Raw genomic sequence first — 144,179 nt, 5'->3', positions numbered from 1 at the left:
AAAAATGTATCCATGCTTTTCTTACTTCTAGGTTAGATTACTGCCATGCTCTACTTTCCTGCTACCCGGATAAAGCACTAAATAAACTTCAGTTAATGCTAAATACGGCTGCTAGAATCCTAGGGACCTGACGAGAACCCAAATATTTGATCATATTACTCCAGTGCTAGTCTCCCTACACTGGCTTCCTGTTAAGGCAAGGGCTGATTTCAAGGTTTTACTGCTAACCTACAAAGCATTACATGGGCTTGCTCCTACCTATCTTTCCGATTTGGTCCTTCCGTACATACCTACACGTACGCTACGGTCACAAGACGCAGGCCTCCTAATTGTCCCTAGAATTTCTAAGCAAACAGCTGGAGGCAGGGCTTTCTCCTATAGAGCTCCATTGTTATGGAATGGTCTGCCTACCCATGTGAGAGACGCAGACTCAGTCTCAACCTTTAAGTCTTTACTGAAGACTCATCTTTTCAGTAGGTCATATGATTGAGTGTAGTTTGGCCCAGGAGTGTGAAGGTGAACGTAAAGGCTCTGGAGCAACGAACCGCCCTTGCTGTCTCTGCCTGGCTGGTTCCCCTCTTTCCACTGGGATTCTCTGTCTCTAACCCTATTACAGGGGCTGAGTCACTGGCTTACTGGTGCTCTTCCATGCCGTCCCTAGGAGGGGTGCGTCACTAGAGTGGGTTGAGTCACTGACGTGATCTTCCTGTCTGGGTTGGCACCCCCCCTTGGGTTGTGCCGTGGCGGAGATCTTTGTGGGCTATACTCGGCCTTGTCTCAGGATGGTAAGTTGGTGGTTGAAGATATCCCTCTAGTGGTGTGGGGGCTGTGCTTTGGCAAAGTGGGTGGGGTTATATCCTGCCTGTTTGGCCCTGTCCGAGGGTATCATCCAATGGGGCCACAGTGTCTCCTGACCCCTCCTGTCTCAGCCTCCAGTATTTATGCTGCAGTAGTTTATGTCTCGGGGGCTAGGGTCAGTTTGTTATATCTGGAGTACTTCTCCTGTCTTGTGAATTTAAGTATGATCTCTCTAATTCTCTTTCTTTCTTTCTCTCTCTCTCTTTCTTTCTTTCTTTCTTTCTTTCTTTCTTTCTTTCTTTCTCTCGGAGGACCTGAGCCCTAGGACCAGGCCTCAGGACTACCTGGCATGATGACTCCTTGCTGTCCCCAGTCCACCTGGTCGTGCTGCTGCTCCAGTTTCAACTGTTCTGCCTGTGGCTATGGAACCCTGACATGTTCACCGGACGTGCTACCTGTCCCAGACCTGCTGTTTTCAACTCCCTAGCGACAGCAGGAGTGGTAAAGATACTCTTAATGATCGGCTATGAAAAGCCAACTGACATTTACTCCTGAGGTGCTGACTTGTTGCACCCTCGACAACTACTGTGATTATTATTATTTGACCATGCTGGTCATTTATGAACATTTGAACATCTTGGCCATGTTCTGTTATAATCTCCACCTGGCACAGCCAGAAGAGGACTGGCCACCCCTCATAGCCTGGTTCCTCTCTAGGTTTCTTCCTAGGTTACTGCCTTTCTAGGGAGTTTTTCCTCGCCACCGTGCTTCTACATCTGCATTGTTTGCTGTTTAGGGTTTTAGGCTGGGTTTCTGTACAGCACTTTGAGATATCAGCTGATGTAAGAAGGGCTTTATAAATACATTTGAGTTGATTTGATTTGATAAACCGCCTCTACCCTCCATTCTATTGGTGAACGTACAATCACTAGAGAACAAACTGGACCAGTTCCGTTCGAGACTATCCTATCAACGGGACCTGAAGAACTGTAATATCCTGTGTTTCACGGAGTCGTGGCTGAACAAGGACATGGATGTGTGCATGTGTGTGTGTGTGCATGCTGCGGTGCTCAGCTGCAAGGTGTCTATAATGACCCGGCTCAGCCAGAGGGGCCCAGAGCAAACACACACACCCATACGCACACACACACATACACACACACACACACACACACACACGCACACACACAGCTGGTTGGACTTGGCACCGGTATACACTGGTGAGACAAAAGTTAATTTGGCCTGGGGTTTACCTACAGAAACATTTGGTTTAAGAGCATCATGGCTTTTCATTTGCACCTCATCCAACAAACCAAACCTCACAATATCGCCCCAAAAATGAAACTCCAAAAAAAAAGATGTCAACAAGTAAATCAAATGTTTTATTAGTAGGTATTCAAATGTGCTGTGGAGTTTTTAAATGAGCCGGAGCCCCTTTTTTGCTCCTACCTCCCTAACCCAACCTATGGTTTAGAGCTCAGTGAGAGGGGTGTTGTGGACATTATAGTAGGCTACAGTACAGTAAGAGATTGCAGAGGAAACGACAATTAAAGCCCGATTGCAGACGGGTGTTCAAATCAAATACATTAACCCCCCTTCCCTCCCCTCCCTCCGACTCTTGACTGATTAGGGCACTTATGGCCCGCCTGGCTTTATTCAAACTCGTGGGACTTTCAGAGCTCGCAATCAGTTTTGTTTTATTTCCAATCAATTTTAACAAATCAAAGTGTAATCCTTTTAACCAACTAAGCCCTGGGACTGTTAAATGCCACCGCCATCAGTCAGATATGGCTGTGTTTGTCTTCTGATGCACACAGAATATATGGATCGACAGGTCTGTAGCAGAGCTGGTTGAGAGCTTCAAGTTCCACGGTGTCACTAAGGAATTAACACACCAACACAGTCTTGAAGAAGGCCCTCTTCCCCTTCAGGAGGCTGAAAAGATTTGGCCATTAGACCCTCAAAAAGTTCTACGTCTGCACCATTGACAGCATATTGACTGGCTGCATCACCACTTGGTATAGCAACTGCTTGGCAGGGAGGGTGGTGAGAACAGCCCAGTACATCACTGGGGCCAAGCTCCCTGCCATCCAGGACCTCTATACCAGGTGGTGAGAACAGCCCAGTACATCACTGGGGCCAAGCTCCCTGCCATCCAGGGCCTCTATACCAGGTGGTGAGAACAGCCCAGTACATCACTGGGGCCAAGCTCCCTGCCATCCAGGACCTCTATACCAGGTGGTGAGAACAGCCCAGTACATCACTGGGGCCAAGCTCCCTGCCATCCAGGACCTCTATACCAGGTGGTGAGAACAGCCCAGTACATCACTGGGGCCAAGCTCCCTGCCATCCAGGGCCTCTATACCAGGTGGTGAGAACAGCCCAGTACATCACTGGGGCCAAGCTCCCTGCCATCCAGGGCCTATATACCAGGTGGTGAGAACAGCCCAGTACATCACTGGGGCCAAGCTCCCTGCCATCCAGGGCCTATATACCAGGTGGTGAGAACAGCCCAGTACATCACTGGGGCCAAGCTCCCTGCCATCCAGGGCCTATATACCAGGTGGTGAGAACAGCCCAGTACATCACTGGGGCCAAGCTCACTGCCATCCAGGACCTCTATACCAGGTGGTGAGAACAGCCCAGTACATCACTGGGGCCAAGCTCCCTGCCATCCAGGGCCTATATACCAGGTGGTGAGAACAGCCCAGTACATCACTGGGGCCAAGCTCACTGCCATCCAGGGCCTATATACCAGGTGGTGAGAACGGCCCAGTACATATGGTCCAGTACATCACTGGGGCCAAGCTCCCTGCCATCCAGGACCTCTATACCAGGTGGTGAGAACGGCCCAGTACATCACTGGGGCCAAGCTCCCTGCCATCCAGGACCTCTATACCAGGTGGTGTCAGAGGAAGGCCCTAAAAATTGTCAAAGAATCCAGCCACTCAAGTCATAGACTGTTCTCTCTGCTACCGCACGGTACCAATACACCAAGTCAGCAACCAACAGGACCCTGAACAGCTTATCTACATAGGCGTACAGAGGCCCATTATCAGCAACCATCACTCCTGTGTTCCAATGGCACGTTGTGTTAGCTAATCCAAGTTTATGATTTTAAAAGGCTAATTGATCATTAGAAAAAACATTTGAAATTATGTTAGCAAAGCTGAAAACAGTTGTTCTGGTGAAAGAAGCAATAAAACTGGCCTTCTTTAGACTAGTTGGGTATCTGGAGCATCAGATTACAGGCTCAAAATGGACAGAAACAGACAGAAATTCTTGTTCTGAGAAATGAAGGCTATTCCATGCGAGAAATTGCCAAGAAACTGAAGCTCTCGTACAATGCTGTGTACTACTCCCTTCACAGAACAGTGCAAACTGGCTCTAACCAGAATAGAAAGAGGTGCGTCTCCCGGTGTGAATATGTGTGTTAGTGATGGTGGGAACGTCTGCAGCTGAGGCAAACATGTCATTAACATGACAGCATTACATAAAGCAGCATAGAGAGAGGGGGGCAGAGACAGTCAGAAACCCAATCCGCTCTGATCAGTCCCACTGGCAGGGCCAGGCTGATCTAGGTTCCCCCTATCCCCAACACACACACACACTCACGCACGCATGCAGATATGCCAACCTCATATCCTCCTACTTGCAGTGCACGGCATTAAAATGGAATTTAAGGTCACAGTGGGTAACTGGTCTCATAAAGCTACCATTGACAGTGTGTGATGCAGCTGTAGAGTCCCTGTTGCTCTTATCCGAGCCATTCAAAGAGAACATCAGAAAGAGGAGAAGAAGGAGGTGGGGGACTTCTGGACTATCCCCCCAAAAAACACCCACCTAAAACAAAAACCTAAAACAAAAACTGCAAGTTCACCACGTCCAAAACAACAAAAACAAAAGAGGTGGGGCCTTGGCAACGCCGAACACCGGAGCATCAATTATGCATCGGCAAATTAGGGGTGAGAGAATTGAGCACCAGAAAAGCATTAGCAGCCGCGTTAGGCTGTGAATGTAAACAGGAAAAGGGTCTGGCCGGGGTCATTATTATCAGCACAGGCTCTCCTCTCCCTGGGCAAGGCAAACCCCCTTAAATTTCCCCTCTAATTCCCTCGGACAAGGCCCGCTTTCCAGATGGGCCCTGAGCCCCATGGCACTGCCAGCAACAGCTTGCGCTGCGTTTGTTGAAAACAAAGATCACGGATTAAATATCATGTGCCGCACAGCACATGAAGACAGACAGACAGAGAGAGAGAGGCGGACAGAGAGAAAAAGAGAGAGAGAGAGAGAGAGACGGACAGAGAGAGAGAGAGACGGACAGAGAGAGAGCGAGAGAGAGACGGACAGAGAGAATAAGAAGATCATTAGCTGTTTCCAGAGCAAATAGTTGGGACCAGGATGGGAATGGGCCTGTAGGATGAGAGACGAGCCTTACTACCCCTCCCTCTTTCTCTCTCTTTCTCCAAAGACACCATTCCAATTGTGCCCACTTGATGCCGTGTGCTGGCCTGGTGGTGGGTTGAAGAAAGGAAGGTTCTGCTCACTATCCTCTCCTCTCTCTTTCCCTCTATCTCTCTCTTTGCTTCCTCTACTCTTCCTCCCCTCCACTTTCTCTTTCTCCCCCACTTTCTCCTTCCCCCCATTCTCCCCTTTCCCTTCTCTCTCTTTCTTCTCCTCCTCCTCGCTGTACCATTGTTCCTTCTCTCTGGGCCTCCCCTCTCTACCTCCACCGCGGACCCGGCCCACTCCTTCCATCTAACCACTCACTGTAATTACCACACAGGATATGACAGACGTCGTGGAGATGTGCCAGAGCCCAATATTGTGACACGATGACTGAATCCAATCCGCCTCAAATGATTATTTCCTCGTGCTTTGCTGGGCATCGTTTTCATCGGGTTTTATTGTTTCTATGTTAATGATAGTGTTCTTGTGGCTGTGAAGTCAAAACACCACTACTCCCGAAAATGCTTAATGGGGTCAATTCAGTTATTTTCAATGAAGTCATCTGTAAAATGGCACAACTGCGTTCGAAAACAGAATTACCGTCACAATGTGAAGCATTCATCAGCGTGCTAGCTGCACCGGTCGAGGCGTTGAGTGGGGATGCTGTACGTTCGCGAATGTATAATATGTTTAACCTACATGCACTACTGACCTCAGCCTAGGAAGCTGGAGATTAATCCATTCAACAGCCTTTCATCTATCTATATAATCAACAAATCTAAATCTGCAGATTTCATCTGCAACAATATTTTGTTTTTGTCAAGTCTCACTGTGTCTAACGACATTCCTTGGCTTTGACATCTCTCATTGATTCTCTCTTATTTTCAATCCTCACTGATGTTCACTTGCTGGAGCAACAAAGCACACAAGTGTGCATGTACCGTATTTCCCTGTGGGGACTGAGAGTCATGACATGTTCCCTGTACTGTTGGGACATCACTCTCCCTTGTCCTTCCCTGTGGGTGTGTAGGTGAGTGTTCAGCGAGCGTGCATTCATCCAACAGGAATAGCCATAAACAGATCAATATCACATGCTGTTCTGATAACTGAATACATGAATTCACATTATGAGTATGCTCCATCATACTAGGGCTGGGAATGGCCAGGGACCTCCTGATACGATATCATCACAATACGTAGATGCCAATACGTTATGTATTGAGATTCTCAAATTGGCTCCCTATTTAAAAGAAAGATTAAGAACAAGCCATGAAGGAAAATCCTGGAGTTTTTGTGCAGGTACAGCCAACTAGCTCCAAAAAATTATATTGCGATATTGTCAAAACAATACATTGTCAAAAATGATATCCCTATATATAACTATCAATTTTCCCCCTGATAAATACATCATACCACTGATTTCTCTGTAAGGACCCGTGGCCATTCAGAGAGGGAAGGACTAGTCACTAGGAAGTTGCACTTCAACCCTGGTAAACATGTTTGAAAAAAATAAAAGTGGTGGAATTCCCCTTAAAAGTCTAGGGACTTCAACCTAAAATACTTATTTAATTGTAGCAAGTTGCGAACCTCGACAGTATACAGACAAAAAATCTATTCGACACACATTCCACCACACAAAACAACTGAACTGAATAAGGTTAACGCTCGTTATCGCAAAGCTTGAATAAAAACACCTAAAAATGCCAGGCCTCTTCCTGGGTTTGAGCACAGGGCAATGGGACTGAGCTAGCTGGAGGGCGTAATGGGACTGAGCTAGCTGGAGGGCGTAATGGGACTGAGCTAGCTGGAGGGTGTAATGGGACTGAGCTAGCTGGAGGGCGTAATGGGACTGAGCTAGCTGGAGGGCGTAATGGAACTGAGTTAGCTGGAGGGCGTAATGGGACTGAGCTAGCTGGAGGGCGTAATAGGACTGAGCTAGCTGGAGGGCGTAATGGGACTGAGCTAGCTGAGGGGCGTAATGGGACTGAGCTGGCTGGAGGGCGTAATGGGACTGAGCTGGCTGGAGGGCGTAATGGGACTGAGCTGGCTGGAGGGCGTAATGGGACTGAGCTGGCTGGAGGGCGTAATGGGACTGAGCTGGCTGGAGGGCGTAATGGGACTGAGCTGGCTGGAGGGCGTAATGGGACTGAGCTGGCTGGAGGGCAGGCAGGCAGGAGCTGCTACTTTAAAGACGCTGTCTATGCTGTGATTTAAGTGCGGGTGGCTGGTTGTTTAATAGAGCCTGCATTTAATTGCTCCGGTGGCACCTAAACCTTCTCCCTCAAAAGCCCTTGGAACCTGGAGGATGATGCTGCCAGTTATGCTGACACAGGGCCTTAGTGCTGATCACACCTTCACAAACACCACAGAGGTTCAGCCAGGAGAAGTATGCTCCCTTTCTCGCGCCAATGCAGAAAAACTCACTATAAAAGGTGCCCGATGCTGTGAAGCTATGTTGGGGGGAGAGAATGGGTTTATCCTCCTCTCCTCTCCCATTTGGTTCTGGCTCTGGAGGGAGGCGTGCTACAGGGGTAATAATACACCCCACAGCCTGTCATTTCAGAGACGGCAGCGCAGGGCGGGCACACAAAATAGAACTATCACTTTCCCTCTCCAGCCTCCCAGGTCCTGAAAAAGCCTCTCAGTGCTGCATGCTGAATCACCCTGGGAAAGAAGAGAGGGGAGTACGAGGGATAGAGAAAGAGGAAGACAGAATGATGAGGATGGATGAGAGAGCACAGAGAGAGAAAGGTAGCAGAATGAGAGAGGTTAGAGGAAAGAGGGAAAGCAAGGAGAAAGGGAAAGTGCCTGGTCACAGCACTTGTATGTAGTTTGTTTGTGGTGGCAGCAGCGAGGCACATGGTGCTGGTGGCTAGCATCTGCAGGGCAGGCCCCGATACACCAACCAACGCAGCCCAGAGGTAAACCTCACCACTCATCTCCCTCTCATTTCCAAAACCTCAAGCATCTGGAGCTTTTCAGACAACATTCTCCAATAAAAGAAAAAAACAGGAACAGGTGTATTCGGGTTTTAAAGGGAATACAAAAGTCTGGGCATCGGCTGCATTAAAATAATCAGGAGCAGGCTTAGCAAGATTGTTATCTGTGTTCTGTAATCGACCAAAGCAGAAACAATGGATGTTGAGCACCTGGTTTACAATGTTAGTCTTTGTCCTAATACGCAAGGGACCAAGGTTGTTATAAAAGTCTACTTCAGCCATTCAGACAGCCATTTTGGCTCTCGGACACTGTCCCAACACCAAGAAAGACAGACAAGTGTTTTTCATTAGTGTCCATAATGTCCACGTTGGGACGCTATTAACAGACCTCTGTCAGTTTCTCCCGTGCACAGGAAATGAGTTTGAGAAAAGAACCGTGAATTGGGCTGTGACCTTGGGGCTGTCACTGTGGTCGTGTCTCGTCAGCGCAGGAATTGACAGCATGCCAACAAGCCCAGTGCTGGACATCTGGTTGACATCTCCAGGAGAAACAATTCTCTATCCACTGCTATGCATAGTTTCCTCACAGTCCAAGTGGACCTGGCAGATTTACTGTCTGCAGGAAAAGTCTGTGTATTCTGTGGGGGTATATACTGTGTATTCTGCGGTGTATATACTGTGTATTCTGTGGGGGTATATACTGTGTATTCTGTAGGGGTATATACTGTGTATTCTGTGGGGGTATATACTGTGTATTCTGCAGGGTATATACTGTGTGTTCTGTGGGGGTATATACTGTGTGTTCTGTGGGGGTATATACTGTGTGTTCTGCGGGGGTATATACTGTGTATTCTGCGGGGGTATATACTGTGTGTTCTGTGGGAGTATATACTGTGTATTCTGTGGGGGTATATACTGTGTATTCTGCGGGGGTATATACTGTGTGTTCTGTGGGGGTATATACTGTGTATTCTGCAGGGTATATACTGTGTATTCTGCAGGGGTATATACTGTGTGTTCTGCGGGGTATATACTGTGTATTCTGTGGGGGTATATACTGTGTATTCTGTGGGGGTATATACTGTGTATTCTGTGGGGGTATATTCTGTGTATTCTGTAGGGGTATATACTGTGTATTCTGTGGGGGTATATACTGTGTATTCTGTAGGGGTATATACTGTGTATTCTGCGGGGGTATATACTGTGTATTCTGCGGGGGTATATACTGTGCATTCTGTGGGGGTATATACTGTGTGTTCTGCGGGGGTATATACTGTGTGTTCTGTGGGGGGTATATACTGTGTATTCTGTGGGGGTATATACTGTGTATTCTGCAGGGTATATACTGTGCATTCTGTGGGGGTATATACTGTGTATTCTGTGGGGGTATATACAGTGTATTCTGTAGGGGTATATACTGTGTATTCTGTAGGGGCATATACTGTATTCTGTGGGGGTATATACTGTGTATTCTGCGGGGGTATATACTGTCTATTCTGCGGGGGTATATACTGTGTATTCTGTGGGGGTATATACTGTGTATTCTGTGGGGTATATACTGTGTATTCTGCAGGGGTATATACTGTGTATTCTGTGGGGGTATATACTGTGTATTCTGCAGGGGTATATACTGTGTATTCTGTGGGGGCATATACTGTATTCTGTGGGGGTATATACTGTGTATTCTGTGGGGGTATATACTGTGTATTCTGCGGGGGTATATACTGTGTATTCTGTGGGGGTATATACTGTGTATTCTGTGGGGTATATACTGTGTATTCTGCAGGGGTATATACTGTGTATTCTGTGGGGGTATATACTGTGTATTCTGCAGGGGTATATACTGTGTATTCTGTGGGGGTATATACTGTGTATTCTTATCAGTCTTGACAAAACATAAGACTGGGCTTATGCAGCATGTGATTATACTGTTCGTTAAATTCATTTGAACTACAACCAAAAAGTCCTCAACCATGTTGCTTCACACGACCTCGTAACCCCAATGCACCCAAAGAGCGCAACAAGCAGGATGAAGCATTTTAAAGTATTATGACCCAAACATCCTAGAATATTTTTTTCAAGCAGACTGCGGTGAAGATCACAAAGGAATTGGGTTTTCCAAACTACAATTTTAGACTTTTAGGAATTCAACTCACAATCAATATCTTGACCTCAAATACATGCCTTTTGTTGTGCATTTGGAAAGCCGCAGGTTCCACCTAACCATAGGCCTTTTAATTGCTGACGAGAAAAGCGAGAGTCGTTAAGAGTGCAGAGCGCTTTTATCTTAACTACAGACGCTTTAGGATTAAGTCTTTTCATTGTTTTGGCAGAGGGGGCACGGGGAGGGGGCGCAACAAGTTATGCATATGAGATGTTAATTAGGCAAATGGTGAATTAAGACTAGACCAGTACAAACCAGCCCATTGGAATGGGGAGTGTGGGAATGGGGTGTCTGTATGAGCCAGCTGCACCTCTTGCCTCCGTGTTCACCCCCCATTCTATGCATCACTTCTTCTTCTCTCTGTCTCTATCCACTACACCTGACCGGGACACACCAACACATACCATTCAGTGTCTGTCTGAGATTCTATTTTGTATGGAAAGTCATTGGTAGGGATAGCTGCTCTTTGCAGTTTCTCTTGGCAGGCTTTGTCTGTGAGGAGCCCATGGAAACTGGGTGCTCATGAGGTTCTGATGGACCCTAAATGGATGAATAGCGATTCACATGTTAATGAGTAAAGAAGAGGCGGCAACTGGAAAGTTTTGTTGTTGTTTTTTCTAATTTCTTGTTTGTTCTTCGTCTGCTTAGGACTCTTGTTGATATGTGTGGGAGGGGTGGGAGGGCTGGGAGGGGGAGTTTAACTCTTTGAGGGTATCACCCTGGGGACTTAGGGGATTCGAGGAGCTCCCTCTTGTTCCCACCACTGTGCGAGCAGACATAATGGGAGGCTAACATGGCCCTGAGGACTTACCAGAGGCCGTTTCTCTTTTAGAGGTGGTGGAGAACAATGATGAGAACCTTTTCGACCATAACGAGTTGAGACTACGGAGCATGTGAAAAATATAACGCACCATCAATTATCGTCAACTATTCACATATCTTTAGTGCTATTATATCCATTAGGATTCAAGGTGATCTCTGAATATGTTCTCCGTTGACACGGAGGCTGGATGTTGGATTATAAATATGGTTAGTGTTTCTAACCAAGACACAGAGACAATGTCAGTCTAGATAGATGTATTTCACAGCTATATTTTTCTGAAAGAACCCTGACCTGTACACAGTGTTCAAGTGCAGTGGCAGAGTAGTAAATTCTTCATTGTTTATTGGTGGTCAGAGCCTAAATAATGTGTGTGGTTGTCACGTTCTGACCTTAGTTCTGTTATTATATCTATGTTTTAGTATGGTCAGGGCATGAGTTGGGTGGGTTGTCTATGTTAGTTTTTCTATAATTTGTGATATCTGTGTTCGGCCTAGTATGGTTCTCAATCAGAGGCAGCTGTCAATCGTTGTCCCTGATTGAGAATTATACTTAGGTAGCCTGGTTTCACTTTTGAGTTGTGGGTGTTTATTTTCTGTCTTTGTGTGTGTCGCCAGACAGGACTGTTTCGGTTTTCGTTCGTTCACTTTATTGTTTTGTATTTCAGTGTTCATTTTTATTTATTAAAGATTACATCATGAACACTTACCACGCTGCGCATTGGTCCTCCGATCCTTCTCGTTACTCCTCCTCAGAAGAGGAGGACGAGATGCCTTACAGTGGTGTCTTGCATGCTGTCACAACCCTCCAGGAAAAAGACACAAGCTGAAGTGGGACAAAGAACCTGGAAAATGTGACTTATGCTTTGTGAAGAAATAACTTTGCCGACCTACCCAATGTACCAGCCGCAGCCCTGAGTTGGATTTACCATTTTAACACGCCACTAGTTTAGGAGAAGCCCGCTGATAGCTTCTCAACATCCAGGTTAAACGTCTCCGTGGTATGAAAGGGAAATACCCCAAATATTTTGGAAAGGAGTCACATGTATAGATTTTAACATGGCAATTACAATCATATTTGAGTTACATTACTCTAGTGAAGCCTAGTGAAGTAGTTGAAAAGACTATAAGCCAATACATCAAGAGGGTAAGCTCACATCAGTGAATTTTAGAGGACAAAGCCTGGTGGTGGAGTGACCACTTTAGAATTAAAGCATTTTGAAGTTATTAGCTTATCCCTCCCCCTGGCTCGCACCCCTCTCTCTCTCTCTACACCCTTGAAAGCATGTGGTGACCCAGGAATGTGTAAAATGGGGGCCAAATGAATTGCTTGAGCACTTGAGCTCTTCCAGACATTACAGCGGGCCGCCCTACCTGTGTTGAGTCAGCAGTCCGCTCACTCTATCTGTCTAATGGACAACGCAGGAATTTAATTAGCATGAAGCCGCAGAGAGGGGAGAGGAGAGAGAGAGAGAGAGAGAGAGAGAGAGAGAGAGAGAGAGAGAGAGAGAGAGAGAGAGAGAGAGAGAGAGAGAGAGAGAGAGAGAGAGAGAGAGAGAGAGAGACGGAGAGAGACGGAGAAAGAGAGAGAGAGATGTGTGTGTGTGTGTGTGTGTGTGTGTGTGTGTGTGTGTGTGTGTGTGTGTGTGTGTGTGTGTGTGTGTGTGTGTGTGTGTGTGTGTGTGTGTGTGTGTGTGTGTGTGTGTGTGTGTTGTACAGTACAGTGGAGACAATAATCCTCAACCACTGTCCTTTGTCTTGTCACTCCAGCGGTCTTTCTAACCTCAGCTAGCTTTGTTTCAGCCTCGAGACCATGTCGTTTATGGTGTGATGAAGACAGAGAAGATTGAGCGACACTCGTAAGGGTAGAAGACTAGTATAGACCGTCCCAACCTCACTGCTCCAACAGAGTTCAGCCATGGGACATCAATAGAAAATAACTGTCACCAACTAGACAAATACCCCACCTGCACCAAGCAGAGAGAGAGAGAGAGAGATGGGACAAAATGGGACAAACACCAAATTGAGACTCTTTTTGCAATTCTGCAAAAATATCCTCCATGTACAATATAGAACACCAAATAATGTATGCAGAGCAGAATTAGGCCGATACCCACTAATTATCAAAATCCAGAAAAGAGCTGTTAAATTCTACAACCACCTAAAAGGAAGCGATTCCCAAACCTTCCATAACAAAGCCATCACCTACAGAGAGATGAACCTGGAGAAGAGTCCCCCAAGCAAGCTGGTCCTGGGGCTCTGTTCACAAACACAGATGCATGGGTGTCAGGGTAGCCTAGTGGTTAGAGTGTTGGCCTAGTAAACAAAAGGTTGCAAGTTCGAATCCCTCAGCTGACAATGTACAAATCTGTCGTTCTGCTGCTGAAAAGGCATAATACCTGATCACTGTGACTGACCCAAACTTAAGGAAAGCTTTGACTATGTACAGACTCAGTGAGCATTGCCTTGCTATTGAGAAAGGCTGCTGTAGGCAGACATGGCTCTCAAGAGAAGACAGGCTATGTGCAAACTGCCCACAAAATGAGGTGGAAACTGAGCTGCACTTCCTAACCTCATGCCCAATGAATGACCATATTAGAGAGACATATTTCCCACAGATCCACAAAGAATTCAAAAACAAATCCAATTTTGATAAACTCCCATATCTTTTGGGTGAAATTCCACAGTGTGCCATCACAGCAGCAAGATTTGTGACCTGTTGCCACAAGAAAAGGGCAACCAGTGAAGAACAAACACAATTGTATTTATGCTTATTTATTTTCCCTTGTGTACCCTTAACAATTTGTACATCGTTGCAACACTGTATATATACATAATGACATTTGTAATGTCTTTATTGTTTTGAAACATCTGTTTGTGTAATGTTTACTGTTAATTTGTATTGTTTATTTCACTTTTGTATATTATCTACCTCACTTGCTTTGGCAATGTTAACACATGTTTCCCCATGCCAATAAAGCCCCTAAAATTGAATTGAATTGAGAGAGACAAAGACAGAGGGAGAAAGAGAGAGAGAGAAAAAGAAAGAGAGAGAGAAAAACAGAGAGACAGAGAGAGCAAAGAAAAGAGTCCCCTCATCTAGCTGGTCCTGGGGCTGAGTTCACAAACCTGTTCTACTAACACACTGAAGCCTCAGGACCAGAACATCCAATCAATCAGTATAAACCAAATTACAACACAGTCAAAACAAAACTACATTGCTTATTGGGAAACACAAGCACAAACACAAAGCAAAATGCAGTGCTATCTGGCCCTAGATCGACAGTACATCGTGGCTAACTATTTGACCATGGTTATTGATCAAAACCTTAGAAAAACCTTGACAAAGTACAGGCTCAGTGAGCACAGCCTTGCCATTGAGAAGGGTAGACACAGGAAAACCTGGCTCCCTGTAGAGGAAAGGCTGTGCAACCACTGCACTACAGCAGAACCTGAGACAGAGCTGCATTTCCTGACAAAATGTCAAAAATATAAAACAATTAGAGAGTGTCATTACCCCAAATTTGAAACCCTTATTAAAGGTTTCAAAGACCTCTCTGATGAGAGTAGTCTACCCGTCCTGTTGGGGGAGGACGCAGAAAGCTGTGGGTTGGCAGTGCACTACATTGCTGCCTGCTATAAGTTGAGGGACAGTGTCTGACAGACCTATCAACCTGCACATGTCCTCTACTGTATGCTTATTGTTGTTGTTGAATGTATGTTTTTTTTACACTTGGTTACTGTTGTTACTGTTGTCCCGTTGACCATTTTGAATCTCGTTTTTCTTTTTATATTGTAAGTATCCAAAATAAGCTTTGGCAATATGTACATTGTTACGTCATGCCAATAAGGGAGAGAGAGAGAGAGAGAGAGAGAGAGAGAGAGAGAGAGAGAGAGAGAGAGAGAGAGAGAGAGAGAGAGAGAGAGAGAGAGAGAGAGAGAGAGAGAGAGAGAGAGAGAGAGAGAGAGAGAGAGAGAGAGAGAGAGAGAGAGAGGCACTAACTTTTGCCTGCCTGGTCACAGGCAGAGTAGTTTGGGCTGATCACACGACACAGAGTTGGTATGATTGATTGTTGCCTTATCTCAAAATATCTGACTTTGAACCTCCAGCCTCTGGTGGGTGCAGTCGAGCAGGGAGTAGGCCCAGGGCTACCACCACTTGTTTTCCGCAGCCAACGGGTGTGGGGGGAAATATCTCGACTCACAGCAGGTTCCAACTTTCTAGGAAGACGACCCACCTGTAACATTTCATTTATTGACTTACTTCCCTTTTGCTTGACGAGACGGCGTGAGATACGCTTGTTTGACGTGTGTGTCCGTTAGAAATTAGATAAGCGCTCACAGTGCACAGACAACACAAGGGTCAAATGAGAACTCAATCAAAATAAAATCATAGAGGAAGACTGCAGACACCTTGGTTTGGGACGACTTACTGAGGTTAGCCCTTGTGATGGTGCCCGTATGGTCTGAATGGAAGGCGGTACTTAGTGACTTCTTTCCCTTTTGTTCTGTACCCTCTCCCCCTCCCACCCTCTCCCACCTCCCTCCCTCTCCCCCCTCCCACCCTCTCCCACCTCCCTCCCTCTCCCCCCTCCCATCCTCTCCCCCCCTCTCCCCCCTCCCTCCAAGTCCATGCACGGACAAAAGGAATCTTTAAACAATATTCAATATTTCACGCCAGAGCGCTGAGTCCTCCGTCTATGACTGTGTGAAGTAATATGAGCCATCCATTAGGAGAGGGAGGGCCCCCTCAGTTCCAATACATTTGGGTTCAGGGGGTGAGGCTGGCGATGGAGACTAAATAACACACACAAAGAATGACGGGAGAAAACTGGTGCTCGTGATTAGAAGGGGCTTCAGAAAAAGAGAAAAAGACATTCATTTAAATGTGCGTATACGTGAACAGGAGTTTCTCCTTTCTTGTTTGGAAATGTTGACCAATTAGCTTGGTTGCCGAGAGTCTCGTTCCCAGACGGTTTCACGACTAATCAAGTGTCGCTTTTGTTTCCCCTCTGAAAACAGTTTCATGGTTGAAGGGCCGTAATGCCTGGCGGTCGAGAATGCCCTTGTGTCAGACATACTGGTCTAACAAAACTAACAAGCAGCAAGCATATCTATCTGGGAGTGGCCACAACATCGAATGGGTATCTCGTAAAAGGTGCCATATTCATTTCCTAAAAACAAAACGCACCACGCTGATCCACTCTTTGAGAACAGCGGACCTAAAGTGAGGGGAGGGTTCTTTCTTTCTGTCCCTCATTCATGGCAGAGTGGGAAGCTTTTCGGTTAAATCACCATGCAAGAGAAGGTGAGTAAGAGAAAGAGGTGTGGGTCATGATTTGACAGTAAGTTTCCTCATGAGGACACACAAGCCATACAGACCTACAGCATCTCTCCCCTTCCACTCGTCTCAGTAGCCTTTAGGATGGCTTGGAGCTGGGAAGCACTTCAGGAACGGAAAAAACAATATCCCAACTTCCCTATGCCTGGCTTCCTTTATTTTTTCTCCTTCCGAAAGGTAGCTTGGTCCCGAGCTTGTTGTTTTTCCCCGGCATGCAAGGACAAGCAACGTTTACATTCGCTCCTGACACAAGCCAGGGAAGCGTAATTGCTAATGTGTTGGGTTGATGTTCAATGTTTTCTTGAAGAAGCACCCATCCGCTCCCCTGAACTTAACAAGGGGGTTCAGTGTGCGTCGTGCCAGGGCCTTGTGGCTTGGCAAGACGTAGCGCCACGGCCATAGTATCGTCATTGAAGTATTCATTTATATTGCCCTGCTCCGCATACACACATGGAGCGACCAAGGGGTGGTGCTGGTGGGAAAAAAATGCAATAATTAAAAACCAGCATCTGACAATCTGAACGGAAACCAATCGGGGGAAGAAAACGACAACAATGAGGTGAAATGCGAGCATGCTCACGATGTCACTTCAGCGGCCATCGTTACAAAATTACAAGATTCGTATGGCTTCTCCTCCTGGACACTGTCCAAAGAGGCAGGACAGTTTGTTTCAAATATGCCAAGGGGAGAGCAGCTCCCCCGTCTCTCCTCCACTCTGGGCTTTGGGATGGCTCACTGTCAAATCCCCAGCTCTGCTGCTTAACTTACCCACCAAGCACAGTCCATTTGTTAACCTAACGACTACCGTCCTCATCAATCACGCTTAGGGTGACTTTGGAGTTTGCCTTGTTCTTCTGTCCGTAATAACCACAGGCCTCTCTGTCCACACATCTCTGGACATGCAGCCTAACTGCAGTTGTTTTTGGGAGAAAGCTGCTGGAGATTGAAACAGTAGATGCTGTGTTACAGATGGATACTTCCCAGGCTGGATTTTCCCTCTCCATCCAGTGCATCACGAGGAGGAGCGGATCACTCACGGTTTAATCACCGCAGGGTGAGCAGAGCAGAGCGGGAGACCCTGGGACAGTGGGCCCACTGGCAGACGGCTGGCCTGACCTCCATTCTTAACTACAGAGCAGAGAGACAGGACCTGCACTAGTCTATACACAGTGCATGCACACACACTCACACACACACACACACCTCCTCCCCCCCAAAGGTCCACCAGCTAATTTGAAAGAATATACAGTACTTGCAAATATTGTTAATTATAATGTAAATATAATGGGGTAACATGTCAGTTGGAGCGCAGAGGAAATACATCTGTGTTGAACTGCACAGCAGATGGGCAGAAATGGTATAAGGACAGAGCGTTGATTCAAGAAGCATTCTCCACTATAACACAACAGCTAAAAACAATACTTGACTGAACACACTCACTAAGACAGGACATGCATTGCAAACATACACACACGATGTGAGAGGAACCAGTTCAGCAAACCCCTAGTCTTCTATATTTTACCAACCATACGGTAGTTTATTTTTCACTTCTTTCACCATCTGTAGCAACTTTCCCCTACAGACGGCCACAGCTGTTCCATTTCATGTCTGCAGTCCTTTTTATATGGCGTCCCAAATGGGTTCACCACACAATAGAGGCTCGTCAGTGGATCACATGGTCTCAGTTTCTTGCCTTGGCACTGAACCACCTCTTCAAGATAAAGGACAGCAGTGCCCCCACCGCAACGGACAGAAGAATTACACAATTCTAAGAATGCATTTGTAATGCTGGAAATCCCTCTTCATCCTCCGGTGTCCACTCTGCCAGTCTTCTGACTGAACCCCAATGCTCACCGGATGTTGCATGTTACTAGCCTTGTGGCTATGCTCCCTCAGAGACCGACTCTTCAGAAGAAGTCGCTCTGGATAAGAGCGTCTGCTAAATGACTTAAATGTAAATGTAAATGTAAGAATAACACCTGTTTGGACTGATGAATATTCACCAGTGCTCTCCAACCATGTTACTGTAGAGCTACCCTCCTGTAGGTTTTCACTCTAACCATGTTATTGTAGAGCTACCCTCCTGTAGGTTTTCACTCTAACCATGTTACTATAGAGCTACCCTCCTGTAGGTTTTCACTCTAACCATGTTACTGGAGAGCTACCCTCCTGTAGGTTTTCACTCCAACCATGTTACTGGAGAGCTATACCCTCCTGTAGGTTTTCACTCCAACCATGTTACTGTAGAGCTACCCTCCTGTAGGTTTTCACTCCAACCATGTTACTGTAGAGCTACCCTCCTGTAGGTTTTCACTCTAACCATGTTACTATAGAGCTACCCTCCTGTAGGTTTTCACTCCAACCATGTTACTGTAGAGCTACCCTCCTGTAGGTTTTCACTACAACTCTAATCTAGCACACCTGATTCTAATAATTAGCTGGTTGATAAACTGAATCAGTTAATTACAACAAAAACCTCCAGGAGGGTCTCTCTACTACCAGAACAGGGTTAGAGAGGCCTGGTGTAAACCTCCAGTAGGTTATCTCTCCAGGAACAGGGTTGGAGACCTCTAGTATATACCAATAAAGGCCCTTTTATTTAAAAAAATATTTTTTAACCCCTTTTTTGTGATTAAAATCTTTCTCATCGCTGCAACTCCCCAACGGGCTCAGGAAATGGGAAGGTCGAGTCATGCATCCTCCGGAAAATGAGCCGCCAAACCGCGCTTCTTAACACCCGTTTGCTTAACCCGAAAGCCAGCTGCACCAATGTGTCGGAGGAAACACCGTTCAACTGATGAACGAAGTCAGCCTGTAGGCGACGGCCTGCCACAAGGAGTCGCTAGAGTGCGATGAGCCAAGTAAAGCCCCCCCATGGCCAAACCCTCCCCTAACCTGGACAACGCTGGGCCAATTGTGCACCGCCCTATGGGATAGAACCCAGGCTGTCGTGACGCCGCAACACTGCGATGCAGTGCCTTAGACCGTTGTGCCACTCGGGAGGCCATAAAGGACCAATTTTATTCTGTAAATGTAATCTTATCAAGTGTAAAAGAAACAAATCTCGTCCGTTTGCACTGGGCCGGCTGGAAAGTGGCAGCTGAAGTGAGAGAGCTAGGGCACTGGGTGGCGGGAGATGAGCCTCTCTCAGTTGCTAAGATCCCCCATAAAGATGGTTACGATATTTCCCTACTGACTGGCACAAATCACCGGCTGCAGCACATTCCTGTAGCTCTCTGGACAAAGACGGGAGAGGAACTGACATTTAAACACAGTGAATACTGAGATTCTGGGCCTGACCCTTTTGTCTCTTCCTCCCCTTTCCGACCCCTCGCTGCCACATTCGTTGGTGTGTGTATGTCTGTATCTGTGTGGTTTAAAAAGTACATCAGTTTGCGTCACCGACACGCCGTCATGTGCCGTGGCAAATCAATGTGCAGGATAACAAGTGTAATATTCCAAGACAGGCGACAAGATGAATGGCTTGTTTCTACCTCTCTGCGTTCGCTTTGACCCATGTACAGCTACGTAGCGGTCGCTTGGCAAAAAAAATTAATCCTGGTGGTAATTAGATGATTAGCACAGTTTTCCTCCGCTCGGGCCTGAACAGCATATGAGCTGTCTGCCCACCATTAAAATGAAGTCCTCATCAAGTCCTAATACAATCACAGTGCATACAATAAAGACTGAACAATGACTAGCGCTGAGGCTAGAGGGGAGCTAAAGACAATGGGACTCTTGTTGAATGGCATGTGGATACAAAGAGTCCATTCTCAGAAGTTAGCCAAAGCTGCTGTTCAGAATCGGGAAGAGACGTCTGTCCTGAATTCCTGAATGTTCTTAGCCGTTAGGGAGAGCTATAGTTCGACACATGCAGTTCCTAGGCTTTAACTCCTTTAAACCAGACAGGCCCCCAAAAAACAGACAAAGAAAAGCAAATATCCAACATGGAGGAGAGGAGAAAATATTAGTCCTGCAGATTTGAGGCCTGCAGATTCCTGTCAGTCTAGGTCTCATAGATAACCACCGTATCTCATGAACAAAGAAGAAAGAGAACAGCAAGCTTCAGAAAGCTTGGCACATGCCTCTGTCACCCCCTCTCTGCTGCTGGGGATGTCTTGGGGTGACTGGGGCATTAATGCAGAATTAATTAGCCCAACTTCCCCATTGCCAATCCCCCCATCCGTCCGTCTGTCCCATTGAGACAGCATCGCATCTCTAAACACATGCCAGGCCAGCGCACACTATGCTACACTAATGCTAATGCTATGTAGCCTAGCCTCTGGTGCTCAAAGTTGGAATTGTCATTATAAAAACATTTTCTGTCCAAATATGAGATTTTGTCTTTTTATTTTTTTTATTTTCACCTTTATTTAACCAGGCAAGTCAGTTAAGAACATATTCTTATTTTCAATGACAGCCTGGGAACAGTGGGTTAACTGCCTGTTCAGGGGAAGAACGACAGAACGACCTTGTCAGCTCGGGGGTTTGAACTCACAACCTTCCGGTTACTAGTCCAAAGCTCTAACCACTAGGCTACACTGCCGCTAATGAGCTAATCTCTTTCATATTTAGGAGGTATTAGGATTTAAAATGTTATGGTATCACCCAAATGCACTGGTTTGTTTAGAGAGATAATGAGTTTTTGCTTATCAAATGAACAACGAAGAAATTGACAAAGACAAAGAGATAGAAGGTCCTCAAAGCAGTCAAGATGACAAATTAGCCAGCACATCCAGCGATATTAAACAGGCAGTGTATCAGATGATCTGATCCTGGCTATCTAATCCTGGCTGTGCTAGTCCTTTGGCACTGTGGGCTGTGCCAGCTGTTGGATTTCTCTAGTAGGTCATCTACACAAACCTGCTATTACTCGCTAATATCAAATGCTATGACAATGAAGCATTTTTATGAATGAGCCCCAACCTCAATTACAATGAATAGTACAGTATGCGCGCGCGTGTGTGTGTGTGTGTGTGTGTGTGTGTGTGTGTGTGTGTGTGTGTGTGTGTGTGTGTGTGTGTGTGTGTGTGTGTGTGTGTGTGTGTGTGTGTGTGTGTGTGTGTGTGTGTGTGTGTGTGTGTGTGTGTGTGTGTGTGTGTGTGTGTGTGTGTGTGTGTGTGTGTGTGTGTGTGTGTGTGTGTGTGTGTATCTCTGTACTTACGAAAGAGAGTGTGGTGACACAGTCATTGTTATAATCATGGCTATGGCAGTCGGGTGGTTAGTGGGATTTGGTGGGGGGGGGGGGGTTGAGTGGGTGGGTGGTGGTGAGGGGTTCCCAAGCCACAATGTGTACTGCAGTAACCACAACAGAGGTTGTGGTTTATCCCACAATCGCCTTAAATAGGGTCAAGTTATTGTAATTCCACATCCTGTGGAAGGGGAGGGAAATATAAAACCGATGTAACATTAGAAGAGCCAAAAGTCAGCCAGTAGATATTGCCAGATTTGGTTACTCTCAGCAAAACCCCTAGGAAACACAGCAAACCACCATCTTTGTGTGTGTGCACCGTTACAAAGGAACGGCTGGTCTCTTTTCCCTTTCCTTGTTTTCCAGCAGTGGCTGATGATCTAAACTGGCAGATAACTAGACTGGTGTGTGTGCTCTGTGTGTAAGGCCAAGTCCTTTCAAAACCCCTCTTCGCCCAACCTGTGGAGGGTTGCGCAAAACTTTCTGGACATAAATGCTTGCAGTTCCAGGCCAGTAAAACAAATGGACTGACTCTTTACTTTTGATCATAACCTAAAAGTTACAGTGCCTCGAGGATGCATCGTCAAAGCTAACTAGTTTACAGTGCAAATCTGTTTAAGAGCTCAGAGGGAAATAGGTCAGACGTCTTTACAGTCATTCAACACACGCAAACTGTTTGTTCATCTCTGCCGCCAGGGTCAAACAAGGTAAAGCAGCAACAAAACATATCTAACAGCAGCCCTGTAAATGTTCACCTACAGTCGGATGTTTACATACACTGTGGTTGGAGTCATTAAAACACGTTTTTCAACCACTCCACAAATTTCTTGTTAACAAACTATAGTTTTGGCAAGTCGGTTAGGACATCTAATTTGTGCATGACACAAGTAATTTTTCCAACAATTGTTTACAGACAGATTATTTCACTCATAATTCACTGTATCACAATTCCAGTGGGTCAGAAGTTCACATACACTAAGTTGCCTGTGCCTTTAAACAGCTTTCAAAATACCAGAAAATTATGTCATGGCTTTAGAAGCTTCTGATAGGCTAATTGACATAATTTGAGTCAATTGGAGGTGTACCTGTGGATGTATTTCAAGGCCTACCTTCAAAGTCAGTGCCTCTTCGCTTGACATCATGGGAAAATGAAAAGAAATCAGCCAAGACCTCAGAAAAAAATGGTAGACCTCCACAAGTCTGGTTCATCCTTGGGAGCAATTTCCAAATGCCTGAAAGTACCACGTTCATCTGTACAAACAATAGTATGCAAATATAAACACCATGGGACCACACAGCCGTCATACCGCTCAGGAATTGTGAAAAACTGAGTTTAAATGTATTTGGCTAATGTGTATGTAAACTTCTGACTTCAACTGTAGGTCCAGTCCGTGACATGTTCTCTCATTCAGCCAGTGATATCCTTCAATTGTATTGTGCACAGAGAAAACGGAGAGAAGGATGAGGTGGAAATGTAGTTCAATCAACAAGGCCGAGTTTCTGTTATTTTCTATTAGGATTCCTCCTAGCTAGCCAATCTGTGGGCTGCTTTCTTTATTTCCACATTGCTCGCGACCTTACAGCCATAATTTAGGCTAATCAACCCGACCATGGATGTCTTTCTCCCTTTACAGGCCAGGGTCTCTCAAGCCAAATCACCCAACCAGTCCACAGTGAGGTCTTCACCCACCTTCACCTTCCTTAAGCATCACTCAACGTCCTTCACCCTCCATTTTGTGATTGATTTCACTTCCGCTGGCACTGCAGGGCGGAGACTGGTGTCTCTCAAACAGGCCAGGGGTTCCCTGCACTTCTTCTTGTTCTGCTGTTTGTTGAGATGCAAGACAAATTTCCCGAAAGGGACACACAATAAATCATTATTAAGTGACCATTATCTTGAGTCGGCAATCAAGGTGTGCATTAAAGGACCAGAGTCTTATTAAGAGTAACTATCCCACTTGAATAATGAGACAGCTGTCCACCATATAGGTTTTTACAATACCCTCCAGTCTACTTTCTCTTGTCCAGAAGTGACATGAAGTCATGGTTACCAGACTTAATAGAGCATTCAGTCTGACCACAACACATTAAATGGAAGAAGACGCAACAGCGCCTCTTCAACCTCAGGAGGCTGAAGAAATTTGGCTTGGCCCCTAAGACCCTCACAAACAATTGAGAGCATCCTGTCGGGCTGTATCGCCGCCTGGTAAGGCAACAGCACCGCCCGCGACCGCAGGGTTCTCCATAGGGTGGTGCGGTCTGCCCAACGCATCACCGGGGGCACACTGCATGCCCTCCAGGACACCTACGGCATCCAATGTCACAGGAAGGCCATAAAGATCAAGGACATCAACCACCCAAGCCACTGCCTGTTCATCCCCCGATCATCGAGAATGCTAGGTCAGTACAGGTGCATCAAAGCTGGGACCGAGAACCTGAAAAACAGCTTCTATCTAAAGTCAACAGACTGTTAAATAGCCATCACTAGCCGGCTACCACCTGTTTACTCAACCCTGCATCTTAGGCTGCTGCCCTATATACATAGACATGGAATCACTGGTCACTTTAATAACTGAACACAAGTCACTTTAATAATGTTTACATGCTGCTTTACTCATCTCATCTGTATATACTGTATTCTATTCTACTGTATTTACTAACTAGTCACTTTAATAATGTTTACATGCTGCTTTACTCATCTCATCTGTATCTACTGTATTCTATTCTACTGTATTTTAGTCAATGCCACTCCGACATGGCTCGTCCTAATATTTATATATTTCTTAATTCCATTATTTGTGTGTATTGTCGTGAATAGTTAGATATCACTGCACTGTTTCACTACACCTGCAATAGCATCCTCTAAATATGTGTATTTGACCAATACAATTGGATTTGATTGAGCCATGGGACCACTAGTCTCACTCAACAGTTTTCTTTCATCTGTTATATATATAAAAATATATATATATATATAAATCTGAACATTTTCACAATATAATTTGTATGATTTCAACTACCACTGCAACAGTTAATCACAGAACAACTTTCAACTTTGCAGAAAACTATCAAGGCATAAGCCATCAAAGGCTACTATAGCATCCTATATGCAACATTTTAGCACATTCTTCTGCGTTCATTAAATAAATGGCTTGAAGCGGTTGCTTCAGTCAATGTCGAAATGGTTGTTGGCTAATTTTAACCAACTGGTCCTGCTGCCCCCAAACCAAGTGAAAGTGGGCTGCTGGGAAAGTGAAAGTGGGCTGCAGATCACAGAGGCTTCCAAAGCCAATGCTATCCAGCAGCTTGACTGGCTGCTAATGAGGGGTGATATTTGTCTAAGAGGTCAAATGCCTAGAAGATAGGGTCAAGGACCTAACATCTTAAGCCATGACCTTTCCCACATGTTGAGTGCTCCTGTGATAGTGACACCAGTTGCCGGGCCGAGAGCGAGGCTGTAAATTAGCCCTGGCTCTGTAGTCAAAGGGGGGCCCGCCCTGATACCACATTGTTCCAAAAGATGACACATGATGTGACGGTTGAACAACGCACAGAAAGCCCTGGTTAAGACTGATAGCCCGGCCCATCTCCCCCTCCCCCCCCCCACACACACGCGCCACTAAGTAGGGTTAGGCATGTGGCATTATATCACAAACCTCTCCCAAGAATATAGCATATTGCACAATAATTCACCAAGAGTAAGCATAAAGATGCATAAATAAATAAAATGCAAATTATGTTGTCAACTTTGCAAGTTTACACACACTTTGTGTGAATTTGCACAATAGTTGTTTTTGAGAATTTTCATACCCTGATAATAAAAGTGGTCTACTAAGTTTGCTGTTAAATGGGTTGGTGGCATGATAGTGTTGTCACGAGGGTCCCCTTCTTCCACCCCTTGCCCTGGCATTGAATTACTGACTTAAGCTGAAAAACCCCACCTTCGGCATCGGTGCATGAGGTCAGCCTCTCTTCAGATGGCTTGTAATCAACAGAGCTCTAGAAATGCTCCACTGCTTTAAATAAGACAGAGGAAGAAACTTGATCCTGTGGGATGAGGCAACGAGAGACAGATAGCGAGAGAGAAAACGAGATGGAGAGAGCGAGAACACACTGCAGACTTCATTCTACTGAAGGCATGCCTCTGTGCTCTGTGGGAACCATCTATTTCTTCTCCCTCTTGTTCTCACTCTGATAGCTGATTTACAATCAAGGCTGAAAAAAACTCTAACTTTAGCTATCAGAATGCTCGCGAGAGCAAAGCGCCCATGACATTTTAGCCACAATGAGCCTGAGCAAATTGTATACTGAACAAAAATATAAACGCAACATGTAAAGTGTTGGTGCCATGTTTCATGAGCTGAAATAAAACATCCCAGAAATGTTCCTGACACACACAAAGCTTATTTCTCAAAAAATTGTTTGCACTCATTTGTATACATCCCTGTTAGTGAGCATATATCCTTTGCCAAGATAATCCATCCACCTGATAGGTGTGGCATATCAAGAAGCTGATTAAAAAGCATGATCATTACACAGGTGAACCATGTGCTGGGGACAATAAAAGGCCACTCTAAAATGTGCAGTTTTGTCACACAACACAATGCCACAGATGGCACAGAAGTTTTGAGGGAGTGTGCAATAGGCATGCTGACTGCAAGAATGTCCACCAGAGCTGTTGCCAGAGAATTTAATGTTAATTTCTACACCAGACGCCTTCAGTGTTGTTTTAGAGATTTTGGCTGTACATCCAACCGTCCTCACAACCGCAGACCACGTGTAACCATGCCAGCCCAGGACCTCCACATCTGGCTTCGTCACCTGCTGGATCGTCTGAGACCAGCCACACGGACAGCTGATGAAACTGAGGAGTATTTCTGTCTGTAATAAAGCTATTTTGTAGGGAAAAACTCATTCTGATTGGCTGGGCCTGGCTCTCCAGTGGGTGGGCCTGACTCCCAACCATGGCTACGCCCCTGCCCAGTCATGTGAAATCCGTAGATTAGGGCCTAATTTATTTCAATTGACTGATTTCCTTATATGAACTGTAACATAGTAAAATAATTTTAATTGTTGTATGTTGCGTTTATATTTTGTTCAGTATATTTGAGACAAAACGTATCTATTCCTAAAAAATGTAAGTGCAAAAAGAAACTTAGGAAATTAGTGTCAATGTTTGACTTGTCTACACCATCGAGCAATTGAATGTAATGTTTTATGTGTTTATTGCTAATCGGGGATTTCTTTGTGTCCCATTATAATGTTGTTGACTGATGAGTTCATGATTTCATGATGAGGCCGATTATACAGTATATGGACAGAAATCCTCCAAAGGCCTACACTTTTGTGCTTGGCTCCATTTAAAATGAGCTTCCACTCCACTCCAGCCCAACTAAAACCTAGTACAGCACAGCTCCCACAAGGGAACCCCAATCCTATAGGCCTATTCCAATCATTAAAAGCTCCATTCAGATATTTGACCAAAATCACTACATAACCTCCTTCAACATTTTAAACTTAAATTTGCCAGCTGTCGATGCAAAAATCTGCAAAAACTGAACAAAAGCTTAAAAAAAAATATATATATACATATGATGACAATATGATGCTATGGGAATGTAAAACTAGGTACACATTACACCAAGCTCACTTCAGCTTCTGGAAACCATTTGTTGGAGAGTGGAAATGGTTGTAATTAAGGTGCTTGGTTTGCCTGGTGGAACAGAGCTCTTTCCAAACCTTGCAAGTGAAAGCTGGTGTTTGTTGCTGTCAGTGGAGGAAGGAGCCCCCGCTGCCTTTTGTCAATGAACATTTCTCTATCGGCTATTTGCACTGTACTTCATTCTCAGGGTGAGTTTTCATGGCACAAGAACAACTCATATCAAATGGTGAAAACACACATTTTTTTACAGACATTTTGAAAACATTAGCAGATAAGGATTTAGCTCATGGGGAAAACATGAAACCCTATCGAATTGATTTGTTAATTAGTATTTCACACTCTTTAAAAGCCTTTGAATAGAAAGCCTTTGAATACAATAATTATTAACAGGAGAGAAATCAAATATAAGGCTGATGGCATGTTGAAGTTTTTATATGTACCAAATAGTTCATTTGCTTGTGCTGAGTAATCGTGATGGAGAGAGTGTGTTTTGAGGCAGCTGACTGTCGTCACACAGTACCAACTTCTGGCCCGTTGGAAACAGCAAAAGAGACAGGGCAGTGTGAGGCGTTTGGCAGATTTGTCCTGCTTTTCCCAGACTACTGCTGTGATGAAATGATGGTTGTCTGCTACAGATAACATTTGTGTCTGCATCCTGAGAGGGGTCGGTGCTGTGCGGTGCTGTGCGGTGCGGTGCTGTGCGGTGCGGTGCGGTGCGGTGCTGTGCGGTGCTGTGCTGTGCGGTGCTGTGCGGTGCTGTGCGGTGCTGTGTGGTGCGGTGCTGTGCGGTGCTGTGCGGTGCTGTGTGGTGCGGTGCTGTGCGGTGCGGTGCGGTGCTGTGCGGTGCTGTGCGGTGCGGTGCTGTGCGGTGCTGTGCGGTGCGGTGCTGTGCGGTGCTGTGCGGTGCTGTGTGGTGCGGTGCGGTGCTGTGCGGTGCGGTGCGGTGCGGTGCTGTGCGGTGCACTGTTGTTGGGTTTGGTGAGGACAAGGTGAATCAACGTGCTTCAATACAAGGAATTTGTTTTGGTCGGGTGCTTTTACTTAATGAGTGGCCTGTGATTGTTCCTTGAAAGAGTGAAGCCAACTACGTACATTACATTGGCCTGCGCTCTCTGATAAGGTCCATTTGAGCAGTTAACCCCATCCAAGTGTTTTTCTTTTCGATTAACAGTACAACTTTATCACATGTTCCATTTCCTATGATCATATGGAGTGAGGCCAACATTTATGCAACTCCAATTTTTAACAAATGTTGACTTGTTTAGAGAGTTGAGAAACAAAAGAGGGACTTACCTGCATGAACAAAGTAGGCCAAGTAGAGGTCAAGCTCCTTCACAGAAACTCCAATGTGATGAGGCTGCACACACAGCCCTGGGTTCGAGCACTGTGGGGACTTTACCAGCCTTTCGCCATCAGTACTTTCGAGGGGAATACCTTTGAATAAAATGACCATGACCAGATCCAACCTCCAGACTTTGTCGGCCTGACGCAGGCAGTCGATCCTCCTCATCTTACCCTTCTGGTCGGGGTTGGACAGCACGCAGCACGGGGGCTTCTTCCCGGTGACCGTGAGCACAAAATCCTCCCGGAACTCTGGCCGGATGTCCTTGCGGAGCTTGGCCAAGAGGCGTGATGCCCACTTCTGCTTGACCTCAGGCTTCTCGCTGAGCAGCTCGTCCTTTACCGCGCGCTCCTCTTCCTTAGACATGCGCTTCTCATGCTTCTTGAAGTACTTTCTCTTGCGGGCCTGCAAGTTGAACCATGTGTAGGCAAACGCTCGCACGTGGGGCAGCAGAGCTTCGATGAAAGGATGGAACTCATCCTGTGAAAGAGAGGACCACAGGTGAAAATAGTTAATGATTTGGTGGTAACATACATTCATAGTGAAACATTTTGTTTATGTAATCGAATAAAAGGCAGAGCAACAATAATCATTGCAATTAATCTTGTGAAATCAGATATACATTGAGTAAACACTAATTGACTTGTATCCGAAATACTCGGCAATGAAGGAACGCAATAAAGAACATGCACTACTTCTCTTTGATAGAATATCATTCCAAAAATTACTTTTTAGAAAACTAACATTTTCCATTTCAGAATAATATGCAAAGTCTGCCACGTTTGTATTTATGAGTATTTACGTCATTTTTTGCATGTGGGCCCGTTTCATTAACACACGGAGAACGGGCTAACGGAGGAGTTTCTCTGGACGGTACGGACAAAGAGGGAGCAGTGTGAAATACGGCCGTGTCTTGGCTCTCTGGCAAGAATGTGGTTCTGTGGGTGTCTGCCAGAGAGGTGATAGAAAAAGCAACAGCCAAGCGGGAAAGCTGAATGTCTATTTTTAACTGTTCGCCATGCAAACATATATACATGCGCGCGCGCACACACACACACACAGAGATGTACAGGCAGAAACGTTTCGCTCAGAAAGACTGGTACATTATGTGGGTTATTAGCAGGGAGAGCTGCCTGCACATCTATTAGAGGAAGAATGTGGATAGATGGATGGCATGTTGTGGATCAGTCCGTTACACCTGCTACTAGCACAGTAACACACTGGACAATATGCTCCCTCTCAAAAGCTGGCCTCACAACCTAATACAGGCCATGTAAATGTTACAGCACGACACTAGGCCAGAACGATGCAGCACAACGCAACCAGGAAACAACCTCTTAAAACTACTATCTCATATTTAATATAGTCTCGCGTCTGCAAACTCACACCAGAATATTTTTGAGGTACAAAGAAATTGTAATAATAGATGAATGACCACTAACATTAAGTCTATTGAACAAACGATCATTAACGACACAATGTTAGCCTGGTCCCACTTTACTACAAGGACATTTTAGATTAAAAAAATAAACACAGCTGAGCTACCAAAGAGACGAAATGTAACTAAACTCCTTTGTAGAAATCCTTATTATATACTAAAAGCGTTCATTGCCGAATGAGAAAATAAAAGAGCACTGGAACTTGAAATCTTTCCCGTTATATAAAACAAATCCCCTCCGTACAGCACTTTGCGATGTCAGCTGATCTAACAAGGGCTATATAAATACATTTGATTTGATTTGACATACGGATACACCGTTCTAACTCAAACTTATAAGTGTACCAATTCCAAATACTCCGTTTCAATTTTGTACCAGCATGCCACACTAGATCACGCTATAAGCAACGGAGCAGATATGCTTCTCTTCTAGGTGAGTGTTTACATGCATATGTACAGTGAGTATGCTGTGGGTTTTATGGGGGGCAAACTAGACTAGGCACGGGTCTAACAGTACATTTTAAAATGCACCAATCAAATTCAAACAAATGTTTTTTTTTTTAAACAATGCGAAATCACCACTCCATCAGAGACGTATTTTAATTTCCCAAATACACTCAGTAGAGGTTAGTGAAGTTGTGAGTGGTCTGGAGTAGGCTTCACCTCAGGCCATTTTACCACCCCAGACAGTGCAAAGTGTACTCAACCACAGATGTAAGATCTTAATTTGAGCCAGTGCAAAGTGTACTCAACCACAGATGTAAGATCTTAATTTGAGCCAGTGCAAAGTGTGCTCAACTACAGATGTAAGATCTTAATTTGAGCCAGTGCAAAGTGTGCTCAACTGCAGATGTAAGAGCTTCATTTGAGCCAGTGCAAAGTGTGCTCAACTACAGATGTCAGATCTTAATTTGAGCCAGTGCAAAGTGTGCTCAACTACAGATGTCAGATCTTAATTTGAGCCAGTGCAAAGTGTGCTCAACCAGGGATGTCAGATCTTAATTTGAGCCAGTGCAAAGTGTGCTCAACCAGAGATGTCAGATCTTAATTTGAGCCAGTGCAAAGTGTGCTCAACCACATATGTCTTATCTCAATTTGAGCAAGTGCAAAGTGTGCTCAACTACAGATGTAAGATCTTAATTTGAGCCATTGAAAAGTGTGCTCAACTACAGATGTAAGAGCTTCATTTGAGCCAGTGCAAAGTGTGCTCAACCACAGATGTCTGATCTTAATTTGAGCCAGTGCAAAGTGTGCTCAACTACAGATGTAAGATCTTAGTTTGAGCCAGGGCAAAGTGTGCTCAACTACAGATGTCTGATCTTAATTTGAGCCAGTGCAAAGTGTGCTCAACTACAGATGTAAGTTCTTAATTTGAGCCAGTGCAAAGTGTGCTCAACTACAGATGTAAGATCTTAATTTGAGCCAGTGCAAAGTGTGCTCAACTACAGATGTAAGATCTTAATTTGAGCCAGTGCAAAGTGTGCTCAACTACAGATGTAAGATCTTAATTTGAGCCAGTGCAAAGTGTGCTCAACTACAGCTGTCAGATCTTAATTTGAGCCAGTGCAAAGTGTGCTCAACTACAGATGTCAGATCTTAATTTGAGCCAGTGCAAAGTGTGCTCAACTACAGATGTCAGATCTTAATTTGAGCCAGTGCAAAGTGTGCTCAACCAGAGATGTCAGATCTTAATTTGAGCCAGTGCAAAGTGTGCTCAACTAGAGATGTCAGATCTTAATTTGAGCCAGTGCAAAGTGTGCTCAACCACATATGTCTTATCTCAATTTGAGCCAGTGCAAAGTGTGCTCAACTACAGATGTAAGATCTTAATTTGAGCCATTGAAAAGTGTGCTCAACCACAGATGTCTGATCTTAATTTGAGCCAGTGCAAAGTGTGCTCAACTACAGATGTAAGATCTTAGTTTGAGCCAGGGCAAAGTGTGCTCAACTACAGATGTCTGATCTTAATTTGAGCCAGTGCAAAGTGTGCTCAACTACAGATGTAAGTTCTTAATTTGAGCCAGTGCAAAGTGTGCTCAACTACAGATGTAAGATCTTAATTTGAGCCAGTGCAAAGTGTGCTCAACTACAGATGTAAGATCTTAATTTGAGCCAGTGCAAAGTGTGCTCAACTACAGCTGTCAGATTTTAATTTGAGCCAGTGCAAAGTGTGCTCAACTACAGATGTAAGATCTTAATTTGAGCCAGTGCAAAGTGGGCTTAACTACAGATGTAAGATCTTAATTTGAGCCAGTGCAAAGTGTGCTCAACTACAGATGTAAAGAGCTTAATTTCAGCCAGTACAAAGCGTGCTCAACTACAGATGTAGGATCTTAATTTGAGTCAGTGCAAAATGTACTCAACTATTCATAGATTAAAGAACTTTTGTGGAAATACTGTACCTCTGACTGGGATGGCATGACACCATCCTTTTCATCGAATTTCAAAAGGACTCACACTCCCTTGTCTCATAGGCATGAAAATGGTATTGTTTTAAAAACCAGTAAATGGCATTTCCAACTGAAGTAACTTCAGCCAATGTGCTATGAAATATAAATTCTTCATGGCTGATATGAGCATTGTTATCTGTGTTTTCTGTATTAAAATATACCGTTCCCCTGTCTCCGGGCCATTTGAACAATACCTACATAGTCTACATTCTGCATTTCTGCTGCTTTTGTACGTAAATAAAACACATGCACAGGTGCCTCAACCACTTCATGTATAGGCCTCATTTCAATATATATAATCTGCTGCATTTCCACTACTAGAGTAGTGTATATTTACTGATAAAAGTGTGTCAGTAGAAAATATTAAGTTGAACTTCCAGCTGTGAAGTTTGTTTTATTTCTGTTCACCTGTTTCCAAATAACAGGCCTGTAACAACAGCTCATGAATAACTGTCATTTAAAATAGCAATGATGGTAATCCCCTCCTACTGACACCCACGCCACAACACAGAGGTACTTATGGGAGTGTGTCGATGAGCTTACTTTCTCCTCTCCATGCCCACAACAGTAAACAGACTCAAACAGAGCAGACGCCTCGCTAATCAATTGGAGCAATTACACAAAGGTAAATCTTCGAACACCCTCGTGTAGGCCGTAAGGGGCATGTTTTTCCAAAGCCATGCAACGTGCACAACTGTTTCAATCTCTACATCTTCTCCACGTCTAGACACAAACACTACCATGTGCCTCGAAGGCAGAACGCAATGACAAATTCTGGCAATTATCAATAGTTTTTCTACAAATGCACAAAGAATGGCAATGTTCAGTTCTAGGTATAATATTTCATGCTTTGCAGTGAACAAAAAATGTGGAAGTGCTTTAGGCCTGCATGTCTTGTATACGATTCGACCCACAAATAAAACTTGCCAGATATGCCAAATATATATAAAATCAATTGAAAGACTTTGATTATAAGTATTTTTTGCCCAAATATGATGATTTTATTACATACAGCGTCTTTGCAATATATCATTCAACTGTCAATACTTAAAATTAGCCAATTAGTACAGATTCTGTTTTATACAGCTGAGATGAATTGTAGTACATGTGAATTACCCTAGTCATGTTTTAAGAAATAAAACAGATTCAGGCAAAATTAGGATGAATAAATATTTTACATACTCAAGCGAGAAATTTCTCCAGATGTCCCTTCTCAAGTTAGTGTCCATCAACTAGTATCATGTTTCAGTCTTCTTATGTCTTGTTGTATATGCACTGTACAACCGTATTAAATATTAATAGATACATATTCAGGACTTATCAGTAATGCTTGGCACTAGAGGTAAATTAGCACTAATGGTTCTGAACAGGTCTTCTTCCATTGTAACGGTTGGCAAGTCCAGGACCAGAACCCATCATTGCTATTAAGAGTCAGGTACTTGTCATTTACATACATTTGTGTGGTCATAGTTTTAAAAAATGTTTGAAAAGAGGTAGGCTATATCCCAAAATAATAATGATAAGTACATGTATGAAAACATGAAATCAACTTAGGGAAATATGATCAAAACTGAAGTACAACTGACTTGAGACAAGGCCAATAGATAGGCCTATTGGTGGTCAATATGAAATCAATTTCAAAAATCAATCATACTGTGGCCTTATGCAGCTCTAGGCAATGAAAACTATTCCACACACACACAAAAATCCATCCGAATTTTCACAACTACAATTCAGTTTCTGCCCTCCAATAACCGAGGAAAAAAAGGGAAAAAATAGATGTTGTTATAACATTGTAATATGTGAACAATTATAGTTACAGTTAATAAGTGCGCTTTTTCGCTGTTAATTCACATTTGTATATGGGTCCTCTGTTCTGTCACCTCAACAAACCCCTAACATAATGTATGGAATATAGATAGATCTTTTCAGTGCCTTCCTGACACGCAGCTGCAACTTTCCTCCTGGAGATCTTACATTTACCCCAGGCTACTCGTACTGAGAATATCTATGCATCTTAAACAAACCCATAACTGTATTAAGATACATTTGCTAAAATAATATTTAGATTTTTTTTAGGAACGACAGGCCGATGATGCTTTTAAACATTAACGACATTTACGGATATGCAAATGATCATTAAGCAAGCTATTCCACTAGCGTTCCCACCTTGACTAACTTTAGGTCAGGCCTACAAACCACCATATTTCGGGTATCAAACTCGAACAACAATCATTCAAGTCCAAGAAAAGACAACTATCTTAGAGCACAGAAAGTTGTTGAATAATTCTTAAATATAATCGAAGTTATTGAGGAAGTGCATAGTACATGTCACTCATAGTGCGCAAATAAAAACAATACTATCCATAAAAATCGAATATAATAGTAGCCTAGTAGCCTATTTGAAAAGTGTAATGTCCCAACTTGTGTTTTCCCCGTGCACATGGCACACCGCAAAGTTTAATGCCAGAGAGTGGCAAAGTTTAATGCCAGAGAGTGGCAAAGTTTAATGCCAGAGAGTGGCAAAGTTTAATGCCAGAGAGTGGCAAAGTTTAATGCCAGAGAGTGGCGGGGACTCGATACTGTGAAACAGTTTTCATTTGGATCATTTTTGGATGCAATTTAGACCAAGCAAATTGCAGTATTTTAAATATTGTGTTCAAAGGAGTAATCGCTACAAAGTGACAACAGGCATGGATGTTAAACATCCAAAGTGCAGAGACCTGGAAGCGGACCGGGGGAAGCTTTGGAAAATGATGTACCCCATGTTAAAACATTGTGTGCATTCATTCATATCAAATATGTGGATAGACGCGCCGACAACAAGGTGCACATGTAACTTATAGGAGAGGCCACCATCATTTTTGGATTGAAACGCTGGATACAAAAAGTAGCCCAAGTTAAAGCGCGCTTGACATCGAGATGGTCAATGTATAGTATTAACTAAAATAGACATGCATATACGTGTGTGCATATATGTAGGAGGTAGGCGCCATCCGCCATGTGGTAGTTAGTTCAGACGGCTCTGACAAACCAGGAATGCTGAATCTACTGCACACAAAGTTACATGCCTTGAGCAACGTTAGCCCATATCACCCTGTCCCTGAGGAAGAAAGCATGAATGCAATACAAATGGTTAGAGACAGATGAAAGGCTCACTTACCTGTGTTAGGCATAGTGGAGAATACATGTCTGTTGTATCTAATCTTGGATTTGGAGGGTGTATGTATGCGTGTGTGTGTGAGTGTATGTGTGTGTGTTTTGGTTGCTGTGACGGGTCTGCGTGTTTATGTGTGTGAGTGTGTGTCCGTGTTTGCTCGTGTATGCGTGGTGGCTGTGTCCGTGTGTGTGAAAAGGGAAAAAAGGAGAGACAGAGAGAAGGGAGAGAGAAAAATAAAGCCTGCTTCTTGCTTTCACATTTCCAACTCTGCGAACTGCAACGAACGCTTCACCGCTGCATAGAGCTGAACTTTAACCCCGCCTCGAGTTACAACGCTTCCACTCTCCGCATTCATCTACCGTACAGTGCAGTAAAAGCCGTAGAGCAGTCCCTTTGTTGGAGAACTCATAACTTTCACCAGAGGCATATTAAACAACACAAGAAAAGTCCCAACGCAGACTGGCTGTAGCGGAGGTTAAAAATCACAGGAAAGAGGAAAAAATAAGGGATCTTCGAACGGTGCAAATCTTGATATATCGTATTAATACCGTTACAGAAAAATCTGATTGTCAGACGCTCGTTCTTCTGGACTCGGTAAGAGATCTCTCATTCACTCCACTGAAAGGTTGCAAAAACCGAAAGCATTGAAGGCATGTGGTGCGGCTTGCTTCACCGTGGAGCAAACTCTGGCATGAGTCTGTCGGATTTACGAACGAGAAGGGTGCGGTAGCTAATGTAATCTAGTAATGCCTCTGAACACCCAAACAATTGCTTATTGCTGAAGCCCGACAGATGGTTTCCGTTTAGAAAATAATCTTAAACAGGAGACGATAAATTGAATCCGTTTTTCGTCTGTCCTGTATATGGCGGAGAGGAGGATTTTGTTCTTTGGATTACATACGAGGATTCAGCACCCGATCTACATTTATATAAGGTTGAGTGTTGAGCACGTTGTTAATCTTTTAACCGCGGAGAGTAGCTATAACAGCATGCACAGAGTTCCATACAGCTACAATTCACTTTTGTCCACTGTGTGCGGAGGACAAACTCTTGTGCTCACCTCTCAACATAGCTCCCAAAGTATCGACGCTTTTAAGGAAGTAGGCTACTGAGACCAACGTCAATGCAATGAACATACGGAACAGTAATGTAGCCTATATGCCTCCATAGTCTGCAATGAACATGCGGGAGAGTAATGTTGCCTATATGCCTACATAGCCTGCAATGTAGCCTGCAATGAACATGCGGGACAGTAATATATCGTCTACATAGCCTATTTAAAATGTTCAAATTATAAACTGCCTAGTTGAGCCTCTTAGCCATGATATGGCTTTTCAAACTGATGCAAACAATGCGAACCTATTCATTTAAATCAGGAAGAGCAGGGATCGCGTAAGACTGCAACACCAACACTGCTAAATAAATGCTCTTATATGATCTTTAAAGCAAACGAGACGGTGTATAGCTGGGAGGAGAGAGCTCGAGGGATCACCACACAGTCGATAGGAGATATACCGCCCCTTTTGAGCAAATGCTAAACTTTAACATTCGTCGGACTAAGTAGGCTTTACTGTATTCCATATTCCAACTATCGACATTTACAACAAGTTATAGCCTAATTAGAATTATTGGTCATCATTGACATTAATAGTCTATTAATATGTTACTAGGCTATTAATCTATTAATAGTATTGGCTGATTGTAACTGACATATGCTACATTACATGCAAATCAATGTCTGCTTGGCCAATTTATGTCTATTTGCAAGAACTTGCACAACACATTTAATCAGAGGGGTGCACAGAGGGGTGCACAGAGGGGTGCACAGAGGGGTGCACATCGAGTGCAGACCCCAACCATTCAATAAAGTGCATTAAACTTTACATAACAAAATCCCCATACATACACAATTATATAATATAAACGAGAGAGAGCCATATGAGAGATAAGATTAGGCTACCACTCATTTTCCTAACTCACATGCCATTATGTAAGCATGAGTAAGATCTTCTCCTATCCACAGCGAAGCTATGTATATTATCCGAAACCAAAGCATCGCGTAACTCCACGCATTAATTAAAGAACACTTGATGCTTTAATTTTATTTCATTAAGTTTCAATCATAACCATCTATACAAAATAATAAATTGTAATGAAACACAATTAAAGCATCAAACAAACAATTGTTTACTTGGCAATAGTGAACACAACGTGCGTAAAGCATGCGTAATAACTTGGGTATAGAGCTTATATCAAAAGACTGACCAACATTCCATAATACTCCTAAAGTTCCATACTAACCCAAACGCCTTGGCATCTGTAGCCTATTGTCTGCTTCACCTGCCCTTCATCGAAATAATGTCAACAAAGCAATACTCGCATTTTAGAGGCCCATTTACAGCGTGTTTTAAACAAAAGTAAGACAAATACTAAGTAGCCTACAGTAAAGGCATCCGACATTTGGTGTGACGAAGAATTTTGACGGATTTTTCTCCAAAATATGAGATTGTCCTGACAAAAATTCGAGCAGCCCGTGGATCAACTGTGTGTGTGTGTGTGTGTGTGTGTGTGTGTGTGTGTGTGTGTGTGTGTGTGTGTGTGCGTGTGCGTGTGCGTGTGTGTGTGTGTGCGTGTGCGTGCGTGCGTGCGTGCGTGCGTGTGTGTGTGTGTCATGAATGTACTCTGTTTCTGTGTGCGCTGTCCGAATTTGTTATTAGTGAACAACTTCCGTCCAGAGGGAGAAGTCATTTGTGCGCCCTCTAGAAAATCACCAGGGAAGCGGCCACAAGTGGCGAGTGTGGTCTCTGATGCGTCAGAACACTCTCCACACACACCTGCACCAAGACAGCGAGACTCCGCAACCAAATGCATGCCTGTTCACGGTCTAAGGGAGCATTAACATACCAACAACGCCAAAGGTGCACTTGCAACGGTTATTATATATTGCTATTACAGCATAATATACTAATAATATAAGTAGGGAAAGGCTGCTTGCATTTACTGAAAGCCCTCACACCAGCCCGAAAGCGATATTACACAACCGTTATACCTCACTGAAGTGTTGATTCACTATATGGACTATAGATCGTGTGTTGCTCAAGTAATTCATGTTAATAAATACCTTGAAGCAAATACAAGCCACACACCATTACGCCACAATAACCGTGCGGCGTAAGGAAAAGGGTTACTACCTTTCACTACCTCGTGTGCTTGAACGGACACAATAGGTTCAGGAGATGTCTATTAGGCTACTGTATATTCTCATGTTGCAGCGCATAGAACCTCTATTGAGAATAGGCTAACCTGCTAACGGCATTTTTCCAGCATCACCGTATCCATGCCGTCAAGTGCGACGCCAGAGCTCCGTCCTCTGATTGGACTAAACTCTAGGATTTGGAATCCAGCATCCATTTTATTGGACAAATCCATATCACCAGAATTTCTCGGTATGCATTTATCGCTCGTTTACTCTGCAGAACAACTTGTTACCACATAACGAAACAATGTATCTCTCACTCTGGTCGCTAGAATGGCCTAGCAGACGGCAACACTGGGAGTGCAATGCCCTTCTGTTTTGTCCTAATGCCAAGTTTATTTGCATTATCAGCATTTGCATACATAGCTGGCAACACAGACCAGTCTGACACGGACTCTTATCAAATCCGTTTACAAAAGCAGAAGACTTCTTAGCCTACATTTAACCTGTGTATAGTCCGTACACACCACGTTTATGCACATGTCCATTACTTCTCAGTGTAAAAATAGAGGGTAAGATGTATATTTGCACGTACCATTGCAATGTATAAAGTGAATATACGTGAGCAACTTTAGACTGTTGCGACGAAGTGAAAAAAGTACAACTTGCTTCCGGTGTGAGTATTTTACACTGAATCTATTAAGTATAATAAAGCGCAACGGAAAACAGTTCTAGTTGTATTAATCCCCAAAAATAAACAATGTCAGGGAGCCTTTCTTCACTCCTTCATATTTGACTAAGGTCCAAACCTGGCAAAATTGTCTCAGCTTGGTTTGATAGACTTTGTGCAGAAGTTGCAATCGATTCAGTGAGTCCCCCCTTGTTCATTTCCGCAATCGCTGCAATTTGCATAGTAACCACGCGAACCCGGGCGGCAACTGAACGCAACTTCTTTCTTGCCATCTCCTCCCCGCGCGGAGTCACATAGCCTAGTGGCAAATCAGAGTCCGAGTCGAGTGCCATAGACCCCGGTCTGCGTTCTGCTCCCGCACGGAAAAGCTTTTTTTTACCTACATTTTGCTGCATACCGCACTCTCTTAACCCTTCCTATAAATCTACGGCGCGCTTGGGACAGAGGGAGGAATGCCGCGGCGCCTATATTGCGAACGAAAAAACGTCAATAAGTATAGGTTATAGCGCGTTCTTGCTGCTTTAGCACCAGAGCATTGTTGCAATGCTGGACATCTAAGCAGCATTATACCATCACAATGAGCATCTATCTAAGAACTCCACTGATGGCGTAGTTTACGGCTGGTCGACTGAAACTAACACCAATTCTTTGCAGCGGATTTTCTACTGCTTCCCAATGGAGATATGGCAAATATCAACCAGAGGTGTGCCGGTGGGTCGTATTGAATTAGAAGGCATGCATAATCATGTCATATGACAGTCGTAGTAGGCCTGTTTGATGCTTCTACATTCAATTTAAGTGCGATTGGATTTCTATTTCGGAACTGTGTGGTAGCAGGCAAGTTAAGCAGCATATCGACATGATTGAATTGTTGTGGGCTGTATGTATTACTGTGTTGATTTGGCCCTTGCGGTTGAAAGCAGTTAGATATTTTGTGTGAAAGAGACCTATTCTGCAACTGTAGCCGAAATAGCTGATATTATGTATGCGAGTGTGGCTAAACATTTGACAACGGGCATGACACGAAAAGTGGTGGTGTTGATTACTTGCTCAAATATCCAAATAAACAGAATTTCTCAATGACAATGTGTTTTTGCTTGTTAAATTAAGTAGCCTAGCCTATGAGTGCGCACGTTTGGGCTAGCAGAGGTGACATTCCACGGAACTCCAATGAGTGTTTCTCATTGAGGTCAAAGCCTCTTATCATTCTTTTGAGCAATGAGGGGCGGTGGTTCCCAGGCATGGTGACGTGTACATGTCAAAACGCTTGTTGTGTGTGGAGACGTGCTGAACAGAACGCTATTAACCTGCAGTAACGTGGATTTCAACGAGGCAAGCTCGAGCCGCGCATATCTTCCGTTTTCAGACTCGGTAGCCTACTGATAAAATGTAGTTTATAAATAATAAACCGGTATAAGCCAGCAAAAGTTTCAAACCGGTATAAGCCAGCAAATGTTTCAAACCGTTATAAGCCAGCAAATGTTTCAAACCGTTATAAGCCAGCAAATGCTGTTATGTCGGTGGGAACTACATGCCCCTTGACTCTGGAATTTAACGAGTAAAAATAATGTAAAAACAAACATGACATATCAAAGACACAAGCATCCCTATAGTGCAACGATGTAGTCTAAACTTCGATATGAAATGAATGAAATCCAGACAAGTGTTTTATATTTAATATTATCATTTTTAACATATTTTTGTAAGAAAAACAATTTTGTCCCGAGTCATCATTTAAGTGTTTTCTCCTGTCTCAAATGGTCCATCCTTGGAAGATTATGTTGTGTGCGTACAACATGCACCGAACAGGTTTGCATGAAGTGTCAAAATGTAGGGTCGCTATTTGCCACAGTGGAATGCCGTACCTGTCACTGGTTACTGTAGCTTACTTTTGCCTAGCCTCTATGCCTTTCACATACAACAGCCATTCAATGTCAGGTAACCTAGCGGTTAAGAACGTTGAGCCTGTAACCGAAAGGTTGCTGATTCGAATGACCAAGCCGACTTTGTGAAAAATCTGTCGATGTGCCCGTGGCGTGAGCAAGGCATTTAAACCTATTGCTCCTGTAAGTGGCTCTTGATAAAAGCGTCTCCTAAATGACTCCAATGTAAATAGCATTGTAATCATTCGATCTAAGTTACTATCAGGTGAAATATGCATATAACGGATTTAGGAAATGGGACAAGTACGCCAATAAGTATATGCTACAGATATTACATTTACCAGATACAAATGAGATCTCCTGTTAAATCTATATCAGTCTGATTGCTAAGGTGTCTTGAAAAAATGTATTGAATTCCAATATTAATTGGGCTTCAAGTCGAGTTTGATATTTTGGGTTTCAGAATATCAATATCAGATACCGCTGAGAAATGACCAACTTGGCAACGTAATCAAACTATACAAAGGGTTCAGAAGAAATTGGTTTTACGCACGGACTGGACAAGGTTTGGGTAGCGCACAAACAGGGTTTAAGGGAGATAGTGCCCCTGATACGCTTTAGGCCTAACAACAATTATCAATGCTTACAATCACAGGTTAATAACATTCATATATCATGTGGTTTATCTATTAATTACCGCAAAAATAACATGAAGGGATTGGTTCGTAAATTTCATTTTAAGCCTAAAAGGTGAACACATTAATTTATTCAAATTCCAAATGAAACCAATGCAATGCGCATATCCTGATTTGTATTAGTATTTGTTTTATCGAGTAATATCGATCCAGCTCTTAGCTAAATCCCGTAACAGAATGGCTCGAGAGACGTCTTTATAGTGTTTTCTGCAACATTCTGCACAAAACATTTTTTCAAAGCTCCAGCAACCAAGCCAGGGCTGCCCAATATAATATGCCCAATTTAATAGGGGCAGGGGCTGCCCAATATAATATGCCCAATTTAATAGGGGCAGGGGCTGCCCAATATAATATGCCCAATTTAATAGGGGCAGGGGCTGCCCAATATAATATGCCCAATTTAATAGGGGCAGGGGCTGCCCAATATAATATGCCCAATTTAATAGGGGCAGGGGCTGCCCAATATAATATGCCCAATTTAATAGGGGCAGGGGCTGCCCAATATAATATGCCCAATTTAATAGGGGCAGGGGCTGCCCAATACAATATGCCCAATTTAATAGGGGCAGGGGCTGCCCAATATAATATGCCCAATTTAATAGGGGCAGGGGCTGCCCAATATAATATGCCCAATTTAATAGGGGCAGGGGCTGCCCAATATAATATGCCCAATTTAATAGGGGCAGGGGCTGCCCAATATAATATGCCCAATTTAATAGGGGCAGGGGCTGCCCAATACAATATGCCCAATTTAATAGGGGCAGGGGCTGCCCAATATAATATGCCCAATTTAATAGGGGCAGGGGCTGCGCGCAGTTACAAACAAATAATTTGAATAGCAAACACTGGAATAACAATATCGAATATAGCCTATACGTTTTGAGACGTTGTCAAACCCAGGTCATTTATTAGACATCAGAATATTAAGGATGTGTTGAAACACCACAAAACAACATTTTGGAGTCTGTCATTCTACGAAAGCTTCTGCGAGTGCAAGGTAACAGAAGCTTGGAGGATCATAAACCATATTAACGATGATTACAGGGCTATTCTTGAAGTAAAATATTGTTATATGACTGTAATATGCGCGTTTGCGAATACAGGTTAAAGAGAAAGACCTGCCTACACACGTTGTCCCCAACATTGTCTCCAACTTTCAGTACCAGTTCTTTTCACAGCTCCAAAGTTAGGATCTGACATTTGCAGAGGTAATCAAAGGAGTTTGTACAAACTTGCATAGTTAAGGGTATTCGGCCATTTCATTATCGGCAGTAAATCGGATCAAGCATGTGACAACTTGACCCAGGATTGAATAAAGTAGTTGGTATTCGTATTAAGACATGTGTGTCAGTTGTTTGCGTTAGCCTGTTGGGATAGTGCAGTAAAACAAAGCGGTCGTAGGCTATTCTTCATGACATCAATCTTACTAATAACTCACGACTAAAACAGCTGAAAACCTGCAATGGGCACAGCCCAAAACAGAGTTCTGAAAAACATTTATTCTACATGCCAAGTTCTTCGATGTGTAAAGGAAACAATGTTCCTATATGTTTGTTGTAGGCAAGGATGAGAACTCAAAATAAATGTATACAGAAGATTTGGGGTAATCAAATACATTTCGGCGACCGCCTCATCGAAATCTAAACGTTTATGGTAAATGGCGACGAGACTTGGTTGTTGTTGTTGTTGTGATGTTTAATGTAGAATAGATTATCTCGACTTTTCGAAGATATGGTGAGAACGGTATGGGGTCATCTCATTTTAAATCACCCATGGCGGGCTAGATAGACACGGTGTTTTATCCATCTTGACAACTTTTAGTCTGAATAAATTAATGTGGATTCTGCATTGAGGTAAAGGTACACCATTCTCAACAAATACAAAACTAATTCATCTGGGATGGGTTATTTGCAAAAACAATCTACCCATCATTTAAAGCAACTTAAAAATGGAGTGGTTGGAGCATTATATTTTTGTTCAAATATAGGCCTACCTGTGAATTAACTGAATACATGTGTCGAGAATTGGCACAAATAGGGCTTTTAAATGGAAACATTCGCAACACCAAAGTAATATAATATAATATAATTATAATATAATATAATAATAATTATTATTATTATTATTATTATAACACCAAAGTAATGTTAGGTCTAGCCTATCCCATTACAATACATGTTAGGTCTAGCCTATCCCATTACAATACATGTTAGGTCTTGCCTATCCCATTACAATACATGTTAGGTCGAGCCTATCCCATTACAATACATGTTAGGTCTAGCCTATCCCATTACAATACATGTTAGGTCGAGCCTATCCCATGACAATACATGTTAGGTCGAGCCTATCCCATTACAATAAATGTTAGGTCTATGCCTATCCCATTACAATACATGTTAGGTCTAGCCTATCCCATTACAATACATGTTAGGTCTAGCCTATCCCATTACAATACATGTTAGGTCTAGCCTATTCCATTACAATACATGTTAGGTCTAGCCTATCCCATTACAATACATGTTAGGTCTAGCCTATCCCATTACAATACATGTTAGGTCTAGCCTATTCTATTACAATACATGTTAGGTCTAGCCTATCCCATTACAATACATGTTAGGTCTAGCCTATCCCATTACAATACATGTTAGGTCTAGCCTATTCTATTACAATACATGTTAGGTCTAGCCTATTCTATTACAATACATGTTAGGTCTAGCCTATCCCATTACAATACATGTTAGGTCTAGCCTATTCCATTACAATAAATGTTGCCGATCTGTTTTTGTCATTCAGGGATGATGTCCTAAAAATATTCAGATTTTTTAAATGTATATTATGTTCAGATGGTGCATGATTTGAAAAATGCTTAAAATAAGTGTTCCAAGGCCCCATAACCAACATTCTTGCAATTGTGTTATTGACATTAATTTAAATAGAATTTCAATTACACAGCCGATTTTGAACTACAAATTAATTACACATGCCTATATTCAACAATTATATTTTGTAATCGTGAAGTCACTGAAAAACTATTTGTTTGTCAATACAAGCATATGTAGTCCTAAATCAATTACATAATCATGAAATGCATGTTTAATGTTTTCATCGTCATTAAATCAACGGATTTGTTCTTTGAGCGCCAGAGGAGTCATTCATAAATGTTCGTTATTTCGATGCCCAGTGTCATGTTAAAATCTACACGACACACTGCTTCAAATATACTCCCTCGGCACGTTAAAGGGGGTCGACACTCCATCTAGAGGTTTATCATCAAAACTACATTATCTGAACTTCTGTCAGAAACAGTCTGTGCACATCGTTTCAAACGGGCATGGGTTAGGTATAAACTTTAATTTACGAACGGATCTTTTTTTCCTTGCGAAATGACATTGTTTTGAAATATGGCCACAAATTAGTGTCGATAGAAGTAGCTACTCATCATATCAACAACTCATATTGTTTGTGCTAGTTGTTGTCTATGATTTACAATAATAGGCCTATCTCTAAAATATAACCTCATCAAAAGTAGGCTGCATGGTGAAAACAAGCTCTATTACTTCCCGTTGCTCTATGTTCAACTGTCTGATTATTCAATGCATAAAAGAAGGCAAATTAGGGAAGGGGGGGGGGTGGAATATGGAATATTATTAAAGACAAATGTTCTTTACAAAGATCAGAGGTCTTCCTCGTGTAGGATTTAATTTTTAAAGCATCAATATGCATCCTGGTATATTTTTTTAACCAAATAAATGTTTATTTGAAGCCAACTTCTGTCTGTATGCAGTAAAATGAACAATACATTCACCAAATTATAATGATAAAATAAATATAATGCATAGACACATTTCTTCTCTCACAAATGTCGATTATTCTCTCGAATATATTAGTTACATTTAAATAAATGCATCATTTAACAATAACCCTATAATAACACGTTTTTGAAGGCAATGCCAATTAGTTATTTATTATACAATGCATCCATTTATATATAATTATTATTTATTATATGCTTTAATTTCGAATGAGGTCTTTATACATATTAATTCGGTTATTGCATTTTCGATACCGTGTCTTAAACATCTACTTTTTATATTTTTTAAATCTAACCTTTATTTTACTCGGCAAGACCGTTAAGAACAAGGCTGAGCCAATTGTGCGCCGCCCTATGGGACTCCCAATCACGGCCGGTAGTGATACAGCCTGGATTCGAACCAGGGTGTTCGTAGTGAAATCTCTAGCACTGAGATGCAGTGCCACTCGGGAGAATAAGTAATGTTCTGTTGTTAAGAACGTTGCTTGATATTACGTGATCTGGTTGAAAAGATGATCTTGACGAAGAAAATATCCACTGAACCACAACCCACGTCATAGCGCACTGTCTGCCTGAGAAACGCGCGGTTCCACTCCTCTTAACACAATTCACAATTATACCACTGGGGGAGGTCTTTCAACGCTCAATCTCCAACATAAAAATTCTGAGGCAATGGGGGTCTTGCACCACCACTCAACCGTGAACTAACATATAGGCTCTATACCATACTCTGAACATGTTAGAAGTGTTTTTTCATCCATCACCCAGCACCTTTGAATAAACACACACAATTAAAGTGGACCCATTCTCAAACTTCATGTGAGTGTGTGTCAATTTGAGACAAATAAAACATGTGAAGTTTATGTGAACAACGCTGTCCTGAAGTCATAATAGGTTTCTGTCACACATTCCATATGAGCACTCCACACACACACACAACACCACTGCCTTGGTAAATAAAACATTCCCCAATATGTCCACGATGGCTGTGAAATGGTATTTTGGGGGAGAGCGTGTGTGCGCGTTCGCGTGTGTGTGTTAGCCCCAGGGTAATTACACTATCCAGTTCTGGAGCAGCTTGCCTCCGAGGCCTCTCCATAACAGCCCTTATGAATAAACAAGCAGCGCGTCTGTGGATCCCCTTACTCTCTGTAACACTACTGTGCCCTCCGGAGAAGCCCTGGCACCGGCCTCCTCTACCCAACACTTCAACTAAACAACCAACACTGGAAACACATTACCCAAACGGAGGGGATGCTGTTTTTCTACTGATTTCATCAATGACCATTGAGAAAACAACAGTCAATTTTTAAGCCACTATTTGCTCCACTATTTGCTCAATGTCTGAGCGGTAGCAGCAGAGCCTAGAAGCCTTGCGCATAGCAGAGCGCTACGGTGCGGCACGCTAACAGGGGAGCCAGTTGTGCTATGAAGGTAGAGGCTGGGCAAACAGATGGGCTCTGGGAAGAGCAGGGGGAGACCGGCGGAGACCGCCACATGTCACCAATACCAACCTCCTGTGTGTGTGTGTGTGTGTGTGTGTGTGTTTCAGTTTAAAACAGAAACACATACATCCAACTTGCACAATAATATTCTCTCTCTCTCTCACACACACACACACACACACACACACACACACACACACACACACACACACACACACACACACACACACACACACACACACACACACACACACACACACACACACACACACACACACACACACACACACACACACACACACACACACACACACGCAGGAGTGCTTTATCTGGCAATGGCTTTAATCAGCTGGTCCTCTTTAAACAGATACTGTAGCTCCACACACACACTGTGGCCATTTCCCTCTGCAGCTGCTACTGTGACAGAGTGAGGTAGTAACAGCCAGCCGCTGCCACCTGCCTGCCACCAACTTGCCCCTCTCTCAACCCAGCACAGCAAAGAACCAACATCGACAAGAACTACATCCTTCATGACGAAGGCTATCTGAAACATGCCAAACCCATTACCTCAGTAGAACCATGAGGCGTCCTACAATCCAGAAATACTACCTCATACATCAAAATATAAGAGATCTACAATCCAAAACCACTACCTCATACCTCAAAATATAAGAGATCTACAATCCAAAACCACTACCTCATACCTCAATATAACTACCCAAAACCACTACCTCATACCTCAATATAACTACCCAAAACCACTACCTCATACCACAAAATATAAGAGATCTACAATCCAAAACCACTACCTCATACCTCAATATAACTACCCAAAACCACTACCTCATACCTCAATATAACTGAGATCTACAATCCAAAACCACTAGGTCATCTACCTCACCCCTAGGCCTCTGTGATACACTGCAGAAGCCTCAGCACCTCCACCTACAGACAGTGATTGTCATCATAATGGAGGTTATAGGACGTGTCAAGGTGGCGAGACCTGCAGCTGTTCTGGACCGGACTGTAGTAGTCGCCAAGTCAGCAGCCAGGCAGAATCCCACTGATACGTCATACACTGGGAGGGAAGTGTCAAAAACGGATGCAAGTACGGCTCAGCCATGAGTAAATATACAACCGCTCAGATTTCTCCCTCAGAGTCCCTCTCTGGAACAATACAAGAAGCTAAGAACTTGTGTGAGGAGAGGTCAAACATGGAGAGGTACGAAAATAGTGGTATGTGGAGGACAGTCGGTGAACATGAAGTACATTCATTTCGTTGTTTACCCCTCCGCCTCCACACCCACACTTCCTATGCCTCCCTCCAACAGATTGCCCACGCATACCATGTTTTGGTGGGGCCCAACCTGACAAGGAGCCCAACATTATTTAGTCTTTAAAAGAGGCCTGCGGGCGAGTTTCTAACGTACGCAAGCTGTTGGCATGGCCAGGCATATGCTGGGTATAGCTCACACAGATCCCCCCCTTCCCCCTCACTCCTGCTGTCTACTAGACAGGCAGGCCTGGAAGTAGCTGGGTCTAGCTCACACAGATCCCCCCTTCCCCCTCACTCCTGCTGTCTACTAGACAGGCAGGCCTGGAAGTAGCTGGGTCTAGCTCACACAGACCCCCCTTCCCCCTCACTCCTGCTGTCTACTAGACAGGCAGGCCTGGAAGTAGCTGCCTGCAGCAACATAGCATGGATGTGACCTTCTCTCCTCACGACACTAGGACTTGGTGATGTGACCTTCTCTCCTCACTACACTAGGGCTTGGTGATGTGAACTTCTCTCCTCACTCCACTAGGGCTTGGTGATGTGACCTTCTCTCCTCACTACACTAGGGCTTGGTGATGTGACCTTCTCCCCGCACTACATCAGGACTTTGTGAGGTGACCTTCTCTCCTCACGACACTAGGGCTTGGTGATGTGATCTTCTCTCCTCACTACACTAGGGCTTGGTGATGTGACCTTCTCTCCTCACGACATTCGGGCTTGGTGATGTGACCTTCTCGCCTCACTACACTCGGGCTTGGTGATGTGACCTTCTCTCCTCACGACATTCGGGCTTGGTGATGTGACCTTCTCGCCTCACTACACTCGGGCTTGGTGATGTGACCTTCTCTCCTCACAACACCAGGGCTTGTAGACGTGACCTCTCCTCACTACACTAGGGCTTGGTGATGTGACCTTCTCTCCTCACGACACCAGGGCTTGGTGATGTGATTTTCTCTCCTCACGACACTAGGGCTTGGTGATGTGACCTTCTCTCCTCACTACACTAGGGCTTGGTGATGTGAACTTCTCGCCTCACAACACCAGGGCTTGGTGATGTGACCTTCTCTCCTCACAACACTAGGGCTTGCTGATGTGACCTTCTCCCCTCACAACACCAGGGCTTGGTAATGTGACCTTCTCTCCACACAACACTAGGGATTGGTGATGTGACCTTCTCTCCTTACTACACTAGGGCTTGGTGATGTGATTTTATCTCCTCACTACACTAGGGCTTGGTGATGTGACCTTCTCTCCTCACTACACTAGGGTTGGTGATGTGACCTTCTCTCCTCACTACACTAGGGCTTGGTGATGTGACCTTCTCTCCTCACTACACTAGGGCTTGGTGATGTGACCTTCTCTCCTCACTACACTAGGGTTGGTGATGTGACCTTCTCTCCTCACTACACTAGGGCTTGGTGATGTGACCTTCTCTCCTCACTACACTAGGGTTGGTGATGTGACCTTCTCTCCTCACTACACTAGGGTTGGTGATGTGACCTTATCTCCTCACTACACTAGGGCTTGGTGATGTGACCTTCTCTCCTCACTACACTAGGGCTTGGTGATGTGATCTTCTCTCCTCACTACACCAGGGCTTGGTGATGTGACTTTCTCTCCTCACTACACCAGGGCTTGGTGATGTTGTCCAAAAAACATCCCCCACAATTCACACCATTATCATATGAAGGATGATAGAGGCTTCCCTATTGGGACAAAATCAGGCGTGGCACAGCACCTGTCTGAAAATGTTTGCTGCCATTTGGTTCACGCAAAAAGTACTGTAGTGCCAATATTGTGGAGTCCAACCCGTGTGTTGTGATATTGACACCCAGACATATAGGGTTCAACTCAGAACATGGCGCTGCATTACATTATAGAATATGTCCTGGGCTGATAGTGTAAGAAATAACACACACAAAAACGAAATACTGCAAAGTTGCTTAGGAGCTAGAAGCAGAGCTACCATGTCTGTCAGCGCCATCTTACTGTTTTGTGGGTGTGTGTGTTTGTGGGTGTGTGTGTTTGTTTGTTTGTGTGTCTGTGTGCATGCAGCTGATGCAGTGGCTTCGCCCCACAGAGAGCTCCACTGATAGGCTAGACACACGAGGCGCACACACACACACACACACACACACACACACACACACACACACACACACACACACACACACACACACACACACACACACACACACACACACACACACACACACACACACACACACACACACACACCATAAGACACCTGACAGCTGTTCCCAAATAAAATTTAAAAAAACAGGAGATCTGCACACACAGCTGGATGGTACCATCCCTCCCACCTCTCCACAGCATACCATCCCTCCCACCTCTCACCTCCACAGCATACCATCCCTACCACCTCTCACCTCCACAGCATACCATCCCTCCCACCTCTCACCTCAACAGCATACCAGCCCTACCACCTCTCACGTTCACAGCATACCATCCCTCCCACCTCTCCACAGCATACCATCCCTCCCACCTCTCCACAGCATACCATCCCTCCCACCTCTCACCTCCACAGCATACCATCCCTACCACCTCTCACCTCCACAGCATACCATCCCTCCCACCTCTCACCTTCACAGCATACCATCCCTCCCACCTCTCACCTCCACAGCATACCATCCCTACCACCTCTCACCTTCACAGCATACCATTCCTCTCACCTCTCACCTCCACAGCATACCATCCCTCCCACCTCTCACCTCCACAGCATACCATCCCTACCACCTCTCACCTTCACAGCATACCATTCCTCCCACCTCTCACCTCCACAGCATACCATCCCTCCCACCTCTCACCTTCACAGCATACCAGCCCTACCACCTCTCACCTCCACAGCATACCATCCCTCCCACCTCTCCACAGCATACCATCCCTCCCACCTCTCACCTCCATAGCATACCATCCCTACCACCTCTCACCTCCACAGCATACCATCCCTCCCAACTCTCACCTTCACAGCATACCATCCCTACCACCTCTCACCTTCACAGCATACCATTCCTCTCACCTCTCACCTCCACAGCATACCATCCCTCCCACCTCTCACCTCCACAGCATACCATCCCTACCACCTCTCACCTTCACAGCATACCATTCCTCTCACCTCTCACCTCCACAGCATACCATCCCTCCCACCTCTCACCTCCACAGCATACCATCCCTCCCACCTCTCACCTCCACAGCATACCAGCCCTACCACCTCTCACGTTCACAGCATACCATCCCTCTCACCTCTCACCTTCACAGCATACCATCCCTCTCACCTCTCACCTCCACAGCATACCATCCCTCCCACCTCTCACCTCCACAGCATACCATCCCTCTCACCTCTCACCTCCACAGCATACCATCCCTCCCACCTCTCACCTCCACAGCAAACCATCCCTCCCACCTCTCACCTCCACAGCATAACATCGCTCCCACCTCCACAGCATACCATCCTTCTCACCTCTCACCTCCACAGCATACCATCCCTCTCACATCTCACCACAGCAGACCATCCCTCCCACCTCTCCGCAGCATACCATCCCTCCCACCTCTCCACAGCACACCATCCCTCCCACCTCTCCGCAGCATACCATCCCTCCCACCTCTCCACAGCATACCATCCCTCCCACCTCTCCACAGCATACCATCCCTCCCACCTCTCCACAGCATACCATCCTCCCACCTCTCCGCAGCATACCATCCCTCCCACCTCTCCGCAGCATACCATCCCTCCCACCTCTCCTCAGCATACCCTCCCTCCCACCTCTCCACAGAATACCATCCCTCCCACCTCTCCACAGTGTAGCTCCCCTCCCACCTCTCCACAGCGTAGCTCCCCTCCCACCTCTCACCTCCACAGCATACCACCCCTCCCACCTCTCCACACCATACCATCCCTCCCACCTCTCACCTGCACAGCATACCTTCCCTCTCACCTCTCACCTCCACAGCATAGCATCCCTCTCACCTCTCACCTCCACAGCATACCATCCCTCCCACCTCCACAGCATACCATCCCTCTTACCTCCGACCATCACAGCATACCATCCCTCTCACCTCTCACCTCCACAGCATACCATCCCTCTCACCTCTCACCACAGCATACCACCCCTCACACCTCTCCGCAGCATACCATCCCTCCCACCTCTCCACATCATACCATCCCTCCCACCTCTCCGCAGCATACCTTCCCTCCCACCTCTCCACAGCATACCATCCCTCCCACCTCTCCGCAGCATACCAACCCTCCCACCTCTCCACAGCATACCATCCCTCCCACCTCTCCACAGCATACCATCCCTCCCACCTCTCCGCAGCATACCATCCCTCCCACCTCTCCACAGCATACCATCCCTCCCACCTCTCCACAGCATACCATCCCTCTCACCTCCACAGCATACCATCCCTCTCACCTCTCACCACCCCTCCCACCTCTCCGCAGCATACCATCCCTCCCACCTCTCCACATCATACCATCCCTCCCACCTCTCCGCAGCATACCATCCCTCCCACCTCTCCACAGCATACCATCCCTCCCACCTCTCCGCAGCATACCAACCCTCCCACCTCTCCACAGCATACCATCCCTCCCACCTCTCCACAGCATACCATCCCTCCCACCTCTCCGCAGCATACCATCCCTCCCACCTCTCCACAGCATACCATCCCTCCCACCTCTCCACAGCATACCATCCCTCCCACCTCTCCACAGTGTAGCTCCCCTCCCCCACCTCTCACCTCCACAGCATGCCATCCCTCCCAACTCTCCACAGCATACCATCCCTCCCACCTCTCACCTGCACAGCATACCATCCCTCTCACCTCTCACCTCCACAGCATAGCATCCCTCTCACCTCCCACCTCCACAGCATACCATCCCTCTTACCTCTCACCTCCACAGCATACCATCCCTCTCACCTCTCACCACAGCATACCATCCCTCCCACCTCTCACCTCCACAGTATACCATCCCTCCCACCTCCACAGCATACCATCCCTCTTACCTCTCACCTCCACAGCATACCATCCCTCTCACCTCTCACCACAGCATACCATCCCTCCCACCTCTCACCTCCACAGTATACCATCCCTCCCACCTCCACAGCATACCATCCCTCTCACCTCTCACCACAGCATACCATCCCTCCCACCTCTCACCTCCACAGCATAGCATCCCTCTCACCTCTCACCTCCACAGCATACCATCCCTCCCACCTCCACAGCATACCATCCCTCTTACCTCTCACCTCCACAGCATACCACCCCTCTCACCTCTCACCACAGCATACCATCCCTCCCACCTCTCACCTCCACAGTATACCATCCCTCCCACCTCCACAGCATACCATCCCTCCCACCTCCACAGTATACCATCCCTCTTACCTCCCACCTCCACAGCATACCATCCCTCTCACCTCTCACCACAGCATACCATCCCTCCCACCTCTCAACTCCACAGCATACCATCCCTCTCACCTCTCACCACAGCATACCATCCCTCCCACCTCTCACCTTCACAGCATACCATCCCTCCCACCTCTCCACAGCATAGCTCCCCTCCCACCTCTCCACAGCATAGCTCCCCTCCCACCTCTCACCTCCACAGCATACCATCCCTCCCACCTCTCCACAGCATACCATCCCTCCCACCTCTCCACAGCATACCATCCCTCCCACCTCTCCACAGCATACCATCCCTCCCACCTCTCACCTCCACAGCATACCATCCCTCCCACCTCTCCACAGCGTAGCTCCCCTCCCACCTCTCACCTCCACAGCATACCATCCCTCTCACCTCTCCACAGCATACCATCCCTCCTACCTCTCCACAGCATACCATCCCTCCCACCTCTCCGCAGCATACCATCCCTCCCACCTCTCCACTGCATACCATCCCTCCCACCTCTCCGCAGCATAGCTCCCCTCCCACCTCTCACCTCCACAGCATACCATCCCTCCCACCTCTCCACTGCATACCATCCCTCCCACCTCTCCGCAGCATAGCTCCCCTCCCACCTCTCCCCTCACCTCCTCAGCATACCATCCCTCCCACCTCTCCACAGCATACCATCCCTCCCACCTCTCCACAGCATAGCTCCCCTCCCACCTCTCCACAGGGTAGCTCCCCTCCCACCTCTCACCTCCACAGCATACCATCCCTCCCACCTCTCCACAGCGTAGCTCCCCTCCCACCTCTCACCTCCACAGCATACCATCCCTCCCACCTCTCCACAGCATAGCTCCCCTCCCACCTCTCACCTCCACAGCATACCATCCCTCTCACCTCTCCACAGCATACCATCCCTCCCACCTCTCCACAGCATAGCTCCCCTCCCACCTCTCCACAGCATACCATCCCTCCCACCTCTCCACAGCATACCACCCCTCCCACCTCTCCACAGCATACCATACCTCCCACTTCTCCGCAGCATACCATCCCTCCCACCTCTCCACAGTGTAGCTCCCCTCCCACCCCTCACCTCCACAGCATACCACCCCTCCCACCTCTCCACAGCATACCATCCCTCCCACCTCTCCACAGCATAGCTCCCCTCCCACCTCTCCACAGCATACCATCCCTCCCACCTCTCCACAGCATAGCTCCCCTCCCACCTCTCCACAGGGTAGCTAACCTCCCACCTCTCACCTCCACAGCATACCATCCCTCCCACCTCTCCACAGCGTAGCTCCCCTCCCACCTCTCACCTCCACAGCATACCATCCCTCCCACCTCTCCACAGCATAGCTCCCCTCCCACCTCTCACCTCCACAGCATACCATCCCTCCCACCTCTCCACAGCATAGCTCCCCTCCCACCTCTCCACAGGGTAGCTCCCCTCCCACCTCTCACCTCCACAGCATACCATCCCTCCCACCTCTCCACAGTGTAGCTCCCCTCCCACCCCTCACCTCCACAGCATACCACCCCTCCCACCTCTCCTCAGCATACCATCCCTCCCACCTCTCCACAGCATAGCTCCCCTCCCACCTCTCCACAGCATACCATCCCTCCCACCTCTCCACAGCGTAGCTCCCCTCCCACCTCTCACCTCCACAGCATACCATCCCTCCCACCTCTCCACAGCATAGCTCCCCTCCCACCTCTCCACAGCGTAGCTCCCCTCCCACCTCTCACCTCCACAGCATACCATCCCTCCCACCTCTCCACAGCATACCATCCCTCCCACCTCTCCACAGCATACCATCCCTCCCACCTCTCCACAGCATACCATCCCTCCCACCTCTCCACAGCATAGCTCCCCTCCCACCTCTCACCTCCACAGTATACCACCCCTCCCACCTCTCCACAGCGTAGCTCCCCCTCCCACCTCTCACCTCCACGGCATACCATCCCTCCCACCTCCCCACAGCATACCATCCTCCCACCTCCCACAGCATACCATCCCTCCCACCTCTCCACAGCATACCATCCCTCCCACCTCTCCACAGCGTAGCTCCCCTCCCACCCCTCACCTCCACAGCATACCACCCTCCCACCTCTCCACAGCATACCATCCCTCCCACCTCTCTCCACAGCATAGCTCCCCTCCCACCTCTCCACAGCATACCATCCCTCCCACCTCTCCACAGCGTAGCTCCCCTCCCACCTCTCACCTCCACAGCATACCATCCCTCCCACCTCTCCACAGCATACCATCCCTCCCACCTCTCCACAGCATACCATCCCTCCCACCTCTCCACAGCATACCACCCCTCCCACCTCTCCACAGCATACCATCCCTCCCACCTCTCCACAGCATAGCTCCCCTCTCACCTCTCACCTCCACAGCATACCATCCCTCCCACCTCTCCACAGCATAGCTCCCCTACCACGGCCCACCACGGCATGGTGGTGTATTTGACAGGTGACTGGGATAAAATGAACTAAAGGGAGGATTCAGAGGCTATTGGTAAATGACAGTGGTTCATTGTGGAGGAGAGGGAAAGAGAGAGCCTTTAGCAACTGTAATGGGCCCAGCTGGGATAGATGAGAGAGTAGAGAGAAATTGTTGGCCTGCACTCCGCTAACCATAGTGAAAGACACACTGGTAAAAGATGGTTGTAGATCTGTGAGAAAAAAACAACAACAGCTACCTATGTAAAATAATACAATTAATTATTCTATAAATAGTAGTTCCCACTTGTTCCTGAATAACTGACTAAAGTGCACTAAGCTGTTTCTCATACATACAGCTTAATTCTTGTAAAGCTGGTTGGCAAAGATTAAGGTGACCATTCCCCAAGCTAACAAGATCAGTCTAACCATCACTACAATAGCATAATCCGTTTAATGCTTTTTTCATTGAAATACCACCGTCCTATACTTTCAGTGTGGCGATAGACTGAAGACTGGGGCCTAGTGTCTTCTGTATATTCATTCCATATCCCTTGTATAGGTGGGATGTCTGCTGTGAGCTATAGAGCTGCATTGTAGACGGTGGCAGTAGCAGCCATGGGCCTTTCTGGCTCCGTGGAGCGGCGTGGATAGCCGGCTCGGGCCCCTCTCCTGGGGTGTGACTAATGCAGGGCGACAGTGCCAAGGCAGGAGGGTGCCGCGGCCCTGCCAGGGAGCTGGCACTGCTCGGCTCGGCTCAAGGCCACCTTTGTTGTGAGCCCACTATCTTACCACAACATGTGCTTCTGTCAGGCCGAAGCTGGCTAAATCCCTTTTCGAGAACCCAAATCCTCTTGATGAGCTCCCATGTCTTTAATGTCTTAATTTTCTGTACGTATTTATTTTGTTGCTGACTGTTGTGACGAGGGGAGGTGAGGAGGAGAAGAGGAGGGTAGTTTGTCAGGTGGATAGGAAGGGAGTTGGAGAGAGGAGAGGTGGGAAGGAGGAGAGGAAGGGAGTTGGGGAAGAGGGAGGTAGGAAGGAGGAGAGAAGGGTAGTCGGGGAGGAGGGGAGGAGGAGAGGAAGGGCGGGGGAAAGATGGAATCACAACAGGTAAGTAATTCATCACTACATTATGCCTCTACAATAATGCTGACTGCTGGGAAAGATTTGTTCTTTTTGAATTCATAATTATTTTGCTGTGAAACTTTGGGATTATAACTGTTTCATTGAAAATAAGCAGTACATTGTACGGATTCTATAGATTAATTCATGAAAAGGCATAGTGTACTACATCGACAGGTCTCATGAAAAGGGTACTCAATAGCATTCATGTTCATTTACAAATAATAATAATGAAATATAAACAGCTGTCACAGAAATATCTGAAGAAATAAACATCAAAAACCAAGGCAAACCAACATAAAATCTGAATACAAAATGATTGACTAAAAGGAAATGTCCAGCACGTCTTTCAAAGCAGCTCCAGCCTTGGAGTAATGTCTCCCCTTGGTGGCGATTGACTGCCAGTGCACAGCTCTGAGTTAATTAGTGACTCAATGAATCCCAGTACACCACTGTATCCAGTAAGACAGGGTCCACACAATAGGGTGACCTTTTTACATCATGTATTACACAACAACCCCATAGCAATTAGAATAGAAAATAACAGTTTGTCCAGTCCCAAATGGCACCCTATTCTCTACATAGGGCACTAGTTTTAATCAGAACACTAGGTGCCCTGGTCACAAGGGAATAGGGTGCCATTAACCCTCAGTCCAATCCTAACTAGGACCAGTTACAGCATCACTATCACTGAATAAACCCTGAATAAAGAGTGAATGGATCACTGTCATTACAATCACACACACCTGGGAAGCAATTAATACCATAATAATAATTTATTTATTTACTTTTCTGCTCTTTTGCACACCAATATCTCTACCTGCACATGACCATCTGATCATTTATCACTCCAGTGTTAATCTGCAATATTGTAATTATTTGCCTACCTCCTCATGCCTTTTGCACACAAAATGTATATAGACTCCCCTTTTTTTTCCTACTGTGTTATTGACTTGTTAATTGTTTACTCCATGTGAAACTCTGTGTTGTCTGTTCACACTGCTATGCTTTATCTTGGCCAGGTCGCAGTTGCAAATGAGAACTTGTTCTCAACTAGCCTACCTGGTTAAATAAAGGTGAAATAAAAAAAATAAAAAAATAAAAAACAACAAAATGATCCAACAGTTAAATCAAGCCGTTTTATTTCATTAGCACTGTGGTTGATCTGTGGTGGGTAGACAGTACGGCAGACAGATGCATTTCTAATGCTGAAAACAAGAGAAGCACGCCACCTTGTGTTAACAAACAGTACTTTGTATGACAAAAAGACAGAGCCGTCTGTTCAACCAGAGAACGTACTCATAAAGCAGAGAAGGAAGAGTGCTGATCTAGGATCAGTTTAGTCTTTTAGGTCAAATTGAAGAAAATGATATGGAACTTCCGTTTTCATTGCACGATGCTACAGTGTGTACTAATGAACACGGCCTGTCAGTTGGGTTGAGAGATGGACGTGGCTGAGGTAAAGGGCCGTAGGTACACGCCTCAGAGTGGAGATGAAGGATGCTGCATGGAGAACTGGGTCAGAAGGACACTATCGCTCACTGGCCCTGCGCTCACTCTCACGCAGTGAGGGGTAGGGGAGATGAAACAGCGGAGGGCAAGGAGGGTGTGTCTGTGTGTGTGTGTGTGTGTGTGTGTGTAACAGTATACTTTTAAACCGTCCCCTCGCCCATACCCGGGCGCGAACCAGGGACCTTCTGCACACAACGACAAGTCACCCTCGAAGCATCGTTACCCATCGCTCCACAAAAGCCGCGGCCCTTGCAGAGCAAGGGGAACTAGTACTTCAAGGTCTCAGAGCAAGTGACGTAACCGATTGAAACGCTATTTAGCGCACACCGCTAACTAAGCTAGCCGTTTCACATCCGTTACACTCACCCCCCTTTTGACCTTCCTCCTTTTTCCGCAGCAACCAGTAATCCGGGTCAACAGCATCAATGTAACAGTATACTTTGAAACCGTCCCCTCGCCCATACCCGGGCGCACCAGGGACTTTCTGCACACAACGACAAGTCACCCTCGAAGCATCGTTACCCATCGCTCCACAAAAGCCGCGGCCCTTGCAGAGCAAGGGGAACTAGTACTTCAAGGTCTCAGAGCAAGTGACGTAACCGATTGAAACGCTATTTAGCGCACACCGCTAACTAAGCTAGCCGTTTCACATCCGTTACATGTGTGTGTGTGTGTGTGTGTGTGTGTGTGTGTGTGTGTGTGTGTGTGTGTGTGTGTGTGTGTGTGTGTGTGTGTGTGTGTGTGTGTGTGTGTGTGTGTGTGTGTGTGTGTGTACGCAAATCTTATGATCTCCCTGACTCTATGCATAGAAGACACTGCTTTCTTCGGTAAAGATGCAATGCTCTTTCACTCACTTAATTTTCACAAGTCTGGATGTGACTCATCCTCTCCTGTTGTCAGGGGCGTGTGTGTGAGAGCCCGGCTGGCCTGGCTGGCCCAGCTGGAGATCAGGGGCCGGTGCTGGTGGGCTTCAGGACCACACAGAGACGAGCCAAACCAGAGAGGGAGGCCAGGCCAAGTGTTTTAATAAAGCTGAAAGTAGTCTAGTGAGTTTGGTTTCCTGCTCTTCTGCATCTCATCCCCCTCCGTCTTCCACCATCTCCTTTTTATCTCTCTGTCCGTCTTCCTCTTTTTCCCTGGTCTCCCTTTCTCTCTGTGTCTGTCTCTCCTTCTTTCGCTCTTTCCCTTTCTCCTTATGCTACCTGATCCCGACCCAGCTCTTAATTCTCCACACTGCAGCATTAAATAGATATGCCCTGGTGAGCGAGAGGGTCAGCCCTTATTTCCGCAGTGCTTAATGAGAAGCACATTTCCGTGGTCCGCTCCGTAACCCCCCCAGCCTTCACATCCTGTCCACCACGTCGCGGGGGTTACCCCCCGAACCTGACCGAACTGACTGGGATGATCAGCCCCCTGGGAGGGAGGAAGTGAGGTGGAAGAATCATAAAACAACCCAGAACACCAGGGCACAGTACTGGATGAAGACTAATAAACACTGGATCGTCTCATTCCTTTACGTCACCAAAAGGGCTTCTCTTGCTAAAAACCTCTATCACTAATTGCAAAGAAACTCACTACAATTGGTTTTGTACAGACCCACCCACACATTCTGGCTGTGTCAGAGTTGGCGTGCTATGTGTCAGAGTTGGCGTGCTATGTGTCAGAGTTGGCGTGCTATGTGTCAGAGTTGGCGTGCTATGTGTCAGAGTTGGCGTGCTATGTGTCAGAGTTGGCGTGCTATGTGTCAGAGTTGGCGTGCTATGTGTCAGAGTTGGCGTGCTATGTGTCATAGTTGGCGTGCTATGTGTCAGAGTTGGCGTGCTATGTGTCAGAGTTGGCGTGCTATGTGTCAGAGTTGGCGTGCTATGTGTCAGAGTTGGCGTGCTATGTGTCAGAGTTGGCGTGCTATGTGTCAGAGTTGGCGTGCTATGTGTCAGAGTTGGCGTGCTATGTGTCAGAGTTGGCGTGCTATGTGTCAGAGTTGGCGTGCTATGTGTCAGAGTTGGCGTGCTATGTGTCAGAGTTGGCGTGCTATGTGTCAGAGTTGGCGTGCTATGTGTCAGAGTTGGCGTGCTATGTGTCAGAGTTGGCGTGCTATGTGTCAGAGTTGGCGTGCTATGTGTCATAGTTGGCGTGCTATGTGTCAGAGTTGGCGTGCTATGTGTCAGAGTTGGCGTGCTATGTGTCAGAGTTGGCGTGCTATGTGTCAGAGTTGGCGTGCTATGTGTCAGAGTTGGCGTGCTATGTGTCATAGTTGGCGTGCTATGTGTCAGAGTTGGCGTGCTATGTGTCAGAGTTGGCGTGCTATGTGTCAGAGTTGGCAGTGTTGGCGTGCTATGTGTCATAGTTGGCGTGCTATGTGTCAGAGTTGGCGTGCTATGTGTCATCAGTGTCAGTTGGCATGCTATGTGTCAGAGTTGGCGTGCTATGTGTCAGAGTTGGCGTGCTATGTGTCAGTTGGCGTGCTATGTGTCATAGTTGGCGTGCTATGTGTCAGAGTTGGCGTGCTATGTGTCAGAGTTCAGAGTTGCGTGCTATGTGTCAGTTGGCGTGCTAGTGTCATGTTGCGTGCTATGTGTCAGAGTTGGCGTGCTATGTGTCAGAGTTATGGCGTGCTATGTGTCAGTTGGCGTGCTATGTGTCAGAGGCGTGCTATGTGTCATAGTTGGCGTGCTATGTGTCAGAGTTGGCGTGCTATGTGTCAGAGTTGGCGTGCTATGTGTCAGAGTTCAGAGTTGGCGTGCTATGTCATAGGCGTGCTATGTGTCATAGTTGGCGTGCTATGTGTCAGAGTTGGCGTGCTATGTGTCAGAGTTGGCATGCTATGTGTCAGAGTTGGCGTGCTATGTGTCAGAGTTGGCGTGCTATGTGTCAGAGTTGGCGTGCTATGTGTCAGAGTTGGCGTGCTATGTGTCAGAGTTGGCGTGCTATGTGTCAGAGTTGGCGTGCTATGTGTCAGAGTTGGCGTGCTATGTGTCAGAGTTGGCGTGCTATGTGTCAGAGTTGGCGTGCTATGTGTCAGAGTTGGCGTGCTATGTGTCAGAGTTGGCGTGCTATGTGTCAGAGTTGGCGTGCTATGTGTCAGAGTTGGCGTGCTATGTGTCAGAGTTGGCGTGCTATGTGTCAGAGTTGGCGTGCTATGACTATCGAGTGGACTCGTATCTGGTCACAATAGTTGTTCACCTGCTTTAAAGAGGGAAGGTGTGTGTAGTGAGTTTACGGCAGGGCCTAGAAGGCGGTGTGTGTGATGTGGTGACTCCAGGCCTATCTGTCAGAGCCCTGGCTCCACCAGAAATACGATGGCTCAGGTCCCTGGCCTCCTGCAACAACCTACCCTGTACACCTCTTATTTATCCACTCAGTCACCTGGCAGAGCCAGAGAGCTGCACTGAAGGACACGTCCACTGCCTTAAAGGGGCAATAGAGGATTTCTAGATTGGCCTCTAGGGATGCACATGAGCTAAAAAAAGGTTGCTAAAAATTGACCTCATTGCACAAACACAGGCATGTGTTGGCCATTAAATCAAAAAACTATTTTCTAGATCCATAATTTTAGAGCCGAGAAGAGTGAATGGTTTACGGGCAACGTCTTATAAGAGAGAGGAGTGAAATGGTTCATGGCCCACATCTTATAAGAGAGAGGAGTGAAATGGTTTATGGCCCACATCTTATAAGAGAGAGGAGTGAAATGGTTTATGGCCCACATCTTATAAGAGAGAGGAGTGAAATGGTTTATGGCCCACATCTTATAAGAGAGAGGAGTGAAATGGTTCATGGCCCACGATATATAAGAGAGAGGAGTGAAATGGTTCTTGGCCCACAATATATAAGAGAGAGGAGTGAAATGGTTCATGGCCCACATCATATAAGAGAGAGGAGTGAAATGGTTCATGGCCCACATCTTATAAGAGAGAGGAGTGAAATGGTTCATGGCCCACATCTTATAAGAGAGAGGAGTGAAATGGTTCATGGCCCACATCATATAAGAGAGAGAAATGGTTCATGGCCCATGAAATGGTTCATGGCCCACATCTTATAAGAGAGAGGAGTGAAATGGTTCATGGCCCACATCTTATAAGAGAGAGGAGTGAAATGGTTCATGGCCCACATCTTATAAGAGAGAGGAGTGAAATGGTTCATGGCCCACATCTTATAAGAGAGAGGAGTGAAATGGTTCATGGCCCACATCTTATAAGAGAGAGGAGTGAAATGGTTCATGGCCCACATCATATAAGAGAGAGGAGTGAAATGGTTCATGGCCCACATCATATAAGCTCGCCACTCATTTCTAAGCTCTCTAATGTCATACGAATCGTACTCCAATCTCATGGCTTCAAAATCATAACCTCCACAGCCACTTGTGTCTTTGCTGCTATCGCGGGCATATGACTTGAGCTTCTTGTGAATAAAAGTTACAGAGTTCAGCCGGCCAAACAGGCGAGTAGGAGTGAGCATAGAAAAGAGAGTACTGCAGTAGGCCCTGGTGGGAGGGGAGGGCTTCTGTATCCCCTTTCCTCCTCTGCAACATGTTCAACATGCTGACCTGGAAAACTCCCTGAAGTGGGTCCCCATCTCAGAAATACTTACGCAAGACAGAGTACACACACAAGACAGTCACTGTCACGTTCTGACCTTTATTTCCTGTGTTTTTGTATTTAGTTAGTATGGTCAGGGCGTGAGTTGGGTGGGCAGTCTATGTTTGTTTTTCTATGATTTGGGTATTTCTATGTTTCGGCCTAGTATGGTTCTCAATCAGAGGCAGGTGTCATTAGTTGTCTCTGATTGAGAATCATACTTAGGTAGCCTGGGTTTCACTGTGTGTTTGTGGGTGATTGTTCCTGTCTCTGTCTTTGCACCAGATAGGACTGTTTTGAGTTTTCACATTTCTTGTTTTTTGTAGTCAGTTGTTCATGTGTACCTTAACGTATTAAAAAGAACCATGGACAATTACCACGCCGCGTATTGGTCCTCTGATCCGTTTCACCTCTCCTCTTCGGAAGAAGAGGAGGAAATTCATTACAGACACACACACACTAAGGATGGGCATTTTAAATGATTTCACTATTCAAACAATACCATGTTTTTTTTGTATATCCGGTGTGTGTGCACATATGTGCGTGAGTGTGTGTACACATGTGGGACAGCTGCAGAAGGCTGGCCCTGGGAATAGGTGCATCATGAATATTCAGGTAAAGCCTCTGGATGAAACAGCTGCCAGAGAGAACAAGAGAGAGAGAACGAGAGAGAGAGAATGAGAGAGAGAGAATGAGAGAGAGAGAGAACGAGAGAGAGAGAGAGAGAGAGAGAGAGAGAGAATGAGAGAGAGAGAGAGAGAGAGAGAACGAGAGAGAGAGAACGAGAGAGAGAGAATGAGAGAGAGAGAGAGAGAGAGAGAGAGAACGAGAGAGAGAGAATGAGAGAGAGAGAATGAGAGAGAGAGAGAGAGAGAGAGAATGAGAGAGAGAGAATGAGAGAGAGAGAGAGAGAGAGAATGAGAGAGAGAGAACGAGAGAGAGAGAAACGAGAGAGAGAGAAACGAGAGAGAGAGAACGAGAGAGAGAGAACGAGAGAGAGAATGAGAGAGAGAGAGAATGAGAGAGAGAATGAGAGAGAGAGAGAGAGAGAGAAATGAGAGAGAGAGAGAACGAGAGAGAGAGAACGAGAGAGAGAGAACGAGAGAGAGAGAATGAGAGAGAGAGAATGAGAGAGAGAGAGAGAGAATGAGAGAGAGAGAGAACGAGAGAGAGAGAACGAGAGAGAGAGAGAACGAGAGAGAGAGAGAAAGAGAGAGAGAGAGAGAGAGAGAGAGAGAGAGAGAGAGAGAGAGAGAGAGAGAGAGAGAGAGAGAACGAGAGAGAGAGAACGAGAGAGAGAGAACGAGAGAGAGAGAATGAGAGAGAGAGAATGAGAGAGAGAGAGAATGAGAGAGAGAGAATGAGAGAGAGAGAGAATGAGAGAGAGAGAATGAGAGAGAGAGAGAATGAGAGAGAGAGAGAATGAGAGAGAGAGAACGAGAGAGAGAGAACGAGAGAGAGAGAAGGAGAGAGAGAGAACGAGAGAGAGAGAACGAGAGAGTGAAAGATGGATAGAGAGAAAGAAAAAAAGAAACAGAGACAGAGTCGCCCCACACAGTTGGAATGAAGGTCTGCTGTTGGGAACAGCCCATTAGGAGGAACAGCTTTGAGACAACAGAGAATAGAGCTCCTACTACACAGACAACCTGAGTTGGGATGTTTTGTTTAATTACAGCACAGACAATGCTACCTGGAGCCTTGGCAGCAGTTGGAGGGAGTCCTGATAGATCAGACACTACGTGAACAATACTAAACAAAAACATAAACGCAACATGCAACAAATTCAACGGTTTTACTGAGTTACAGTTCATATAAGGAAATCAGTCAATTTAAATCAATTCATTAGACCCTAATCTATGGATTTACACATGACTGTGCAGGGTTGCAACCATGGGTGTGCCGGGGAGGACATAGGCCCACCCACTTGGGAGCCAGGCCCACCCACTTGGGAGCCAGGCACACCCACTTGTGGGCTGCGGTTGTGAGGCTGGTTGGACATACTGCCAAATTCTCTAAAACGACGTTGGAGGCGGCTTATGGAAGATAAATCATCATTAAATTATCTGTCAATAGCTCTGGTGGACATTCATTAAAAACTTGAGACTTCTGTGGCATTGTGTTGTGTGACAAAACATTTTAGAGTGGCTTTTTATTGTCCCCAGCACAAGGTTGACTTGTGTAATGATGATGCTGTTTAATCAGCTTCTTGATATGCCACACCTGTCAGGTGGATGAATCATCTTGGCAAAGGAGAAATGCTCACTAACAAGGATGTAAACAAAGTTGTGCTCAACATTTGAGAGAAATAAGGTTTTTGTGCATATGGAACATTTATTTTATTTCAGCTCAGGAAACATGGGACCAACACTTTACATTTTTTTTATTTTTTATTTTTTTATTTCACCTTTATTTAACCAGGTAGGCAAGTTGAGAACAAGTTCTCATTTACAATTGCGACCTGGCCAAGATAAAGCAAAGCAGTTCGACAGATACAACGACACAGAGTTACACATGGAGTAAAACAAACATACAGTCAATAATACAGTATAAACAAGTCTATATACAATGTGAGCAAATTAGGTGAGAAGGGAGGTAAAGGCAAAAAAGGCCATGGTGGCAAAGTAAATACAATATAGCAAGTAAAACACTGGAATGGTAGTTTTGCAATGGAAGAATGTGCAAAGTAGAAATAAAAATAATGGGGTGCAAAGGAGCAAAATAAATTAATAAATTAAATACAGTTGGGAAAGAGGTAGTTGTTTGGGCTAAATTATAGGTGGGCTATGTACAGGTGCAGTAATCTGTAAGATGCTCTGACAGTTGGTGCTTAAAGCTAGTGAGGGAGATAAGTGTTTCCAGTTTCAGAGATTTTTGTAGTTCGTTCCAGTCATTGGCAGCAGAGAACTGGAAGGAGAGGCGGCCAAAGAAAGAATTGGTTTTGGGGGTGACTAGAGAGATATACCTGCTGGAGCGTGTGCTACAGGTGGGAGATGCTATGGTGACCAGCGAGCTGAGATAAGGGGGTTTACCTAGCAGGGTCTTGTAGATGACATGGAGCCAGTGGGTTTGGCGACGAGTATGAAGCGAGGCCAGCCAACGAGAGCGTACAGGTCGCAATGGTGGGTAGTATATGGGGCTTTGGTGACAAAACGGATTGCACTGTGATAGACTGCATCCAATTTGTTGAGTAGGGTATTGGAGGCTATTTTGTAAATGACATCGCCAAAGTCGAGGATTGGTAGGATGGTCAGTTTTACAAGGGTATGTTTGGCAGCATGAGTGAAGGATGCTTTGTTGCGAAATAGGAAGCCAATTCTAGATTTAACTTTGGATTGGAGATGTTTGATATGGGTCTGGAAGGAGAGTTTACAGTCTAACCAGACACCTAAGTATTTGTAGTTGTCCACGTATTCTAAGTCAGAGCCGTCCAGAGTAGTGATGTTGGACAGGCGGGTAGGTGCAGGTAGCGATCGGTTGAAGAGCATGCATTTAGTTTTACTTGTATTTAAGAGCAATTGGAGGCCACGGAAGGAGAGTTGTATGGCATTGAAGCTTGCCTGGAGGGTTGTTAACACAGTGTCCAAAGAAGGGCCGGAAGTATACAGAATGGTGTCGTCTGCGTAGAGGTGGATCAGGGACTCACCAGCAGCAAGAGCGAGCTCATTGATGTATACAGAGAAGAGAGTCGGTCCAAGAATTGAACCCTGTGGCACCCCCATAGAGACTGCCAGAGGTCCGGACAGCAGACCCTCCGATTTGACACACTGAACTCTATCAGAGAAGTAGTTGGTGAACCAGGCGAGGCAATCATTTGAGAAACCAAGGCTGTCGAGTCTGCCGATGAGGATGTGGTGGTTGACAGAGTCTAAAGCCTTGGCCAGATCAATGAATACGGCTGCACAGTAATGTTTCTTATCGATGGCGGTTAAGATATCGTTTAGGACCTTGAGCGTGGCTGAGGTGCACCCATGACCAGCTCTGAAACCAGATTGCATAGCAGAGAAGGTATGGTGAGATTCGAAATGGTCGGTAATCTGTTTGTTGACTTGGCTTTCGAAGACCTTAGAAAGGCATGGTAGGATAGATATAGGTCTGTAGCAGTTTGGGTCAAGAGTGTCCCCCCCTTTGAAGAGGGGGATGACCACAGCTGCTTTCCAATCTTTGGGAATCTCAGACGACACGAAAGAGAGGTTGAACAGGCTAGTAATAGGGGTGGCAACAATTTCGGCAGATAATTTTAGAAAGAAAGGGTCCAGATTGTCTAGCCCGGCTGATTTGTAGGGGTCCAGATTTTTCAGCTCTTTCAGAACATCAGCTGAATGGATTTGGGAGAAGGAGAAATGGGGAAGGCTTGGGCGAGTTGCTGTTGGGGGTGCAGTGCTGTTGACCGGGGTAGGAGTAGCCAGGTGGAAAGCATGGCCAGCCGTAGAAAAATGCTTATTGAAATTCTCAATTATGGTGGATTTATCAGTGGTGACAGTGTTTCCTATCTTCAGTGCAGTGGGCAGCTGGGAGGAGGTGTTCTTATTCTCCATGGACTTTACAGTGTCCCAGAACTTTTTTGAGTTAGTGTTGCAGGAAGCAAATTTCTGCTTGAAAAAGCTAGCCTTGGCTTTTCTAACTGCCTGTGTATAACGGTTTCTAGCTTCCCTGAACAGCTGCATATCACGGGGGCTGTGCGATGCTAATGCAGAACGCCATAGGATGTTTTTGTGTTGGTTAAGGGCAGTCAGGTCTGGGGAGAACCAAGGGCTATATCTGTTCCTGGTTCTAAATTTCTTGAATGGGGCATGTTTATTTAAGATGGTTAGGAAGGCATTTTTTTTTTAATATCCAGGCATCCTCTACTGACGGGATGAGATCAATATCCTTCCAGTATACCCCGGCCAGGTCGATTAGAAAGGCCTGCTCGCTGAAGTGTTTCAGGGAGCGTTTTACATTGATGAGTGGAGGTCGTTTGACCGCTGACCCATTACGGATGCAGGCAATGAGGCAGTGATCGCTGAGATCTTGGTTGAAGACAGCAGAGGTGTATTTAGTGGGGAAGTTGGTTAGGATGATATCTATGAGGGTGCCCGTGTTTAAGGCTTTGGGGGGGTACCTGGTAGGTTCATTGATAATTTGAGTGAGATTGAGGGCATCAAGTTTAGATTGTAGGATGGCTGGGGTGTTAAGCATGTTCCAGTTTAGGTCGCCTAGCAGCACGAGCTCTGAAGATAGATGGGGGGCAATCAGTTCACATATGGTGTCCAGAGCACAGCTGGGGGCAGAGTGTGGTCTATAGCAGGCGGCAACGGTGAGAGACTTGTTTTTAGAGAGGTGGAATTTTAAAAGTAGAAGTTCAAATTGTTTGGGTACAGACCTGGATAGTAGGACAGAACTCTGCAGGCTATCTTTGCAGTAGATTGCAACACCGCCCCCTTTGGCAGTTCTATCTTGCCTGAAAATGTTGTAATTTGGAATTAAAATTTCAGAATTTTTGGTGGTCTTCCTAAGCCAGGATTCAGATACAGCTAGAACATCCGGGTTGGCAGAGTGTGCTAAAGCAGTGAATAGAACAAACTTAGGGAGGAGGCTTCTAATGTTAACATGCATGAAACCAAGGCTATTACGGTTACAGAAGTCATCAAAAGAGAGTGCCTGGGGAATAGGAGTGGAGCTAGGCACTGCAGGGCCTGGATTCACCTCTACATCGCCAGAGGAACATAGGAGGAGAAGAATAAGGGTACGGCTAAAAGCAATAAGAATTGGTCGTCTAGAACGTCTGGAACAGAGAGTAAAAGGAGGTTTCTGGGGGCGATAAAATAGCATCAAGGTATAATGTACAGACAAAGGTATGGTAGGATGTGAATACAGTGGAGGTAAACCTAGGTATTGAGTGATGAAGAGAGAGATATTGTCTCTAGAAACATCATTGAAACCAGGAGATGTCATTACATGCTGCGTTTATATTTTTGTTCTGTATATATATTAGAGAGAGAGAGACAAAGGTGGCCTAGTGGTTAAGAGTGTTGGGCCAGTAACTGAACTGTTGCTGGTTCAAATCCTAGAGCAGACGAGGTGAAAAAAAAATATGTTGATGTGCCCTTGAGCAAATCACTTTACCTTAATTGCTCCTACAAGTCACTCTGGATAAGAGTGTCTGCTAAAATGTACTTCTACAATGAAGTACTGGGATATACAGTATATCATGGAACATTGTAGACTAAGGCACTACCACTTTCATTTCTGGTGGACAGACATGAAATGGCAACAGAGAGCATCCCAGGGAATTTAAAGGACAATTCCACCCAAAAACTATATTTTGGTATTTGTTTGATTAGTCAACTGTCCCAAAACGTTTTGCTTGTCAGCACTTAAGTTTTCAAGATATGTACCTCCCCGTACGATGCATTTCGCATCCAATGATGCAAAATATTTTCCTTTAAATTTAAAACATTGCTCACAGTTTCTTTATGATCATGTAATCTAGTATTTTTATTGTGTTTTGTATTAACGTTTTGTGCAGAGCTCATTTGATAAAGAGACTTGGTCTCAATATGACACCCTGTTAAAATCAAGGTTGATAATTGACTAACCAGAGAGTATTAGCTCCTCCTAATAGTGAAAATAGAATGAGTGAGGCCCTCACAGAATCGCAAAACACTGTTTTGTGGAACTTCACAACCTGCATTCTCTCTTAGTTGATGCTATCATGAAATCAACAAACCCTATCATCTTATCATATGGATAGTGCATGGGGTAGCTCCATGGATAATGGGCCATTCAATATTTGTTAGAACACAAGTGAGAACATCATCAGTTCCCTCTCGTTCTCTGGTTGAACTATCAGTAGGCCCTGTAGTCTCCCATCTAGAGCAGATGTTAAAATGAATCAGATGTCATTTCCTTACAGCAACAACTGCTTCCTTTCTTCAGACTATTCTTTTGTCATGTACAGGGAATTTTTTGCACTGCTTGCCCTGGAGGGAGTTTCCAAACCTTGTGTTTCGGGGTTAAATCAAGTTCCCTAGCAAACTTTTCGCCCTAAATATGACAATTCTAATGTTGACTCTCCTCCGCCGGAGGAATAAATACAAATCCTAATTTGGGCCGTCCAGCTGTTTGATCAACAACTGTCTGTTAAAGCTGCTGATCCTCAGGGGAGCCACCCTGATCACATGTGATTCATCTGTTCACAACAACAACAAAACAATACTGCCACGATAAGACCTGGAGTAGGTACTACTACATCCTCCTGATATACATATAAAGTCCAGTTCAACGCTCTCAAATCCAGGTGAAGTGTATGCCTGTAGTATGTTAAGTCAGTTGAAAACTTTTACATTTCACGTTTAATTTAGCAAAAAAACTATGATTGAAATGGTAATCTATTTCTAAACTGGCCTTGTGTATCTGGCAAGAAAAATGACCCAGAACTCTACTGAAGTTACTCCCCCTCCCCTTTCGAAAGTGTGAAATCGAGAGAGGATTTAATTACATTTACTTCATCATTTTTGTTTATTTCAATTTAGTTCAACGTCCTTGATTTCTTCACGGTGTCCCAGTTATCGATGCGATACGAGCCAAATCTGTTTCGGAAACTTCTGTGTCACGGAAGTGATGCAGAGAGGAGAACAGATGGGATGAATTAATTAGCCCATGTATGTTTAAGTAGAAAGGTATTTATTTGCGTGAGTGGCCAAGGAGCGGAATTACAGAAAGAAAGGGGAAAAAGAGAGGGACAGGGGAGTACTTCTTTTCACAGAATCTCAATGAAACCGGCGTTTTCACAAGCTCACAGCGATCGGGTTGCAACACAGAGTGGTTTCGGGGAATTATAAATAAATACGAGTAAAATAGGCAATCTAGAGTGGAGGAAAGCTCTTTGTTTACGGGGGGCTTTGGAGACCTGAGACGGACCCTCCAAATAAATAAATACAACCGCTACAGGAAGTTCAGCTGCTTCCCCTCAGGTCCAGTTTAGTTTTATTAGCTACAGTCCTGTAGAGATACCAAACAATGAGTCGTTCTCCCCCCTCGCTCTGCCCCTGCACGTGTACCGCTCCCACAGTGGGTCTCTGGCCTCCTCCACAACACTAGCACTGATCAAAGCAGTCATCTAGAGATCGCTAACAGACTTTTAGACTGAGATGCAGTCAGAATTATTCCAGTAGGAATGAACAAGAACCAAATTCATTTGGCTTAACGTAGAGAATCTTTGAGAGTTGGAACTTCACCTCTGAAAAAAAGTACCACTCTGTTCTGCATCCATTCTTTAAACCTTGTCAATAATTGACACGCAGCACGCACCTGAAAATGGCAAAAGGCACGAGAGGACAGGTGCAAGGGGTTGAGCTTGGGCTTGGCTGAGGAGGCCGACGAAAAAACAGCTTGCTCTCAGTGGGGGCCCCGCAGAAGGAGCAGGTGAATAGATATCAATTGCACCTCTTTTACAGTGTGTACCTGACACACATGTAGAGAGGGAGTGATGGAGGAAGGAGAAGAGAGCCCTGGCAGTACAGGAAGCCGGGCGATGAAGATGAGAGTGCAGACGCCATCTGGCAAAGGTTTGGGTCAGTAAGTCAGAGGAGAGGCCAGGCTATGCGAGGGTCAACCGCGGTGATGTCCCTGTCTCTTATGAGCACAACCCGAGCACATACAAAACAAGAAGGCTGCAGTCACAGGGTTCCGCTGGGGAGTTTTCAAAGAGCCCCATCATGGATTTCATCATCTGTCATTCACATACTGTATATAATCAGCCTGAGAGCTTGTTTAAAGTGAATATGTGCCCAATTAAGGTGTATGTTTTCTCTGTTAAGAGAAATAATCCTTGGCCACCAACACCCCACCAGGGGGTATCTTGGGATGTGAGGTCTGTCTGACCCGTGGTTCCCACAGCTTGGTGTGTAATCTGAGCCAGAGGGCCATCCATCCCCACAGCTCCAGTGATACTGACCACATACACGGCCAGCCAGGGCCAGCCAGACCACGGATCTCCAGCTGGGCTGTACTGTACACACTACAGTCATTTACAGGCTTAATTAAGTCTGCAGCGTCTGCCGTTCTCTCATTTCATTGTTCCTCTCCCTTAATGAGCCCTTTCATTCACCCCAAATGGCTCTTTTATTCACTCGGCGAGGAAGAGGAGCGTGATGCCTAAAACAAACTCCAACCGTGACTGTCTGGGACGGGCGGCCCGGGTGGGGTAAGGATGGGGGCAGTAAAAAGTGGGGTTCTCCCTCTCCTCCTTCCAGCAGTTTGGGGCTGGACTGGGACACCTAATATGGTTAATTAATTCCCCCGGTCGACCATCAGTCCTGGGCTCCCACAGGCTTCTCTGGTTTCACCCTCTCTACAGCACAGGTACCTGGTCCAATACCTGGATGGTTTCACCCTCTCTACAGCCCAGGTACCTGGGCCAATACCTGGATGGTTTCACCCTCTCTACAGCCCAGGTACCTGGGCCAATACCTGGATGGTTTCACCCTCTCTACAGCCCAGGTACCTGGGCCAATACCTGGATGGTTTCACCCTCTCTACAGCCCAGGTACCTGGGGTGGAAAACCCTCAGCCACTAATCACTGGTAAAACTGGAGATACTGCCAACAGATCTCTGACCAGAACAGGCTGATTGTACAGTGCAAATAAAGAGTTGGAGCCAGCAAGCAACAAAAAAAGGTAGCAACAAAAAAAAGCTAGCAAAAAAAAAAATGCTACAAATATCTCTCTGCTAGGATACCAAAAAATAGGGCCAAGAGGAGAGGAGCTGGGTTATGGCAACGCAAGCACACTCATTCAGCAGGAAGATGGAAACAATTAGCGTTAGGGGGGACCTGCTCTGTGTTCACCGAGGGATGGCTTGGATTTGGGGAGAGGAGGATCCCGGCTGTACCCTGATTGCAGGAGGATGTATCCACTTTGGGAGGCAGGCCCGGCCGGCGGTCTCGCTTTCTCCAGGCCACTGTGGAGGTCAAGGGTCAGGGAGGGGGGACTTCAGGAGGGAATACCAATTTCTCCTCAACAGACCCATCGCCATACAGAACATATATTAAATATCTGTAGCCTGCATACATGGGCTTCAAAGGCATGCTACTGAACAACTGAATTGACAGGGATTTACATGGTCTCGGTGTCTCCAACATAGTCTCCAACCCTGACTAATTCCTCCATCCCACCTCCTTGGGCCATCCCACCTCCTTGGGCTATCCCACCTCCTTGGGCTATCCCACCTCCTTGGGCTATCCCACCTCCTTGGGCTATCCCGCCTCCTTGGGCTATCCCACCTCCTTGGACCATCCCACCTCCTTGGGCTATCCCACCTCCTTGGACCATCCCACCTCCTTGGGCCATCCCACCTCCTTGGGCCATCCCACCTCCTTGGGCTATCCCACCTCCTTGGACCATCCCACCTCCTTGGGCTATCCCACCTCCTTGGGCTATCCCACCTCCTTGGGCTATCCCACCTCCTTAGGCGATCCCACCTCCTTGGGCTATCCCACCTCCTTGGACCATCCCACCTCCTTGGGCTATCCCACCTCCTTGGGCTATCCCACCTCCTTGGGCTATCCCACCTCCTTAGGCGATCCCACCTCCTTGGACCATCCCAACTCCTTGGGCTATCCCACCTCCTAGGCCATCCCATCTCCTTGGGCTATCCCACCTCCTTGGACCATCCCACCTCCTTGGGCCATCCCACCTCCTTGGGCTATCCCACCTCCTAGGCCACCCCACCTCCTTGGGCTATCCCACCTCCTTAGGCCATCCCACCTCCTTGGGCCACCCCACCTCCTTGAACCATCCCACCTCCTTGGACCATCCCACCTCCTTGGGCCATCCCACCTCCTTGGACCATCCCACCTCCTTGGGCCATCCCACCTCCTTGGGCCATCCCACCTCCTTGGGCCATCCCACCTCCTTGGACCATCCCACCTCCTTGGGCTATCCCACATCAGGGACTGGTGTGGGATTCTGATAAGCCGACCACCATTTTCTCCCCAGTGTGCTCAAGGAAAAACACACTATAATCTGGTGTACATACCCCAGGCCCAGAAAGGGAGCCCATGTGGCTGTAATGTGTGGACACCTGCCTGTCTTGTCTGCCAGCCCAGTGGGTCACCTTGCTCCTCTGGACAGATGGTTGCCTTCGCTGGTAACCCCACCACCACCACCCCCCTGACCTACGCCCTTCTCCCCCGATTGCTCAGTTTGGCCAGGCAGCTAGTTTTATTAAGAGTCTTGGTGGTTCTAAACTTCTTCCATTTAAGAATGTCCCCAAGAACACAGTTCTTGGGGACCTTCAATGCTGCAGAAATGTTTTGGTACCTTTCCTCAAATCTATGCCTCGACACAATCCTGTCTCTGAGCTTTACGAACATTACTTTGACCTCATGGCTTTGTTTTTGCTCTGAAATTCACTGTGAACTGTGGAACCTTATATTTTTATTTACCTTTATTTAACCAGGAAAAGCCCATTGAGACCTAGAGTCTATTTTTCAAGGGAGACCTGACCAAGAAGGCAGCAACAATCAATACATTACATAATTAAAACATACAACACAATACAACATGATCCAGTCTAAAAAAACATTTACACTCCTCCGTAATAGAGTGTCCCATAAATATTTTAAATTCATTCAGTGGCACTAACATATCTAGATGAAGCATGGATTGTAGATTATTCCATGCCTCTGGTGCACAAGACGAGAAGGCAGTCTTGCCTAATACTTGCCAACCCACCATTTGGTACAAGGTGCAATAGTGGGTGAGTGTCTTGGCATTTGTAAAAAAACGCAAGGATGACATCATACATAATTCTACATCAGCACTTCTTGCTGCTTGGAGTTTTAGGCTGGGTTTCTGTATAGCACTTGATAACATCAGCTGATGTAAAAATGGCTTTATAAATACATTTGATTGATTGATGATAAACAGAGTCGTCTCTGTAAGACGGAGGAGGTTGAATGCATATACAACAAGTCACCATAATCAATTACAGAGAGAAAAGTGGCCTGAACAAGCTTCTTTCTAGCCATAAGTGGGAGCAAGCCTTATTATGAAAATAAAAACTCCATTTCAATTGAAACTTCCTCACAAGAGTAGCCATATGAACTTTAAAGGACAACTTGTCATCCAACCATATACCTAAGTATTTGTAGGATGACACTTTCAATGGATAAGCCACCAGATGGGACAATGCTAACCTTCTCTGGCTGAGGGCAAGATCTGGTAAAGGTCAAGAATTTTGTTTTTTTGTAGATTCAAGAACAGTTTGAGCCCAGAAAGGGAGGCCTGCAGTGACTGAAAAGCAGTCTGAAGCTCTTCAACAGCCTGAACCAGAGAAGGAGCACATTAATATATGACTGTATCATCTGCACATAGATGGACATTTGCTGGTTGCATCCCATTTCCGAAATCACAAGACAAAAGCAAAGATTGAACCCTGGGACACACCTCTATTTATCTCAAGATAACTAGACTTGTGATTGTCAGTATATACACATTGTGTTCTGTCAGAAAGATAGTTTCTAACCCAATTTACTGCCCATTCACTGAGACCAATGTTACTGAGTCTAGCTAGAAACAATTCATGGTCACCTGAATCAAAGGCCGTTGATAAATCAACAAACAGAGTAGCACAATGCTGCTTTTTATCAAGTGCATTAGTGATGTCATTTGCCACTGCCATAGCTGCAGTTGTGGCGCTGTAGCCCGATCTAAAGCCAGACTGAACCCCACTCAGTATGTACTTTTCAATGAAGATGTTTTTTTAACTGTGAGTTCACTAGGGTTTCATAGACTTTGGCCAGGATAGGGAGGGGAGATAGGACCATAGTTACTAGCATCTGAGGGATCTCCTCCCTTTAGCACTAGGGTTTCATAGACTTTGGCCAGGATAGGGAGGGGAGATAGGACCATAGTTACTAGCATCTGAGGGATCTCCTCCCTTTAGCACGAGGGTTTCATAGACTTTGGCCAGGATAGGGAGGGGAGATAGGACCATAGTTACTAGCATCTGAGGGATCTCCTCCCTTTAGCACTAGGGTTTCATAGACTTTGGCCAGGATAGGGAGGGGAGATAGGACCATAGTTACTAGCATCTGAGGGATCTCCTCCCTTTAGCACGAGGGTTTCATAGACTTTGGCCAGGATAGGGAGGGGAGATAGGACCATAGTTACTAGCATCTGAGGTATCTCCTCCCTTTAGCACGAGGGTTTCATAGACTTTGGCCAGGATAGGGAGGGGAGATAGGACCATAGTTACTAGCATCTGAGGGATCTCCTCCCTTTAGCACTAGGGTTTCATAGACTTTGGCCAGGATAGGGAGGGGAGATAGGACCATAGTTACTAGCATCTGAGGGATCTCCTCCCTTTAGCACTGGGGGTCATAAGCTGATTTCCAAATGCTGCGTATGGAATTGGTCAAGAGACTCGAGTTGAAATTGTGAGCCACAGTAATAATTCAGTAATACCAGCTGCTATCTTTAAGAGGTAGGGATCCAGGTTGTCTGGACAAGCAGACCTTTTAGTGTCTATTGCCTTTAGTGCTTTATAAACCTCAGTATAAGAAACAGGCTCAAAGTTGGTTCACATGAGGGCCTATATCATAGTTTACTGTAACAGAGCTTACATTAGAGGCCTGGGCCCCACCATTATCAAAAACTGAACCAGTAGATATGAAGTCCTTGTTAAAAACCACTACAATATGTGCTTTATCCTTCACTTCATTAGAATCCACCATTAAATGATCAGGAAGGTCAGAGGATACATTATTTATTTATTCTATTTTACCTTTATTTATCCAGGTAGGTCAGTTGAGAACAAGTTCTCATTTACAACTGTGACCTGGCCAAGATAAAGCAAAGCAGTGCGACAATAACAACAACACAGAGTTACACATAAACAAACATACAGTCAATAACACAAAAAGAAAAGAAAAATAGAAAAATCTATGTACAGTGTGTGCAAATGTAGAAGAGTTGGGAGGTTAGGCAATAAATAGACCACAGAGGTGAAAATAATTACAAATGATCATTAATACTGGAGTGATATATGTGCAGATGATGAATTGCAAGTAGAGATACTGGGGTGCCTTAGAGCAAGAGGGTAAGTAACAATATGGGGATGAGGTAGTTGGGTGTGCTATTTACAGATTGCCTGTGTACAGGTACAGTGATGGTAAGCTGCTCTGACAGCTGATTTTTAAAAAAACATTTTTTACCTTTATTTAACCAGGCAAGTCAGTTAAGAACATATTCTTATTTTCAATGACGGCCTGGGAACAGTGGGTTAACTGCCTGTTCAGGGGCAGAACAAAAGATTTGTACCTTGTCAGCTCAGGGGTTTGAACTCGCAACCTTCCGGTTACTAGTCCAACGCTCTAACCACTAGGCTACGCTGCCACCCCAATGATGCTTATAAAGTTAGAGAGGGAGATATAAGACTCCAGCGTCAGTGTTTTTGCAGTTTGTTCCAGTCATTGGCAGCAGAGAACTGGAAGGAAAGGCGGCCAAAGCAAGTGTTGGCTTTGGGGGTGAACAGTGCAATATACCTGGAGCGTGTGCTACAGGTGGGTGTTGCGATGGTGACCAGTGAGCTGAGATAAGGCTGGGCTTTACCTAGCAGAGACTTATAGATGACCTGGAGCAAGTGGGTTTGGCGACTGATATGTAGTGAGGGCCAGCCAACGAGAGCATAGAGGTCGCAGTGGTGGGTAGTATATGGGCCTTTGGTGATAAAACGGATGGCACTGTGATAGACTACATCCAGTTTGCTGAGTAGAGTGTTGGCGGTTATTTTGTAAATTACATCGCCGAGGTCAAGGATTGGTAGTATAGTCAGTTTTTACGAGGGTATATTTGGCAGCATGAGTGAAGGAGGCTTTGTGGAAAAATAGGAAGCCAATTCTAAATGTAATTTTGGACTGGAGATGCTTAGTGTGAGTCTGGAAGGAGAGTTTACAGTCTAACCAGACACCTAGGTATTTGTAGTTGTCCACATATTCTAGATTAGAGCTGTCCAGAGTAGTGATGCTAGTCGGGCGGGAAGGTGCGGGCAGCGATCGGTTGAAGAGCATACACTTAGTTTTACTTGCATTTAAAAGCAGCTGGAGAGCACGGAAAGACTTGTATGGCGTTGAAGCTTGTTTGGAGGTTTGTTAGCACAGTGTCCAAAGAAGGGCCAGATGTATATAGAATGGTGTCGTCTGGGTAGAGGTGGATCAGAGAATCCCCAGCAGCAAGAGCGACATCATTGATGTATACAGAGAAGAGGGTCGGCCCGAGGATTGAGCCCTGTGGCACCCCCATAGAGACTGCCAGAGGTCCGGACTACAGGCCCTCCGATTTGACACACTGAACTCTATCTGAGAAGTAGTTGGTGAACCAGGCGAGGCAGTCATTTGAGAAGCCAAGGCTATTGAGTCTGTCGACAAGAATGCAGGGATTGACAGAGTCGAAAGCCTTGGTCAGGTCGATGAAGAAAGCTGCACAGTACTGTCTTTTATCGATGGCAGTTATGATATCGTTTAGGACCTTGAGCGTGGCTGAGGTGCATCCATGACCAGCTCGGAAACCAGATTGCATAGGGGAGAAGGTACGGTGGGATTCGAAATGGTCGGTGATCTGTTTATTAACTTGGCTTTCGAAGATTTTAGAAAGGCGGGGCAGAATGGATATAGGTCTATAACAGTTTTGGTCTATGGTGTCTCCCCTTTTGAAGAGAGGGTTGACCGCGGCAGCTTTCCAATCTTTAGGGATCTCAGACGATAGGAAAGAGAGGTTGAATAGTCTAGTAATAGGGGTTGCAATCATTTTGGGCGGATCATTTTAGAAAGAGAGGGTCCAGATTGTCTAGCCCAGCTGATTTGTAGGGATCCATATTTTGCAGCTCTTTCAGAACATCAGCTGTTTGGATTTGGGTGAAGGAGAAGCGGGGGGGAGCGTTTGGGCAAGAAGCTGCAGGGGGTGCTGAGGTGTTGACCCGGGTAAGGGTAGCCAGGTGGAAAGCATGGCCAGTCGTGGAAAAATGCTTATTGAAATGATCGATTATCATAGATTTGTCAGTGGTGACAGTGTTTCCTATCCTCAGTGCAGTGGGCAGCTGGGAGGAGGTGCTCTTATTCTCCATGGACTTTACAGTGTCCCAAAACTTTGTAGAATTTTTGCTATAGGAAGCACATTTCTGTTTGAAAAAGCTAGCCTTAGCTTTCCTAACTGACTGAGTATATTAGTTCCTGACTTCCCTGAATAGTTGCGTATCGCGGGGGCTATTCGATGCTAATGCAGAACGCCACAGGATGTTTTTGTGCTGGTCAAGGGCAGTCAAGTCTAGGGTGAACCAAGGGATATATCTGTTCTTAGTTCTATATTTTTTTAATGGGCATGCTTATTTAAGATGGAGAGGAAATCACTTTTGAAGAGCAACCAGGCATCCTCTACTGATCCTTCCAGGATACCCGAGCCAGGTCGATTAGAAAGGCCTGCTCGCTGAAGTGTTTTAGGGAGCATTTGACAGTGATGAGGGGTGGTCGTTTGACCACAGACCCATTAGCACGCAGGCAATGAGGCGGTGATCGTAGAGATCCTGGTTGAAGACAGCAGAGGTGTATTTAGAGGGCAAGTTGGTCAGGATGATATCTAAGAGGGTGCCCATGGTTACGGATTTAGGGTTGTACCTGTTAGGTTCCTTGATAGTTTAGATTGTAGGACTGCCGGGGTGTTAAGAAAGTCCCAGTTTAGGTCACCTAACAGTATGAACTCTGAAGATAAATGGGGGGCGATCAATTCACATATGGTGTCCAGGGCACAGCTGGGGGCTGAAGGGGGTCTATAAGAAGTGGCAACGGTGAGAGACTTGTTTCTGGAGAGGTGGATTTTTAGAAGTAGAAGCTCGAATTGTTTGGGCACAGACCTGGATGGCATGACAGAACTCTGCAGGCTGTCTCCGCAGTAGATTGCAACTCCGCCCCCTTTGTCAGTTCTATCTTGTCGGAAAATGTTATAGTTAGGGATGGACATTTCAGGATTGTTGGTGGCCTTCCAAAACCAGGAGCATTTGTTTGTCTAGCTTGACCCCAAGAGACATTTCTCTTTCTAATTAATTCTGCCAAGTTATCTGAAAACCAGGGATTGTCCCTTCCCTTCCTACATTTCTTCACAGGGGCATGCTTATCACAAATGGACACACATTTCCTATAAAAATAGTCCCAGGCAGTCTCAACATCGGGAATCAGACTTACCCTGACAATATAATGGTACAGATCATGAAAGAACGCTTGCTCATCAAATTGTCAAAAATGTCTTTTAAAAATATAACGGGTTTGGCTTTGGTCATTTTTGTATTTCTAACAGAAGCAATTGCACCGTGATCATATAGACAGGTGTGTGCCTTTCCAAATCATGTCCAATCAATTGAATTTACTACAGGTGGACTCCAATCAAGTCGTAGAAATATCTCAAGGATGATCAACGGAAACAGGATGCCCCTCAGCTCAATTTCCAGTCTCACAGCAAAGGGTCTGAATACTTATGTAAATAAGGTATGTTATTTACTTATAATAAATGTGCTTTTTTTTAAATAACAGTTTTTGCTTTGTCATTATGAGGTATTGTGTGTAGATTGATAAGGGGAAACATGTATTTAATACATTTTAGAATAAGGCTGTAACGTAACAAAATGTGGAAAAAGTCTGAATGCACTGTATGTACTCACACTCAAGAGCTAGATGTGGAAAGAGAGAAAATATCAGTATTACTCTGTGCTGTAAGGTCTTTCCTCAACCTCTGTGTCAGTCTGTCTGCATCTGTCCATCTAGGATGTGATACATGGAAATAATGGACCCCGTCAGGTTTAAATGGTGTCTTAACATCTACCCCAGTTCTCTACCATCTCCTTGCCGACCCACCTCCCTGACTTCCCAGTCTGTGCTCCGTACCCCTACCAAATTTCATGTCTTACCTTGTGGCCCCCTTTGGTCTTCCCCCATGCCAGGCAGCAGGAAGACAGCCAGCCCCTTGCTAGGTTTCCCTGCCAGCCGGCCAGGCCAGCCAGCGCAGGGGCCTGGTGCTCCTGGACGTGCCAGGCAGGGCTACAGATGTGCTGCCAGCTTTGCCAGGGGTCACCTTGGAGTGGCCCGTGGCAGCTTGTCCCCCGGCTGCAGCTGGTTCCCAGCTTAATCCGCCATGGGGGGAGGAGAGAGGCCAGCCAGTCCTCTGGATCTCTGAGAGTCAACCTCCACTTCTACAGCCACCACTTCACCCTCTGCCTTTCTCACTCCAATTTAGCACTGTTCTGAGATCAGTGTGAGGAGCAGCTACAGGGACATTCTCCATGGCTCTGCTCACTCTGAGTTATGAGTAAAAAAAAGAACACTGCCCCCCCGTGAGAACTTCCTGTCTTTGTGTGAGGAGGGGTGGGGGATTTGGGGGTGAGATCGACCTCTGCAGATGCCCCGCCAGCTGCTCGCCCTCCCCTGGGTTCAGGGAGTCCGCGGCTCCCCCTGTTGGAGGAGTGTGGAACATGGGTGACCGGTTCGGCGGGGTCAGCAGGTGTCCCTGGCTGGACAGCCATAAGTAATGGGGTCCTGCGCCTGCACAGGCAGCGCTCTGAATCAACTTAATTAGATGGGCGGAATGGGGGGGTGAAAGGCTGGCCACGGGACAAAACGGAGCAGGAGTTTTACACACGCAGATAGAAAGGGTGATCATTCTACATTTGCGTTTATGGGGAATTAGCTGACCCTGCATGGGTTGGTATGCTGAGAAACTCCTCCGAGAATATGTTATTCCCTTCTGATGACTGGGCACAGTTTGGACTGTTGAGAGTAGAACCTTAACCTGCAGGGTTTTAGAGAATTGATCATGGCAGCGGCCAGACACTGCAACAAATATACCAGAAGTTATCCTGTCATCACCTGCCAGTTCAACTCCAGATGTAAAAACACTCTTCTGACCTTGTTGTTCAGATACTTCACCAATGGGTGAGAGGAGTGAGGACATTCATGGCAGGAAGGGTTGGATGAGTGGCGCTTCCATGATCTCTGGTAAATAAGACAACTCTGTGTTGCCATGCGACACATTGGGAAGGGTGTCACTAGTTGTTAGGGAGGGTCTCTTCTCTTTTCCTTGTTTTAACCGGATTTCTGACATCTGCACGCTCCTGCTGCTGTCCTCTGCGTGTCCCTGCAGCGTGGCCACCCAGCCACAGAACTGTCAAAGATCCAAATCACCTCTCCGCATTAGTTGACCTAATCCAGCCCCGCCCTTTTAAATGAACTAAGTAGCAATCTTGATTTTATTTGCTGGAATGGCTAGCTCATTTGTTTAATTGTTGGTGGACTATTCTGGTAATCAGCGTTATTGGTTTTAAAGTCTTAGTGGGTCAGGAAATACACAGGGATGCATTAGCAATCATTAAAAAAAGAGACCAGTGGCTTAGTCTGGTGTGATGAAGAAACTGAGACGGACTAAAAATTATCAACAATTATTGAGATGAAACCATTAGATAAAAAGGGTGATCATTCTACATTTGCGTTTATGGGGAATTAGCTGACCCTGCATGGGTTGGGATGCTGACAAACTCCTCCGAGAATAGTTTTATTCCCTTCTGATGACTGGGCACAGTTTGGACTGTTGAGACCAGTGGCTTAGAGATGAAACCATTACGTATTATCATGTTTAGATGAGAGATCTCTCCTTTACACACACACACACACACACACACACACACACACACACACACACACACACACACACACACACACACACACACACACACACACACACACACACACACACACACACACACACACACACACACACACACACACACACACACGTTAATCTTGAGCTTAATCAGCTGTGCACCCCACAGATGAATTGAGTTTGGGGCCAAAAAGAGAGGATTAACTCCTTCACATGACAGTTAGTGAGCAGGTCTTATAGCAGGGCAACACTGGGGACGAACAGAGAGGATTACCTCCTTCACATGACAGTTAGTGAGCAGGTCTTATAGCAGGGCAACACTGGGGACGAACAGAGAGGATTAACTCCTTCACATGACAGTTAGTGAGCAGGTCTTATAGCAGGGCAACACTGGGGACGAACAGAGAGGATTAACTCCTTCACATGACAGTTAGTGAGCAGGTCTTATAGCAGGGCAACACTGGGGACGAACAGAGAGGATTACCTCCTTCACATGACAGTTAGTGAGCAGGTCTTATAGCAGGGCAACACTGGGGACGAACAGAGAGGATTACCTCCTTCACATGACAGGTAGTGAGCAGGTCTTATAGCAGGGCAACACTGGGGACGAACAGAGAGGATTACCTCCTTCACATGACAGTTAGTGAGCAGGTCTTATAGCAGGGCAACACTGGGGACAAACAGAGAGGATTAACTCCTTCACATGACAGTTAGTGAGCAGGTCTTATAGCAGGGCAACACTGGGGACGAACAGAGAGGATTACCTCCTTCACATGACAGTTAGTGAGCAGGTCTTATAGCAGGGCAACACTGGGGACGAACAGAGAGGATTAACTCCTTCACATGACAGTTAGTGAGCAGGTCTTATAGCAGGGCAACACTGGGGACGAACAGAGAGGATTACCTCCTTCACATGACAGTTAGTGAGCAGGTCTTATAGCAGGGCAACACTGGGGACGAACAGAGAGGATTACCTCCTTCACATGACAGTTAGTGAGCAGGTCTTACACCCTCCATCCTAAACCCCTTACAGCAGGGCAGATAGTCATGGTGGAGGAAGATGGAGAGTGTCAAAAGTGAATAAACACTGTTAAGGATCCAGTTACGCCAACAAACCATCTTTCCCTCAGTCATCACCAAACACCCCCCTACCTACCTCCCTTTTACTGGAGAGACTGACACCTTTTTTGGCAGCAAAGTGGCGGGTAGCTAGAGACCAAGAAGCGAGCTATGGAGAGAAAATTATCACTTTTCAGCACGTACACACACACCTCCTCCAAATACCAGATGGCGTTTCTGGAATCCATTTCCATTTTCTCGTGGCTATTACAAAAGGAAAACTCCCAAAAGAACACACACCTCTACAAATCAATACCGCTCCTTCACAAATAGTAAATATAGATTAACAAAGACATTAAAAGCTATTTTACAGCTTACTAAACTCAGTAAACAAACAAAAGGAGCATTTCTGGTTGGAGCCAGGGAAACAGCCAGGGTTGGAAAGCCGAGCATTACCAAACTGTGAGGAAGACCGCATATGCAGGAGCCAGTGTCCATGATTGTTTGATATTGTGCCTTGAATGGCACAGAGCCATGGCAGAGGGAAAAACAATGCCCACTTTGTTTAGCACCACTCCCCTTAGGTTTACAGAGAGATGAGGGAAAGAGAGGGAGGGGGGCAGAAATAGAGAGAGAGAGATGAGGGAAAGAGAGGGAAGGGGGCAGAAATAGAGAGAGAGAGATGAGGGAAAGAGAGGGAGGGGAGGGAAGAAATAGAGAGAGAGAGATGAGGGAAAGAGAGGGAGGGGGCAGAAATAGAGAGACGTAGAGAGAGGCAGTCTAAGTCCCTGCTGAGTGAGACACCGTTCACATACGCCTTCCCACGCTACCACAGTGCGCTGCCCACCACTAAACACCCAGGAACCGTGGTAGAGCAAACAAGCTACTTTAGTGTGGCTGTGTTTCCACTCATACACCTGCCACTCAGCTAAACTCCAATGCACTGGGGGATAATGAAAGTAGCCCATCGACAGTAAGAATGTGAACATTTCTGTATACTAACAAGTCACAAACTGACTCCAGCATGAATCCCCCAGTGTGGAAATCACAGTGGGTCAGTTACTGATATCTGCCTGTCTCAGTCTCGGGTCTATAATGGAGCATGTTCTTCTACTCCCATTGTTTACTCCCCTCACCCCCCAGCAAGACAAGCCCCCGACAATCCAAGCCTCGAAAAACGGCACCAGAGTGGCCCAAAGAGCCAGCTATCTTGGCCAGTAGCCATCGTTCTCTGGGGAGGGACAGAGAGGGAGATGGGGATAGGGAGAGGAGGACAGAGAGGGAGATGGGGATAGGGAGAGGAGGACAGAGAGGGAGATGAGGATAGAGAGAGGAGGACAGAGAGGGAGATGGGGATAGAGAGGGAGATGGGGAGAGAGCGAGAGAGAGGAGGACAGAGAGGGAGATGGGGAGAGAGAGAGGAGGACAGAGAGGGAGATGGGGATAGAGAGGGAGATGGGGAGAGAGCGAGAGAGAGAGGAGGACAGAGAGGGAGATGGGGAGAGAGAGAGAGAGAGAGAGAGAGAGAGAGAGAGAGAGAGAGAGAGAGAGAGAGAGAGAGAGAGAGAGAGAGAGAGAGAGAGAGAGAGAGAGAGAGAGGGGGGAGGACAGAGAGGGAGATGGGGAGCGTGAGAGAGAGAAGAGGTGAGGACAGAGAGGGTGATGGGGAGAGAGATGGAGATGGGGCAAGAGAGGGAGACGGGGAGAGAGAGGGAGATGGGGAGAGATCAAGAGAGAGAGGAGGACAGAGAGGGGGATAGAGAGAGAGAGAGAGAGAGAGAGAGAGAGAGAGAGAGAGAGAGAGAGAGAGAGAGAGAGAGAGAGAGAGATAGAGAGAGAGAGAAGAGGTGAGGACAGAGAGGGCGATGGGGATAGAGAGAGAGAGAAGAGGGGAGGACAGAGAGGGAAATTGGGATAGAGAGAGAGAGAGAGAGAGAGAGAGAGAGAGAGAGAGAGAGAGAGAGAGGGAGAGAGAGAGAGGGAGAGTGGGAGAGAGAGAGAGAGAGAGAGAGAGAGAGAGAGAGAGAGAGAGAGAGAGAGAGAGAGAGGAGGGGGAGACAGAGAGGGAGATTGGGATAGAGAGAGAAGAGGAGGATAGATGGTGATAGATAGAGAGAGAAGACATTTGTCTAAATAAAATAACATTATTCAGACACATACGACTGATAACCTAAAATAAATGACAAAATAAACATTTAGATCAAATCAGGCAAGAATGGTTTGTTGTTTTTCAATTGAAATAGCCTGGACTGAATCCCAAACGTCTCATCCTCAGTTCTTGTCTATTTTCACATACAGACTCGACCCAAAGCTGATTTTCTCCTTCCTGCTCCTCTCCTGTTCACAACATCACCAGGTGCCAAATGAGAGCCCTCCACTGAGCCTCATTAACATTCATCTGCACCCAAGAACATCATCACATGCAGATGGTCATTGGGGCTGTGAATTGCCTGAGACTGACTACTCATTAATATTACCATAAATAATCAGCATCTAAATGTAGCAAAAGAAGAAGTACTGTGGAACGTCTGAGGGAACTATTCCAAGTCTCCTATGGTCTTTCTCCTCAGATATAACATTGCAACAAAGAGAAAGCAAAAACACCCCAAGGCATGTTTTTGTTCCTAAGACAGGAGATATGAACGGATATTACGGCCTTTTGTTTAAGTCATTCAGAATGTTCCACTACAATATTGCAAAAATAAGCCGGAGCTCCTAAATCCCCTCCCATCCTAAACCCCCTCCATCCTAAACCCCCTCCATCCTAAACCCCTTCCATCCTAAACCCCTTCCACCCTAAACCCATTCCATTCTAAACCCTCTCCATCCTAAACCCCTTACCTCCTCCATCCTAACCCCCCTCCACCCTAAACCCCCTCCATCCTAAACCCCTTCCATCCTAAACCCCCTCCATCTTAAACCTCCTCCATCCTAAACCTCCTCCATCCTAAACCCCTTCCATTCTAAACCCCCTCCATCCTAAACCCCATCCATCCTAAACCCCCTCCATCCTAAACCCCTTACCTCCTCCATCCTAAACCTCCTCCATCCTAAACCTACTCCATCCTAACCCCTCCATCCTAAACCCCTTACCTCCTCCATCCTAAACCTCCTCCATCCTAAACCCCTTCCATCCTAAACCTACTCCATCCTAACCCCCTCCATCCTAAACCCCCTCCATCCTAAACCCCTTACCTCCTCCATCCTAAACCTACTCCATCCTAACCCCCCTCCATCCTAAACCCCTTACCTCCTCCATCCTAAACCTCCTCCATCCTAAACCCCTTCCATCCTAAACCTACTCCATCCTAACCCCCCTCCATCCTAAACCCCTCCATCCTAAACCCCTTCCATCCTAAACATCCATCGTAAACCTCCTCCATCCTAAACCTCCTCCACCCTAAACCCCCTCCATCCTAAACCCCTTACCTCCTCCATCCTAAACCTACTCCATCCTAACCCCCCTCCATCCTAAACCCCTTCCATCCTAAACCTACTCCATCCTAACCCCCCTCCATCCTAAACCCCCTCCATCCTAAACCCCTTCCATCCTAAACATCCATCGTAAACCTCCTCCATCCTAACCCCCCTCCATCCTAAACCCCCTCCATCCTAAACCCCTTACCTCCTCCATCCTAAACCTACTCCATCCTAACCCCCCTCCATCCTAAACCCCTTACCTCCTCCATCCTAAACCTCCTCCATCCTAAACCCCTTCCATCCTAAACCTACTCCATCCTAACCCCCCTCCATCCTAAACCCCCTCCATCCTAAACCCCTTCCATCCTAAACATCCATCGTAAACCTCCTCCATCCTAAACCTCCTCCACCCTAAACCCCCTCCATCCTAAACCCCGCCCATCCTAACCCCCCTCCATTCTAAACCCCCTCCATGCTAAACCCCCTCCATCCTAAACCCCTTACCCCCTCCATCCTAAACCTCCTCCATCCTAAACCTTCTCCATCCTAAACCCCCTCCATCCTAAACCCCCTCCATCCTAACCCCCTCCATTCTAAACCCCCTCCATGCTAAACCCCCTCCATCCTAAACCCCTTACCCCCTCCATCCTAAACCTCCTCCATCCTAAACCTCCTCCACCCTAAACCCCCTCCATCCTAAACCCCCTCCATCCTAAACCTCCTCCATCTTAAACCCCCTCCATCCTAAACCCCCTCCATCCTAAACCTCCTCCATCCTAACCCCTTCCATCCTAAACCCCCTTCCATCCTAAACCCCCTCCATCCTAAACCTCCTCCACCATAAACCCCATCCATTCAAAGTAAATACAACTCCTCAACGTGCACATACCACTGGTAGAACTACAAAGATAAGCTAATTTCACCAAGACCTGAAATGATACCACACAGTGTATGGTGTATCTACAGTATAGTGGATCTACAGTGTGTATCTACAGTATAGTGGATCTACAGTGTGTATCTACAGTATAGTGGATCTACAGTGTGTATCTACAGTATAGTGGATCTACAGTGTGTATCTACAGCATAGTGGATCTACAGTGTAGTGTATCTACAGTGTGTATCTCCAGTATAGTGGATCTACAGTGTGTATCTACAGTATAGTGGATCTACAGTGTGTATCTACAGTATAGTGTATCTACATTGTGTATCTACAGTATAGTGTATCTACAGTGTGTATCTACAGCATAGTGGATCTACAGTGTGTATCTACAGTATAGTGGATCTACAGTGTGTATCTACAGTGTAGTGGATCTACAGTGTGTATCTACAGTGTAGTGGATCTACAGTGTGTATCTACAGTGTAGTGTATCTACAGTGTGTATCTACAGTATAGTGGATCTACAGTGTGTATCTACAGTATAGTGGATCTACAGTGTGTATCTACAGTATAGTGGATCTACAGTATGTATCTACAGTATAGTGGATCTACAGTGTGTATCTACAGCATAGTGGATCTACAGTGTAGTGTATCTACAGTGTGTATCTCCAGTATAGTGGATCTACAGTGTGTATCTACAGTATAGTGGATCTACAGTGTGTATCTACAGTATAGTGTATCTACATTGTGTATCTACAGTATAGTGTATCTACAGTGTGTATCTACAGCATAGTGGATCTACAGTGTGTATCTACAGTATAGTGGATCTACAGTGTGTATCTACAGTGTAGTGGATCTACAGTGTGTATCTACAGTGTAGTGGATCTACAGTGTGTATCTACAGTGTAGTGGATCTACAGTGTGTATCTACAGTATAGTGGATCTACAGTGTGTATCTACAGTATAGTGGATCTACAGTATGTATCTACAGTATAGTGGATCTACAGTGTGTATCTACAGCATAGTGGATCTACAGTGTAGTGTATCTACAGTGTGTATCTCCAGTATAGTGGATCTACAGTGTGTATCTACAGTATAGTGGATCTACAGTGTGTATCTACAGTATAGTGTATCTACATTGTGTATCTACAGTATAGTGTATCTACAGTGTGTATCTACAGCATAGTGGATCTACAGTGTGCATCTACAGTATAGTGGATCTACAGTGTGTATCTACAGTATAGTGGATCTACAGTGTGTATCTACAGTGTAGTGGATCTACAGTGTGTATCTACAGTGTAGTGGATCTACAGTGTGTATCTACAGTATAGTGGATCTACAGTGTGTATCTACAGTATAGTGGATCTACAGTGTGTATCTACAGTATAGTGGATCTACAGTGTGTATCTACAGCATAGTGGATCTACAGTGTAGTGTATCTACAGTGTGTATCTCCAGTATAGTGGATCTACAGTGTGTATCTACAGTATAGTGTATCTACAGTGTGTATCTACAGTGTATAGTGGATCTACAGTGTGTATCTACAGTATAGTGGATCTACAGTGTGTATCTACAGTGTAGTGTATCTACAGTGTAGTGGATCCACAGTGTGTATCTACAGTGTAGTGTATCTACAGTGTGTATCTACAGTATAGTGGATCTACAGTGTGTATCTACAGTATAGTGGATCTACAGTGTGTATCTACAGTGTAGTGTATCTACAGTGTGTATCTACAGTGTAGTGGATCCACAGTGTGTATCTACAGTATAGTGTATATACATTATATTTGCAACAATATATAACGGCAACAAAAGTAAACAGTTGTCGTTCAGTCTGAATTTTGAAAAAACAATAACGCAAGTTTCCATTAAATATCATAGACATGTCCCATCCTAGAGGACAAAGGACTAACACCATTTGTAATGTTTCTGTGGTCATAAGGTCAGAGGATCCCAGGTCGTTGGTACAGACCCAGCTGACAGCCTGATGCACTGGGAGCTAGTACACACTGTGCAACACCGGTGGGCGTGAGCACACACACACACACACACACACACACACACACACACACACACACACACACACACACACACACACACACACACACACACACACACACACACACACACACACACACACACACACACACACACACACACACGCACACACATGCGCACACACATGCGCACACACATGCGCACACACACACACACACACACACTACTATGAACCAGTAGACACTTACCTCCCAAGCTGTAGGGCCTATGGTGTACAGCTGCTCAGGCAGACACAGAGAGACAGAGAGCGAGAGAGACAGAGAAAGCGAGCAAGAGAGAAAGAGAAAGAGACAGAGAGATAGTGAGGAGAGAGACAGAGAAACAGAGAGAGAGAGAGAAAGCAAGCAAGCATGCAGTGTTCAACCAAGTGTTCAGGAAGTTCAAGCAGACAATTTTAATCCTCCAATTTCCTCCTCTCTAATCACGTCTCACTAGTCCATGGCAGAGACTAAATTGGAAACATCTTCCGCACAATATGACACTAACACTGTAACTCCAACACACTAGTAGCAGGAATGTGGCCCAAACATTCTGAAGTTTTCTTGTCCTTTTGTGACGGTTACATGGTGGAACGGTAGATTAGCGTGACAAATTGAGACGTTAAAATCATCAAAACTGATTATCGACCATTGAGTGTGTGGAGCAAAGCAATATGGATGTTAATCTATTTTGTCAATAGAGCCGACATTTAAAACCTCAAACTGGTTCACTTCTGCAACAATGCTGAAGTCCTTTCGTCAACTGTGAGGCGCAACCAATGTGGACACATTATCTACCAGAGACAAATACAATTACAATCTACACAATCTACAATCGTTTGGGCAGATTTGGCCTTAACCTTAATCTGGGTGCCAGGTCATCAGATAAACGTGAGGGCTGGCTAATTAACATGACCTCGCACGGAATACGAAGGCAACAAGGGAGCACAATGCCGCTGAATCGTTACAGACACAAAGCCCTGATTCATCAAGTTGACCAATCAGGGTTTGAACCTTGTTGCCCCAAGAGAGCAATTCAATTGAATAATTTGATTCCTGAATAAACAACTGCAATTAGACAATAAAATCATCAACACCAATTATGAAAAACATCTACTGACATAAGTACTCAACAGAGTTGATGTTCTTCGGGGCAGATTGTTGTTTTTTCACTCCAAACTACAATGACAGCCAGTGCTTGAATGAAATCGGTACCAGTGCTGTTTATATTTAGGTGCAGAAGCTCCCCAATACTTTTGAGCTAACATACTAGAACAGGTGCAGAAACTCCACAATACTTTTGAGCTAACATACTAGAACAGGTGCAGAAACTCCACAATACTTTTGAGCTAATATACTAGAACAGGTGCAGAAACTCCACAATACATTTGAGCTAATATACTAGAAGAGGTGCAGAAACTCCACAATACTTTTGAGCTAATATACTAGAACAGGTGCAGAAACTCCCCAATACTTTTGAGCTAATATACTAGAAGAGGTGCAGAAACTCCACAATACTTTTGAGCTAATATACTAGAAGAGGTGCAGAAACTCCACAATACTTTTGAGCTAATATACTAGAACAGGTGCAGAAACTCCCCAATACTTTTGAGCTAATATACTAGAAGAGGTGCAGAAACTCCACAATACTTTTGAGCTAATATACTAGAAGAGGTGCAGAAACTCCCCAATACTTTTGAGCTAATATACTAGAAGAGGTGCAGAAACTCCCCAATACTTTTGAGCTAATATACTAGAAGAGGTGCAGAAACTCCCCAATACTTTTGAGCTAATAATCTAGAAGAGGTGCAGAAACTCCACAATACTTTTGAGCTAATATACTAGAAGAGGTGCAGAAACTCCCCAATACTTTTGAGCTAATATACTAGAAGAGGTGCAGAAACTCCCCAATACTTTTGAGCTAATATACTAGAAGAGGTGCAGAAACTCCCCAATACTTTTGAGCTAATAATCTAGAAGAGGTGCAGAAACTCCACAATACTTTTGAGCTAATATACTAGAAGAGGTGCAGAAACTCCCCAATACTTTTGAGCTAATATACTAGAAGAGGTGCAGAAACTCCACAATACTTTTGAGCTAATAATCTAGAAGAGGTGCAGAACCTCGAGCAATAGAACATTTGAGACGACGGTACTCCGCCCCGGTGATCTCCTGCCAAAATCAAGCCCTAGTTGAAGCAGGGTTAGGGAGGGCGTTGGGGGTAGTGTTAAATATCTGTATGGTAATTATTTTATACCCTCACGCCATACCCCCTCCCTCTCTTTCTCCGACACTGGCTCTCACATTCATATGCCCACTAACACTTAACAGTAGGAACGGATACTGTACACACACGCCCGGTGCACATTTGCCTGATGGAGGGAGGGGGGGGGTCTACTCACTAACAAGTGGATTATAGGAGTGACACTTGTAGTGCAGTTGAAATCTCATTATCCCCTCCGGTGGTGGAATATGACATGAGTGCATTGTTAACGGGCTGCTGGGTCGCAGCCCCCAGAGCCCAGGCACAAGCAGGGTTATTTACAGTGGTAGACTGGATACCTTTAAAACATACAGAGAGACCTGACACAGCCACTGCACAGGAGCCCCAGCCCCCCGCCACCTCTCAAAAGACTAAACCATGAGTAACACTTTAAATATAGGGTACATGGAAAATAGAATAATATCCACCCACATGTCAGAAAGAGGTGATACTTTGACGCCTGCTACTGGCACTTGAAAATCGGGAAAAAAAAATCGGGACTATTTTTTTATAATTTGAAACAGGAACGGTTACTAAATAAATGTCAAGGTAGAGGAACTTGCTAATTACAAAAATGCAAATAGACCATTGCGTGAAGTATGAGGAAAGATGAACGCAAGCAAGGTAGGTAGAAAAGTAGGCACACAGAAGGGTAAGTGCACAGACTGAAACATTTGTGACAAGTGTCATTTGGATGTATCTCATGTGCTATAAAAAATAGTAAACCTACAGTGCAGCTCGATTACAACTGACTAAAGCCAGGGAGCACTCAATGCTGATGTGTATTTCAACTGCTCATCATGAAAGCCCATTTAGGAAAAAATCTTGCAATGATAAAATTCATGAAGTATAAATTAACCTACAAGATGGTCCACTAAAATAGGATGTCATAACTGTTATTTTGGGAAATGCATTTCAAATAAACAAGCTGTACAAGATGTTTTTTTTATTTTTATGTTCGCGTTAAAATCGGTGAATCTTTTTTTGATTTCACCCGTTATTTAACTAGGCAAGTCAGTTAAGAACCAATTCTTACTTACAATGACAGCCAAAACCTTCCCTAACCCAGACGATTCTGGGCTAAACCCTCCCCTAACCCGGACAATTTTGGGCCAAACCCTCCCCTAACCTGGACGATTCTGGGCCAAACCCTTCCCTAACCCAGACGATTCTGGGCCAAACCCTCCCCTAACCCAGACGATTCTGGGCCAAACCCTCCCCTAACCCAGACGATTCTGGGCCAAACCCTCCCCTAACCCGGACGATTCTGGGCCAATTGTGCACCGTCCTATCGGATGCCCAATCACAGCCGATTGTGATTCAGCATGGAATCAAACCAGGGTCTGTAGTGACGCTCTAGCACTGAGATGCAGTGCCTTAGACCGCTGTGCCACTCATCATGCTAGTGTAGTCATTTAAAAATAAGTGGAGAATAGTTTCTACATCCCCTGTATTTAACGGGACGGTTACAAATGTGTAGAAAACCCAGCCATACCAGAGGTAAAATGCTCCCTAGAATGTGTAGAAACCACAGCCAAACCAGAGGTAAAATACTCCATAGAATGTGTAGAAACCCAGCCATACCAGAGGTAAAATACTCCATAGAATGTGTTGAAAACCCAGCCATTCTAGAGGTAAAATACTCCCTAGAATGTGTAGAAACCACAGCCATTCCAGAGGCAAAATACTCCCTAGAATGTGTAGAAACCACAGCCATACCAGAGGTAAAATACTCCCTAGAATGTGTAGAAACCACAGCCAAACCAGAGGTAAAATACTCCATAGAATGTGTAGAAAACCCAGCCATTCTAGAGGTAAAATTCTCCCTAGAATGTGTAGAAACCACAGCCATTGCAGAGGTAAAATGCTCCCTAGAATGTGTAGAAACCACAGCCATACCAGAGGTAAAATACTCCCTAGAATGTGTAGAAACCACAGCCAAACCAGAGGTAAAATACTCCATAGAATGTGTAGAAAACCCAGCCATTCTAGAGGTAAAATTCTCCCTAGAATGTGTAGAAACCACAGCCATTGCAGAGGTAAAATGCTCCCTAGAATGTGTAGAAACCACAGCCAAACCAGAGGTAAAATACTCCATAGAATGTGTAGAAAACCCAGCCATTCTAGAGGTAAAATTCTCCCTAGAATGTGTAGAAACCACAGCCATTGCAGAGGTAAAATGCTCCCTAGAATGTGTAGAAACCACAGCCATACCAGAGGTAAAATGCTCCCTAGAATGTGTAGAAACCACAGCCAAACCAGAGGTAAAATGCTCCCTAGAATGTGTAGAAACCACAGCCAAACCAGAGGTAAAATGCTCCCTAGAATGAACAGTACATAATATAGAACAGCTCACACAAAACATACAGCAGATGATGTGATAACTGCCAGATAACTGACAAAGCTAGAAAACAAAGCTCAATTCATTACTAATAGGGAAAGAATATACTGTTTACTAGGACACTTCTTTCCTAATAACGTTTTAGAAAATGTGGACTTTTCAACAATAAACATTTCAAAACTGACCAATCCTCAACCCTCAACCCTCATATATTTACAATGAGGGTTGCACCCTTTCAATTACAAGGCGTGTTTTTGCAATGCTAATAATGTGGCGAAGCTTGAAGCAATTCTATATGTATATAATTCTATATGTATATAATTCTATATGTATATAATTCTATATGTATATAATTCTATATATTTGAATTATTCTGAAGAACACAGGAACTGATAATGGTAGGGCTGTCTCCAATAAAATATGAATGTGCCAAATAGAAAACATTTCAGCTCAAATAAAAATGTACGAATTCCACATTTAAAGAAATCAAATGTGGAGTGTACTGACAGGAGTCACTATCTGTGCTAATCTGAAATAACTACTAGAACTGTCCTTTTGAAATTAAGCATATAATCCCCTTTCCGCTGTAAACCAACTTGACCTCCAGTGAAATTAAAGTGAATGGGAGCACATGGAATGTCATCAATGGTAATTAACAAAAACAGCCTCCACAAAACAGTGTAAAATATCCCCATAATAACCATGTCATTGTAAGTATATTACTTAATAATAGGAACATAATCCATTTGAATAAAGTTAATCTCGGTTTCCTGGGTCGAACAGCTATATTGCATACAACATTTCTCATTTTTAAGGCAATTTTTTTGTATGGCCACAAGATAGTGATTTTGCCAAGTAGGTTACTAAAAAACAGAACATTTCAAATGTTGTTGTGTATAAACCTTTTTTAATAGAAACCTAGAAATTAAATTCCCATCTGAGCAAATAAAGAATGAATTGCAATATCATTAAACATTCACTTAATAAGCAGCACTGACAGTACATTGTGTTTTATACAATTACACTGTCAAAACCATCCAATTATTTATTGTACAGAAGACAACAGATTCAGCACCAGCTTATCTATTGACAAATGTCTATTGACTATGATAACTAAATTAATTTAAAAGCTCTTCAGTAGTTCCACTGCTTTACACACAATACAGTTATTACAGTGTATGAGTACAGTTCACAAAATCTCCTTGACAATCCACAGTACAAGGCTGGGATACACATTTCATTCAGAAATAGATATACAACTACCATATCTCATGAGGCAACTTTTAAAAAAAATGAAAGAACACTTACAAGAGACCAACTGAAAGCTACATGCTCTTTTAGAAGGATAAACGTTTAAAAAGTATCAAAAGATTGCTCAAAAAAATCAAGTCAACTCAGTCCATTGACTGGACAACATTTCCGCACACCCAGCCTCTTCAGTCCCATGGTCCCAAAGAGAGATAGAGGGAGAGGGCAACAGACAGTGAGGAATTCCCACACACCACTGGATGTGCCATGCAAAAACAAAACCACCACTGTACCACCACAAGCCATCTCGTTCCCCTCTGTAACATGTCCCCTCTGTAGCAAAGGTCTAAAAACATTTACTCTGTTACTCATAAGGACAAGGACAGGCAGAGTAAAGTTACTGTTTCTCTCCTTCAGCCCTTCATCAATTCCCTACACACAGGCATGAAGCCTGCTGCCTGCCACTGTGGCCAAGGTGGCCTGGGTGAGGGGAGAAGGGGGTGAGAGAGAGAGAGAGAGAGAGAGACAGGGGCCAACGGATTGGAATTCTGAAGTTCATGGTCTCCTTACAGAGGAATAATACAGCCATTGTCTCCTGGGAATACAACTGTCTTCTTTTATTCAAGCTGGCAAGGAACCTACCGTTGAGAAAAGGACCAGTGCTCACCATCACACTCCCCTTACAAAAAATAATTAAAACAATAACGCTGGCAATAATTAAGATAATAGTAATATAATGATGCCAAGGCTAACGAGTCATCCCCTAATGAATATAGGGCGCTGGGAGTTTCAAAGCCCTTTTATCCAGCCGACTGAACTCATTTGTATCTGCTAGCCTCAATAGAGTATTGTGAATCCCCCTGCCCCTCTTCATCTCTCAGCAGTCTACAAACTCCACTTGTCTTGTTTTCTCCGTCTAGTTTAACCTCTCCCCATCACTGCTGGAGCAACAAGGATGTCAAAGGTTGTCTGGCCTCTATGACCACAACAAGCAAGTTAATCTGCCCCGGCACTGGGTCCGGCTCATGGGGGCTTTTTTCCCCTTCTGTGTGCTTTAATTGCTGGCGCGGCGTCAGAGCTCAGGAGTGGAGCGCGATGCTCCGCACACTCGGCTTGGCTGCAGGCAGCCAGAGCACCACGCAAAAAAACAACTTGCTGCCTCAGTGTAAACCAGAGGTCTGACAGAAACGGTCCCTTTTTGTTTCATGTTTTAACGCCGTCACTGAACCTTCCTCGATTAGATGAGACAAACGGACGCTGGAAAATATATTGGTTTACTTATGGCAAGGACTGACTGCTCGGTGCACTGCAGAAAAGTTGGAATGAATGTCAGCAGATTAATTGTTGTTTGTGAAAAAGTGAAAATATTTCATCTACAAATGGGTATTTATTTTCCTGAAGCCAAACTAATGTTCTATAAAACAGGACACTGTAAAAGAACACATAAGTACATCGCTGGCAGGACAATATTTCAGATCTGACATCCTGAATTGAGACGACAAGAAAAAAACAAAAAGGGACCTGAGTCTCAAGGCTCCTACAGAGAGAAGACTGTGACATTGACAAGACACAAAAACAAACAATACAGTCATTAAAAATCCACTCAATGTGAAGTTTCAAAATGGAGTTTAAAAAAAAGACGCAGAAAACATCTTTGTTTTTTTAAAAGGCTCTAAAGAAGAGGTGGGGAATGAGTTTTTTAAGAAGAAAAAGGGGGAAAAGAAGGGAGGAAGAAGAAAAAAACAGCTTTGGTTGCTGCCAACTTACCATCCACCAAGTCCTGGCTGAGATGTCGTAGCAGAGCTGCCATTTGATGGAGCCTTCCGTGGTTTTGCCTGCCATTACACTGTCAGCAAGTTCCATCTGATGCTAGCGCACTCACCGGAGATAAGACGCCTAATTGAGAAAACATTCGCACTGGCATGTTGGGAAACATGTAGCCTGCTCCATACCATATGGAATCATGGGTAAAAAAAATAAATTAAAAAAAATCTTGACAATGAACCAATCTCAAGCAGACCCCGTGGCAAGGTGAGTGGCAGTCATCTGCTCAGAGAGCGCGCCGTCTTTAGAAAATACACCAGAATGATGAGCCTTTTTTCCACATCACTGAGTGCCTGGGGTCCTTTTTTTCTCCCTCTTAAATTAGGGCTTGTTCTTCATCATCATCATCATCATCACCACTAGCCCGTTGACTTAGGTCTGCACAAGTTGTTATATTTTCCTGACTTTCTGCTCTCTTTTTCGGGGGGAGGAGTGGAGAGATTTAATAGGACAGAGTCAGGTAGAGAGAGAGTGAGGGCAGTGGGCTGAAGCGCTACAGGCTATTAGGCTGACATTTCTGCTGGACAGATGGAACTGCTTAAAGACTATCATGCAATGTTTCTCTTCCCTCTCCGGCAAAATGTCTATCTTTTAGCAAAGGATCCACTAAAGCCCTTGCACAAAAAAATGGACACCGGGTGGTCACTTTTACTGACTGCCTTACTTGACACTGGTAATATATTTTTCTATGTAGACAAATTCTGGACATTATGTGGAGGAATTCAAGGCTGTGGAGCAATGCTGTCCAGAAGACATTTCACGACTTTTACAATTGTATTGAGGATAAGTAAGTTACCAAACTACTTTACTTTGAGTGTAAAGTTTTTCAAAGTATTTCAAATGGTGCACTTTGAACTTTAAAAAATATATATTTTGAGTATGTTTAGGCTACAGTAGATATTCTGTATTTATATTTTTGATGTTTAAAATGACAACCTGTACTTGACTACCTCACTTTATTATTGCCAATATTCACCATTGCATGCAGTACAATCAGTTCACCAAGTTAGATGACTTTCTCTGGTAGTTTTCTTTAACAACTCCCATCTTCTGGTATGCGTTTCATTAGTGTATTGCTGATAAAGTCCCAAAATGTTTTCCAAGTCAGCAATCAAGTTTCAAGATGCATAACTTTCAAAATACAGAAATACAGCCGGTATGACGCAAAACGCATCCTCATCATATGACGCAAAACGCATCCTCATCATATGACGCAAAACGCATCCTCATCATATGACGCAAAAACGCATCCTCATCATATGACGCAAAACACATCCTCATCATATGACGCAAAACGCATCCTCATCATATGACGCAAAAACGCATCCTCATCATATGACGCAAAACACATCCTCATCATATGACGCAAAACGCATCCTCATCATATGACGCAAAACGCATCCTCATCATATGACGCAAAACGCATCCTCATCATATGACGCAAAACGCATCCTCATCATATGACGCAAAAACGCCCCCTCTTCATATGACGCAAAACGCATCCTCATTATATGACGCAAAACGCATCCTCATCATATGACGCAAAACACATCCTCATCATATGACGCAAAACGCATCCTCATCATATGACGCAAAACGCATCCTCATCATATAATGCGAAACGCATCATATCAGCTGTATTTCTGTATTTTGAAAGTTACATATATCTTGATAACTTGATTGCTGACATGCAAAACATTTTTGAGATTATATCAACAATGGACTAATGAAACAAGTACCAAAAGATAGCTTTTGTGTGGAATTTTCCTTTAAGTGCATTGAGCAGGGCTGGAGGGCTATAAGAGGTGATGCCCGGCCAGTGCTCTCTGAAGCTCAAGTTCCTCATCAGGGGGAATACCTGAACCAGGGGAGGGAGGAGGAGACAGAGTGCCCATCAAACAGTTCTCCCATTGTAGCATAGCGGCTATGGAATTTGATTCAGCCAGAGATATGGCAAGCGCTTTGGGGAGGGGAGTAGAAATGCACAGGTACACTGAAGACCAAAGGCCCCGCTGATGGGTTTGGAGGTAGGTCATCTTCAATTTCACTTCTTGAGAACACTTTTTTTACTTTCTAGCACACTTTGTTCCCCAATAAATTATGAGAAAATGTTCCCGTCCTTTCTCAGAATGGCTCAGATACAAACACTATAAGTATGAATCTGAGAACCTGATTCAACCTTATGAATTTGAATTCTTTAAAAAAGTATCTTATTAAATAAAAGTGTGTAGTCTCGGATGAATAAATCACAACAATAAAGTGAGGCAACAATCTAAATATTAATGTGCAACATGTTATCTCAATAAACATTTGGCTTTCAGAGACCTTGTTCTCGGACTACTTTTCACCATAAATTAAAATGGTTTTATTTTGCTTTACTCTTTTTAAGGATCAGTCCAGTTTAATACACTTTCTGGACATCAGTGCAGTTTCTATTATTAAAAGTCAAGAGGAAAGAATAATTGTTTATATCATCTCAATTAAAGGAATCACTACAATTTTATTTGACATAGCTGACCTGGGTTGGCAATGTAAGTCATTTTTCTGTTACATTTAGTATGGATGAAGGTTTGCAAAGACCAGAACTGTGGGAAGTTCAGGATTGGTTATGTGTGTTTCTGTGCGTGTTTGTGTGAGAGAGATTGGGGATAGAAGCCGTGTCACACGGCGAACGAGGGGCTGTTTAATGTACACCAGGTTAGCAGCGGCCAGAGAGCCTCTACAGTCTGCACTATCACCACATACAATGCAAATTACAAGGCACAAATTATTAGTCTGCAGCACATATTGACACAAAGTCTTTCAGGCCCGTGTCACAATAATGAATGAATTAACCCCCACCCCCCAAACAAAAAAAATAAATCTAAAAATTCTACGTGTAGGTTTGATAAAAGTTGATATTACATTAAGAATACGACCACATGGACATTAAGTTGCTATATGGTTGCTACTGACAATTGTCACCGGGGTGAATAAATGTGACATGTTATCAAATGGTATGCATGATATGTGCTAAAATTACATTCTAAAATGTTATATGCAGATGGTAATTACAGTTCAATTGGAATGTTACATAATGCAATATTAAAAGCAAAAAATATAATAATAAAATGTCTACCATTAAGAGCTGTTCTTCAATATGAGCAACTATGATTTCCCATTAAAAACTGGCGAGCGAAGTAAACACTTTCAAAACATTTGAGGATATTAAAACGATGCTACAGAAAGAAAACAGCCAGGCAACTCTATAAACTGGCCAGTAGAAAGCAGTCAGTCAACTCTATAAACTGGCCAGTAGAAAGCAGTCAGGCAACTCTATAAACTGGCCAGTAGAAAGCAGTCAGGCAACTCTATAAACTGGCCAGTAGAAAGCAGTCAGTCAACTCTATAAACTGGCCAGTAGAAAGCAGTCAGTCAACTCTATAAACTGGCCAGTAGAAAGCAGTCAGGCAACTCTATAAACTGGCCAGTAGAAAGCAGTCAGTCAACTCTATAAACTGGCCAGTAGAAAGCAGTCAGGCAACTCTATAAACTGGCCAGTAGAAAGCAGTCAGTCAACTCTATAAACTGGCCAGTAGAAAGCAGTCAGGCAACTCTATAAACTGGCCAGTAGAAAGCAGTCAGTCAACTCTATAAACTGGCCAGTAGAAAGCAGTCAGGCAACTCTATAAACTGGCCATTAGAAAGCAGTCAGTCAACTATATAAACTGGCCAGTAGAAAGCAGTCAGTCAACTCTATAAACTGGCCAGTAGAAAGCAGCCAGTCAACTTTATAAACTGGTCAGTGGAAAGCAGCCAGTCAACTCTATAAACTTGCCAGTAGAAAGCAGCCAGTCAACTCTATTTACTGGCCAGTAGAAAGCAGTCAGTCAACTCTATAAACTGGCCAGTAGTAAGCAGTTAGTCAACTCTGTAAATGGGCCAGTAGAAAGCAGCCAGTCAAATCTATAAACTGACCAGTAGAAGGCAGTGTTGCACTAATGGGCTTTACAGTTATTAGAGCGCTTCACAGTCAGATCGTGAAGTTTTTACAAGTTAAGATTGACAATCATACCCTTGGTTCCATTTACATGCTATGATAAAGATGGACTTTTCTTCATTCTCTCTTCCTTACTTTTTTCCGAGTATCAGTATGTCATCAACACAATGCTTTTTGCTGTCAGAAGTCCTCCATACATTCATTTCTGCAATTGAAAAATGACAAAGCATCAATGACAATTCCCATATTATTATTTGACATGGATACCTTAATTTTAACAAACAGTTTACTAAACACAGTGTGTCAAAACAAGTACAAAATCAAGTAAATTAGGCTGCAACATTTTTTTCATTACAAAAATATCTTGTGCTTTGAACTGTGCTTGAATCACACACCACAGTAAGGAAAAAAATAATTGCAAATAAAATAGAATGGGTATAATAATCTATTTAGTACCTATTCACTACACACTTGGGAGGCAGACATGCTGAAATGATATGACGTGATTTATGACATTTCAGCATATCAAATTGAATGCACTAATGCCTTGCAGATCTGTTGTTTGAGAATAAACGTTGGGAAAAAACATTGGGTTCATTCTAAGAGGATAAACATTGGTCTTCATTAATTCTGCTGATTCAACATCAGAAGGATATAGTAATCTATAATTGTTATATTTTCCGTTTATTCAATATGGCCACTTACCTGACATGTGGTTACCTAATAACTTCCCAACTTTTATCACTTTGTTTTTTTTAACCAATCTGTCATTTCAACTGAAATGCTAATAAAAAATGATACAAGCCAAGCTTAGTCATAATATACAACAACAGTGCTTTCTAGCCGTTCTAAACTGAAACCGGCAAAAGGGAGAATGCTCGTGCACCTTTTTCCAATTTATCCCCAAATCCAATAAATTAAGCAAATGTGTGCATTAGGTTACTTCCTCTTGCTAACCATGATTCAACATGCTGAGGAAGAAAACATGAACGTCAACATGTGTTTCGCTTTTCCTCTTTGTGAAACATGGCTGTACCCCCAGGCAGGCCTGTGTCCTGCCACCCAACGCTGTAGCCGGTGCTCCGCTCAGTGTAACTCACTGAGGCCAGAGGAACCGTCAGAGCCAGTGTTCTGTGTGATAATCCAGTCCCTGAGTGTCCTTAGTGCTTCCTAGGACAGGATTAGGCTTAGCCAAGTAGACACATTTAACACAAGTATCCCACAAGTATCCCACAAAAGTGTTCTAATAGCGAAGTCTTGGAAACTTCTTTCCGGGCACCTTTCCCCCTGTTTTTATCTGTGGCATCGGCACTTGCAGAACATAAGCACCCAGTGAAGCATTTGACAAAACCCAGGAAGCTTTACTCCAAACAAGAGAATTTGTTTTCATGCATTTTCCTCCCTGATTGTTGTCAGATGCCTTTGTGTTCCAGGTTGTTAAAACTGCAGAGGGGAAAGCATGCACCAAAATAAATAATATTTCTCATTTAAATACTCAACGTATATATTATATACGGTATAAACTACAAACAATGTCTTTGAACTTAAACTGCAGGAAACAATTCATCTGAAGGCTCTATCAGGGCCATCAGCCATGGGAAGTGAGCTCACACATCAGCCATGGGAAGTGAGCTCACACATCAGCCATGGGAAGTGAGCTCACACATCAGCCATGGGAAGTGAGCTCAACACATCAGCCATGGGAAGTGAGCTCACACATCAGCCATGGGAAGTGAGCTCACACATCAGCCATGGGAAGTGAGCTCACACATCAGCCATGGGAAGTGAGCTCACACATCAGCCATGGGAAGTGAGCTCACACATCAGCCATGGGAAGTGAGCTCACACATCAGCCATGGGAAGTGAGCTCACACATCAGCAGTGCAGTGCCAGTGAAGATTCCTCGCATTCGTTTTCCCAACATCATGAGCAAATGGGAGCGAGTGAAAAAGCAGCTGCCTGGACCAAAGCTCTTTGGTGCGACATGCCTGATGTGTTAGTGACTTGGGGTTTGGCTGGAGTCTCTTCTGAGTGTGGATGCTAAGTGAGGACAGTATAGGGACCTGCTGCGCATGTGCTCTAGCGATTAGAAACATGCCACACACACAGGCCTCAGTTCCACGTCCAGGCCATTCGCTGTAGTGAGAACACCCTGGGACCATCATCTACAGTCAAATCTATGCAAAACAATACTCACACAAAATACTGCCACCCACATGTAATACCTAGTAAGCTCTAAGGGCAGAATACTAACTTGAAATACACATGCAATTTCAACTGAAGAGCAAATCCGTATTTAAACAACAAATTAGAATTTGATCCTAAATCCCCCAATTAGTCAGGCAAACTGTGTTGTCCATTCCTCAGAAATACTAATGTGTGTAAATAAATCAAGACAATTATTCCTATCAAACCAGCTGAAAGACAAGGACAAGAGAATATCAGAGTATGAATAATGGATGTCACAAGAGAGAAGAACTGGGAGTATGTGAGACAGCAAAATACATAAGGTTAATACATTCAGGGTAGTGCATCCACAGCCTCAGACCTGACCCCTTACATTACAGCCACCTGGTCCTATATACACTAGTGACAGAGAGAGAGAGAGAGAGAGAGAGAGAGAGAGAGAGAGAGAGAGAGAGAGAGAGAGAGAGAGAGAGAGAGAGAGAGAGAGAGAGAGAGAGAGAGAGAGTGTGTGTGTGTGTGTCCAAACACACCGAATACTGAGTCTACAACCAGCCACAGAGCTGGCAGAGATGGGTTTAAAGTAGAGGGAGGAGGAGGTAAAGGAAGGGAAGGGGCTTGAGTACCATCTGCCTCTCCACTGCTGACAGAGCCAAGACGTAAGGTCAATGCCTCTCCACTGTTGACAGAGCCAAGATGTACGGTCAATAGCTCTCCACTGCTGACAGAGACAAGGTGTACGGTTAATGGCTCTCCACTGTTGACAGAGCCAAGGCATGCATCTCAATGGCTCTCCACTGCTGACAGAGCCAAGACATGCATCTCAATGGCTCTCCACCGCTGACAGAGCCAAGACCTAAGGTCAATGGCTCTCCTCCGCTGAGAGAGTCAAGATGTTAGGTCAATGGTTCTCCTCCGCTGAGAGAGTCAAGATGTTAGGTCAATGGCTCTCCTCCGCTGAGAGAGTCAAGATGTTAGGTCAATGGTTCTCCTCCGCTGAGAGAGTCAAGATGTTAGGTCAATGGTTCTCCTCCGCTGAGAGAGTCAAGATGTTAGGTCAATGGTTCTCCTCCGCTGAGAGAGTCAAGATGTTAGGTCAATGGTTCTCCTCCGCTGAGAGAGTCAAGATGTTAGGTCAATGGTTCTCCTCCGCTGAGAGAGTCAAGATGTTAGGTCAATGGTTCTCCTCCGCTGAGAGAGTCAAGATGTTAGGTCAATGGTTCTCCTCCGCTGAGAGAGTCAAGATGTTAGGTCAATGGTTCTCCTCCGCTGAGAGAGTCAAGATGTTAGGTCAATGGTTCTCCTCCGCTGAGAGAGTCAAGATGTTAGGTCAATGGTTCTCCTCCGCTGAGAGAGTCAAGATGTTAGGTCAATGGTTCTCCTCTGCTGAGAGAGTCAAGATGTTAGGTCAATGGTTCTCCTCTGCTGAGAGAGTCAAGATGTTAGGTCAATGGCTCTCCTCCGCTGAGAGAGTCAAGATGTTAGGTCAATGGTTCTCCTCCGCTGAGAGAGCCAAGATCTGCGTCTCAATGGCTCTCCACTGCCTTTCCACTGCGGTCAGAGCCAAGACACGCAGTTAATGGCTCTCCTAAAATGGAAGTGCGCTCACTGGAAATCTGCTTTCAGAGGTTATCTATGTCCAATGATATTGTGAGAGCTGCTGTTTTACATGATGACTTGGAATGTATTTGTGCCTTTGTGTACATAGATGACAAAGGAAATTATATATATGCCATTTAGCAGACGCTTTTATCCAAAGCGACTTACAGTCATGTGTGCATACATTCTACGTATGGGTGGTCCCGGGAATCGAACCCACTACCCTGGCGTTACAAGCGCCATGCTCTACCAACTGAGCTACAGAAGGACCACTATTAGTGCAAAGGCCAATAGAGCAGTGAGGTTTGTAGACAAATACTGTCATTTAAATTGCGGCCTTGTACTATTTCCTTAAAAAAAATTATGAATGTTTAATTCAGAAAAACACAATTAGACATCATGGAGGAGGAATCTTTAGAATGTCACAAAAACAAAAGCATCCAATTCTGTAAGCTTAGCAAACAAACACAAAGTGGAGTGAACCCTCCCCTCCCCTTTACAGATTAATGACCGGCTAGTATGCACGACCTCTCCCTGGTTTAATTATCCTCCGAAAATATTGCTTGGTGCCCTTGAAGGCTATTTATACCCTGGGAACTTTAGCCACGTCTTAATGGATCATCAGGGTACACTCATCCATTTTGCTGGTGAGAGTTGATGGTTAAGTTGGCAGAGAACATAACATTTTGAGGAATTAATTTTTTCCCCTTTTTGCATTAGTAACAAATATAAACAGGAGCCCTGTTCTCTCCAGAGGGCCCTGCAGACACTTGGAATGGCAGCCAAACGACGTTGAGGCATGCCAAATGCCAAAGTGCTACGCCTTCCCCAGAACAAGACATTGTGCCGTTGTGACATTTAAAGTCGACAGTCACTACACACTACGTGTGGCTGTTACCCTGCGAAACGCCCGCTGCGTTGATGTCCATCTTGGCACATCATTCTGAATCAGAACAAGTGGCGATGAGTGGCAGCCAAAGCTGTCATCCTGATGTCCTATGTCAGCCAGCAACAACCCACGCTCTGTTCCTCTGACCTTCATCATCCCAAGGCTCGCTGGTGGCCCATGCCACCTTGCCCCCGCCCTGCTGTCCGGTTCGCTGGCGGCCCACGCCACCTTGTCCTCGCCCGGCTGCCCAGCAGTGAGCCCACTCAAAACCTACTTTCACAACATTCCATACCATAGCCTACACACAGCTGATTATGCACTGTTACAGAGAACACATTTGATGAATAGTTTTCTAAATGATTTATAGATTTTACAATGGAAATATTCTATAATCGAACCAATTCGTGCTACTAACTGTAGTGGACCTTTGCACTGTAACACACACCGGGATGTGAAGGCTATCCACGAGGGAGGGGGGATTTGCTATACAATCGCACAAACACTGCATCAATTTGCATCCCAATCTAAGTTGACCCACTCTGGTGAAGTGAGGCTAGAATTAAGCAACAAGGCCAGAGGGGGTGTGGTATATGGCCAATATACCACGGCAAAGGGCTATTCTCTCGCACGACGCAACGCAGAGTGCCTGGATACAGCTCTTAGCTGTGGTATATTAGCCATATATCACAAACCCCTGAGGTGCCATATTGCTATTATAAACTGGTTACCAACCTAATTAGAGCAGTAAAAATACATGTTCAAATCAAATCAAATCAAATCAAATGTTATTTGTCACATACACATGGTTAGCAGATGTTAATGCGAGTGTAGCGAAATGCTTGTGCTTCTAGTTCCGACAATGCAGTGATAACCAACAAGTAATCTAACTAACAATTCCAAAACTACTGTCTTATACACAGTGTAAGGGGATAAGGAATATGTACATAAGGATATATGAATGAGTGATGGTACAGAGCAGCATACAGTTTTGTCATACCCGTGGTATACGGTCTGATATACCACAGCTGTCAGCCAATCAATATTCAGGGCTCAAACCATCCAGTTTATAACGTGGATTTTCACACAAACCTTACTATCTAAACAGCTACAACTTTACTGCCAGCTGAGAATGATACTAGGGATAAGTTCTTAAGCTATTAAATTCAGCTTTAAGAGTGTTATTAATTGTGAAAATGGCAGATACCAAACGCCAACTGTATGTTTTTGTACATCCAAATAATGCATCTCACCATACTATTGGTCTCGCCAGACAATTTTCCGGTCCAATGAAGAGGGAGGCGGTTGGCAAGGTATGAGGCACATCTTAGGAATTGGCTTTCACTGACACCAACACAGAGCCAGCAGCACCACCACTGAACAGACTTCCTTTCTAAACTTGGGGATCTTTACAGACTCACACCCAAGATATAGCAGTGTGCAAGTTTCTACAGGCTTCTGACAGAGCCTGTAGAGTTTATATACAATGATGTATATAAACTCTGGATTGTTGATGCTATGTACATGGGCTCCCGAGTGGCGCAGCGGTCTAAGGCATTGCATCTTAGTGCAAGAGGTGTCACTACAGTCCCTGGTTTGAATCCAGGCTGAATCACAACCGGCTGTGATTGGGAGTCCCATAGGACACAATTGGCTGGGGTAGGCTGTCATTGTAAATAAGAATTTGTTCTTAACTGACATGTCTAGTTAAATAATTATTTTAAAAATTATATATGTATTGCCAATGAGAGGCTTCGAGCCACTGGTTGGTCATGTTGGCACTACTCAAAGGTGCAGTCATCCATAGGAATGAATGCAATTCTACAGTTTTTCAAGAACAAAATTACATTGATTTAAGTATATTTTTATGTAGTGGGGACAGTAACATTAGAGGTTTCAAAACAATGTTAACGTTAGTAGGTCCACGTTCTGGTTCAACGTTACCTTGTTTGTAGCCTGAGCATAAACTTCCTCATCGAAAAACAGCACATTTCCATTGCCAATTTCTTACTGTTTATGCTACTTGTTTAATGCCCTCTAAAATGTAAAAAATGTGTTACTTATTTCAATGAAAATATTGGCAAAATAACAAATATTTAAGGGCACGGACAACGACAGTAGCAAGAAACAACAATTCCACAACAGTTGGGACGAGAATCAGCGAAGACCGCGGAGATCTGAATTGTGTCAGGTGACTAGGCCTAGTCTATTTTACATTTCAAATGTTCATGTACTGACACCAGATATCCCTATATGTACTGGTTTAGAATCAGACTAACATCTAAATGTAATGAATTATCATATGCATTTTTTATTTTTTTTAAATGAGGATATTTCTGATTTCTTGGCAATACTGATTTGAACTTTATTCAAAAGTGTGGACACAAATTACTTTAATTTGAAATACATGATTCACATTCACTATTATTCAGGCGTCTTCCTGTGTCCAGTCCATCACAAGAGAACTGAACAGAGCACAGGAAAAGGGAAACAGGCCAGGGAGTGGGTTGCTATTGGCGATAATGAAAATAATAAGGCAACTCTGTACATCTCCTTTAATGAAGAAGTCCAATTATTTTTAAATCTACGCTTTTTTTTGGGGGGGGGGTGCATCTTAAATTTCCCCCTCACATAATGGCCCCATTGTTATGACTGCAGATTAGTGACTGGAAGTGAACTTCACAAAATACCTGCTGTCCCCTGAGTCAGTTACCTGAAAGCTCATATTTATTCCTCCTATCTTTGAAATCCTCTCACAAGGCTGCTTCAATGGTTAGTCAGACCAGGTGGCTTTAATTGACTTATTTAGAGGTATGGCTTATGTTTAGCAGACCAAATGAGCCTGTCCATCTTTGTGACAATACAGTGAAATCTCCTTTGATATCAGACAGTTCGTTGAGTGTAGAAATAATGGAAATATTTTTTCCATTAGAGATTGCACTGCTTTACCGTGGGTTTGTGCATTCAGTGAGACGATGCTTAGGTTTTGAAAGGTAAGCAAGAACACACTGTGGTGACTTCAGACTGATTCCCCCTTAGACCAGGGACCTCCAGAATGATACTACGCTGGAGAGTTGATGAATGGAGGCATTAATTGAAAATCGTCACTATAGGAACACAACGTGATGTGGTTTGGCTGTGGGCCTTGCCAGCGAGGTTAAGTGCTGAAAGAGAAATGGGCTGTAAGTGAGGGAAAATAGAGAAAGGGAGACTTGAGGGAGGGGGGAGGGAGCAGTACGACGTGGACACAAAGGACAATGTGGGGGATTGAAGGTGATTGCTCTCTCTCTCTCTCGCTCAACTCAAAATGAAAGCAATGATGGAGAATTTCACAAAAAACACAGGTAGCACAGATAATTGTAGGTAATAATTTAGTATAATAGTGGAGATATGTCCTTACTTTGAAGGACCCTCTACATGAAATCAGAAGTTCGTGTACAAACATTTGGAACATCTTCCTAATATTGAGTTGTACCCCCCCCCCTCTCTCCCTCCATTTTGCCCTCAGAACAGCCTCAATTTGTCAGGAAATGGACTGACTACAAGGTGTCAAGAGATTTACACAGGGATGCTGGCCCATGTTGACTCCAATGCTTCCCACAGTTGTGTCAAGTTGGCTTTATTGTCCTTTCGGTGGTGGACCATTCTTGATACACACAGGAAACTGTTGAGCATGAAAAACCCAGCAGTGTTGCAGTTCTTGATTTACATTTACATTTACATTTAAGTCATTTAGCAGACGCTCTTATCCAGAGCGACTTACAAATTGGTGCATTCACCTTATGACATCCAATGGAACAGTCACTTTACAATAGTGCATCTAAATCTTAAAAGGGGGGTGAGAAGGATTACTTATCCTATCCTAGGTATTCCTTAAAGAGGTGGGGTTTCAGGTGTCTCCGGAAGGTGGTGATTGACTCCGCTGTCCTGGCGTCGTGAGGGAGTTTGTTCCACCATTGGGGGGCCAGAGCAGCGAACAGTTTTGACTGGGCTGAGCGGGAACTGTACTTCCTCAGTGGTAGGGAGGCGAGCAGGCCAGAGGTGGATGAACGCAGTGCCCTTGTTTGGGTGTAGGGCCTGATCAGAGCCTGGAGGTACTGAGGTGCCGTTCCCCTCACAGCTCCGTAGGCAAGCACCATGGTCTTGTAGCGGATGCGCTCAAACTGGTGCACCTGGCATCTTATACCATACCTCGTTCAAAGACAATATTTTAAACATTTAGTCTTGCCCATTCACCCTCAGAATGGCACACATACACAATCCATCTCCATTGTCTCAATGCTTAAAAATGCTTATTTAACCTGTCTCCTCCCCTTCATCTACACTGATTGAAGTGGATTTAAGAGGTGACGTCAATAAGGGATCATAGCTTTCACCTGGATTCACCTGGCCTGTTCAGTTTGTCAAGGAAAGAACAGGTGTCAAGTAAAGTACTGCCTATCTACCTATGTGAATGATGGGCCAGCCCAGTGCAGGTCCCTTCCTTAGGCTTGGATGTTAAGCTCAAAAATATCCTGAGCCCATGGTCCACCTGAGCAGCTCCCCTGGTCCGACCCCCATCGCATGGCAATCAGAAATGAACAATTCTAGTGTGCCCCTCTCCCTTTACGTCTATTTAGCATAATTACGTTGATCTGCCTACGGTAAGGCTCATCGCCCCCTTGCCTTCTGCCACTGTGAATCACATCGGCATGCTAAACACTTCATCTGGGGTCTTCGGGCTGCACAGGCTGGACACATTGCGGCCAACCTCTGTGGGCTGGATATGAACACAACACTTAAAAATAGGTTATCTAGACTGGTAGCATTGTCATTTTATGACAACAGAATATTTGAAGCGTTACTATGGACACACAACGGGTGATTTCAAATTCTGAACTTAAATGTTTACCAGTCTTTTTCCCCCAGGACTATTAGTTTACTGTAAAACATACCAAATACTTGAAAGTCACAGACTTTTCACTTTATGCTTTTTAAATATTCATTTGCAATGCAAATACATGTTGACTAATACTGAGCTAAATGTTTTTGGTGACTCCAGATGATTGTGGGAGACAATTGTGCAAGAAAACAGCACAAATCCTCTTTAGGCTCTGTGTTTTGTGTTTAAAATGTAAACATAGTGTAAGTCTACACCACTATTACCATCAAAAATAAGTGACATAAACTGCCCAATGTGTATCCCCAGCCAAGCCTCCAGCTCCTGCTTCTAACAGTATGTTCTCCCCTTCTGAAAGGCTTGGTTATCAAACCAAAATATGAAACCCAAAACAGGAAAATCATTTTTATGGCTTTTAATGATATTTTTTAGGCTTTTAATTGGAGGGACATCACTTTGTTTTAATTTTGTGAACACTGCACCACGGAAACATATGTTCACCTTACCCGAGCAGATGTCCTTCTCCAGGCACTGACTCACGCCCAGTAGAGGCAGTAGAGGCATGTAAGCAGTAGAGGCAAGTCAACTTTCACAAAAACAAATATTATCTAGTCACGAGCAAGATATGGAAACGGCAAAGCAGAATTGTAGCTGTCAGTGGAAACAGCCAAGACACTGAGGTTGGAAGAGAGAGGGTCATGGCTAGATAGTTTACAGCTTATTTCAAAATCACATTAAAAGTATGACAGAATATATTATTTCAGCTAACCTGTGACCTAATTCTCCTAACCTGCTACGTTAATTCTCCTAACCTTCGACGTTAATTATCCTAATCTGCTACAAAAAGTCAATTCTGGTCCATTCTGACATAAACAGTATATTATCTAGTCAAAACCAGAGAGGGTGCCCAAGAATAAGAAACAGAAGATGTATTGTGGCAGTGTTACCATCTGCAGCCTGCCCTGTGTTGGCAGCGCCGTCCGTCCGTGCGTTTCCCTTTCCAGTGAGTGGAGATTAACAGACAAGCCGAGCAGTCTGGCAGTCAGTCTGGCAGTCACCTTGGCCCTGCTGGAGCCGGAGAGGGTGACGTCCCCCAAGAGGGAATTACAGAACCCTCTGCATGTCCTGATACTGTTCAACAAAACACCTTTTCACATCCAAAACCCAGAGGATGCAATAGTTCTAATATTGCCTGGTTAGGGCCACCATTGTCACATTTATTATTATGTATTTTTTTAAATGCTCGTCTGGCAACTCTTTCTGCTATTTTTGCCTGATTCAGTTGGGCTGCTTAATTCGATCCGCCGACATATTGTACCTCTTCGTTTTATCTTTCATTTCCCTGCGGTTCTAAGTCATTCAAATATTTCCTCAATGTCACTGTTTTTCCCCCAATGTGAATGTCAATAAGACAAAATAGGAACCGCATAGGGCTGACACAATGAAGAGAGCCGAAGCACAGACACAAAACACAACAGGGCAAAACTAGAATGTTCTTGTGCTGGTTGTTGGCTACGTATTGTACATTTCAGGGTCAATGGACTGAAAGAGACCTGGAGTGTTGCCCCAGAGCCTGGCTGTCTTCCCCTGGAGGCCCCCAGGTCTGAGGGCAGAGGGCTAGGTGGTGGAGTGGAGGGTGGTGGGTGCTGGACCAGGCCAGGGTGGGAGGACCAGAGCCAGGGAGGGAGGACCAGAGCCAGGGAGGGAGGACCAGAGCCAGGGAGGGAGGACCAGAGCCAGGGAGGGAGGACCAGAGCCAGGGTCTAATGAGAGCCAGTACCAGCCCGTCCTGAAATCTGATCCTTAAGATCCTCTCTCACCAGACAGGTTTCTGTTTACCCCATTTAAACAGTGCCAGAATGCCAAATGTTATATGAGGCATTGATACCATACCGGTGTTACAGTGGGCAGGGCGGTGCGGCAGAGACGTGTGCTTGACATGGAGCATCATGTGTCCATTCCAGAAAGATACACCAGGGACTCGGGTTGCAGTGACGTTCGAGAGTAACGCTGCTCTACATCTCATAGTCACATTAAATGAAAAGGAAGAACATTGTCTGAAATGTGCTCGTTTGGAGAAAACAATTGTCCAATCAAATAAAGTCAGTCTCTACATTAAAGGTGCAAGTTAAAGTAATGGTAGATTAGCACGAGATGTAGTTATATTAAAAACACTCATGTAGTGCAGTCAGTACAGTACATTTATCACAGAGGATAGTTGACCCATTGAACATGTGCTGTACTGTACGTAGAGTAAAACCATCGGGGCTATTCGTTGGTATGCTGTGTAGATAAAGCTGTTTTTATGAGTGCTGGAACTGAGCCACGAGAGGCTGTATTCAAAATGCTGTGAGCCCCTGCTTGCCCTCCTGCGCTCTGAAGCTCTACAGTTAACACCCCCATCCACGTCCATTTCATGTTTGAAATTGCTACCCTACTTTAAATGAATGGAGTTCACCAGGAAAACATTTAAACATTTTTAAAAGTTTTGCAACGGAAATTAAAATATAAGGTTTGAAACAAGGGGACTGAAACAAAAGTCCCCCTTTCTATCAGTCTGTTTTCTTCAATTTGGTCCCTACAGAACACAATCCTGTTATATTGTCGGGGTTGGTATTGTGCATTCGAGTCATTCTTCATCACCTTTGAATAGCACCACTTCCTCGGTGGGGACTCCAATATGGCCGGGGGTAGCTAACTGCTGTGACAATAGCCTGTGCAGGTGCTTTCCCGACCTCCTCTGCGACGACAGCACTGATCACCAGAGATGAATAGTTATTAATGAAGCTGGGGACTTCCACTGTGTCACTTGAGGACACAGTCATTAGTAAGTGTCTTTAATTACGCCCATTAGCCCACGCTTGTCCTCCCTTAACAGTCCATTTCATATCCTCTCCTTCTGTGACAACACCTTTAAATAAGTTCAGTATTTTCAAAACTAGTTAGGAATGTCAAATAACAGAGTTGAGAAGATAGTCAGTAACTCATGATTGTTCTCTTGAATCCAGACCATGTAATGTGATGTTGCAGTGCTATAAAGACATAAATGAGGACTGGCTTTAACAAAGGAGGAAGTATTTTTGTTCTCGGTGCCCCCCTGTTGCTGAGAGGGTATGTGTGTGCGTCATTAGACTGACAGATGCTGGGTAATAAGTGTTTAAACAAGATAATTAACGAGCGCTGTCAAGTGGATCTGCAGTAGGTAGCTCTATTAATCCCGGCTTTTGACTGGCGCTGTCCCTCCGGTTCTGCCGTAGGGTTCTGCTGTAGGGTTCTGCCACAGGGTTCTGCATAGGGTTCTGCCGCAGAGTTCTGCCATAGGGTTCTGCTGTAGGGTCCTGCCATAGGGTTCTGCCGCAGAGTTCTGCCATAGGGTTCTGCCATAGGGTTCTGCATAGGGTTCTGTCACAGAGTTCTGCCATAGGGTTCTGCCACAGGGTTCTGCCACAGAGTTCTGCCATAGGGTTCTACCATATGGTTTTACTGGGTTTGGCTCCCACATTAGCATGGATCAGCACTCAGCAGCACCATCACACTCCTTGCATGTGTCCCAAAGGGCACCCTATACCCTACATAGTGCAGTACTTGGTGTGGCAGGGTAGCCTAGTGGTTAGAGCATTGGACTAGTAACTGAAAGGTTGCAAGTTCAAACCCCCGAGCTGACAAAGTACAACATCTGTCCTTCTGCCCCTGAACAGGCAATTAACCCACTGTTCCTAGGCTGTCATTGAAAATAAGAATTTGTTCTTAACTGACTTGCCTGGTAAAATAAATAAAACACTTTTGACCAGAGCCCTATGGGCCCAGTTGGGTTGTACCATGGCGGAGATCTTTGTGGGCTATACTCAGCCTTGTCTCAGGATGGTAAGTTGGTGGTTGAAGATATCCCTCTAGTGGTGTGGGGGCTGTGCTTTGGCAAAGTGGGTGGGGTTATATCCTTCCTGTTTGGCCCTGTCCGGGGTGTCCTCGGATGGGGCCACAGTGTCTCTGACCCCTCCTGTCTCAGCCTCCAGTATTTATGCTGCAGTAGTTTATGTGTCGGGGCTAGGGTCAGTTTGTTATATCTGGAGTACTTCTCCTGTCCTATTCGGTGTCCTGTGTGAATCTAAGTGTGCGTTCTCTAATTCTCTCCTTCTCTCTTTCTTTCTCTCTCTCGGAGGACCTGAGCCCTAGGACCATGCCCCAGGACTACCTGACATGATGACTCCTTGCTGTCCCCAGTCCACCTGGCCATGCTGCTGCTCCAGTTTCAACTGGCCTGGGCCCTAGGACCATGTCCCAGGACTACCTGACATGATGACTCCTTGCTGTCCCCAGTCCACCTGGCCATGCTGCTGCTCCAGTTTCAACTGTTCTGCCTTACTATTATTCAACCATGCTGGTCATTTATGAACATTTGAACATCTTGGCCACGTTCTGTTATAATCTCCACCTGGCACAGCCAGAAGAGGACTGGCCACCCCACATATGCTCTCTCTAATTCTCTCTTTCTTTCTCTCTCTCGGAGGACCTGAGCCCTAGGACCGTGCCCCAGGACTACCTGACATGATGGCTCCTTGCTGTCCCCAGTCCACCTGACTGTGCTGCTGCTCCAGTTTCAACTGTTCTGCCTTATTATTATTCGACCATGCTGGTCATTTATGAACATTTGAACATCTTGGTCATGTTCTGTTATGATCTCTACCCGGCACAGCCAGAAGAGGACTGGCCACCCCACATAGCCCGGTTCCTCTCTAGGTTTCTTCCTAGGTTTTGGCCTTTCTAGGGAGTTTTTCCTAGCCGCCGTGCTTTTACACCTGCATTGTTTGCTGTTTGGGGTTTTAGGCTGGGTTTCTGTACAGCACTTTGAGATATCAGTTGATGTACGAAGGGCTATATAAATAAATTTGATTTGATTTGATTTTGAGTTAGATGTAAAATTGCACGACTAAGATCTCCTCTGCAAAAACGTCAAAATGAATGACAGATTTCTTTAATTATCTTAGATAAACTGTGACTATTTTAAGGAAGAGTATACTGGCTACGGCGTCACAAAATGGACAAACAGTACTATTGCCACTTTATTTCTCATTTTTCAAGTGAAGGTCTTTTAAGGGAGCATGCGAGCAAACTCGTTCGGTTCACCTGGCCGACAGCCGAACTGAAGCGTGCTGACGCCTTTACAGAGTTGGTGGGTATTTTACAATTGACTTTAGTAAGGTTGTAGCTGCACTTGTGTTCTTGTGTCTCACTTCCAGACACTAAGCCCTGAATGGAAGCAGAGAAGTCTGAGTTCTCCTTATTTGGTAGAAAGTGTCTGTCTGGTCATATTGCTTCTGTGTGCACATAAACACACATCCAAGACTCCTGCACTCAGTGAGAAACTGTGGCACTGGACAGAGGAGAGAATTTAAGTTCAGATATGCTCAGCAAGGTTTTTATAGATTTCAATTCTGGAAGAGACTGACTCAGGCTGTAGCTAACATTAACATTAAAATGAACTTAAAGTGGAGTGGCTGACAAAAAATGGATAAACATTTTCTTCCGCTTTTGGATTTTGTCGCGGAAACACGATCAGAGATGGACGGCATGAGAGTTAGTGATGCAGAAGTATCTAAGCTGGTACAATGAAGATGTGTGGGCCCCAATGTTGTGTCCTTGACCACCCTTCCCTGCTGGGCTAGACTTGGACCACAAAACCTGCATTTAGTCATGCTTCCATAGGGGCATCATTTGATTGACAGATCCACATTGGACACCAGCTCTAAACAGGACCCGCCCCTAATGGAGCCCGAGCCAAAATTCTATCATTCCATAATTGTCTTTGACACACACACTGTGAGGGTAATATTGGTTGAGGTATACCTCACGTCCTGAAATTGATTCTGAGACAGCAATATGAGCATGAATTATTACAGGAATAATAATGATTAGCGTCAATTTTCCTTCCTCCCGGCAATTCATAGATCAATGCTCTCATTTAGACAGATGATTCTCTCACTTGTCTCTTCTAATTTAAAAAGGACACAAGAATCCAAGAATTAGGGTAGGCATTTTCTCTTCCATTCTATAGAACCAATGGGTAAATTAGGCTTAGGACAATACTTATATAAAACTTAAAGGGTCAATCTGCAGTTGCTAAATCAATTTTTTGACTTATAAATTCATTGTATGTACCCATTGATTCTTGAAGAACATACACTGAACAAAAATATAAATGCAATATTCAACAATTTCAAAGTTCAAATCAAATCCAACTTTATTTGTCACATGCGCCAAATACAATAAGTGTAGACCTTACCGTGAAATGCTTACTTACAAGCCCTTAACCAACAGTGTAGTTTAAGAAGAGTTAAGAAAATATTTACCAAATAAACTAAAGTAAAAAATACTAAAGGGTTATAGTTCATATAAGGAAACCAGTCAACTTAAATCCATTAACTAGGCCCTAATCTATGGATTTCACATGACTGGGAATACAGATATGCATCTGTTGGTCACCCCCCCAAAACAAAAATAGTTGATCAGGCTGTTGCTTGTGGCCTGTGGAATGTGGTCCCACTCCACTTCAATGCCTGTGCAAAGTTGCTGAATATTGGCAGGAACTGGAACACTCTGTCGTACACGTCGACCCAGAGCATCCCAAACATGCTTAATGGGTGAAATGTCTGAGGATGCAGACATGTTCAGCTTCCAGGAATTGTGTACAGATCCTTGCGACATGAGGCTGTGAATTATCATGCTGAAACATAAGGGGATGGTGGCGGATGAATGGTACGACAATGGGCCTCAGTATCTCGTCATGGTATCTCTGTGCATTCAAAATTGCCATCGATAAAATGCCAATTGTGTTCTTTGTCCGTAGCTTATGTCTACCCATACCGTAACCCTACCGCCACCATGAGGCACTCCGTTCACAATGTTGACATCAGCAACCCGCTCGCCCACACGACGCTGTCTGTCATCTGCCCAGTACAATTGAAACCGGGATTCATCCATGAAGAGCACACTTCTCCAGTGTACCAGTGGCCATCAAAGGTGAGCATTTGCCCACTGAATCAGTTACGATGTCGAACTGCATTCAGGTCAAGACCCTAGTGAGGACAATGAGCACGCAGGTGAGCTTCCTTGAGATGGTTTCTGACAATTTGTGCAGAAATTCTTTGGTTGTGAAAACCCAGTTTTATCAGATATCTGGATGGCTGGTCTGAGACAATCCCGCAGGTCAAGAAGCCAGTTGTGGAGGTCCTGGGCTGGTTTGGTTTCATGGTTTGCGGTTGTGAGGCCGGCTGGATGTGCTACCTAATTCTCAAAAACGACGATGGTTAAGAAATTAACATTAGATTTACTGGAGAATGAGAAATGCTCACTAACAGGGATGTAAGCAAATGTGTGCAGAAAACTTGAGCGAAATAAGCATTTTGTGTGAATGGAACATTTTGGAGATATTTTATAATATAATAATAATAATATATGCCATTTAGCAGACGCTTTTATCCAAAGCGACTTACAGTCATGTGTGCATACATTCTACGTATGGGTGGTCCCGGGAATCGAACCCACTAACCTGGCGTTACAAGCGCCATGCTCTACCAACTGAGCTACAGAAGGACCAGCACTTTACATTTGCACTTTACATGTTGCCTTTAATATTTTTGTTCAGAATAACTTGTAAATGCCTCATGAGCTTAGTTTAACTGTGATACAAACATTGGAGTGAAAGAAGTTTATATTTTGTGGTTCTGATGGGGCACAAACCAAATCGATTTGTCTTGATTTGAACATTTGATTTGTACCCCATCAGAACCCCAAAATATAAGCTTGTTTTACTCCAATGTTTGTAAACAAAGTCAATGTAAATTATATAGCCTCAAAACATGGTTAAAATTATAATTTTGATATCATCCAGCTCTGTCTATGAATTTTAGTGGTTACATTTCTCCAGCCCCATTCATCAGCTTTTTACCAAAACAGAGGCGGGGAATTCACTTTGTTATTGTTTCAACTGCTGATTTGCTGCTTTAATAGATATTTACTCTTAAAAGTATCTGACCCAGGTTAGTTAGAACTAAACCAACATGCCTTTACTTTTCACTTTAGCCCACGTAATGGGTGCCCTACTACGCCACAATACTGTATGTCACATTAGTCAATGAGGGGACTACTGCGCACGGCTGAGACTTCACCACACACTGTGTTTATTCTTCTCCTTTCTCTTTCCATTGGTCGATTTCACCTCTTTCACCCAGCTGCATGCAGGTCAGGTCAGGCTGCCCATAATTCCACCATGACTAAAAAATGGGGGGGGAGCAAGCGACACAACCATATGGATGGAACAATGAGGTCTGCAGGCAATGAACCTTGAGCCAGTTGAGCTGAATAAGGGGGTGAGGGTCTGGGGTTCTCTCCCGTGTCACCTCTCCCTCCCAAGGTGGCTCACCCTGGAGCTATGTGGCTCACAGACAGTGCAAGGGAGTGTGGGATGAGGTGCAAGGGAGGATGAGGGGCAAAGGGGGCTGCTAACAGCAGGTGTTGGTCCATCCTTGGGGGAGTAGGCAGCAGACTGGGTCCTGATGTGTGACAGAGAGAGGGGCCTGGCAATCTGGTGAAGCGTCTGGACAGAGGTAAAGAAAGACAGATGGATAGATGGATGGACAGAATAGATAGACAGGTAGACTGAGATTAGAGGACTGAATGTGTCCACTTAAGGGTTTGATTAATGGGGGTGTTTAGTTTATGAGGATCCCACATGCAGCAGCTACTCTTCCTGGGGTCTCTCTCTCTCTCTCTCTCTCTCTCTCTGTGTGTGTATCCTTGTGAGACGTTAAAAGGATAGTAAAACAAGGACAATTAGGACAAGTGGCGACATTTTGCCAGTCCCCACAAGGAAAAGGGCTATTTTAGGGTTAGGTTAAGGGTTAGGGTCAGGAGTTAAGGAAATAGGATTTTGAATGGAAATCAATTGTTTGGTCCCCAAAAGGATAGTAAAACACATGTGTGTGTGTTATCAGACATTTATCAGACCTTTTTGAATTATTAAATTATGATGTCCTCGGCTCAAGTAATTAAAAAAGGCTGATATTTCATATTACAAAAATGAACACTTACATATGATGTCTGGGGGTCAATAACAGGACACCATACCATTATTGCATACATCTATGTACACGTTTTTATCTACAGACTAATAAACTTTCTCATTGGTTGATGCAATGATTGATATGAAGGTAATGAAATGTTGGCCATTTTGACATAGTAGATGACAGAAGATGTCACACTGGCTTTTATCCATAATGATCCCAGTGGGTATCATATTATATGGGCACTGATGTGAATGTGAGCACTGGTTGCAGTGAAAGGGGACCCCCCTGCGCATCATGTCAAACCCAGATGACATTGCGGGCGGCGGCGGGCGCTCTGAACGCCACTCAAGACGTGACGACTGTCTTTGGCTGGGAAGTTGTTGTGACTGTTACTCCCTCAGAAAAACATGTGCTTTGTGTGAAAGTGCCATATGACAGGGGGGAACCTGCCCAGCTTGTGTCAGCTTAGCTCCTTGCCTGTGTGGGGGGACATTTGCTGGAGGTGAGTGGGGACAGGCATATTTACATTTACATTTAAGTCATTTAGCAGACGCTCTTATCCAGAGCGACTTACAATGCATATGCCCCCTAAACCCCCCTGTTCCATTTTTTTAACATTGAAGTAACACAACAAACATAATGGCTTTCAAAGTGAGTGTGGCCAAGCAGGCTGTCAGTGTGTGTGTGTGTGTGTGTGTGTGTGTGTGTGTGTGTGTGTGTGTGTGTGTGTGTGTGTGTGTGTGTGTGTGTGTGTGTGTGTGTGTGTGTGTGTGTGTGTGTGTGTGTGTGGCTGGCTGGCTGAGAGGGGCTGTGTTTGAGCAGTGAGATCTGGTCTCTGTCCTCCCCTGCTCACAGCCAGGTCTTCAACTGGAGCCAACAGCTCTGAATCCTCCTCAGCTTCCAATCAACCATCCAGGCGCCAGCTCCCACTGCCTGTCAGGCCCTCCTGGGCTCTCCTTACAATTCACTGCCAGGTACAGGACACTGCTCTCTCTCTCTGTGTGTGTGTGTGTGTGTGTGTGTGTGTGTGTGTGTGTGTGTGTGTGTGTGTGTGTGTGTGTGTGTGTGTGTGTGTGTGTGTGTTAGAATTTATACACTCGTGCTTTAAATATCCATATACAGTCGTCACAAAAATAGAGCAATGATGAAATAAATAAAGGTGTTTGGTCCTTTAAAATAACCTGCCATTCAACTGACAAGCTAACCTGCGTCTTCGGCCACATCTCTCCCTGTTAAGGTTCATGTATTCATAATGGATGTCCTAGTCTCTCTAAATGCTCAATATGTTGAGCCCCAGGTGAGAGCAGCAGCAGTCAGAAACAATTACCTTCGCAGTCTTTACTTCCTCCACCCAACCTCGTGGCCACACCAGAGAGAAGAAGAAGAAGAGCAAAGGCTCATGGGTAACAGTAATGAATTATGTCATTGGTCTAGGGTAGCAGTAGAGTTTTATTTATTTTTTATTCAACTAGGCAAGTCAGTTAAGAACAAATCCTTATTTTACAATGACGGCCCAATCCGGGCCAAACGTTCCCCTAACAACAACGCTGGGTCAATTGTGCACCACCGTATGGGACTCCCAATCACGGAAGGTTGTGATACAGCCTGGGATCGAACCAGGATATGTAGTGACGCCTCTATCACTAAGAGAACAGTGCCTTAGACTGCTGCACCACTCAGGAGCACACTGTTGCACACTGTTGGGAATCTAAATGATCATTAGAAAATTGTACCGCCATTAGAACCACTCATGTTTTTTTAATTGTCAAATTAAATTGTCATAATTCACTTAACATTCATCCCATTTATCAATGATAGAGAGCATATACAGTACCAGTCAAAAGTTTGGACACCTACTGATTCAAGGGTTTTTCTTATTTTTTTAAACTATTTTCTACATTGTAGAATAATAGTGAAGACCCCAAAACAATGAAATAAATAACACATATGGAATCATGAAGTAACCAAAAAAGTGTTTAAAAAAATCTAAATATATTTTATGGTTTAGATTCTTCAAAGTAGCCACCCTTTGCCTTGATAACAGCTTTATACGCTCTTGGCCTTTTCTCAGCCAGCTTCATGAGGTAGTCACCTGGGATGCATTTCAATTAACAGGTGTGCCTTGTTAAAAGTTGATTTGTGGAATTTCTTGTGTTTCTTGTGTAAATAGTTGTGTTGTGACAAGGTAGGGGTGGTATACAGAAGATAGCCCTATTTGGTAAAATACCAATTCCATATTATGGCAAGAACAGCTCAAATAAACAACGAGAAACAACAGTCCATCATTACTTTAAGACATGAAGGTCAGTCAATGCAGAACATTTCAAGAAGTTTTAAAGTTTCTTCAAGTGCAGTCGCAAAAACCATCAAGCGTTATGATGAAACTGGCTCTCATAAAGACCGCCACAGGAAAGGAAGACCCAGAGTTACCTCTGCTGCAGAGGATAAGTTCATTAGAGTTACCAGCCTCAGAAATTGCAGCCCAAACAAATGCTTTATTCAAGTAACAGACACATTTTAAAGTTCAGAGGAGACTGCGTGAATTGGGCCTTCAAGGTTGAATTGCTGCAAAGAAACCACTACTAAAGGACACCAATAAGAAGAGATTTGCCAAGAAACACAAGCAATGGACATTAGGCCGGTAGAAATCTGTCCTTTGGTCTGATGAGTCCAAATTTGAGATTTTTGGTTCCAACCGCCGTGTCTTTGTGAGACGCAGAGGAGGTGAACGGATGATCTCCACATGTCTAGTTCCCACCGTGAAGCATGGAGGAGGAGGTTGGCTGCTTTGCTGGTGACACTGTCTGTGATTTATTTAGAATTCACGGCACTTAAACAGAATGGATATCACAACATTCTGCAGGGATCCGCCATCCCATCTGGTTTGTGCTTAGTGGGACTATCATTTATTTTTCAACATGACAATGACCCAACACACCTCCAGGCTGTGTAAAGGCTATTTGACCAAGAAGGAGAGTGATGGAGTGCTGCATCAGATGACCTCGCCTCCACAATCACCCAACCTCAACCCAATTGAGATAGTTTGGGATGAGTTGGACTGCAGAGTGAAGGAAAAGCAGCCAATAAGTGCTCAACATATGTGAGAACTCTTTCAAGACTGTTGGAAATGCATTCCAGGTGAAGCTGGTTGAAAGTATACCAAGAGTATTTAAAGCTGTCATCAACGCAAAGGGTGGTTACTTTGAAGAATATAAAATCTAAAATATATTTGGATTTGTTTAACACTTTTTTGGTTACTACATGATTCCATATGTGTTATTTCATAGTTTATTTCATAGTTTAGATGTCTTCACTATTAGAAAATAGTAAAAATAAAGAAAATCCCTTGAAATGGGGAGGTGTGTCTAAAGTTGACTGGTACTGTATATAAATACACACACACGCACACACACACACACACACACACACACATATATACACTTAATTTAAAAGGAAAGCCCCCCCCCCTTCCCCCCAAGTAAGTACTTTAAAGTGTATGAGATGGGACGATGTATCCACAGCATTTGTCATTTAGATTTCATTAACTAAGTCTCTAACTCTGATGTAGATCATTTATCATCACAATTACTAGATTTACTTGATTTTGCTTTTTGTCCCATCTCACCAAAGTTAATCATCACGTCATACCCGATCACACTGAATTTGATCCCCCCCAAATAGTTTAATGATGTTACATTTGTGCTTGAAGAACTGCCTTCTGACAGGAGCAGCTCATCTTATTTCATGAGATACCAACATTCAACGTGATATTTTTAAAATGATTCACAGATCAGTTTTCTGTTTATTTCTATATAGTATTCTATACAAGTTTTAGTAAACATTCAGATGTACAGTAAAAGCTGTCATCAAGGCAAAAATGTTGATTTATTTAACACTTTTTTGGTTACTACAGGATTCCATATGTTATTTCATAGTTTTGATGTCTTCTATTATTCTACAATGTAGAAAATAGTAAAAAAAATAAAGAAAAACACTTGAATGAGTAGGTGTTCTAAAACTTTTGACTGGTACTTTATATATATATAGAAATATATATACAGAAAGAAATCTACAAATGCTCTTTTGTTGAAGCTGGAGAAATGTTCTTGCTTTCTATATTCTATATTTCTACACCAGCAGGGGGAAACCAACAGTTCACTGCAGGTCTTGAAAACAGACAGCCTTTCATCAGTACCTGAACAAATTCAAAAGCTTTATCGATCAAAGAAAATGTCGTAACTCTTTTTAATGCGTATGGATTAATCATTTGCTAAAATAGCACATTTCTCCCACCTTGCATGGTTTCAATACATAGATAAGCATAAGGTATATTTTTAAGTAGCCTATGTGAATTAAAATGTTGATTTAAAAAAAATCCAGTCATTAAAACATTTATATGACCTGTTATCAGTCATTATTTTGGTTTCAAGCCTTTCAGTTGCACTCCACATGGTACCTTGATACATCCTCTGTTTACTCTACAGTAGTAGCCTACACTGTCACTCTCAATATCTAAAATATTTGATTTGACAATATCTTGTCACTTTCTTCCCCTTCACTGACATCAAAGCGTGAATTCAACCTCTCATCAGAAGTCAGACTAGACGTACACATGACAAAGAAACCGACAAACAACCACAGCTCCAGGTCACACTCATACAGTATTTGATTAATAGTCAGCAACTAATTGATTAAATGAATGAATACATTAGCATAAATTAAATGTTTGTATATTCTCTAGTTTAGCTAAGCCCTGGGCATATTCCCTTTCCTCTGTCTCTCCTCTTCCTATCCTTATGTCCCTCTCATCCTCTCTCCCTTCGTGCCCAGTCAGTCAGTCATTCGCGGGGCTGTCATTCTGCATCCTTCTCTGTTTCCGTGACGACAGGCACTGATGGGCGGCGTGGGTAACCCGCGGTGATGGGAGGCCACTGTGATATGTAAAGCAGGGTGTCTGGACAATGGCTGAGCTGTCATCGGTGCAGCCAGGCTTCGCTGGGAGGAATGCAACGGGGTCAACGAAAATGTATGCATATTTGACATTTCCAAACTCATTTGCATATGTACACATTGTTTTTTAATTTTCTTTAATTATTATGCTTTTTTTGTTCATCCCCTCTTCCAGTTTAGCGAGGTTAAAGTGCTCTTTGGTAGTTCGCCTTTCCCCACCCATTTGCTTGGAGCTTGTTAGAGGTAGGTGGATGTGTGGCTGTCCCTCCTTTAAGCAATCTTCCCATACCATCTCCCGACCAGGTTCCTCTTTTTGCCTACCCAGAATCCTTTGCTCTTAGGTTCCCACCTGTCCCCAGAGCATGGAGAGCAAGGCACAGCTGTGGACTGTGTTGGGAGATACTACAGTATAAAGACACTTCTGACTTGCAAAAAGACTAACCGATATCGAAAAAAATACACTATCACGATGCCATGACACCAGGGTTCTTCATCACAGTGGCTGCTTACATCACCTTGTGCTATGAACAGTAACATCACCATTTCAGAATCTAACCAAAGTTGACCTCCTTCTCTGTTTCCTCTGGAACAGCATCGTAATACAATGAAAAATAATAGACACAACTGTACAATATGCATAGCTCATAAGTGTAATAAACTGCTTTAATAATTGCATTCCGTCGGTGCCCCATGTGTATTCCTGTGCTACAGCAGTACTTTTATCCCAATATATGGTAATACATATAGACATTTAGAGTTGTTTGTTTAATTTGTCCAATAGTTTAACCTCCGCTATTAGTACTTAAAGTGATCACATTTCGGTCTGCCAAGATTGTTATTGTATAGCTACTGTCATGTGCTTGCTGAGGCTCTTAAGGTTCTGTCACCATTTCTATTTGTACAACCTACAACACATCAGCATTATACAACACACACACTAACACAAACACAAACAACAGTGGCACATTGGTGACAGAGATTCGGCGTGTCTGGAGAGAGACTTGTTCACCCAGTGTTTGGCAGGCCCCAGCCTTGGCTGTCCCACACAATCTGTGCTCATGGTCTTGGCAGGTCTCCCTGACCCACCACCACCCTCCCCTCATCCTCATCCCCAGCCCCTTCCCTATCCTGGCCCTCCTCCCCTCACCACGATTTAGGGCCACCAGCAGCCACTGTCCCTAGTTCATGGTTACACACCTGCACAGTGGGGCACACTGGAGAGAGATGGATGGAGGGAGGAGCCAGCCAGCACCACTCCCTGGACTATCCCCCTGTATGTGTGATGTTAGCTGGCTGTGAAAAGCGAGGAAGGGCCGCGGCAGGCTGTCCGCTCACTGTGATTCAACACCAACTGGGCTACGGCCAGAGCACTGGAGCCCCGCCATGCTGTCCCTGTCTGGGCCAACTGGCCAGCCAAGATGATCTCTACTGAGACTAGACCTGCTGCTGCTGAGGTGGAGCAGCTGTCCCTGTCTGGGCCAACTGGCCATGCTAGATGATCTCTACTGAGACTAGACCTGCTGCTGCTGAGGTGGAGCCTGGAGACTAGACCTGCTGCTGCTGAGGTGGAGCCAAACTGGCCAGCCAAGATGATCTCTACTGAGACTAGACCTGCTGATGCTGAGGTGGAGGCCAGCTGATCTCTACTGAGACTAGACCCTGTGCTGAGGTGGAGCCGCTGTCCCTGGCCAACTGGCCATGCTAGATGATCTCTACTGAGACTAGACCTGCTGCTGCTGAGGTGGAGCCGCTGTCTCTGTCTGGGCCAACTGGCCATGCTAGATGATCTCTACTGAGACTAGACCTGCTGCTGCTGAGGTGGAGCCGCTGTCCCTGTCTGGGCCAACTGGCCATGCTAGATGATCTCTACTGAGACTAGACCTGCTGCTGCTGAGGTGGAGCCGCTGTCTGCTGTCTGGGGCCAACTGGCCATGCTAGATGATCTCTACTGAGACTAGACCTGCTGCTGCTGCTGTCTGCTGGGCCAACTGGCCATGCTAGATGATCTCTACTGAGACTAGACCTGCTGCTGCTGAGGTGGAGCTGTCTCCCTGTCTGGGCCAACTGGCCATGCTAGATGATCTCTACTGAGACTAGACCTGCTGCTGCTGAGGTGGAGCCGCTGTCCCTGTCTGGGCCAACTGGCCATGCTAGATGATCTCTACTGAGACTAGACCTGCTGCTGCTGAGGTGGAGCCGCTGTCCCTGTCTGGGCCAACTGGCCAGCCAAGATGATCTCTACTGAGACTAGACCTGCTGCTGCTGAGGTGGAGCCGCTGTCCCTGTCTGGGCCAACTGGCCAGCCAAGATGATCTCTACTGAGACTAGACCTGCTGATGCTGAGGTGGAGCCGCTGTCCCTGTCTGGGCCAACTGGCCATGCTAGATGATCTCTACTGAGACTAGACCTGCTGCTGCTGAGGTGGAGCCGCTGTCTCTGTCTGGGCCAACTGGCCATGCTAGATGATCTCTACTGAGACTGCTGCTGCTGAGACCTGCTGCTGCTGAGGTGGAGCCGCTGTCCCTGTCTGGGCCAACTGGCCATGCTAGATGATCTCTACTGAGACTAGACCTGCTGCTGCTGAGGTGGAGCCGCTGTCCCTGTCTGGGCCAACTGGCCATGCTAGATGATCTCTACTGAGACTAGACCTGCTGCTGCTGAGGTGGAGCCGCTGTCCCTGTCTGGGCCAACTGGCCATGCTAGATGATCTCTACTGAGACTAGACCTGCTGCTGCTGAGGTGGAGCTGTCCCTGAGGTGGAGCTCTACTGAGACTAGACCTGCCTGCTGAGGTGGAGCCGCTGTCCCTGTCTGGGCCAACTGGCCATGCTAGATGATCTCTACTGAGACTAGACCTGCTGCTGCTGAGGTGGAGCCGCTGTCCCTGTCTGGGCCAACTGGCCATGCTAGATGATCTCTACTGAGACTAGACCTGCTGCTGCTGAGGTGGAGCCGCTGTCCCTGTCTGGGCCAACTGGCCATGCTAGATGATCTCTACTGAGACTAGACCTGCTGCTGCTGAGGTGGAGCCGCTGTCCCTGTCTGGGCCAACTGGCCATGCTAGATGATCTCTACTGAGACTAGACCTGCTGCTGCTGAGGTGGAGCCGCTGTCCCTGTCTGGGCCAACTGGCCATGCTAGATGATCTCTACTGAGACTAGACCTGCTGCTGCTGAGGTGGAGCCGCTGTCCAAGTATTATGTAAATACTGGAAATACAAGGATAGTTCTCTACCTCATTCAAACTTACTTTTTATTCTCCACTAAACGTGTTCAGGCATTTCATATTCAGTTTTTGCTTAATCCCATGGAGATCCTATTAAATTACTAGAGGGGCTATGTCATAAACCCTCAAAGATCCAGAATGTGGGTGATAATGGCAGCCATATTGGTAAGGCATGTGATGTATCAGAAATTGTGTAATAGAATTATTGTCAACATAAAATATTGTCAAATAATTATATATACAGTTATATGGGATTTATACACATTTTCTGTATAAATATTCTCTGAAATATATATAAACAGTTTTTATTTTCTTGGGAAGTTGTTGTTTTTTGGAAATCTGTGAGTGCTGTGATATGATACAATATCAGTACTTGTTGCATTTACAACTGGTCTAAATGTAGCTAACATTAGATAGTTCATCCAGAGATTCTTACCTTTGCCTTGATTCGGCAGTCTCGTCCAGATCATCATGGCATTTGTATGATAGCCACATTAGCAGCTAATTAGCGTTTAATTTTTGGGGGTAAATACAGGTGAATATATTGATAAAAGTCACCTTGTCCTAGAGAGATATACACGGTCATCAAAACGTCATGTCAGGGTAATCCTACATGAAACACAGGCATTATTATAAGTGTTTCTAAATCCCATTTGGGAAAACATTTGTGGAAAAAACAATTGGAACCATTTCCTTGTTTGACCGCTAGGTTTTATGGGTAGTATGAATCATACTGTGGTACTCCATTTCACAGCACTGGCAAACCATGCTTGACCAACTCCCTGACCAAAACGGCAGATCTTTATCCCATCGTAAGAAGGTTAATTACCATTTTAGTATTTTCTATTCCTAATTCTATGCTTAATAAACTGTTGATTCCTAAACAGTCTGACATTGACTGCTATGTAGTGGACCTCTATCACGATTCTCAGTGTATAATATCCCCTCAGCCAGTCAGGCTATGCCCATTAATAATACAGTCTTTGAAATTCACATCAGAGAGAGAATCTAAACTGTGTCATGGCAGCTTAGAACCCTGTGGACAGTATGTGATGAAGCATAAAGCCAGGACAGTGGTCAAGTCCACTCCAGCCTGTGTTCCTAACGCAAAGCTACTGCTGTTACTGCTTGACTGAGCTCCGGAGGAGACGTAGCCCAGCCGTAGCTACTGGTCAGTCCGCCTGCCTGCCTGCTGAACAGCCATGTCACACTAGGCCAAGGCCCAACGCACAGGCATAGGCCCGTCATGATTACCGCTTTGCAAGGAGATGTCATGTGTCTTGTCTTGACTGTGAGGGTAAATGCGTTACTGTGAAGCATTGGTTCCTAATAACATTGGCCAGTAATGGTATCTAATGATTGATCTTACCAGTAGTCCTGATGACAGGTGAACAGCTGAAACCATGTACTATAGTGAGGAACTGGTTATAGTATTAGTCATGCAATATTATTTTATTTAGAAACACTATTTAGATCGATTCTCATGTTTAATTGGAGCATCTCAATCTTATGCATTTTTTAAAATTTAATTTGAAAGAACCAAGAGTTCCCCAGAACTTTGGCCTCAATTAGCAGACGCTCTTATCCAAAGCGACTTTCAGGAGCAATTAGGGTTAATACTGAATCATATGCAGAGGGTGCTGGCCCTCAGCAATAAGGAGACATATTGAAACCGTTCTTTATAGAATGTGTTGATAGTTTATGATTCAAAGCATAAACAGGTCTCAAAGGAAACATTATCCAAGATTACATCAGAACTAAATTATCCAAGATTACACCAGAAGTCGATTATCCAAGTGTCACACCCTGATCTGTTTCACCTGTCTTTGTGATTGTCTCCACCCCCCTACAGGGGTCGCCCATATTCCCCATTATCCCCTGTATATTTATACCTGTGTTCTCTGTTTGTCTGTTGCCAGTTCGTCTTGTGTGTCAAGTCAACCAGCGTTTTTGTGTCTCAGCTCCTGCTTTTCCCCAGTCTCTCTTTTTTCTCGCCCTCCTGGTTTTGAACCTTGCCTGTCCTGACTCTGAGCCCGTCTGCCTGTTCACTCTGCCTGACCCTGAGCCTGTCTGCAGACCTGTGCCTTTGCTCCACCTCTGGATTATTGACCTCTGCCTACGCTGACCCTAAGCCTGCCTGCCGTCTGGTACCGTTGCCCCACCTCTGGTTTACTTTGGTAGGGGACCCGTGTGTGTTGTTAGTGCATGGGGGGGTTGGGGTGGGTTTTATTTGGTAGGGGACCCGTGTGTGTTTTGTCAGAGCATGGTGGGGTTGGGTTGGGTTTGATTTGATAGGGGACCCGTGTGTGTTTTGTCAGAGCATGGTGGGGTTGGGTTGGGTTTGATTTGATAGGGGACCTGTGTGTGTTTTGTCAGAGCATGGTGGGGTTGGGTTGGGTTTGATTTGATAGGGGATCCGTGTGTGTTTTGCCCTCTACCTGTTCGGTCTGTATTATCTTCATAATCATAAAAAAATACCAGATTTAAAAAAAAACATTTGAAAAAATTATAATAACACTAACAGGTCTGTGATGCAAGACCCAGGAGCCCAGTGTGGAGGCAGTGTGCCTCCTGAGGCTCCTCATGGCCCTGACAGAGAGCCACAGTGCCACCAGTCATCTGCTCGTCTCCCCGCACAAATCCTAGGGCGGCAGACCAAAGATTTAAAAAATGTAAAATGGAATCCTCTCGCCTTACCAAAACCCCCTCTCATCTCCCTATCATCTCATACAGGGGACTGAGAGCATAGCACAGGATATGATCATAAAGGGTGGATATGAGGGGTGTGCTGGAAGGAAAATGGGGAGAAGGAGCGATCATGCGAGAAGGGGGGAGTTTAGTGGTCATCGTAGAGAGGGAGACAGGATAGGCCAGCCCCCACGGCACTGAATGCATCGTCAACCCGCTCACTCATTTCAAGTGGAAAAACAAGCTAATTACGTGGAAATATGATAATTTATTATGCTGGAGGAGTCGCCGGTCCAGCTTATTAAGACCTGAGGAACTTATGTCCCTCTCTCCCTTCGTCCTTTCTTCCTCACTCCCTTCATCCTCTGCTCTCACTCATCTCCCCGACATGCCTGTTCATCTCTCCATTCAGCTCATGTGCCTTATTTCTCCCAGGGAGCCTTGCCCTTTCACGACTCGTGAAACATTGGTGACCAGTCCGGGGCACTTTGCATCAAAGCCCTCCTCATTTGCATAATCAGAGGATCAACTCGTCCTCCCGCCATCCCGCCTCCACCGCCACTAGTGAAGGTCAACCATCCTGTCCAACGATTCCCCAGGAGAAGATGCCCCCTTCTTTTCCTCGTCCATCCCGCCTTACCTGATACCTGGGGCCATAGGTTACCATGTGGTGGGCGCCAGACGGGGTGACTTGCCCCTCAGATGCATTTCTCCACTTCTCCATTTTCTGATGACCAGGAAGGAGGGATCAGGTGTCAGTTATAACAGTTTAGTTGCTGTGACAGCTTGTAACTGTCTTATTATGCTGATTAACTTCCACTGGTGACCAGCATTGACCTCGCTAACTACAGACATTGAAAACTGAGCGATTAACAATATAGAAACAACAATTGACCGCCATGGCCCTTATCATCTGACAAATGTTCTCAATGCCCTCGACAAATGGAGTCCAATCCGACAAATGGAGTCCAATCCGACAAATGGAGTCCAATCCGACAAATGGAGTCCAATCCGACAAATGGAGTCTATTCCGACAAATGGAGTCTATTCCGACAAATGGAGTCCAATCCGACAAATGGAGTCCAATCCGACAAATGGAGTCTATTCCGACAAATGGAGTCTATTCCGACAAATGGAGTCCATTCCGACAAATGGAGTCCAATCCGACAAATGGAGTCCAATCCGACAAATGGAGTCCAATCCGACAAATGGAGTCTATTCCGACAAATGGAGTCTATTCCGACAAATGGAGTCCAATCCGACAAATGGAGTCTATTCCGACAAATGGAGTCTATTCCGACAAATGGAGTCCATTCCGACAAATGGAGTCCATTCCGACAAATGGAGTCCAATCCGACAAATGGAGTCCAATCCGACAAATGGAGTCCAATCCGACAAATGGAGTCCATTCCGACAAATGGAGTCTATTCCGACAAATGGAGTCTATTCCGACAAATGGAGTCTATTCCGACAAATGGAGTCTATTCCGACATAGACAGTGTATTGTCTATTCTTTCTATTCCAACTCTACAACTTGATCACCGCTTCCCAATACAGGAACTTAGATTTTTGTTAACCGTGTGAGTGGAGGGAGCTGATGAAGGAAGATAGACCCCGCCCATGGATAGAAGGTTCTTCCTGTGCCACCCATAGTCCTACTCCACCCATGGTCCTGTGCTACCCATGGTCCTGTGCCACCCATGGTCCTGTGCCACCCATGGTCCTGTGCCACCCATGGTCCTGTACCACCCATGGCCCTGTTTCACCCATACCACCCATGGTCATGTGCCACCCATGGTCCTGTGCCACCCATGGTCCTGTGCCATGCAGCTCAGTCTCGGCCATCAGCCTCCCAGGCTCGTCGGATGCCAATCTCTGAAGAATCAGGTCTAATTAAGCTGTGGAGTGAAACCGCATTGCAAAACTACTGTCTTCACTTTCGTTGGAGGGTGTCAGTTTTACACCTGTTAATTATGGAACTCCAGTGTCTTTGTTTTAAAGTGATGTTGATAGATCTGCAGCTTCCCAGCCAATGGGACTGTTAGAATGAATATCTCGCCAAGCGAGAAAGAGCCTCGTCACTGCAGTACCGCTCTGCCTATTTTCATTGTCCACACCCAGGAAAACGTATGATTCCCTGAACATTTGTTAGAGTTAGAGCATGGAAAAGATTTTCTACCAAACTTTGTGCCCCTATAAACTAGCTTTATTGGGGCACAAACACAATTTCATCATGGGTCAATAGCGAAGCAAAATTAACTTCAAGGCCTCTGGAGGGCCAAGTGGGCATAGGGCCAATGTTGTGCCACTCCACTCCCAAAATCACAACTCAAAGGGTACCAGTCAGAATTCATCAAGTGACTGGACACTTGATTCAAATGCAATCAAAACCAGCTATAGCATCATTTCTGGCAATACCTCCCCTCCGCGACAATGTCAAATACACATATAGTATATCTACAAAAGTATGTGAACACACCTTCAAATTAGTGTATTCAGCTCTTTCAGCCACATAATTTTGTATATGTAGTGTATGTCTATTTATTTTATATATATATATATATATATATAGTGTATATATAGTATGTATAGTGTATAATAAAAGAACCACAAACTAGGCAACAAACTTTCTAGCAATGAACTAAAACTGTGGACAATGAACATCAAAATGTCTATGTACTTAATGCTGTCTCTTATCTTCAAGCAAATACTTCCAAAGAAATGGATAACTTTTTAACTGGGGTATCTCATAAAATAGTCCCCTTGGGATAAGGTCATTAACATTGCACTATTATTCAGCCTATATACTTCAACTAAGAAAACCCTCACATAAGAGAACAATTGAGATCAATGGACAACTATGTGAAACACCTACAGAAAAGGTTCTACTCTGAGCTAGGCTTGAACCTGATTGGACCAGGCTTTTTTGAGCCAGTAGCTCAATCAAGGCACAGAACAAGTGGTGGTGTTTTGTGTCAGCCTCTCGTTAAACATGCCTCAACACACCCTTGATTGGACACAATGGCGACTTAACGACGACTGACAGGTCTGTGCCGTCAGCCCAGTCTTCCCCCAAAACTGCTTGACTAATCACTGACCACTTAAACTGCTCATCCAGTGTGTGAGTGTGTGTGCAGTTAGTATTGTGATTTATTTGTATTTATTATGGATCCCCATTAGCTGCTGCCAAGGTAGCAGCTACTCTTCCTGGGGTCCAGCAAGATTTAGGCAGTTTATACAGTAAAACATCATTACAATACATTCACAGATTTCACAACACATTGTGTGCCCTCAGGCCCCTACTCCACCACATATCTACAGTATTAAATCCATGTGTATGTGTGTGTATATGTTATCATGTGTGTGTGTGTGTATATGTTATCATGTGTGTGTGTGTGTATATGTTATCATGTGTATATGTTATCATGTGTGTGTGTGTGTATATGTTATCATGTGTGTGTGTGTGTATATGTTATCATGTGTGTGTGTGTGTATATGTTATCATGTGTGTGTGTGTGTGTATATGTTATCATGTGTGTGTGTGTGTGTATATGTTATCATGTGTGTGTGTGTGTGTGTGTGTATATGTTATCATGTGTGTGTGTGTGTATATATGTTATCATGTGTGTGTGTGTGTATATGTTATCATGTGTGTGTGTGTGTATATGTTATCATGTGTGTGTGTGTGTATATGTTATCATGTGTGTGTGTGTGTATATGTTATCATGTGTGTGTGTGTGTATATGTTATCATGTGTGTGTGTGTGTATATGTTATCATGTGTGTGTGTGTGTATATGTTATCATGTGTGTGTGTGTGTATATGTTATCGTGTGTGTGTGTGTATATGTTTTCATGTGTGTGTGTGTGTGTGTATGTTATCATGTGTGTGTGTGTGTATGTTATCATGTGTGTGTGTGTGTGTGTATGTTATCATGTGTGTGTGTGTGTGTATGTTATCATGTGTGTGTATGTTATCATGTGTGTGTGTGTGTGTATGTTATCATGTGTGTGTATGTTATCATGTGTGTGTGTGTGTGTATGTTATCATGTGTGTGTGTGTGTGTGTGTGTATGTTATCATGTGTGTGTGTGTGTGTGTATATGTTATCATGTGTGTGTGTGTGTGTGTATGTTATCATGTGTGTGTGTGTGTGTGTGTTTGTGTTGCTTCACAGTCCCATAAGGTGTTTATGTTTTTTAAATCTAATTTTACTACTTGCATCAGTTACTTGATGTGGTCATGGCTCTGTAGTACTGTGGGCCTCCCAGTCTGTTCTGGACTTGGGGACTGTGAAGAGACGTCTTGTGGAGTATGCACAGGTGTCCGAGCTGTGTGCCAGTAGTTTAGACAGACAGCTCTGTGCATCCAACATGTCAATACCTCTCATAAATACAAGTAGTGATGAAGTCAATCTCTCCTCCACTTTGAGCCAGGAGAGATTGACATGCATATAATTAATATTAGCTCTCTGTGTACATCCAAGGACCAGCCATGCTACCCTGTTCTGAGCCAATTGCAAAGTCCTTTGTGGCACCTGACCACGACTGAACAGTAGTCAAGGTACGACAAAACTAGGGCCTGTAGGACCTGCCTTGTTGATAGTGTTGTTAAGGCAGAGCATTGCTTTATTATAGACAGACTTCTCCCCATCTTAGCCACCACTGCATCAATATGTTTTGATCATGACCGTTTACAATCTAGTGTTACTCCAAGCAGTTTAGTCATCTCAACTTGCTCAATTTCCACATTATTTATTACAATATTTAGTTGGGGTTTAATGAATGATTTGTCCCAAAGATAGTGCTTTTAGTTTGAAATATTTAGGACTCACTTATTCCTTGCCACCCACTCTGAAAATAACTGCAGCTCTTTGCTGAGTGTTACAATCCTTTCAGTTGCTGTAGTAGCTGAAGTTTATAGTGTTGAGTCATCCACATACATAGACACTGGCTTTACTCAAAGTCAGTGGCATAGTAAACATTTTAAAAAGCCTAGAAGCCTAAACAGCTAGCAGTGTTTTATCACTCAGGGAAACATCCCCGCAAACTCAAATTGGTTCTGAGAAAATTCCCAGAACATTTGTTAGGTTGCGGCAAATGCTCAACACAAAAACTGTCCTGTTGGGGCCTCCCGAGTGGCGCAGTGGTATAAGGCAGAGATGTTCACAAGTCTTTGAGGTAGAGTCTAAGTCAAGTCTCAAGTCCCTTTTGGCAATGGCTTTCTGCCTGCTGTGGGTTAGGTCTATAAACCGTTTACATTATTTGAAGAACCTCCCTTGTTCATTAGTCCATACTTGTATGGAAGAAAGCACATCAGGCACTATTTAAATCAAAAATGTAGATAATAAAAGTAATTATACCGGATATGTGCATGGTGTTTTGTGACAGACATTTTTCACTTCATTCTGTCAAACAGAAAATCTGTAGGTGAGGGAAGATAAATGACAAGTATGAAAGTAAACCCAAATGACAAACTGTTCAATAACTGCACTACAACAGTGTCATATATATATATATATATATATATATATATATATCAAACATAATGACCTTTATCCCTAAAATATACTTACTGACAGACATGTTGCAGACAGGTTACATTTCCGAAAGATGAAGTGTCAGCGTTCTTGCACTGAGCCTGGCACAATCAGGGCGCATGGGGCCTCCCTGACTAAACACTCTCCACTGGGGCACTGGTGACAGGTGCAGCCAACACCGTCATTGCTACCTGCTTGAGCCTTGGAAAGTCTTTTGCATGGAGTCTCCCAACATCCATCAATCAACATCAGAAGATACTTGAATGTAGCGAATAATCTCTACTCTGACAGACGACTTTGTCTCCTTTCTTCTTGCTCATCTGGTTGCGGTAGCCAGAGAACAGTCTGGAGGTTTTGGCAGGTGGTTCTTCTCCACTACGGCTCGCCGTAGCGGTGACTTTCTGTGCCTCAGCCAAAACAAGGTCTGAAAACAATTCAATTACGTAAATGATCAAGAAAATAATAATTGTACCTACCAATCAGACTCTCCTTCAATTGAGCTTTATCTTCATTGTGGTATGAGGACATCACGATCAAGCCAGAACAGGCAGAAAGATGGGTCCAGCCATTATGTATACGTTGTCACCAAATGGAAGTTGTCGTCTGTTCATCCGAGCACTCCATTCTGACATTCACCACCTGGAATCGACATCGAACAGACTATGGTGGAGGTGGTTCTGAAGAGCCATTCACTCAGAGAGTGGGGAAACTCACTCCTCAGGTAAGAGGATCTACTATAGCTGTAACGGCCATTGGTGGAAGAAGGTGCGCAGCGTAGCGTGGTACGTGTTCATTGTTTATTAAACAGAACACTAAATACAAAGTAACAAAACGCACAACCGAACCAGCTCCATCAGGTACAAAACAGAAAGTAACTACCCACAAAACCCATGTGGGCAAGAGCTACCTAGGTATGGTTCTCAATCAGAGACAACGATAGACAGCTGTCCCTGATTGAGAACCATACCCGGCCAAAAACAAAGAAATACAAAAACATAGAAAAAGGAACATAGAACGCCCACCTTAGTCACACCCTGGCCTAACCAAAATAGAGAATAAAAGCCTCTCTATAGCCAGGGCGTGACAATAGTCTGGCTTTTCAATTATGACAAATGTAAACAAAGCAAAAGCAAAGTGGCCATTATTTTACTGTGTTACTATTTTTCCTGAAGTTTATTTAGCACATTTTTCTTACTTACTTTTTAAAAACTCTGCATTGTTGGTTAAAAGGGCTCGTAAAGCATTTCACAGTAAGGTCTACTACATCTGTTGTATTTGGCGGATGTGAGAAATAACATTTGATTTGATTTCATGTGCTATAACAGTGTACATTCAACACAGTATGTTGAAATATGTATTGTAACAGTGTGTTCTACTGTATGATTATGAGTGTAAGTGTTTTGTATCATTGCACTGTCTGGTCACATGTAGTGTAACAGAGTTGTGTCTGATTGTGTTGCAGTTTGGTTATGTGTAGTGTAACAATGTAGTGTGCGATGGTGTAATGTTGATGGTGTAATGTTGATGGTGTAATGTAATGGTGTAATGTTAATGGAGTAACGTTGATGGTATAATGTTGATGGTGTAATGTTGATGGTGTAATGTAATGGTGTAACATTGATGGTATAATGTTGATGGTGTAATGTTAATGGTGTAATGTTGATGGTATAATGTTGACAGTGTAACGTTGATGGTGTAATGTTAATGGTGTAACATTGATGGTGTAACGTTGATGGTGTACCGTTGATGGTGTCATGTTGATGGTGTACTGTTGGTGGTATAATGTTGATGGTTTAATGTTACTGGTGTAACGTTGATGGTATAATGTTGATGGTGTACCGCGGATGGAGTAACGTTGATGGTGTAATGTTGATGGTGTAATGTTGATGGTGTACCGTTGATGGTATAATGTTGATGGTGTAATGTTGATGGTGTACCGTGATGGAGTAACGTTGATGGTGTAATGTTGATGGTGTAATGTTAATGGTGTACTGTTGATGGTATAATGTTGATGGTGTAACGTTGATGGTGTACAGCGGATGGAGTAACGTTGATGGTGTAACGTTGATGGTGTAATGTTAATGGTGTACCGTTGATGGTATAATGTTGATGGTGTAACGTTGATGGTGTACCGCTGATGGAGTAACGTTGATGGTGTAATGTTGATGGTTGACTGTTGATGGTGTACCGCTGATGGAGTACTGTTGATGGTGTAATGTTGATAGTGAAATGTTGATGGTATAATGTTGATGGTGTAACGTTGATGGTATAATGTTGATGGTGTACTGTTGATGGTATAATGTTGATAGTGAAATGTTGATGGTATAATGTTGATTGTGTAATGTTGATAGTGAAATGGTGATGGTATAATGTTGATGGTGTAATGTTGATGGTGTAATGTTTATGGTATAATGTTGATGGTATAATGTTGATGGTGTAACGTTGATGGTATAATGTTGAGGGTGTACCGTTGATGGTGTAATGTTTCATGGTATAATGTTGATAGTGAAATGTTGATGGTATAATGTTGATGGTGTAATGTTGATGGTATAATGTTGATGATATAATGTTGAGGGTGTACCGTTGATGGTATAATGTTGAGGGTGTACCGTTGATGGTATAATGTTGGTGTAATGTTGATGGTGAAATGTTGATGGTATAATGTTGATAGTGAAATGTTGATGGTATAATGTTGATAGTGAAATGTTGATGGTATAATGTTGATGGTGTAATGTTGATGGTATAATGTTGATGGTATAATGTTGAGGGTGTACCGTTGATGGTATAATGTTGATGGTTTAAAGTTGACTGTATAACATTGAGAGTGTTGTGTCTGATTACGTTGTAGGTGTTTGATTGTCAGTTCCTGCACGATGAGGTGAAGTAGGTCCATAATGGCAGTCTCTGCTGGACGAGAACACAGTCATGTTGAGAGTCTACAGGTACTGTGCATTCATATTTAAACTATTGAGACAACTCCTGCTGAGACTGAGGGTGTCCTAATTGTTTTGTATAATATAAAACATTTAAAATAATATCATTATTTATCATAGGCATAGTATACTTCCTAAGCTGAAATGAATCATCAAAGCAAGTCCAGAAAAGAGTTGTTGTTCTGCCCAGGACTAACACATCAGGGCTTGGTGATCAGTTGAATGAGGTGGTCCTTTAAATGTTGCAAATGCAGATGGAGCGAGACGGGTTAGTGAAGTACTGTCACCCTGGCCTGGACCCATAAAAGTCTGGGCTTTTATAGGTCAATGAAATGTATGGTGCTTCATGATTTTATTTATATAGCGAATGCAAAGTTCATTAACCAAGCGATGGCTTCCGGTCCTACTGTGTTGAGGGTGAGTAGGCCTCCGCTGAGTTTGTAGATTGGACAGACTTCAAGAATGTGATTCATGGTTTTCTCCAACCCACAGACACTTTAATGCCCCATTGATGCAGGCTTTCTTTAATGCCCCATCGGTGGAGGATGGTGAGGCATGGGCCGTGGCCAGTCCTGAACCTATTGAGGGTGGTGCGGTTTTGAATGTGAGTTTGAATCCCAGGTCTGCCGTAGCAAGGAACTGCCACAACTCTCCATCACCTCTCGGTAGTTGATCAGTACATTTGACGAGCCTCAGAGAAACTGCCAATGACTGCTATTGAGACATTTGCCTCCCTACCCTCGTTCAGACTGTCCGAGAAACAAGCCCTGCCTCCATGGCAACAAGGAGGTGTGTTTCCTTAAAGCCACCTGCCATGAGTTCCTCAGCTCGGCTCTGAAATACCAGCACCCGAGTCCCCCCTCTCCAGTGCTGATAATGAGCCAAGGGGTTTGAAGACGACAGACAAGGCTGTTGAGGTCACCTTTCATAGCGACTTTGCATAGCAAGAGGAATTTCCCGATTGACTGACCTTCATGTCTTAAAGTAATGATAGACTGTCCTTTCTCTTTTCTTATTAGATCTGTTCTTACCATAATATAGACTTGGTCTTTTACCAAATAGGGCTATCTTCTGTATACCACCCATACCTTGTCACAACCCAACTGAATGAGAGAATGTCTAGAGTGTGCAAAGCTGTCATCAAAACAAAGGGTGGCTACTTTGAAGAATCTCAAATATAAAATATATTTTCATTTGTTTAACACTTTTTTGGTTACTACATGATTCCACATGTGTTATTTTATAGTTTTGATGTCTTCACTGTTATTCTACAATGTAGAAAATAGTACAAATAAAGAACAACCCTTGAATGAGTAAGTGTGTCCACACTTTTGACTGATACTGCATATCACTAATGGAAGTAAATTAAAGGATATTCAAAACATTTGTGGAACCATTGATTCACTTTCCTTTCACAGAACATTCAGGAAAATATGGAGGATTTTTTAAAAACCTGCCTTGGAATTCTGTGCTGTTATCTGGAGTGCAACCCTGAAGATTCCGTGAACGCCTGCCCTTTTCCGCCCTTTTGCCTCCATGTGTTTGCCATCCGTCGGGGACGGCCGCGCGGCTTGGGAAGCATATGTGAGACACCCTGCATGTGTTTCCTAATCAGGTGTAAAATGGTCCGTTGCCACTTTCGCCAGGGGCTCTCGTGCACAAAGCTGTCTATGGTGTGACGGCGTCTGTCCTTCCTCTCCAGCGCACGGGGAGACAGGCCTTTGTTTGCACAGGCCCTGAGTGAAGCAGATTGGGGAGACTTATGCCAATTTATGCCACTATGCACAAAGAGCAGATGTGCTGTCCCAAGCGCAGACCTGTTTTTTTTAGAGAGAGAGAGAAAGAATCAGCGCTGATAATGGTTTGAAGACGACAGACAAGGCTGGGGACGACACCTTTCACGGCAACTTTGCACAGCAAAAGGAAGTGTAATGCTTTGTGTGGTTTTCTTGAGGTTACAGTGGTGGTTTTGTTTTGCACCCCTCATTAGGGACAATGCCACTACGAGAACTCAATCTGGGATGTGTAGAAGACTAGTCTCATATAGAGAGGCTGAGGTGGTTTGTTTCAGTTCGGTAGTTTCCTAGTTTGGGCTAACTTCAGTTCCCATTTGCTATTTACTCCATCCCCTTTCCCTCCTGTAGGGCCATCCGATCAACAGCAGCACCTGCTCAAACAACCCAACCCATCACCTGCTCCCACACACACCCATCCCGCTATCAGTTTAATTGCTGTTATTTTGGGGTAGGGTGGGAGGGTCGTTTTCATACCGATAGACAACCCCTCCCCCCGCTGTAATAGGCAGACAAAAAAAAATCTGAACCACAAGTTTTGGCCCCTTTTCTCCCTTATCAGAACCTGTTCGCTCATGTTCTGCTTGGCTCTATTCAGTTCAGTGAGAGTTCTGGCCCACCGACGCACAGTGTCTCTGGAGGACTTGCTCACCCTTGACCTCTGACTTGGGGCCGTCAACACGGGAGAGTGTTACCTCCCGGTTGGTCCATGCCTTCAGCCAAATGGAAAGCTGCCTGTTTTCCCTCCATACACCATACTGACTGTCGTCCCGACTTGGGAACCTGTGTTTTTGTTTTTTGGGGCCTGCTGCCCACTGCCACATTTGGGTGCCAACTACCAAGTTTTTTTTCTCCATTGGACTTGTAGCCATTTCCCCTGCAGTAAAGATGTTGCTAATGATGTTTTGCGCACGACCATTCATCACTCAATCTGTCTGGTGACCTTGCCCTTCTGTCTCCCTGGCAAGCAGGAGTGGGCTATCGTGGCGTTGGGTAACCGCTGCAGCATGGTAGCCTGGGAAGGACACCATCTTTGCCTCCCTGTTATTTCCGCAACAGGGAAAGCCTGCGCTGGCATGTGGTGCCTTTAGGCAAAAGAGAATCTTGTTGTTTCCAAAGGATGGTATGCGTTCTGACATTTTTTAAAAACTGCTTATTTGTGGGAAATTCTTTTTAATGAATGTAAACATGAAGTGAATTTGGCTGGGGTGAGGGATGTTCACTTTAGGGTGCTTGACTTAACACGTCAAATATTCAAATGGAATACATCAGTTCTCAGCCAAATATAGATGGTATTTTATAACTAATGACAATAACAAGATTGCAGTTGTACAACGGAGTACATCCAACATGCTATAGTGACCCAAACTGGCTCAAAAAATGTCAACTAGAGTTACATTCATTACAAATTGTGTCAATTCGATAATATACAATATGGACAATAGCCAATGAACACTCTGAACTTAATTTAATATAAACACTGCATTTAATTCATTGAATATTCTTTTCATTAAAATTTCAATGAATTTGAATGATAGCAAATTTCAATGTACAAAAAGAAAATGACATTTTCGTCTTTTGTGCTTCTAGTCATGAAATCTATGCAGCCTACTCAATCACTGCAGCCTACTCAATAGTTACTGTTTACAGGCCTCCTGGGCCATATACAGCATTCCTCACTATAATCTCCACCGGCACAGCCAGAAGAGGACTGGCCAGCCCTCATAGCCTGAATCCTCTCTAGGTTTCTTCCTAGGTTTTGGCCTTTCTAGGTAGTTTTTCCTAGCCACCGTGCTTCTACACCTGCATTGCTTGCTGTTTGGGGTTTTAGGCTGGGTTTCTCTACAGCACTTTGAGATATCAGCTGATGTAAGAAGGGCTTTATAAATACATTTGAT

The 144,179-nt window shown here is 44.7% G+C and overlaps 1 protein-coding gene across 1 annotated transcript; it reads right to left on the bottom strand.

Annotated features, from left to right (window-relative positions):
* Positions 1-28,624: 28,624 nt before the first annotated feature.
* Positions 28,625-99,038, bottom strand: LOC118400673 (nuclear factor 1 A-type-like). Its single transcript, XM_035797684.2, has 2 exons — positions 98,511-99,038; positions 28,625-29,185 (listed from the first exon to the last, which is right to left on the bottom strand). Exons 1-2 carry the CDS (start codon positions 98,604-98,606, stop codon positions 28,625-28,627), a joined length of 657 nt encoding a protein of 218 aa, XP_035653577.1. The 5' UTR covers positions 98,607-99,038.
* Positions 99,039-144,179: the final 45,141 nt, after the last annotated feature.

The sequence above is a fragment of the Oncorhynchus keta genome, chromosome 22 (genome assembly GCF_023373465.1).
Source record: "Oncorhynchus keta strain PuntledgeMale-10-30-2019 chromosome 22, Oket_V2, whole genome shotgun sequence".
NCBI lineage: Eukaryota > Metazoa > Chordata > Actinopteri > Salmoniformes > Salmonidae > Oncorhynchus > Oncorhynchus keta.
The sequence above is the reverse complement of the archived record's forward strand: the minus strand, read 5'-3'. Positions and strand labels throughout refer to the sequence as shown.

Excerpts from the sequence above, each read along its gene's own strand:
- LOC118400673 (XM_035797684.2), bottom strand. The coding sequence starts at position 98,606 with ATGGAACTTGCTGACAGTGTAATGGCAGGCAAAACCACGGAAGGCTCC. Across the intron at positions 29,186-98,510 it reads CAGCCAGGACTTGGTGGATG|GATGAGTTCCATCCTTTCAT; the intron begins GTAAGTTGGCAG and ends TCTCTTTCACAG.